Below are 134,964 nucleotides of genomic sequence, written 5' to 3' on the forward strand. Positions count from 1 at the left end.
GTCAATTTATTTTGTAAACACTGTTTCTAGTTTTCTAATTTAGTTATTGTTTTCATTGTTTACCACCAGTATTTTAAAGATAACAAATAAAATCCATCTTATCTTTAATGATTTATACATATTTAAATAATTATAAACATGCATAAATCAACAGAAATATTTTAGAAACACTCAAACTATTTCCTTATTTAAATATACTATAAATAATATGTAAAATCTTAATAAACATTTTGTTAAAAAATACAGTATAATGGTATATATAATAAATATGTAACATATCTACATATACAAATATATAAGTATACATGCATGTAAAATGAAAATAAAACTATAAATAAATATTACATATACAATTTATATATATATATATATATAATTATGTAATTATACAATGTACCGTATATATATATATATATATACATTATAATTTTAAAAATATATAGCATTCTCTTAAAAAGTTAAAGCATATTTTAAATTTATTATTCAATTACTATTATTAACAATAACAAAATATCATTTACAGATAAAATATTCTAAAAAATAAAAATTGTACTTTGGAAAGATTTATTTATTTTGATTCAGGAGGAGTTAGACCAGAAGTGATAAGATATTACCAAAAACAGTAATATATATATTAAGATTGTATTGTGTTTAAATTTTATATATTTTTAAACTCTATATGTGTGTATATATATATATGGAATATCCTTTAAATAACATAAAATATAATCTATCATTTTATATTAATATTTTTATACAAATATATTTAACATTTATTTTATTTTAACTAAAAGTAGAAATAATAATCATCATAGAGAGTTTAATAACATAAAAAATAATACAATACAAATTAGCAATACAAAAAGAGAACAATTTCTCTGTTATGGGGGGAATAATACAAGTGGTTCGAAGGATTACAAATTAGCAAGTCTAAAGTACAAAGATACAAAGATAAGTCATAAACACTGTAAACAACGATTTTATGATTGCATACATAATGTTTCATCTATAATTACAAAGACAATGAATACAATAACAATCATTAATTTTGATGTTTCAAATAGTACTTTTCGGAGATTTTAACAAAATAATTGTATATTTTGTAAAGATTCGTTTTACTGAGATTATTTAAATTAAGTTGGAAGTCGAGTAATGAATTATAATTGCATATTTGAGGTATTTTATAATAGTCACGCAAGCTATGAAGTTCTTGACAATTGTGAATTAGATGATATAATGAAAATTCTTCAGAATTACATAAAGGGCAATAAGATCTTGCTAAATCAATATAAATATTAATAAAAAAAGTATATTTATTTAAACGAAATTGAATTATTAATCGTTTTACATTTAAACTAACTAGTTGTGACATATAAGGTTGTGAAGACGGAATTTGTAATAAATCAATATACCATGGGTGATAAGTACTTTGGTATAGTGAATTTTGATCTTTGTTTATTGCCTGGGAAATTGCGGAGTTTATTAAAAGTGAATATCCAAATTTCCAATCATTAATGTTATCTTTAAATAATGACTCCGATACACCAAAACTATTTAGGATTTGGCTTAATTTGTAATGCCATAGATGCTTAAATTTCTGATTTTTACTTTGATTAATATTTTGTTGGTGTAAATATATTATAGTATTATCATTTTTAAATTTGATTCTGTAGTAAAATTTTATTAAACGTTTCAGTAAGAACGGGAAGAACCAAATTCGGTTTACTTCATGCCGCAAAGCATATCCTGGAATAGTTCTTTCCAGATGAAATAATCTGCGTAAATAATAGACGTGAAGATATTCCAATTTATAAATATAATCTAAACTCCATATTGGACTTGCATAATATATTATGGGTATGATAGTTGAGTTAAATAGTTTAATATGAATTTTCAAATTAGTAGTTTTCAACTTGGAACATACAAATAGTAGATTATCTATGGCTTGCTTTGCTTTGATTTTTATTTTATTAAAATGTGCTTTAAAGGATAGGTTCCAATCAAATTTGACTCCCAAATAGTCTATTTCATTTACAGTTTGTAAAAGAGTATTTTCATGATATATTTTAGTGTTATTTTCAGATATTTTGCAATTATTACGGAATATTATGACTTTCGTTTTGGTCGAATTTATTGTTAAATATAGTGATTGAAGAAATTTATTAAGTTGATTAATTTTCCTTTGTAATGAAATCTTTGTTGGAGCCAGAAGCACAAGATCATCCGCAAAAAGAATATAATGAAAGATTCTATTTCCTATTTCAATTCCATCAGTTGATTCAGTAAAAAGGCGATCAATACCTATGAGATAGAAGTTGAATAAATAAGGAGAGAGAGGATCACCTTGAAGAATTCCATGGGATAAAGTTAAAGTTTGAGAGATATTATTGCCTTGTTTTATCTTGATATTATAGTTTGAGTATAGTTTAAGAATTGCTGAAGTAAATCGGGAACTTGCACCACAGGATTTCAGATTATGCACCAACAGAGGAACGTATATTGAGTCAAATGCTTTTTGTATATCAATGAAGGAAGCATATATTTTCCTATGTTTTTTTAATAGATAAAGTTGAACTATCATTAATAAGGTAAAAATTGCAAATTCGGTTCCTTTATTTACAGTAAATGCATATTGAAATTCGGCTTCTAATTCCATAGTTTTAGTCCATAGCTTAAATTTGTTTGCAAGGAGTGAGGTAAAACATTTCCTTATAGTAGATAACAATGCTATCGGTCTGTAATTGCTAGGAGAGGAATGATCGCCCTTTTTATAGATCATCGTAAGAATGGCTGAGATCCAGAAATCGGGATAGGAAGCAGATTTGTACATACTATTAAATAAATTTAATATTTTTAGTCTAGAATTGTGTGATAATATTTTTAGGAAATCAGTTGGAATATTGTCATTTCCTGGAGTTATTTTACTTTTTGTTTTTTTAATGACATTATTCAATTCAGTAATAGTAAAGTCAGAATCTAAAATTTCGTTGTAAACTTCTAAACTTGTATTTAACGATAATTCCATGTGAATTTGTGGAAATCTTTGATAAAACTGCTTCCGGGTATTAAAGTCTATTGTGATAGAACTTCCGATTAACTTAGGCCGAAATCTTCGTATTGTATTCCAAAACAGTTTACCATCTTTATTATTTTTAATTAGGTTTAGTTCAATTTTGCGAAGATAGTTTGATTTTTTAGTTTTAAGTAGATTGTTATAGGATCGTTTAGCTTTTTTATAGTTTTCAAAATTATCATCATTAGGATTTTGCCTAAATTTATTTAATTCCTCTTGTTTTTTCGTTCTCATTCTGTAACAGTCAGAGTCAAACCACATTTCTTTAGCTTTATTTTGAAGGTTACTTCTATTTTTATTAAGGAATATGTAGTCGTTTAAAATTGTCATCATTAGCTTGTATATCTTTATATTATTAGTATCCGTTATTTCCGGGATGGTAAGCATATGATTATCAATCTCAGTTCGATAATTTGACATTTTGTAATTTATTTTTGGGCTATTTATATATTGATTACTACTCTTCTTTAATGAGGTTAATAAAAATTTTGCTATTGTAGGGAAGTGGTCAGATGTATCAAATGAAGTTATCATGAATTCCATACAGCGGTCCAGCAATAGATCAGAACATATTGTATAGTCAATAGTGGATTTACCAGTATTGGTTAAGCAGGTATATTCCGCAGGAAAATCTGATTTAATGCGTCCGTTCAGTATAAATAATTTGTATTCAGTTATAAATTCTATTAGTCTTTTCCCCATATTGTTGGTCTGTTTGTCCTTGGATTTTCGGTAATTATGAATTAAATGATTAGAACCCTTATATTTAGTATCCATCAATTCTCCAATTCTGGAGTTGAAGTCTCCTAGTACAATAATATAAGGAGTTATATGGTACCACGTATCAATCATTTTGAAAATTTCATTAATTGAAGTTAGATCACCAGGCGGCACATAAGTTAGCATTATCATCAATAAATTATTATTCTTATTTAATACTTTGATTTTGTTTATTGAAATGAGAAGTAAAATATAATTAATAGATTTTTTAACTTGAATTATTGTACCATAGTCTTTTTCTATCAACATGCAAAGACCTCCTTTTGGGCGACCTGAACCTGCTGATTTACTTGCTAAAGTGGTTACTACCGTAAAATTATTAAAATTAGATATATAGAAGTTGTCAGTCGTAATCCAAGTTTCTGTCATAGCAAAAATGAACGGTTTATATTTAGCCAGCATAAATTTAACAAATGAAGTTTTAAAGTAGAAATAATAATAATAATCAATGACTATTTGAAATTAAAATTAACAAGAAATAAATTATAAATTACATTTTAAATAAAATAATAATTTGATGGATAATTAGAAAACAACAAGTTAGAGCAATTGAAAGATTTTCATAACTTCATCTTGACTGTTCAAAACTTATTTTATCACATTTTGTGAATTTATAAATTGATTCTCAAATGAATATAACAGGAAAATTTGATTTCTAACTTATTAATAAAGTAATATTAATTAAAATTTTGAAAAGAAAATTATCAGAAAAAAAGAAATTTAAAATAAAAATCTGAACTCAAACACATTACAATCTCTGAATGATTTCAATACAATAAATAAATACATAATTAAATCCTCACCATTTCTTCAGGCATTTTCAGGGTAAAATTCAAATTTTCTTAAATCTCACCATAACAGTATAAAAATTAACTGAAATAAAATTTTCAACAAAAATATAATTCTAAGCTGAAAACATTTCTGACTTTTATATTAAATTAGTAAACTAATTGATTAAAAATTTAATGTTCTATATTTCTTTAAATGATAAGCAACTTATTCCTAAAGATAATGCTTCACCTCATTGCTTATCTGATATACAGAACAGCATCTCATCTAAATTATATCTAGTTAATTAAATTATAAACACTTTTTTCCAAACAACTCTGAAAAAGTACCAACCTTCTCATTAAGAGCTTGAATTGTACTGGAAATTTATATATATATAATTCTTTTTAATATATAATTATCATTTGAGAGGGCTTATTAATTTTAGTTAGGTAATGTATGTAACTTGACATTTATATATTTTCACATTATTACAATATATATCCAGTTAGGATAAGCAGGAAGAAAATAATAAACAACTGATTCTTAATGTCTGTTTCTTTAGTACTGTATATATATTTGTTTAATTTTACTTTTCTTTACAAAATATTCTAATTAAATGTTTAGGATGTAAAACAGAAACACTAATATTTTTCATATGTTCAGATCTAGAATTTTATCTTTACAACAGCTTTAATTAGAAAATATTAGACAATAAAATAATGTAATAGATAGAAGTACTGTATAATATTCTAAATGTAAAAAATAATCTCACCAACACATTCCACACATCTATTTCTGAATTAGAATAACTTTTTAATGTGAAAAAAAGTCTATCGCAGCATTATACATGTTCCTAAGAAAATTATATTCCTATTTCAATGTAATCCTCATTTAAAATGTATATAATATAAGAATATTATATAGACTCTACTTTTCTTTTTCCAATATTTTTTGAAAACTTATAAATCTATAGACTGAAAAAAATTCTAGATGTTTATCTGCTATAATTTTATATAAAAGAACAAATGAAGAGCATATGTAGGAGTGAAATTCTAAAATTTTAATATTGATTCAGCATTTATGTATTCTAAATATGTCTCATGTACTGGTATATTGTAGATATGTAACACGAGTTAACGGATATTTAAGTACGAATTTGTAAATATAATCGGGTAGAGTATAAATAATTCGAAGAATTAAAAAAATTACCATAATATTCCACGAAAATGCTCAAAAATAATTTTTTTAAATGAGCACGTTGACAAGGAAATTGACATTTTTCTTCTAAAACAAAAATAATATCGCCATCTATCGTTAATAGCAATTATTATTTTTTCTTGTTTCTTTAATTAACTTTCGTGTATTTTTTTGTTAACGTTATTATTATTCTAATTATCGATTACGAAATTAATATTTAAGAGACGTTTCTCATCGTTTTATTAAAAAAATGGTTACGTAAATAGACAGGGAAGACGACGGCACGCGCCTTTAGGGTAAATTCCGCAATCTTACGTAAGAAATGGTTAAAATTCTACCTTAATTAAAATGATTTTTTGATAATCTGTCAATAAAACGGCCATTTTTTTAATTTTTTCGCTCATAATTAGAGTTTAGTTAATAATAACAACACTTTAGTTACATTCTTTAAAATTTTATAGGCTAACAAATTTTTAAATGAATATTTTATGATCGTTTCTAATAAAGGATCGAGGCCACGTGACTAAGTGACCACGTGACGAAAACGAATGATTTTGTAGCACGTGTTGTCTTCAATAAAGGAAAAAAAAACGCAAAACCCTTGTGGTGACTTGCATGTATTTAGCCGCTGAACTAAAGATGTTTCCGTGGTAACAGGAACTAGTTTTGAAAGCGATAGGTAGGTGTATTGTGTTAGTTTATTATTGAATAGTTGCTTCTTTGGAGTTCGGTAAAACGGCTGAACATGACTGATATTAGTAACTACTTTTCTTCTCTATTAAACGAAGATATTAACGGCGAAGATGTAGAACATAATTGCTATCGACGTTTCGCAAAAAATACTGATCAAGGATTGAATTTAAAAGAATTCGAAGAGCTGACACGTCATTTGTTTTGTAATAAAAATGGTCAAAGTTATTCCGTTCTTCCCAGAATGCTGGCCGACATGTTTTACATTTTCGACGCGAATAAAGACGGAAGAATCGATAAAGAAGAGTTTAAATATGCGTGGAAGAATTGGATTAAAGTCATCTTGAAACCAGTAAGTGCTCTTATAGTTATAGACGTCCAAAACGATTTTATAAAGGGTAGCCTTTCCATCAAAAATTGCCCAGCAAACCATAACGGGGAGGATATCATCCCCGTCATCAACCATCTAATCGATAGTATCGATTTCAACGTGATCATTTATTCGTTGGATTGGCATCCCGATGATCACGTGTCTTTCATAGAAAACATAAGCAAGAGGAAAGTGGACTGTAGTAGTTTAGTTACAGGTGAGAAGGCCAAAACATTCGATACGGTTATCTTCGAAGGAACTCCAAAAATCGAGCAGAAACTATGGCCTAAACATTGCGTGCAGAATACATGGGGTGCCGAATTCCATCCGGATCTTAAAATCACCGAAAATGCGGTTATAGTACATAAAGGTACCAACTCCAATATCGATAGTTATTCGGCTTTCTGGGATAATCAAAAATTATCGTCGACTAATCTGGATACGGAATTGCGTGACAGAGGTGTTACCGACGTTTTTATTTGTGGTTTGGCCTACGATTATTGCGTTGGATCTACTACTTTGCATGCTTTGGAACTTGGTTACCGTACGTTCCTCGTCGACGATGCTAGCCGTGGTGTAGATAATAAAACCATTAAAATCATGAAAGACAAAATTATAGATATGAAAGGTATTATAATTAATTCCGATCAAATCAGAAATTTAATCGAAGGAAAAGATCGTAGACCAGAACTTGGATACAGAACGGCAATGTTATTAGCTAGAAAATAAACTTCCTTTTCACTAATTAATGATACACCGTATATAAATAGATTAGTTACAAAAATAGACAGGTTTAGTCTTGGATAAACACCCATCGAACAATTATTTTAAATATTAAAAAATTTACAACACAAAATATGGATTTCAACATGCATAAAAATCTAATAAATCAATATTTACAAAAAGTTCTAGATGTCCTGATTAAGGGATTTTATTTTGCCTGAATCATGTTTTGTGTTTATTGACTCTATATATTGGAATTCAGTTTTTTTGGAATCGTAAAACCATTGTATCCTTGAACTGTATCGATCCGACATTAACAGTTGTTTTATTAATGAATATATGTTGGCATTTGCAGAAAAAATATAGCCTTAATATAAATTTTAAACATTATGTAAGCAGAAGTATAGAATATAATTAAATAAAAGATAATTAATTTATAATTTTCTCGATTGTAGATAATTTTTTAATCAACAAATAAATATTTTTATTGATTATAACTGTGACTCGATTTATGACAAATTTATAATACAACAATGATTATTATTTTTCGTTGATAAATTGTGCGAAATTTTTAATCTCCACGAAATATAAATTTTGGTAAACCATTTAGGTTAATGTTACTTTAGGTGCCAAGATGGCGGCTCGTCTCTGATTCCAGCAAGGAAACAATGGGACGCACGTTCTAACCTAACCTATTCTAATAAATTACCATATTACCAACCAAATTATTAGAATAGGCTAGGCTAGGTTAGGTTAGAACGTGCGTCCCACCGTTTCCTTGCTGGAATCAGAGACGAGCCGCCATCTTGGCACCTAAGGTAACATTAACCAAAATGTATACACTAATATATTAAAAAGATTTTTTTTTAAAACAATATAATTTTTACCTATATCAAAATGCGGGAAAATTCTTTTTTGTCAATAAACTTAACTTTCTAATTGAAAATTTATGTATGAAGAGCGTGTTAAAAGCTTATTCTATATACTCGTGTGTAAGTACAACTCTTACAGCAAAAAAAAAGTTAAAATCTAGTCGTGACAACCCTCAAAAATCAGGTAAAAACAAATTTAAAACGCAGAGTATATTAGCTTTATCTTATCTAATCCATCGAAATTAATTTATCCTATCTTGAGTAAACTCATCCTATTAATTTAATCTCAACGGCGAAAGTCTTATCAAAGTTTTATCGCCCTACTTTCAAAATAAAAAATAAACAATTACTATAACACTAACATTTAAAAAGATTCGCTTGGTTTGAACGAAGTTAATAATTAAATTCATCTGACCTTTTAAACTAATCCTGTTATATAATTAAATTATAATTACATAACGATCGTGATTATAAAAATATTGCATTACAGATTTACACAAAGTTTAACTAAACTTTTGGCGTAATTACACTTCAGAAAATCTTTAATATCGAAATTTAATTTACGATTTCAACAGCTTTTCTTTTTTTAAACGCGATCTATATACTGGTCAATAATTCTACACCAATTCTTCCTAGCTAAATTTGCGTGTAATATATATTGATTGTACAGTACTTGTCATAAACTCGTAAAGCAGAAAAATGTCGGATCGCTGCCAAGTTTTGGCATTAAAAATTTCAGCTAGTATTGACGTCATATTGATGATCAAAAAAAAATTTTTTTTTTTCGGGTGACGACAAAGAATATAAATAAAGTTTAATCATTTCACATTTTATGCAGCATTTTTAAATAAAACAAATCCTTTATTTTGAACGTAGTTTTATTCTAGTTAATATAAATTTTTATAATGCATACAAAAATATTTTATTTAAATAAAGAAATTTTTAAAATATTGGAAACAAAGTTACACGTTGATTTAATACAATGTAGAAGAACATTTTATTACATAAAATTCTTTGGTTTTTTAATGTCTTTATAGACTAGTTTTAAACTACTATAATATTGTTTGACACAAAATTCTTACATTTTTGTTTTTATTTATTTATTTTTTACAAATTTTAAGGAAATCACAGAATAAAATTTCAGAGATTAACTTTGAGCTTGAAATGTGTACGATGATATTTTTTAAATACTGATGAAAATTCAGAAATTCCCGTGTAAAATATTTTAAGTATTATTTTCAATAGCTCCATTTTCTGGTGCTAATGAGAAATAATTTATATTTTCCTTATCCTGAGAATTAAATGATGTTACGGGGCAAACTTTTGAAGACCGATTCATTCTTTTGCGAGCTTCCTGAATGTGATTTTTTAGAGTGGAAGACTGAAGAGCTTTCCTTTTAATTTTATTTTCACAAACTGACTTCTTTTTATTCTGAAAAGACATTTAAATCAACGTTATTATAATATATATGATAAGCAATTTTAACACAAACAATATTACAACCTTATTTGCTTCTTCGGGTTCTAGATTTTTCCAATTGTTATTCTTCAAAACTTCCAATTTTTGAAATTTTTCATGAATGTCCATTACCTAAAGTATTTCATATTTTCAATATTTATAAAACTTTCATTAGATATAGACCTTCCAATAAATATTCTATAATTTAACTTAAACAACAGATTTCATATTTTAAAATTTAGAATAGTTTCCTACTTGATAATAAATCATATCCCAGAAACCTTGAAGATCATTACAAGTTGTTTCTTTATGACCTTTACGAAATTCACAATCGTCGATAAGACTAGAAAACTGCTTAAAACGTTGATTTATTAAAAGATGAGTCTGTCCTATAGAAGTTCTTATTTGTCCAGAAACTTGAAAATAAGATAAAATCAAAATTTTTAAACTAAATAATAATAAAAATGTACGTTGAAGACTAAACTCCACGGGATATTTAATAGCAAAAAAATGAAGTTTGTCAATTCTTTTTGCTGTTTTGTAAAAACTAATAATCAGAAGATAAATTTTATTAAGAGATATTAAAATTATTTATTAAAAAATTAACTGAATATTTGTTAACATTGTTCGTATATTAAACCGATACAAACTAATGAAAGATGTCTTAAAATATTACTTCAGTTTTGAACTTATTTTAAATTACATCTTTAATACAAAATGCTGATTTTAATATAATATGAAATAAGGAAATTAAAAACTTAATAAAAATTACAGGTCCGCGATTTTGTTTTAGATACAGTGGGATCAAAGTGACAATGCCCGAGGTCACTAGCATTGTTCTTTTATTTTTATTCTTTTTCATTCCAGCAATGACATCACCTAAAATTATTATGGACTTGCTAGTACTTCACTCAATTCTTAGTTTGTGTTTCATCACAAAATGAACTGTGCCTACAGAAAGCACTATAGTTTTGTCATCTTTAAATGGGTTTTGTTTATATTAAATATCATTTCATATCATACGAATAAGCCAAAGTAAGATTTCTACATGCACTAGAGAGATTCTTGGTTATATATTAGAACAGATTTCAGTGATAATTACTATGTATTTATTTCTGATGTAGAGTTACAGACAAAAACCAAATTTATAAATGTCACAAATCAAATGCTTTTCATGAAAAATCAGCGATTGATTAAAAACATTTATAACTTATCTATTCCAAAAATTAATAGACTAATTTGACACCATGTTAGTCATAATTGTAAATTTGCACTTTATATGCTAATATAGAATTTTTTTTAAGTGTTATTGAGAACAATTATGTTTTTGCTACATCTAATTCAAAATTAATTTTTTGGAGTTTGAAGTTTATTAAGCAATTTCGACATTTAAAATTTTTCAAAAAATGTCTTTAGCATATAAATTACGTAAAACTTCTCTAACTCAAATGTCTGTAACTTGAATATTTCTTTAACTCAAAGAAAACTAAGCACATGGTAGGTCTCAATGGAACAGCATATAGATTTAATGTCTCCAACTTGAATTTCCTTAACTCAAATTTTCTCCAAGTCAAAGTTTTTTGTGGTCCCCAAGACTGATTTATGTTACCTTCAACTTCTCTGACTTGAATTTTAATACTTATTCTATCTAAAGTGATCCTAATTACAGTATTGGATTTCCATGAAATGTTTAGTCCAAAGTGAGAGGTCCTCTCACTATCTCAACAAGATGTATAGTACCTGCAAAATCATCCATTAGTTACATTAAACATTTTGCTGAAAGACATTACATGGACTGTTTAAAAAAAAAAAAACTATTAAAAGATTCTTTACATAATGCAAGAGGTAAAAATACAAATCTATTTAGAATAGGCATTTTGTATTCTAGTGCTCTCTAACTTGAATTGCCTGTAACTCAGTTTTTTCCTGTCCCTTGGAGCTTCAAGTTAGGGAAGTTTTACTATATTATTATTATTATTGTTGTTGTGATGATTGAGTGTTTCCTATAAAGTTGATACTAGTGTACAAAAGATGGAGCTCAAAGCATAGCTATCAAAATAAAACAATCTTGGTGTGATGTTGTTACACTGTGCATTTCTTTATTCAGCAAGCACTGACTTCTCTCTAGAGGAAGTGACATCATTGCTTAGTGCTGCAAGTGGAAGAAAAAAAAAACACCATTGCTTGATTAGTTGCTTTGTTTACAAATGACAAATGGAGATTGTGAGCGATGCAGAGCAAATGCAAGCATAAAAATTGCAAGTGACAGCAACCCATTAGGTTTGTAAACATGAGTCAACTTAAGTCATGAGTCACAATCAGTTTCAAAAAACTCACTTTTTACAGCATTACAAGTTGAAATACATTGCAGATATTACAACTTAAGAAATACAGCACTGGTACCAATACATACAAATAAGACTTAAGGCAGTCAGATATTTTGATTGTCTCATGCCCAAAAATGTTTTTTTTTTTGTTCCATATCCATTTTTTACTAAATTTTTGGCTAAATTCTCATATTTATATGTTAATTCTTGCAATTTTAGCCTTTTTTTCCGGAAAAGTGAAAATTTGCCCACAATTGCTAGGGACATAAAAAAATTTGTGCACATCTAAGCTTGTCACACCTAGAATTTAGAAATATAAGCATCTATGTTCCCATATGGCAGCCTCATGTCCTTCAAGCTTGCCTACATGTCAATGTGATTATCATTTTGTAGAGCCAACCTGGTAAGCCTAAACTCGTTCAAGTCATGCATATCTAAACCTTAACCCAATGGAGGGCAGCCCAACTTTGATTAGATTGTTGGCCATGTCATAGAATATTTGCATTCGTGACCCTGTATCTCACAAATCAGACATGTTGCACTGTTAGTTGCAATGTCAAATTTCAGTCAGTCATTAATTGACCCACCAGTGAAAATGTTGAGAGTCAAAGCTTTGGAAATATTAAATTTGATTTGTTTACTGACATTTTTACACAAGCTCCTTGAAAAGTGACTGCACAATGCATTTCACTTTTCAAGGAAAGCAGAATTTATTTTTAATGGCAACAATAGTTGACACTTAAAAGATCAATATGAAAAAGATACCAAAATTGAAGGTTATATTTATGACAGTCCAAATTATTTGGATAAGGACTTTATAAGTCATTTCTGTATGACAACTAATGGTGAATGTATGCCTTTATTACCTTTAAAAAACAAAGTATTAATTAATACCAAAAATGCCCATTAATTATATCATTATAAAATCAGTTTAAATGTGGATTATTGCATATCTAACAGATTAATTAATACCAAAAAAAAAATTTGCTAATACTTTGCCTTTTAAAAAGGAGTATGTTCAACAAATGAAATAGCTCATCACCAACAGTTAATTAAAAATTACAACTGCTATCAACTTCCAAAAACAGTTTTTCATTTCAGAATTGATTTCACATATGTTACTCATGGACATTGCTTAGTAGCTGCTAGCTAAAATTGTAATCTAAAACCCTACTCAAATGAAGCTGTAACCTTGCTGCTAGCCAGAAGGAAGTGCATTTTCAGTAGGCTGAATAAAGAAAAGCACAGATATATATCAATATTTAAGAATTACTGCGTGACATGTATTCAATAAGTACTTTTCTGTAATGTGATGTTAAGACCTGATGTTTCCAGACAAACATCAGGTCATGCATATCTTATGGCATTGTGCAAGAGAGACTACAGTACTATACGATATTCTGTTTGCTTAAGCTTATGAAATAGTGATGACAAATATTTGTCATCACTGTTTATGCTTAACTTATGATTTTAGATTGTACCTCATCCAAACATTTAATGTCCTCTCTAATTCAAACTGCAAAGTGATCCTTCTTTAGAATTCCTCTTTTTATGTGAAATGTTTTACATTTGTCATGATCAAACTATGTGAATGTCAGTGGTGTATGTATAACAATAGATAAGTTAGTTATGCCCCTTTTGTGGATTATAGAATTGTGTTATCTTTATACATAAAATAGGAAAATACATAGTTTGTTGTTTTGATATACTTTATGTTGTTTAACCTATTAAGGCCAGACAATTATCATATACATATGAAAAAATTTGCATATATATGTTACTTTTCATTGTTTATGGTAGTAAAGTTTCTTTTCCCTAGCATAAAAAAAAATATGTTAGAAATGACAGTTTGATTATTATTTATAATTTACACAATTCGATCATAGATAAAATTTTTCAATTATATAGTTCAATTCCGTGAGTAACCCTGCATGAACAGCTATTTTGTTTTATACATTTTGATTAAAACAAACTCAAACAGTATTTTTACACAAAGAAATTTCTTGCTTCAAAAAATTATAAATACTTAAAATAAAATAAAAATGCCATTTGGTAGTAAATATGTAAAACACACTGTACAGAATAACCTTCAGTAGTGTAGTGCTATCTATGAATGGAATGTTTTATAAGAATAGTAAATTCTCAGATTGACGATAAATCAAGTGATTTGTGTCATTAATTAAACTACTTGACGACATCAACAAATAATTGCAAAAATGTTAAAAAAGCATAGACCATTGTTAGGAATAGCCCATACAGTTTTGGCCACCTATGTGACTGATTCGGGAGTAAAGGTTATGTTTGAAGAGGCTAGAATGATACAAGTTATAGATGATATAGCACAGTTAAGATGGTGTGAGCTATTAGAGATCTTTAAAACTACAAAAAAAGGGAGATGTATTAACTATAAGGAAGCAAACTTGATTTCTATTACCTGGGAAACCTTTTATAACTCCTATCATCATCTCCCCCCAAACATTTCCATCATCCTGGTTAGTGAGAAGAATAATAGTGTATTATTTGAGTTGTATTTTGTATTTGTGGTTTCTCTTAATATTCTATATTATAATATAATTGTTGTATTTACATTTATAACTACTGTTCTATTAGAATTATGGATAGTATTTCTAAATGTTGGAGAATTTAACTTACAATGATCTTTACTTGAACATGTTCCATTCAAACAATCTACTACCAAATATGAATTTTAAAGTATGATCTACAATCTTAAGAGATGGATATTGCCCCATTCTTTGTTACATTTGATATAAGTCATAAATAACCTCAAGTTGGCAATGCAAATTACATTGAATACACATTTTTAGATGCCTCTTTAAAGAGGAAAAGAATATTTAAGTAATATTGATTTTTTTTTACCTTTAAATTTCCATTTATTTTTGTGAATCAGCATTGAAGAAGTAGATAAATAAAAAAATAAAAAAAAAGGAAATTAAGAAGATAGTCTATAATTGGGGTTACTAATCTGGTTGCTAACAACTCCAAGTGATCAATTTATCTGGAGATCAATAAATAAATTATTAGAGGACATTTGTATTGGGGATAATATATATATACATACAGTGGGTGATCAGTTAACGATAAACACTTTTGACAATAAATCTGATAAACACTTTCGTGAAAGATTTTATGTTTGGACAACGAACACCTCACAGAACAAACACAAGAAAAAACGATGTAAAATAATGAATACCGATTGGTCTTCCCTTGTCTTCAGGCAACAATTCAAAACTTTTCGGAGCGTGAGAGATGTCGACATTGACGCTCAACCTGGTCAGATAGTATTCCTCCAAACTTTGAAACTCTTCCCTGTAATTCCGGCCTTTTATTTTTCTGATAAACAATTCTTTTATAGTATTTGCAAGACTGTCGAGCAAGCACTCATTAAGTTCTGCGTCAGTTTTTATTTTCGAAAGGTGAGAGTATAATAGCAAAGGCAGAGAGTGGGCAGATGTCTGATGTTGCTGGGCAGTATGGCTCGAATAGGTTTACAGTAGGCTGCAGTTCAATCTTATCTAAGATAACAGTATAATCAAGAAGACTCAAGCAGGTTAAGGAACAACAAAAATCACATCTGAGAAATAAAGAACATTGAAGAGCTCATAATGAAACCTGAAACTGATCTGACGACAGAAGAACACAAAGAAATCTTGAATGAAGATCATCAAGAAACTTGGCGATGTTTCTTCTGAAAAAGAGAATTAATGCCAATATCTACTATTAAGCATTTTTTTGAAGTTGGAGGATGTCAGAACAACTGTCTTAGAATGACATCCAAACCAGGTTGAGACTAATAGGCTTAGGGATCTCTACAATTATAATGCTATTAATTATTTCTGAAAAATCCTGAAGAGAGGAAAGCAATCGACACTGGACAGATTCTTTAACTCCACAAACGAAAGAAACATGACTAATAAAAATGCATTATAATATTTTTATTATTACATATAAATAAACGTAGTAAGAAAGTATATATTTTTTATTTTTTGGAGTCTCCAGAACAAATCAAATTCCCATAAAAACCTATGGTAAATTGATAATTGGTTAATGAACAATTCGGATAGGGAACAAAGTCTTGGAACAGATTATGTTCATTAACCGATCACCCACTGTATATAGAAATACATCAAATTATTATTATTATTATTATATTATTTTTAAAAAATTTTAACAAAAAAAAAAAATAGATAAATCAAAATCCAAAATTGTATAATAATAAAATTATTAATTTTTAAAATTGATTCTTTTATTTCATTCTATTTTTAATTTAGACTATTCTTATTTTGTATCAGTGCAGAAAGAGGTTGGTGAATTAAATCTAATTTTGGAAAGAGGTCAACAAGGTTGAAAACCCCTACAAACAACAGAATGGCAATCATTTCTAGTCTCACTATAATTTATTAACAATTTCTTAAAATTTATAGGCATAAACAAATTGATTTTAAATGGATACAATAGACCTATTATAAATCAAATTTAAATTCTTGATATTCAAGATAAAAATTAATCCTAATATATAACATATTTCATATTTGAGTTTATTGATAATTTATAATTTAAAATGATAATTTCAATGTTATATTTTTTTCCTTATACAGAAACATTATGTATACATGTGATGCAAGTGTATAGCACAAAGCAATATTATATGATGTGAATACATTATATATGTATATATCTCAAATTTAAAAGTTACCAGATGTTATTAGAAAATATTTAATCTTAAAAATTCATTGAATAAATTAACATAATAAAATTTTCCTAACAAAGATCATTAAATTCATCCAACTTCTGATCAATCTAATAATAGAATTAAAGAAAACTTTGTACAAACTAGATAATTTTCATTTTTGGACCCATTTAATTAATTGTTATTTATATTACTATTGAGAAGTTAATTAGGATACATTATAATTCACTGAATTTAAAACATTTAATCAAAATCACATTAAAATAATAATTGGAAGAAAATATTAAAGTGAGAAATCCAAAATTAAGCACTGACAAATACATGGTTCAAAACCTTTTAACTGAAGTTATCTTTAGTAATAATTTGGTAACTGAACAATTTATGGTTAAAGACAATACATTAGAAATTATTTTACATTAAAAAAGTTATTGTTGCAGAGTTTTTCTGCCTAATATGCGACTTTGTAACGTCTTTAAAATTGCCCGATAATAAATTACATCCAAACAAATCACTTATAAGTAGTAATTAAGCAGTATTTACTAAATTTCACAAAAATTATGTAAAAAATAATGTATATATAATATTATTTGGAAATTATATAACTTAAAATAATTACTTTCTTCGCTAATTTCTGTGTTGGAATCAAGAATATTCTGCCAATTTTGGCCTAACTGAAGTAGGAATTGCTTTTCATTCTGAAGAAGTTGGCGAAAATAGTTGACATCGCGGCCTTCCATCGCTCTATAACTCGAACGAACGGTAAGACGACTTTGTAATTAACTTAAAGGATTTTAAAAACAAATCTTTAAACTCGATACAAGACTTTAAATACTAAGTCGAAACACGTTACATAATCCCGCCCAAATCCTATTTTAAAATGTGACTTATATCCCCCTGGCGGCGTACGAGAAACTTAAACGATCGATTTATCAATACAGGCAAAAAAATGGCACCCGTATCGAGGTAGTCACGTCGGTTATTAAAGTTGCGGAACGTAAGCAGAGTCGAGAAGCTCAAATATGAGTAAAGGGACATGATAGACGTGTATTTAGAGCGATAACGGAGAGGTAGGAAGTAAGAACTGGATCGCATGCATGACTGACCAACTATCGGTTATCGTTGCCGGTTTATCGGTCATTGCATTGAAACGGCTCAAGAGATTGCTTCGTGTCTGGGGATTGGAAGAGAATGAAGATTACGGGGAAGAGAAGATGGACGTGATGATGGTGACTGCTAGAGCGCCGGTCAACATTGCTATTATCAAGTATTGTACGATATAACATTAACATTTTTTAAAATATCTTTGTTTTTGTCATGTCATAGATACGTTTTTCCGTATCCGGGTGGTGTCAACGTTGTTTAATTTAATGTTAAACGACTGGTTGTGTTTAGTGACGTGGGATCACTTGTAACGCGGATGTTTTAGATATTTCCTCGTCTATAAATAGTCGAAATCGATTTAAATTTTGCAATATCCACCTTCGGAAGATGTACTTTTTATTGTTGTTATTTAAAATTTCATTAAAACAATTATTTTTCAATGATTTCAAATTACATCTACTTGACAGGATCTGAAAATAAATTAAGCTTAAAGCTTAACAGTCATATTCACATATGAGAAAATGGTTGATGAAATAATTTAATCATAATAATAATTAATGTTATTCAGTTCATACATTGCTTTACTCTTTTGATCATTTGATTGATTATAATTCCAATTCTAATCTAAATTAAAAAATTGGTTAATACAGTATTTATAAACGAGTAGCATAATATTAATTAAATATAGCTTATCATTTTTAATAAACTGTATTTAATTAATTGATTTATAAATAATGATGCATTTTAAATTTAACATTAGCTATCTAAGTAAATAACATTTTAATATTACATTTTATGCTTAAAATGAAAAATAATTTTGAAATTTAATATAATACTATGAAATATATTACTTGAATAGCTCTATTTATATATATAAAACTTTTCAAAAGTATAAAAATATATATATTATTTATTTTAAAATACAATTCATTTAGTGAAAAGAAAATTAAATAACATTTTGTTAAAATAAATTATGATTTGGCAATAATTCAGACATCTGTCTAATTAAATTTTCTTCAGTAGAGATTCTTATTTGATTTAAAAATGCTGTTTTATAATGTTAAATTACAATGCTTTTTAGTATATTTTGTGTCCAAACTAAAACAACTGCTTTATATGGAGAATTTACACACACATATTCAGACCCTTTTTTTTTTCAGTTAGAAACAGAATGTCCCACAAATATTTAATTGGTGTTTCAATTTAAAAATTTGAAAGTTCCAAGAATATTCCATTTTGTTTTCATGATTTGATACTAGAATCAGTACTAATTGAACTTTTAAAAACTGTTTTTAGAGAGTAGTAAATTTCAAGAATGGAATATAGCTCCAAAAGCACTTGATTCTGAACATGTGTGTAAATTCTCCAAATAAAGCAGTTGTATTTCAGTTAGTATATTTTGTATATTGAAAGATATTACAATGTATTTTTTTTTAATAGATTTTTCTTACTTTTAATGCTTTATTATATTTTTAACAAATAATTCATATATATATATATTTTATTATAGTAAGACCATTTAATTTAATTCATGAATAGAGTCTATGTATGTTTATGTAAGATGAATTGAGTCTATATATATATAGAGTTAATCTGAATATAGTTTTTTAAGACTATTGATGAATTGAATGAAATAAAATTGTGAGAATCTGAGTTTGATATTCATTAGTTTTTAAATTATCAAAGGCGATGTAATATTTTATCACAAAAATTATACATTTTAAGAAATTTAACTCCTCATTGGAGATAAATTGAGTATAAAAGGGTTTTACATGTCAGATACCGGGCAGATTAACCATACAATTGTTGGAACTTATATTTTGTGCCTGGTCTCCTCTTGTTCCTTGACTTCTGCTTAACTTTTACTCAATGTATCATCCAAGAATGAGATATTTATAGAGGTATATTATATTTATAATTTTTGTAAACTCTATATATATATATAAAGGATTTGTGATATAATTAAGTTGATTATATTCGAGTCTTGTATTAATTTTCTGTTTCATTAAATTCTATTTTGTTTTATTATTTAAATTGGTCTTGTTTTGAATTGATTTATATGCCAAATGTTTTATCGTAAGAACCTGTCCCTCCGCCTTAGATTTATATTAATAAAATCTTTATATCACGAGGTAAGACAAATTACCTTTCTTACCTGGTGTCAGGAAAAAGACCTGAAAAGTTGTAAGATTTTCAGTTATTTTTAATTAATATCGTACCCATCCAATGACAAAGTAAGCAAGTCTTACCAACTTGTTGCCAATAACTGTTCGATAGATCATCAAACCCGGCTTCTTACAAAATATACAGATTACACAGAATTTCTTCAATAATATATTAATTTATAGAATGTATAAATTAATATATTTCAAATACAACATTATCACTAAATATTTTAAAACTAAAATAGAGGAATCAAAATAAATTTTAGTATAAAATCTTTTTTACTTAAGTAGCAAGGAAAATGAAGGCTAAGTATAATAATAATAAAAGAATAAAAAGATAAAACTCAATGATCAATAATTATTAAAGTGAAAATACTCAGAAGTTGTTTAATGCTTGTAAAAGATCTAAAACTTTTTATTGATCTTGAAAAAATAATAGGCTTGCAATACTTAAAGATAATAGTATTGTATCAGGAAATTTGATCAGTTCGATTGACCGCAATTTAAAAATAACTTTAAGCAAAATGACAGTTTAATGATGATTCGTCTATCACATTGAACTCTGCTACTAGAAAAGATAAAATTGAGTTTTATTAACAAAAGGGTAAATTTTTACAGTTTATAATATAAAATATTTCCTTTTTAATTCTTAGTTCATAAATAATTATATAAATAAATTATTTAATTAATTTATTTATTTAATTATATTATTATCAAAATGTAAAGTATCTAATTTAATAATTGTTAGTATATTTATTTTTAATTATTATGTAAAAATACTTTATGGATATATATCATAAAAGGTGTTTTTCTTCTTTATTAATAATAGCACATGATTGTGAATGAAGAAAAAACATTACATTTAAAATTACATAAAAATTAATGTAAAATAAGCAAAAAAAAACTTATATTATCACATCTTCATAATTATATAGAATTATCATTCTTACAGAAACAAAAAAATGCGCAACTTTTTACAAAATCAAAACATCAATATGATTTGTGCTGGTTATTTTTCCAGGTGACCTTGAATTAATGAAACAGCAAACAATATAAAATCCAATTATTAAAATATAGCATGTAATCAATAAACCGTGTAATTAACTTATTATACTCACAAGTCTTGTAATAATTTAGATTTTTATTAAAGTCTAGAGTTATTATTTATCATGTAACTTTTGTAATTGCATTTAAGATGAATTTTAAAGTATATTTTATAACAAAAAAAGGTCTTAAAATTTAATAGTATTGTGAAACATGTTAGCTGATCTAGTTAAATTATAAAAATGCATAGCATTATAACTAAAATGTGAAAGAAGATATACAATATGCATTGAAATTTAAAAAAGGGTTTCTAAAAAAGTAATAAGATTAAATAATTATACTACACAATAAAGATTAACAACAAATTCAAAATAATTAATACAAGCTGACATTTACTTTACACAAAATGCTTTTGAAAATTTATCGTCCTTATCTTCCACTCTTTAATCAACTAGTTTTCAAATGTTTACAGACTTTTCTATTAGTCTGTATATGCTAATTAGCTTAATTAGAAAACGGAATCAGATTTTGAAATCTTTATATAATGATAATTTAAATATGAGCATTATATTTTATTTAAAACTAATTGATATACTTAAAACTTTATTTTATGAACTTCTTACCGGAAACTAATGGTTTATTTTTTTACATTACATAGTAATATTCTTTAAAACATAATAAAGTAATCTAGTTTAAATTTTCATTAAATGATAACTTTTAAAATTATTATTTGAACTTTTTTGATACATTAATATTTTTTTTTAAGGGGGTAAGAGAAATGAAGATTTGGTATTGCCTCTTAATGATTCCTTAAGCGTTACTTTATCAAAAGAACAGGTTTGTACAGTTAAAGTATAATTTTAAATATTTGAATTGAAATATTATACCATAATAATTATAACATTTATGTAATAGTTTTTTAAAAATATTTTTTATAAAGATGTATGCAGAAACAACGGTTGCAGTCAGCGCTTCATTTTCAAGAGATAGAATGTGGTTAAATGGCAAGTATGTAGTTTTTGACATAATCTTATAAATCAAGTTTAAACAGACACTTTTAACAACTTATTTATAGTATTAATATTGTCAAAAAATGGGAATTTTACTTTGCAGATTATTCTTTTACTAAACATTGACAATTTTCAGTTTCACAATAGAAACAGTACTATAATTTTAGATTCAAAAAAATTTTTTTTTTAAATTTACAAAATATTTATTTATCATCATCAACTAATTTTTTTAATTCTTAAAATAAGTGAAATGAAAAAGAAAGAAAAAAAAAATTTTATTTTTTCATTGTTTTTTTTCTATAATAAATTTTATATTAGGGACAGGGATATCTTTATTTTTAATTATAATATTAAATGTTGATAAAATTGCTTTAAAAAATCAGTTTTGAAAAATATTAAAAATAATAAAAATAGACACAACTTTTAAATGCTAGAAAAGTTATTTATATAAATGTCGGTACGGCAATATTCACGCCAAACACCGTATAAATGTTGCGAAAAGTTCACTGAGTTCAGCATTATATTCACATTTGCTTGTCACAAGTACTTTTGACAAACCTTACCTTCAGGCAAATTTATGCACTCGCCTGAAGATGACGACAGTAAGGTTCGTTGAAAGTACTTGCGACAAGCAAATGTGGATATAACGCTGAACTCTGTGAACTTTTCGCAACGGTTATTTATATATTTTTTTTTATTACAAAATGATTTTGGTTAATTTTTAAAATTTAAATTATTCTCAAATTAACATTTTTATTTTATTTGTGAAAATTATTGTGGATTTTATTATAATTTCAGAGAACAAGATATGGAAAATCCAAGATTACAAAATTGCCTGAGAGAAAGTAAGAAATTATAAAATGAAATTGTTATCATTATCAACATCATTACTGAATTTTTATAAAATACAGTAGAGCATCGATTATTCGAAACAATCCAGGACTGGGGTTGTTCGGATGACCGATTATGTACGAAAAAAAATATTAACCTATCCCATGTTGAAATTCGTTCAAATCCTGGCGTGTCCTTAAGTACCCTCTCATGGTCACACCAGTGTTGCCAGCTAAAACACGCACACCAACAAAAATAATATTGGAATAGCCCAAGACAGCCAAATATTGCATTGCCACAATACTAGCAGAAATTCAAATTTGCCAACTGAAATGCTTTCGGTTAACCGATGTTTTGGTTGATCGATATTCGGACGATTGATGCTCTACTGTAATTCAACAAATTTAATTATTCATATTTGAATTAATAAATAATAATAATTTTATTAATTTATTTTAGTAAGAAGAAGAGCACGAAAAAGAAAAACTTATGATGATGATGATTCAAAAGATGACCATCATCTTAATTTTCACGTGCACATTTGTTCATGTAATAATTTCCCGACAGCTGCAGGTTTAGCTTCATCTGCAGCTGGTTATGCATGTTTAGGTATGGATTACTTACAAAATAATAGAAAAGTTTTAAAGAAAAATTTTAGAATGAAGACTAGATTTAACTTGTAATTAAGGTTATTCATTAGAAATTTCTATTAATCAAAGATATTTGAAAATTTCAAGCACAGCTTGGAGTTTATTGATGACTTTTATTTATCTATATGTGTACAATATTCAATAATAATAAATAAAAATCTAAAATGATATGTAAATGGATATAAAATTTAGACTATATATCTGTTTAAGAAATAAACAGACTGAACTAGAAAAAAGATACTACACTACAGAAGTCTCCTTTGAAGTAAACCAAATCTAAGCAACCAGAACACATGTCCTTTTTCAATAGGATTCTAGGAACAGTTAAAGTATTTCTATATTACAAAACATTTTTTACCTAGCCATGACTACTGAAATCAAGAAAGAATCAAAGTTGAGCAGAAAATTTTTATCACAGAAGAAAAGAGTTTAAAATTTTGGATAGGTTGAAATCTAGTGAAAAAAACTTCAACCTCCACTTCAATATGTAAAAACTTTTAAAAATCCTCTGGTGGTAGCACAATTTAAAATTATAATTGAGGAACTTATTTCCAAATGGATGTAAGTGCCAAATTTCTGATGATGGTCATACTTGAACTAATGCCTTAATATTACTCATTGCAAGCTCTATTGTTTATGTAATAAGTTTGTGTGTCAAATAGGCCCATATACAATAGGAAAAATAGCATCTAATTCACATTTGTCTACAAACAGATGTATATTCTTTCCACTGTAGTTTTTTATTTCCATATGCACTTGCATCCATGTGGATTATGCTTCTCAATTATTAAAAATAAATTGGACCTTCTAACACCACAGGAATGATAATGTTACATGGCAGAGAATGCCATGTAATGTTGTTCCTGTGATGTTAGAAAGACAATTTCAAGACTTGTATTTCTTCTGCATGTGAATTTTAAATGAATTTATTGTCCAGATATATTTTTAATACTTTTTATTTTTGTTTCCAAATGAAATAAAAGATATAAAATCATATTTAAACTTACAATATCTTTTAAAATAAACCTTTGTCTTTTATAAACAGTTTCACATAATCCACATATAAACCCATGGGACTCAGATTCACATAACATGAAACATATTCACTGCATTATATGAGGGTCTACTGTTACTTTTGAGTTATGTCGTACTAGGTTGACAGTGTCTAGTACTGTGCCAGATTGATATCAAGGCATAACTAGTAATAATTTGTTTATGTATCTGAATTTAAGTTGTTATTTTTTTATAAATTTGACCAAAATTACTAATTATAAATTAATATTTTTTACATAAAATTCCAACACACTATTAAATACTAAAATCATTGATACTTAATTTATTAGAAGTAATAGAAATTATCTCTTTTATGAGTGTAAACTAATTATATTACTAATCTTTCAATAAAAAAAATTAAACTCTAACAAATAAATTGTAGTTTACATAACTATTCTTTTGATCAATAATATAAAGTAAATTCTTTTAAAATTTATATATTCATGTTATTAATAGATGCTATTCATATCATGTAATATTGATAGACAGAAACATGTATTTAGAACAGTTATCACAGATTTTGATAAAATTATAAATTATAATATAGAATACATATACATAATGCATATATATTTATATGTATTATAGCATTATTAGCAACATGTGGAATTATATAATTATTTCTTATAATTGTCATTTTTTTTCTTTCTCTCTCAATAATAAATTGCTACTCAATAGTCATTAAAAATTCAAAAACAAAAAATTATTTAACGTTTGTAATTTTACTTTTAGACATTTTTAAAATGTGTAATATTTTCTTTTAGTTTATGCACTTGGAAAATTATTCAAAGTAGAAGCTGATTTGTCTGAAATTGCCAGGTATGCTTACATATATTTATACTAAAAAAATTTAATTTTATATATTATTACTGAATTTATTTCAAATATTAAAGACAGGGATCAGGAAGTGCCTGTCGAAGCATTTATGGTGGATTTGTTCAATGGATTAAAGGAACTGAGGAAGATGGATCTGATTCCATTGCAAGACAAATTGCTTCAAATGATCACTGGCCTGAATTAAGGATACTTGTTTTAGTAGTAAGTATCTATATCTAATTGTCAACACAGGTTTTCTTTATGAAAATCCATTGTTATTAGTAATATATTTTATATTTCATAGAATTATAAGTCCACTAATTCAATTTAAATGGTCTTAATATCCTAAAAATATAAATGTTTTTTTTAACAGATTCAAATGTTTTCAACATATAAAAAATGTCATTCTTGGGAACTGTTTTCAGTTCTGTCTCCAGGAGTTTGTATATGTCAAAAACGTTTGACAAGCCTATTAAAAAAATTTACATTTTTTTTTAACATTAACACCATTTAAATCAAATTTGAGGACCTATTAGAATATACTGGCTTTACATGCTGTCATAATTCTTTTAGATACTATTATTTCTCTTCATTAAAATGAATTAGCATTAACGATAAAGCTATTTATTGAAACAGTTTATAAATTTAATAATATTTTATGTATGTAGAAAGTATATAGAATTTAATTATGATTTTTTAAGAACTCAGAAATATTTTTATTGTAATATCAATAAACTGGACAAACATTGAAAATATTTCTGAATGAATATTAGTGTCTTAAAACAAACAAGGTATATAATTTTAAATTTGTTTTGTTTGTATAATTTCTGCTTGAACTATGATGAAAACATAAATTATTTAATTAAAATATTGTAGATCTGGAAATAAGATTTTATGTTATATTTTAGGATAATTAATACATATTAAACAATATATAAAGACTGTAAAATAGCACAACTAATGTTCAAACCTTAACACATTGAAAATCATTTCATATGAAATAGATGAAAATTCAATTCAGTTTTAATCACAGTTTATTCATAACATATTTGTCTTTTAAATTAATAATTACAGTAGAGCATCGATTATCCGACTTAATTGGGGACTGGGGTTGGTCGGATAACTGAAAAGTCGGATAACCGAAAAGTATGAAAAAATACATTATTAGTATAGTGTATTAGGCCTGGTTTAAATACTAGCCTCCCTTCATGGTCGAGCCAGTGCTGCCAGCTAAAACATGCAAAAATTTAACAAAAATAATATTACAGTAGGCAAGACATAACCAAATATTGTAGCACCACATCACTAGCGGATATTTGAATTTGCTGACTAGAACGCGGTCGGTTAACCGATAAGTTGGTTAATCGGGGGTCGAATAATCGATGCTCTACTGTATAAATAATTAATTAATGAATATTAATTTATTTATATATAAATTTTTTCTATATTAAGGTTAAATTTAAGACAGGCCATTTAAAGTAAGAACATATTTATTTTTTACAATTTATTGTTTTGTTTTAAATACAGTGTAATTTTATGATAAAATATTCATTTAGATTGTCTTCGAGCATTACATGTTGTATTATGAAATACAATAAAATAAAATTTTAGTTAAAGTGCTTTGTTTAATGTCTTTAGGATGTCTTTAGAATAAATAGGATGTTAAGTAATAATTTCATGATATAATTTATGGACAAATGTACTTTGAAGATTTTTCTGCTTCACCATACTTATTTTAAAAACATTTAAAAAAACAATAACTAAGAAATATTAAAATAAATGTAAAATTGAATCTTTTAATAATATTTATTTTATTTTATTTATTAAAGGTAAATGATCAGAAAAAACATACTAGTAGTACTCAAGGAATGGGCTCAAGTGTTATAACAAGTGATTTACTCAAATATAGAGCAGCTCATATTGTTCCTCATAGAATAAAAGAAATCACTAATGCAATCGTCGAAAAAAATTTTCAAAAGTTTGCAGAAATCACAATGAAAGTAAGTTTAAAAATTATCAATAAAATTATTAATTATCATCAAATCAAAAATTTAATAGTATAACATAATGAATTATAATCATGTTCAAAATAGTTATGCATTTAATTGCAGGATAGCAATCAGTTTCATGCTATCTGTATGGACACATATCCTCCATTACGTTATGTGAATGCTACATCATTGGCAATCATGGATCTGGTTCACAGTTACAATGCCTTTTACGGAGTTAATAAGGTTCAGCTTTAATTAATTATATTAATCATTTAAGAAGAAAAAATGTAATCATATTTTATAATAATTCTTAGATTGCCTATACTTTTGATGCTGGGCCAAATGCCTGTCTCTTCATGTTGGAACAGAATGTTTCTGATGTTGCAGCTCTCATCAAACATTTCTTTCCAACAAATGTTGGTAACTCAAAGTTTTTCATTGGTCTTCCAGTTACGCCTTTAGAACATTTATCAGAGGTATGTTTTCTGTTTTAATAACTTAAAATTAAAATATATTAATCATCAATATTTTTATGTAATACAAAAACTGTAATTGTATACTAATTTAGTCAGATCAGAATGGAAACACATTAAAATTTTTTATTTGGATATGATAGTTTATTTGTTTCTAATTTCTTGGATCTACATGATGGAATTAGGAATGATGGAGCAAGTTCTTGACATCTGCAGGGTTTTAATATTCTTGAAAGGAAATTAGTAAAGGAAAAAATTTATTACATCAAGTACACATAAATAAGTATTTGGCTTAATTTAATGTCTAAGCTGTATGATAAAATAATCTCATTCTCTGTATAATGGTAATAAAATAGACTCTCAATTTAAAGAAAAAAATATCTGTCCTACAGGAAAACTTTTTCCTTTTTTACTATATATAGATAAAGCACACTAAAGGATTCATTAGTTTGTACTTATTGAGTCACTGATCCAATGTACATTACAATGTACAAGATGTATTAAAATAATAGAAGTTTGATATAAATACATGCTTTTAAAACACATTCAATTTAATGGACTTTTGGCAATAGTAGACACTTCTTCCCCGATTAGTATTTTTATATGTCTGCAATAAGTCCTTGATTTAGTTTTAAAAATATTGTTTTTGATAATATAATCTGTATAATTATATTTCTAATCATAATTACTTGCATAATAAATAATCTTCAAATGTCAGCCTACCATTCTGGGAATCTGGGTCAAATCTTGGGAAGTTTTTAAGGATTGTCTGTCATAGATATGTTGAACTCATCCCTCACCATTTTGTCCATCTATTGTTGGCCAAGGCAATGATGATGAAAAAAAGGCATCTTAGTCCTCACAGGACTGAAAGAGTAAAATGAAAAAGTACTTACAGTACTGTAAGTTATCAAGCATAATATTCTTTATGGTTCAATGTACTAGACCCAGCTGAAAGGCACATCACATTGTGTCAAAATTACCTATAATCCTGGATCAGTTTATCGATTCTTGCAGCATCAACTTTCATTGTTGAGCGTGGGAACATGACATTGTCCACATACACCTTGACAAACTAATTGATGGTGGATTTTAGCAGGTAAAATTTTTTTGGCCCACAAATATCAAATAACTGCTTAGATTTCTTAACAAGACTACTTTACTTTTCTAATCTTAACATTTCCAAATAACATGTTACAACTGTCCCATACTGTCATTCTAATAATTTAAATTGTAACAATAAATAATTGCTCAGTATCATCATCAAAATGCCAGGCTGCAATAATATGTTTTTAATTTATTTAATTTAAAATATATGCTCTCCTCTAGTAGTGTCTTGCCTCTGTATACCATACTTTTCCTGTTAGATAGGTGACTAGCAAGACTCTTTGCTAACTCCTTTCAGGGGAAAATTTTTTAATTGAAATAGCATGACTTCCAATTTGCATTGGTAGTTTTTATATAATTAATTGAGGTCTCCAGCCCCTAAAGCTTTCCATATCTGGTCTTGGCTCTCATCTAACTCCGTTTGAAATTAAGGAAGGACAGACAGGCAGATGACAGTGGGAATTTATAGGTCTACAATTTTTTCAAATTGACTATATTATTTCCTTATGTATTTCAAGATCTCCCAAAATTTATTCCAAGACATTGATTATTTTTTGGGTCTTCTTCCACAGTTACTTGTGACCTAACAAAAGAAATGTTACACATTTTTTTAAAGAATTTTTAGATATAATACAACCAAATTTCTAATAATTCCAAAGTCAAAAGATATGAAACTGAGTTAGTAGCAGAAGTATTTGCAACAAAGTATTTTTGTCACACGATATTTGATAATTATTTCCACTTTCTAATTCTGTTATTCTCTTCTAAATCAGAAGATTTATCAAACTGGTTATTTATTATCATATTCAGTTTTCAATGCTTTTTCCAAACTTTTCTGAAATTTGATTTTAGTTTTTGATGAAGAACATACTTTAGAATTCCTTGAATTTTTCTCAAAATGTAGTATCTTTCAATCTTTTCAATATCAGAATTGTTTGTTTTTATTTTTATCTGTAAAAGAAACCAAATTTCAACCTTTCACTAAAATATTAGCAGCAGCCAATCAAAATTGATCAGTTTGGCAGTTTTAGCTATAATTTCATCCTCCATTTTACAATATCATCAACATAAAAAAAAAAAAAAATTGGAAAGAACATGTAATTTTAGTTTTAAAATAGATACATTATTCTATGAAAAGACAAAAACATTTGTAAAAATTGCAGCACAAAGAAATAATGGTCAAAATGATGGTTTAATGCCCATTTTCAAAAATTCTTCATTAATACGTGAACCATTATTTATTCAGTTACATGAAATTGGTAATTTTTATTTTAAACTTTAGATTATATGAACATTTACATTTCCTATGGTGTTCCTAAAAACAGTACTATTATGAGATCTCTTTCTGTCATGGAAAGACAACGCATTTAACACAAGCTAAATTACCACTTATTTGCCTTGTGTTATAAAGCTCAGATAATAAATTTAAAAAATGAAGTCTTATTAGAACAGACTCAATGTTATAATATTTGTCAATTTGTTAGCATTATCAATGTTTCATACTGGAATGGATTAGGTCTAACTTTCTTGCTTAGATATATTGAAGATACAAAATTTTTAGTGTTTAGCTAAAATTTAAAAAATACATTCATTTGTTGCCGACATTCTTTTAATTACATTATAAATTTTAAAATTAAATCTAAACTATCAAACATATGCTAGAGACTAAACAGATATTAAAGGATAAAAACTGTCCAGAATTTTATTGACTGTTTTGTTAATAAAATTCAATCTTTGCCTAGAAAAACTATTGAACTTCTCTTTGGGGAAACATAATATCAATGTGTTATATCCTCTATAAGCCAAATTCGACATGCTTGTGAGGTTGCTCTGGTTATTCAAAAAATCCAGTTATAACTGATCAAATTATTATTTTTCCTTTACAGAATTGGGAGTATGACATATGCATTTTGGATCAAAGTTTTAATTTACAATCCCTCTTCAGTGTTAAGTGTGCTCTTAGTCCCAAATCATACAAATGTAGGTAGTATTGGATGATAAAAATACGAGTATAAAATATGTTAATTTTTGCATAGCTCGGTTCTGACTCTTCTATAAATCACAAAACTATTAGTGGTTTTATACAGTTAACAACAATTAAAAACTGTATTACATCTCTATAGGTTAAAATGCAATTAAAACAAATATAAAAAATACAATGCTCAATAGACTGTTATAAAATCCATATTTATAATAGTCCATTGAGCATTGTATTGTTATATTTGTCTGTATTCTACAGACATAACAACAATTAAAACTGTATTTTTTAACTGTATAAAACCATTAATAGTTTTGTGATTTATAGAAGAGTCAGAACTGAACCCTGCAAAAATGTATTTTATATTTTTATCATCCAATACTACCTACATTTGTATGATTTGGGAGTAAGAGCACACTTAACACTGAAGAGGGATTGTAAATTAAAACTTTGATCCAAAATGCATATGTCATACTCCCATTCTGTAAAGGAAAAATAAAGATAATTTGATCAGTTATAAGTGGATATTTTGAATAACTGGAGAAACCTCACAAGCACATTGAATTTGGCATATAGTTTTTCTGTGTGTTATATTCTCTGTTATAGTGTATACCATTAAATAAAAGTGTGATGTTTTAAGCTTGAGTGAATTGTAAATTCTAATGCTGAAACTTGTTTGTTTAGTTAAGTTATGGCAACTTAACACTTGGGCGATCTGCCTAAGGAGAATGCCTTTCAGGAGGTCTTTTTAAGGGTAACTGGCCCCTATTTACGCATTAGACATGGAGAAAAACAGGAAAACTCCATGTGGCCAGCATGCCCTGGTGAGGCACAAACCCAAGACCAAACTCTGTGTTCTGGGAATGGTACCACTTGGCCACTGGTGGGCCCTAATGCTGAAACTATCAACACAATATTATTTTTCTGTGATTCCAATAAGCAGAAAAATAGAACCTTTTTTACATCAGTATTGGTAATTCTTCTTGTGCTGTTCAATTAGAATCACAGATTAACACATAGTAAATGTATTTTTTTGTTTCTTTACTGGATTTTTCAGTCACATCATTGAAATATTTTGCCATTAAAAAAAAATTAAAACTCTGTTGCACAATTTTTGAAATGTAGAATAATTGTAATACAAATGATTACAAAAAAGTAGTTTGTATGCAGATAATTGTATTTCAGTATGAAACAGTTTAATGATAATCTAATTTAATAATCAACATTACTTTCCATTAAAACTAATCCATATAGTAAAATTTTACAAAAAATAATCATCAGTTCATAATAAAATCTGGTGTTTTAGCAACTTTGATAGATTATGCATAGCATGGGATATTTCATGATTTGTTAAACTGTAGAAAAAATTGTAGTTAGACTAGATTTTCTATTCTCTAGTGAGACTAAAACTGTGTGTACATTATATCAATTTGCTCTTGCTAGAGTGATGCTAGAATAACTATAATGAGGCTTATCTATTGTTTGTATACAGTGAAATGTATTTTTGATGTAGAGAACTGTCTAAAGCAGTTTTGGAAAACCTTTTTCTAATGATATTTGGAGTTAATAAATTTTGATCTCGGGTCAAATTAAAAAAACTTCTTTCATATAGATTAAACTCTGCTAACAAATTTTATGTATTTATTGTTAAGATGAAATATTTGTTGATTTTAATCACATTAATCAAATGGAAAATCTTCTGTTGTTTATTCAATGATAAGTTTATCATCTGAGATTCCCAATTAGTAGTAGCCTTTAAGACTTTTCATGGCAGCTTTAGGATACTACTTTCACACTACACATATGATAGATTTAAAAACTTTACATGTTTTTATAACTTAATTTCTAAGCATTCAATGTAGTTGCCTTGAAATTGTCAGTTGGGTCACAGTTTGTCATCACTGGTCTAGAGCATTGTAGAGTTAACTTGAACATGTTGCAAACAAGACAACTGATTGCTGCAGCTACTATTGTATTAATGAATCAAAAGAAAAAAATTAAGAAATTTTCTATGAAACATCACCACTTCCTCCCTTTTAACATTCTTAACTCAACACCATAAGTTGGGTAATTTTTGTTTAAGCATTTTTTTCTCTCTCTCGTGGTACTCTTTTCAATGAAACATTCTACATTGTTGAAGCTAGAATATTAATGCGCTTTCTGTTCCACTTGGGATGTTTGCCTTCACTCAATATTTTAATACCTACACTCAATGAGTCTCATTATTTATTTGAAGAAATGGAGCTAGACAAGTCTAGATCAGTGTTCTACATGTCATTTACACTGTAACTCTTGCTAGAAAGTCTACAGTGTACACATTACAAAATTATATTTGAATCTCAATGTATTGTAATGTTTTTGATAAAACAAAATATTATACAAGGATTTTAGAAATAAGAAATATTATATATAAAATTTTATTTCTTTCCAGACTCTTATCAATTCTATGCAGATTTCTCCTATTCATAGAGGTTTGCAGTATGTGATTCACACTACAGTGTAGAAAATTTATTATATTGACTGATCCTTGATTTCTCCTATTCATAGAGGTTTGCAATATGTGATTCACACACAGGTTGGCACAGGACCAGAACTCATAGAGATATCATCTGCTCATCTTTTAGATGATGCAGGAATTCCTAAACAAAGTACTTCTTAGATGTATATGTTTATATACATTTACAAAACTTCACCAGAACAAACGGTTGTCCATATATTGGATGTTCTGTGTGGTGAAAATGTAAAACTAAACTAATCAAAAAGAAAATTAATTTATGTAGTTGGGAAAGGACCATTTTCATTTTTATAGAATTTGTAAAAGAACAAAAAAAAATAAATGTTTATATCTTTTACATTTTATATATCAAGTTTATTTTTCAGTTGACAATCATTTTGATAGATAAATAAAAGTTATTTTAAAAACCTTTCGTCCATGAATTTACAGGATGATTAAAATAAACTTTTGATATTGATCAGTATATCATGTACTTGTATAAAATAAAATACATCCAGTTTTTATGATTTAATATTTATAATCAAGAATAACCAATATCCCAAATTAGAAAATTCTATATAAAGAAAAACACTTTTATCCATCTCAGCATTACTTTGATCTGAACTAAATAAAATCAGAAACTTCATTTAGAAGCATAGGATATGACAGATGAATTTGCATATTTATAAATACATGATTATATACAATGAACATTCATGTTTAAGTTTAAACATACAATTGAGTATTTCTTCTTAACATAGTTTTTAAGAAAGAAAATGCATTTTCTTCCTTAAAATGATAGCTTGATGGTAATCAAGCCATTGTTATCCTTGAAAACATTTGGCAAAGTCAAATCTCACAATCTATTTGTGCACGGCATCAAAGCTAAATGACAGATGACCCACCGACGGATTAAAAACTATTGAATATTTCATGTGACGTTTTTGATCTCGCTGAACATGAATTGGTTTCTTAATTAAGGAAGTGGACACCTTGCCTGGTAGTCTTACTCCATTTTATTTCTTCACCCAATTTTACTTCTAATGGTCCATTAGAAATTGTGGAATCACTATCCATTTTATACTCCATCCACATAGCAATACCATTACATGTACCAGCACTAAAAATATATTAAACAAGATTATTATTTTATTGTCAATCATATTAAAAAAAAATCAAAATTTTTATAATTAGAAAAATTTTATGTACTAAGAGAAGACAAACTACAGTATAAATCTAAGTTTATAAGAATTCAAATCAACAAAATATCTCATCAGCTACTGATAAAAGTAGATTTCTGTTTTACAACTAAGATGACAAACTGGAGATTTGTTGTCCTAGTCTTATAACATTCTTCACCTACAGATTTGTCTGTTTTCCTATCATTGAAGGCTTAAAACTTAACAACAAATGTGGATATTATAAATCATATTTTCAAATAGTGATAATAACCCTGGATAAAACTTATTGAGCTTCATGAAGTATGTTTTGAATCTCTGCTGTCTAATAAATGATGGCCAACAATATATTTTCTGTGATCAATTGTTTGATAGATTTCACACAAATATAAAGAAACCAGAATGTATATCCATATCATATATGAATATGTGCATGACACTGAACATGAAATTTCTCTTGATGTTACTACTATTAATACAATTTAATTTTAAAATTAAACTTAAACGTGAAAAGATTTTTGTTTAAAACGAAAATATCTGTAATAACATATTTGGATTAGTTGCATGGGTTTTTGCAAGCATGAGTGACCTGTATATCTAAATTGGTGTGAAGTGAAGATTGAATGCAAGTCTGACAATGCATCCACATGGTAAGCAGGAGTTGCAGGTTTGAGTCCCACTGAAGGCTGATCTTTACTTCCAGAATGGAAAAAAATTTAATTTGGAATACATATAATGGAGACTTAACCACCCATTACTAGCCAAATTACTTAGCCTTGACAGATAAAAATATCAAACAGCTGGATCCTTTATAATCTGTGTTCAATTATATATATTTTGAAAATAACTCAGAGCAATTTAATTGATTTAAATTTTTTTCTCATAAAATAGAAATTTACATATTTAAATCAATGCGCCACAGTGCACCACAAATGTTTTAAATTATGAAGAAAAATATTTGAAAGTTTCTATTAAAATAATGACAACAGATAATCAATAAGATATTAATATCAAAAAGTTGTACACCAGCAGTTGCCAACTGGGTGGTCTGTGGAGAAATTTGGACAGTGATCAACTCAAGATCATGTGAAGTATTACAAAAGAAATACAAAATGCTTGGTTGTTTTTTCTTCACTCATTAGGGGTTTTTATTCTAATCACAAACACAAAATGACTTATCGATAAATAATGCCAATATATCAATAAATAATGTGAGTGTTATTGTTGTTCTTTGAGGAAAAGAGCCAAGAATCCATAAACCTATTTCAAACAAGCAGCAACAAACTTCACACTAATTTGTTATAATTAAACAAGTGAATTTCATAAAGTTCCATTTTACTTTATTAATATGATCATTATTTTATAGATGTTTGTATCATTTTTTTAAAAAATTCATGACAGTGGTTCACGGGATTCAAAATTGTGAGTTTAGTAATCCGTGAGGTCAGAAAGGTGGGCAACCACTGTTGTATACAACTCTCCTATGGAACTAATTCTGGGGAAAAAATATTTAATAATATATTAAAATTTGCTAGTAACCAAGTTATTGATGTTTGTAAACATTTTATTTCTAGATAAAAATGTTTTCTGATAAAATAACTTGAATTATTTCATTGATATACAATCATACAGAAGAACTTATATTGAACATTTATAAAATAAATAAATATTCAGAATTTTCAATTCAATTTCATTTAAATTTTTATTTTTTTAATAAATTTTATCTCAATTTGGAATATGTTATTTTGAATTTGCTTACCATAAACCACATTGTATCTACATTTAAAAGTTAATATATTTAAATGCAATATAACAAGTTATTCTTCATTATTTTCTTTGTATTCTCACCTCTGTAAATTAATACAACCAATGGATTCGCATATGGTATTTCCTATTGGTATTGTCAGGTCAAACATCATCATCTCGAAACTTTGCGACAGAGCCGTGCAGGGATATTCCCATAGCGGATGAGGTTCTACTGGATCGTCGGTAATATTTATTGCTTCCTACAAAAAAAGTTCTTGTTACTGAGTTTTATTTTTAAACTTCTTTTGATGGAATATTAAATTTTTTATGAAAATTAATTTTTAACAATTTTATAGCATTATTCCTTAATGTCAACTGAGAAAATATCATGTAATTGTAACATCTTTCAATAGACAGACAAATTATAATTGACGATACTATTACATATTTTATAGATTAACTAGAAAATAAAATGTTGATATTAAAATTAAAATAATAAATTTTTCATGCATTTGAATGTTAAGTACAGGGTTCCTATCAAATTTTTGTTTTAAATTCCATAACTTTCCCTGATCCTCATGTCCCTTACAGTACGGCACAGTAACAAAATAAAACATCACTTGACTTACTACGCACATAATAAGTTGGAAAAGCAATAGTGTAACTGGTTTTTTCTCTAATTAAGAGTTATATATTTTTTATAATGATGAATTAGTTAAATTAAAAATAAAAAGAAAGAATTATGGCAGGTCTTTTCTACTAAAATTAAAATGTTTTATTAAATAAAATAATTTATCCTGTTATTAACTTATAACTGTAAAACTTCATGGCTTTGAAAAAAAGAAAAAAGCCATTATTTATTATTAAAAAATTCTGTAAAATCCATGTACAAAAGTATAAATTTATTAAATTTGTCCCTTAATAAATTTTCCAAAGTTTATACTGGGAAAAACTAGGAAAAAGGTATCAGAAATTATTAAAATGATAAATAATACCATTTAAATTAATATTAAGTTGTTTTTATCATTTTTTTTATCAGTTCATTAACACCTGCCCTCAAATTGAAAGTGTAAATTGATAATTGATTTAAAATATTTTGAAACATTTTAACACACTAAGAGTTTTAGAGATTTTTCTTTCAAACTTATAATATTGTATTATTAATATAGCAGTTTTAAAATTTAAAAACAACAATTGATATTGTTGTATGCTTGTATATTTTGTGCATTATAATTTTGGGGAAATTTTGGATCCTGAAAATATTCTGTACCCCTTTTCCTAAGTTGCATTGTACCACAATACTTCTTGCTGTCTGCAGACAGCCACACTTGGTTAGCCATACTGTCAGTAAACAAAATCAACAAGGTAACCAACAAAACAAATTTCCTGACTTCCCATGCCTTTTTCCAAACACTAATGAAAATCCCTGACTTTCCAGGTACTTTTTAAAAGAATATAAATGAGCAATTATTTGTTTAAATGTCATGCAATGCATAAATTTAATTTGTAGTTGTTTAAATCAAAAAATATATTAGGTAAAACAAGTAAATATCTTAAAATACGATTAAAAGAGGATATAAATTCTATAATATATAAAAGTCAATATTCAGCAGTTTCAAAGCATTGTAATCATAATACATTGGAGTCCTATACAACATGGGATACATTCTGCATTATAAAAAACTGTATTATCAAGATATGCATCATCAGACAATTTTATGTAAATTTAAACGTAGGCCTAGAAAATGAAGAAGAAAACATACACCTCTGAACAACAAAATTAGAATTTTGTATGAATACTAGTCACAATTTTTTTGTTGTATTTATAATACAACAAAAAAATTGTGTGAACTTATGTAAAATTTGTGTTTTACATAAGTTCACTGTAATTGTGAAAAATATTCAGTAAAAACTGCTAAAAACAAATAAAAATTGCATGAACATATGGAAATAATAAAATTAAAAAATCAGAATAGAATAAACAACAATACAGGAATACAAATTGATAGTTCGGGTAATGATTATTTTTCAATGGGGAGCTTAATAAGAGAATGTACAATGAAGTGAATAGTGGTAATCAGTGATTGATAGTGGTTAAGAATAAAAAATAAAGAACTTAGAATTAAGATTTATCTCTCAACAATTGTAAGCAAATAACTTCAATTAAATTAGATTAAAATTTTAATCAACACTTGTATGTGTGTTAATGAACAAAATTTTATAATTTAATTTGAACTGAAGAGGGGCTTATGCCTGAAATGCATATTAGAGAAATGCAAGCTAATAATGTAAAAGAGTATTAAAAGAACCCTGTCTTTGGTGTAATAAGTCTGGAAATAAAATTACCATTGAATCAAGTGTTGTGAATTAATACATGAAAAACTTAACCAGATAAGAAGTGATATTAGGAAAATTAAAAATTGTTAATTATCCATTATATTAATCATTGCATTTTATATAATTAAATTTTAAAATATTATATTACATGTTATGTGAAATTGGCCATAAGTTCAAATAGTCATATTTCAATTAATACATTTAAACTGGAAAATATTTGTACTTATTATAAACTAAAAATATTAAGAAATTGGTGTCTTGAATTAAAATAAAGCATTTAAATAGAATATTTTAAATACAGTGCCCCACTCAGGATTGACCTTCAAGATTGCAAATAATCCTAAAACAAGTAATGGAATGTAAAGATAAGCTGTAAAAGCTGAACCCACCTTATTTAATATCAAACAAATCCACATTACAAAAGGTGAGGAAAGTTTCCACATACAATGCAAGTTACTCCGTATTTGTGATTGTTCTCTGCAGCATGTCATTGTTAATGGCAGCAATTTCACACTGGATGTTTTTCTTTCAGGTCCAATAGTTCTGGGTTTGTCTGCATAAACTTTGCTTTCAAATGTTTCGATAGAAAGAAATCAAGTAAGTGCAGTGGTCACAAACCAGTCAAGATGACCCTATTTCAAACAATGATTGGATTTCTTCCATACTGGTGCTAACCTTGCTCTTCTTTATGGCATGCAATCAATTCTGCATGAAATAGTGAACATTTTGAGCCCTATTTCATATTGTTACATGCACATGGTGCAAAGTTATTTGCAATTTTAAAGGGACAGCCCTGAGTAGGATAATCTGTATATCTACAATACTTCCTTATCATTATCTTTAAAATTATTAAAATAAAAATAAAGTAACCTGTACTATTTTTAAAATTTAATAGTAATGTGCAAGTTTAAATTAAACATTATAGAATATTATATTTGTAATTAAGTAGAGTACAAATTAGAATATACAGTAGATCATGCTGAAAGGTGATACAGCATGTATTTAAATTATTAGAAAAATAAATATATGTTGTGTCAATGAATTTTACATGAATTTTTTACAGCATGAGTTTTACATATACAATTTCGTTCCAAATTTTGTTTTTTGAAATAAAATTATACAGTGCATATAGTTTAAATTATACTCCTCAAATAATTTAAATTCTTGATATTTGTCATGTCAAATAAAGTACACAAAATCATTTTTTATTCAGTGTTTCCCTAACTTCTCAGTAAAGTAGGGGCCTTAAGTGAGGAAAATTTTTTGCAGAATCCTTAACTCATTAGCATCATCATTTGCTATAAATTTGTACAAGTGATAGAGAAAGAATGAGGCTCTAATGTTTTATTTTTTATCATTCATTGAAATGTCAGTTGTATGAATGATGCATGTAAGACCAAAGTGCAACTACCGTGTTCAGATGCACTGCCAAAACTCAAATAAATCATTGCTTGCTTAAAAATAGTTATAAAAAAACAAAATGTATTTGATTTATTAACTTTAAAAATGTTTTAAAAGATTTGTGAAGCCCTAGAACTTCAATTTCAGAGCCTTAGCACTCCACAAAGTCCATTTTAGGAAACACTATTTTTAATTGAATATGTGAGAATAAAAACAAAAACTTGATTAGTTGAAATTTTACCTGTATTAATTTATCAAATGATGATAAATTAAATCCCTCAACTGATTCAACCGGAGCACGAATTTTATGAAGATCTCGAAACTGAACAGCAACACCTTTAATCATTGCTTTGCCTGGAAGAACAATTGCAGAAGAAGACAACAGTGGTTCTAAACTTGAACGAACGTACCAGAAGTGTAAATTATCCCAAGGTAATATTGAAGAAATAAAATATGGTTCTCCCATCAGAATATCAATCTGTTGTATTAAAATAATCAATCAGATTTTTATATAATATTCAATTAGAACTGACAAAATATTTAATAAAGAAACAAATAAATAAAATTTGATAGAAAACTTACCTCATTTCCTTCAACATCGTCTCTTGTTAATTCTATTGCATTTTTCTTTATGACAACAACTTTATTATTAACCGAATTTACATCTACATAAGATCTGATTACTTTATCTATTAAGCCTTGGTTTTCTACAGTATAAACCTATATAAATCCAAAGGATACATAAAATACAATTACAATTAACAATATCATTAATTATATTCAATGTTTCATTTGAGTCAATTCTACTTCATTAAATTAATGAATATATTCTATTTCAATAAAATACTGCTTGAAAATTGATAGCATAACTATAAATAATTATTTTGTTATTTATATTTTAGCTTTTAAATAAATTACGGGCTATTCAAATAATTTTTAAAATGGACTTTCTTTTTTGAATGATTTTTAAACTTTGCAATAATAGAGACTGGCTGCATTAATTAAAATGTAAACTGAGTATTTATCTAGCAATTTTACAAGACTAATCAATTAAAAAACAGTTATTTTTTTCAAATCGTCTAAACAATGCAACAAAAATGCATTTTTATTTATAAATTTAAAAGGACAATAAATATACAAAAAATGTACAAATATTATATATAATATATTATATTATATTATATATAATGATATTAAAATTTTAATTATGTAAAAGTAATAAATTTGCTTATATGTTTTTCAATAAAGTATGAATGAAATTAAATTAAAGTGCTACATTTTTCTTATGTATAGGTTACACATTTCATACATGTATGACAATACATTATACATTTACTGTATTATTAATTTATAATTTAGAATATTAGATTAATATATATAAACATAATTTTTCTAATGATTCTAACATTAACAATTTTCTTGAGAAACTTTGTTTGCTAACATTATCATTAGAAAAATTACGTATATATATTTCAGTTTTGTATTACATCTATACTAATATTATAAAGTAAGTAAGTTTGGATGTAGCAGGTAATCTCCAAAACTACTCGTCCAATTTCAAAAATTCTTTCACCAATATTTAGAATGAATCTTCAGGGTGGACACAGGCTGTATATTATTCCGTTAAACATTTGTATAAATTAAAAGATATCATCTAGGATTAAGGCTTTCATGTCCAACAGATGACGCTAACTCCGCAGCAGTACAACAACCTAAGTTTGCTTTTCTGTGAGGCATTATGCTTTTCTGTGAGGATGAACTAAAGTAGATCATCTTCTATCTATCTATATAAATAAAAATGTAATGTTCGTTTGTTCCTACTGATTCCTTTGAAATTTTGACACAACATTGCATTCGAATACGCACGTGTTTTTATATAATATACATGTCAAAATTCCTTCCACTGGGGGGATATGGACAGGATTATGGCTTACCGTGAAGAACTTGGCTTCTATTTATACTATTTTAGATGTGGTTTCTTGTGTTTTTGATTGCGTTTTAATAGGGTACATCAACAGAATGTCCACTAAGAAGGGATTTTTTGAAATTCTCCCACGGGGGAAGTGTTATACATTTATAATAGATATATTTTGAACCACAACAATGCGTGGCCGGGTCTGCTAGTATTACATAAATGTAATATTTGAAAATTCACCTTCATTTCATATTGTTGAAAGAACTTGTATTAGAAAAATAATAATTTCATCTGTTATTTACCTTAAGTGTAACGTTAGTTATTTATATCAATTTTTCATTCTTAAAATTCCAGACAAAAACAAAATTGAAATAAAGCAAGTCAAACTATCAGAAACATTGAATATTCAATGTAATAACATAATTATAGACAGCTCTATTGTTTTTTGTACAAATTCTTGTACTTTTTATTTGTTTTATATATATATATATATATATATATAAATCAGTAAAAAATTTTCAGTGCATGTTTTAAACCAAAAATGGCATGATTTTCTTGATTTTTAATAAACTAGTATTGAGTTATCATTAAATCTCAACTCTATCAATTAATTTTTTAATTTTCTGGTTTAAATTTTACATTTTTAAGAAACTTTATTAAAAAAGATAAATTAAAAAAAAACTTCAAACTCCTGTTTTTATGCACCACCAACTTATTATTTTTCTCACTAATGTTTTTGGATGTCTTTAACATCCATCATCAGACAACCTTTACATGGAAACTCATAAATTAATTTGTTCTAAACTTTTGAATTTTTAGAATTTGTGGCTGTCAGTTTGGATTTTATATTAAAAAATTTTGGAATTTAACTTATGAATTTCCATGTAAAGGTTGTCTGATGGATGTTAAAGACATCCAAAAACATTAGTGAGAATATAATAAAAGATAATAAACTTCTGAAGTATAAAAAATGTTTCAAAGTGATTTTTTAAGAAAGTCCAGTTAGAATATATGACTAAATTCTTTTAAAACATATAAATAAATAAATAAATAGAATTTTGTTTTAACAAATGGAAATACTGCTTAACAAATGGATGCCACTATTGGCACAAATAAAATAGGAAGTATGTCTAATCAACTCAAAAATATTTACATATTAATAATATCATCATCCAAGATTACTGATTAACATGTATAAATACATACATTTCTAATTATAATATAAACAAAACATAAATCACTAAAACAAACATAACTTGGCACCACTATTAACTACAAGTACAGTCAAGATCATTTCAAAGTTGACATAGCCCGTTTTTTGAACTTTTGAGTTTATCATCATCTTATCAATATGTAAAAATTAAATTAACATTAATTTTACTTTTAAGACTTAATTTTTCATTAAATCCATCAAAAACTTTTGAAGAAAATATTATGTATGTTTTACAAATTGTAAATTTGTGTTGTATGGCAAAACCATTTCAAAGTTGACATGAAATAAAACATTCAGAAAGAGTCAAATCAGAACTTTGTTGGACCACCTTTGGCCTGAATTACATGAAGAAGTCAACTTTCCATATTGATAATTAATTTACAAATGATATCCTGTCTAATTTCTGACCAAACCTTAAATAATTCTGTACAATGATAAAGATTTTCTATGACTAAGAAGAATAATTTAAATAATTTAATTAAACTATAATTATTAAAATTTATCAAGAGATGGTGCCTAACGCTTAACTCTAGTGCCAAATTCTCTTATAAATTATTATTATTATAGCCATTTCTAGCCCGATAATATTCGGCATTAGTTGGATGATAGCTTTAAAATATATCAGGTTTGATGATGATGTTTATTTTAAAAAATAATCTCTGACTATAAAGAATAAACCGACATTGCAGATATTGATACAAAAAGTGACCCTTATTTTATTAGAGAGCATTTTTAAACAACTGCCTTTAGTGGCAATACAAAGTTGTAAATGGTCAAGCATTAAGACAAGCATAATCAGATCCATTACTCCTAACAAACTACTAGTCTGAATCAGCTGCAAATCATCATATGCATTGAATATATATTGGTGCAGTTTGAAACCACTCATGAAATTTACATGTTGCTTTCCTTGTTTCTCAGCATAAAATTATCATTTCACAGTATTGCTCATGAGTGTAAGATGTTGCCTTATTCTATAATCTAGCAGATTGTATCATGTTGAGACATTGGCATTGTATGTTGCAGTATAATTATTCAAGATTGCTTTTGATTTGCATCTTGGCGTAATGTTTGAAAAATTTATATATACAAGTATTGCTACTGATTTACCATGCAATTGTCACACATCAATTTTGCTGATTAATTAATTTTTAAAAATGCTATAATAATAATGAATTAATCTTTTGTCCTTTAAATAAATATTTAAGCATAAGTTACTTTAGTGCTGTAATAAGCATGCACCACATGCTTACACTTGTGCAATGCTAGAAAGATCTCCTTTGCCTCTAGAGACATGTTAAATGGATATCCTGTATTCATACAGGACTTGTTTATTAAAGAAATGTTCTAATGTTTTATTACATAAAAATTTAAGAATTAATTTTCTAGATAACTTTGTTCTTTGTATATTATTTAAAGCTGAAGATGGTTATAACAAAGTCGAAATGCTCCTTTAATAAATACTGAATCAGTTACTTTAATAGTATTGTATTGTATATATAAATATAAAATTTAAAAACAAAAACTTTCAAATAAAATTTAAATAACTGACTAAAAAGTTTTTGTAAAAGTTTTGACAAATAATTTTTGTATTTATATGTATATTAATATAATTAAAATTTTTAAAAATTATTTATAACTGCTGTGTATAATATAGGCATTATTAACAATAAGAAAAAAAAAACAAACCTTTTTTGCTCCTAATAAAGCTGTCATTAAAGGCAATAAACTGCCATCACCTACACAAAGACAATTTAAATCACTTTTCACCACCTAAAAATATATGGTGTTATAACAAAACATATATAACATTTATCATCTAAAGAATTATTACTTTACTTTTTTAATTGCTTTTGTATATAATTGATTTAAAGATGTGTCATTCAGCATAGCCAGTCTTGTTCGACTAAATGCAATATGAGCTCCACAAGTGCAAACAGGTCTTGAAATAAGTGTGTAGCTTTCACTCTTTTCTAATCTATAAAAACAAAATATTTTTTATTAAATTTTCATACATACAAAAATTATATCTTCATAAATTAGTTTTTGAATTTATATTTATAAAATACCTATAAGCATCAAACCATAAGCTGTATTCATCATGATACGAATGAAGAATGAATTTTTCATTTTTTCTTATATCCAGTATTGATGGTAAATAATAAACAGCTTGCATCCAATGATCTCTCCACTTTTAAAATAAATGAATTTATCATCAAAAATTATATTTTATCATTTTATTAAAATAAAATAAAAAGTATTAGCTTACAAAACTGCAAACCTGCATGTTTGATGGATTTGAATGAGCCCAATATGGAGCACAATTTAATACAATCTTTCCATTCATATCCATCTTCAACTCCCACCACATGAAAAGTGCTTGGCACTCAGCAGAATTTAGAGCTGTTGCAGTTACTTTATTTTCTTCATTTAATTTTAGGGGCGTTTTACCAGTAAAATCAAACCTGTTTAATTAATTAAATAATTTTAATTTTCTAATGATAATTTAAAATGTATTTGAAGACTTAATTTATCTGACAAAATATAGAGTAACTCTAAACTAATTCTTGAAATTTGACATACTTTTGACTTAACATAAACCTAGACAATTTGTACTATATGTTAAAATTATATAATTTCAAATAAAGAAATAAAGCAAACATAAATCAGAATAATACCAAATCATTGAGCACATAAGTAAACCAATGACAATCCATTTGAAATAAAACAGGCTGTGTCATTCATTTACTTATCCAGCTGAATTAAACTTGCTTTAAACAGGCAATGCACCCATTATGACGGAAATCTGTTTTATAATTTTGCTTAATAAATTATAAAAGAGCATCTTGTCTCAAAAATTGTTGAAGCTAATCTCTCAAATACTATAGAAGAGATAACAGACTTATCCTGCTGCTATAACTCAAAAAGTTTAAGACTCCATTACAAGAGTCGTAAACTTTTCGGGTTATTTCAATTGTATATAAACATATTTTTTGTTGCACATTTCTATATATTTTTATGTATGGCTGACGAGAGTCGTGTGTGCCGAAATGCATAGCAGTAATAAAGTTGCATTCTGATGATAGATGTGTCGTTTTGATGTTACCAGTAGCAGCATTATAAGTCTCTATTATCTCTACTATAGTATTTGAGATATTAAGTTCAACAATTGCTTAATAAATTTTGTAATGATTAATTCAAAATTAATAAAACAAAAAGAGAACTATTGCAGTATTATTGCCATATATAAACAGATTTAATAAAACAAAGTACTTTCAATTTCCTATACTTATATTTATCAATACTTTTCCAATATCCCATAAAGTAGAAAAACTGAATTGGCTCTAAATATAAATATGTAATGAAATTGTTAATTATTTCAAATTGTCAGTAAATATTTTTTAAATTAATGAAAAAGTCTACAAAATAAGCCTAGAAACAAGAAAATCAATTCAGATATTAAATGCTTATTTAATTGAAATAAATTAAGAAAATAAATTTAATTTTTTTATAAATTTTTATATGGCACGCATTCTCTCTCGAGAGATGGTGCCTTAACATGTCAAGAGTGTTTGTGTACGTCTGAGAAACTGAAAACTATGCTGTTGGGAGCTATACACTCCCAGAAGGGCCACGCATGGCAGAAAGATTTCAGTGGAGACGTCAGACAAAACCCAAAAGGTCCATACACAAGCGGAGAACACTCAAAAGCAACAACAAACGGGAAAAATACAAAGAAATACAACAAAAGATCAAACAAGAAATCTAAAAGGCAAAGGAAAAATGGATGGAAGAGCAGTGTGCAGAAATCGAAGACCTAATTGAGAAAAATGATAACTTTAACCTGCACAAGAAGCTCAAAAAAGCTGGAAGCATCTACAAACTGGCTCCTATCCCAAGCTTATATACAGACAACAATCAACTTATAATAAGCAAACGAGCCAAACTTGACATCTGGAAGAATTATATATACAATCTGTTTGACACCAACAGAAAACCAGCAGAAATGCAACAACAAGTGCAGAAAGACAATCTCCAGATACTAACATCTGAAGTGGAACATGCCATCTGAAGAGCAAAGCCAGGCAAGGCCTGTGGACCTGACCAGATTCGCGTGGAACTGCTGAAGCAACTAGACTACAACAACATCCCGCAACTAACGAAATGGTTCAATCAAATCTACAACAATGTTATTCCATCTGACTGGCTCCAATCAATCTTTGTGGCCCTACCAAAACGGGCTGCCAGCCAAAAATGCAAAGATTTGGGCTGATCGGCCTAATGAGCCAAGTGCTAAGTCTTTCTCAAGGTGATTCAGCAAAGAATATGATGCAAATGTGAAAATGTACTAGGAAACACACAGTTTGGCTTCTGCAGGGGATTAGGCACCAGAGAGGCAATTTTCTGCTTATAAACATTGCTACAGAGCTGCTATGAACATCAAAGAGAAGTGTACATATGTTTTATTGACTACAAGAAGGCCTTCGATTCAGTAGACCATGATCGCCTAATTGACCAACTGAGAAAACTTGGGCTTGAAAACAACGATATCAACTTCATTGTAACTCTTTACTGGAATCAAACAACCCGGCTCCGCTGTGACAGCGACCTGACAGACCCAATCCCAATACAAAAAGGTGTCTGGCAAGGCTGTCCATTATCTCCCATTCTTTTCAACATCTATTCAGAAATGATTTTCGACCAAACACAGGCCGACAAGAACATTGGCATAAAAGTTAACGGACAATACATCAATAACTTAAGATATGCCAATGACACAGCACTAATAGCGGATTCCGAACAAGATTTACAGATCATCCTGAACGAAGTGGACACAGAAAGCCAAGCATGAGGGCTACAAAATCAACAAAAAGAAAACAAAGGTGATGAAGGTCACAGAATTCCAAGCAAAATCACGATCAAATTAAAAAATGAAAAGTTGAAGCAAGTACACCGCTTCAAGTATCTCTGAGTACTCATTGATGACCAGCTGAACCACAAGGCCGAAATCAAGAGCAGAATCGAACAAGCCAGGCAGGCATTCACCAAATGGAAAACACTCCTTACCAACAGAAGCTTAAACAAACTTAAATTACACACATTGAAATGCTGCATCTGGCCAATCCTGCTATATGGTGTAGAAACCTGGACTCTAACATCAGCCACTACAAAAAAGCTCCAGGCCTTTGAAATGTGGCTCTACCGAAGAATGCTGAAAATCCCATGGACAGCCAAGATAACCAATGCACAGGTCCTGCAGGACATGCACATGGACCAGGACCTGAGGCAAAACTATCAGCAGCAGGAAATGCAAATACCTAGGCCACATCACTAGGAACCACCAAAATTATCATCTACTGCCACTCCTCCTGGAGGGCAGGATTGAAGGCAAGAAACACCAAGGAAGACCAAAAACGGCCTGGCTAAACAACATCAACATCTGGCTTCACACGACAACAGCAAAAATTCTACACACAGTGCTAGACAGAGAACAGTATCAATACGAAGTCGCAAATGCCATTCGGCAGCATTGAAGAAGAAGATGGCACTCATTAAAAATAATTTAATTAAATAAAATTAATAAAATTTTATTTAAATTTATCAATTTTATTAATAAAATTGATAAACATTCTTGTAAAGTTTACATCACTTCTGTATAAAAAGTCTTCAAAAAGTGTATGTAATATCTCAATGTAAACATCACTAGTTTCAGCTTTTGCAGTTAATAAATTAATAAAAATAAAATAAAATATAAAAATGAATTTGAAAAATTAAATTAAATTAATGCAATAAATATAAAATTTTAGAAAAATATATTTTACATTTGGAATGATGTACAGCAAGAATAACGATCTTGCTTATAAATATTAAGGTCTCCATTAAAATACTAAATGTGATATTTATAATATTTAGTATTAAAAGATTAATTAAATATAAGTTAATCCTGAAACAATAGGTTAATTGATTATAAATATATTATATTCATTATAAAATATAGTATATATTAGTAAATTGGCAAAAAACACTATTAAATAAATATCTATACAAATTAGAAAAACCTGAAAAGTTCCATTGGTTCAGTAATAGGAATAAAATCTTCAGTAGAAAGTTGATTGAGCTGTAGATCATGTACAGCAGCAGCACCTGTGCAGGATTTAATATGACATGGTGGTAATATTGTTGTCTGTTCATCCAAAACAATAGGAGATAACTGATTCCATTTTTGAACCATATCAGATTGTATAACTTGGCCATACACAACAGCTGATGAAGGCACAATAATTGCATCTTTCTGAATTAAAGATTGAAAATTTTTGTTAAAGTAGTATCCATTTTATTAAATGAGAGTTTTACTGTAATTAATGCTAATTTAAATCCACTAACCTCTAATAAATATTTCAAGGCATGACTAAATGTTTCTAAAGCACCTTCTCCAATTAATTCTGTGTCAAATACTTCAGCAACAAGTATATTAGCTTTTTCTGGTAAATCGTTATCTATAAAAATATATAAATTTCATTTCAATATATACAGTAGAAGCATGTATAAATAAAAAATGTTCAAACAGTATTTTAACATAATTTTCAGAGTTAAGTTTTACTTTATAAAATAACTTGTTACATTTTTATACTACATATAAAATATTTACACCAAGACATATAATTACCTAAATTTTACAGAATTAAAAAATTTAACATCTAATTTTAGTCAATAAAAAATTAATCATATATTAATTTTTTTTAAGTCTTCAATTGATTTACTTCTAAAACTTAGTTAATGAATCTGAAAAATAAGTTTCATAAAATAAAAAAACTCTTGCTAAACAAATACAAATATTGTAAATGAAACCTCTTTGGAATGTTCTAATTGTTTTCAACCATATACAGTCAAACCTGTTTTTATGCGCTCTTTTTATGTGCGATTTTTTTTGTGCGACTTGTTTTGTGCGACTTTGTTTTGTGCGATTTGTTTTGTGCGATTTTTTTTTGTGTGCAGTATATGAAAATTTCAATCAAATTGGAACATAATTGACTCCTGTAAAATTTTTTATAACTCTATTGGATGTTTTCTATGACATCAGCAGGTTTTTTCATTTTTTATTCAGTAAAATTTTTTTCTCATACGTTTTTTTCGGTCCCCTCTTATTTTAATAGCATAAAAACCATAAATATTATGTTATATTTGAACAGATGCGGTAAGTTAGCTCCCCTCCAGCTTTAGACTGCAGGTGTGAAATTTCACGCCTTGTTAAATGAAATAACACTTCCTGCAGCTATATTTTTCAAATAAAATCATTATTTAATGATTATTTTTAACTTTTTAATGTTAGATTCGTTTTAAGTGGAAATAATTAATTAATATAAAAATTAAAATTCTTAGAGGATTTTTTTCCCCATTAGGTGTTGCAGAAAAAGGTCCAAGGAGTTAAAAAAGCAATTCCTAGTTATTTCGTACGGTTTCGAGTTATTTTCTACGTGAGACTTTTTTTATGCGGTCCCTATTCACCGCATAAAAAAAAAAATATTTTTTTAATTGTGTTGCGAAAACTATTTTTTATAGCCACTCGTGAAGTTTCGCGCGATTTTTTTTATGCGTTTTCTTTTATGCGGTCCCTATCCCCCGCATAAAAACAGGTTTGACTGTAATATTTACTTTACAAGTAAAGCCTACTAGTAGGAACCTGTTGAAATTGGTGGTTTTATTCAATTACAATACAATCAAAGAACTCATTTAAAATTTGTCATTCAATGCAAAAATCATCAATACAGCAAGTGTTTTCTGGGTCCATCAATATATGATTTGGGTCTGCCTGTTCCTGGTGCCCTGAGGCTTCTTTTCAACTGGCAAGGATTTGGATTGATGGTGACAATAGTGGCAGCCCACTTCATGCCAATCACCTCACAAATAAAACTCTTAGACCTAACAATAGTCGAACATTCAAATTTATTTTGAAATTTAAAAAGTAAGAAGAAAAAGTCGTCTTCAATTCCATCATGTCCAATCATCAGGAACAAAACAGTCTTCCTTTGATGAGATGATCTTTTATTTAAGGTTATGCCTCTGCAAAATTATGTAAAACAGTTAAAATGTTTACTGATGATATTATCAGTTAATTGTTTTAAAAAATTATGCAGAGGCATCATCTTAAATAAAAGGTCATCTCATCAAAGGCAGATTGTTTTGTTCTCGATGATTGGACATGATGGAATTGAAGACGACTTTGTTTCTTCTTATTTTTTAAATTGTAAAAATACCATTTGCCATTTTAATTGAAATACAATGTTTTGAGTCCATCCTTCCAAGGCAAATACAATCATTGAGATTTGGATGTGAAATTTTTATTGCTACAGAATTTTTATAATCTGGATTGAGAAAGGGCTGCATAAAGCATACCATGACTGAAAATTGGTTCTAGTAAATAAATACCAACTTTACTGAGTCTGTCCTTGACTTCTGTATATTACCATCCTCCTGGCATTCACCATGACAAATTTTAAGTAATTTAATCATAAAAGAAGTGTCATCACTTGGAGTTAATGATATTCAAGGAAACTTGTGAATAGTTTCATGGTGTTCACTTGTAAGGATCAACATTGTGTTGTTAAACATACCAGGTATAACTAATCATCTTCCATTAACTAACCCTTTTTAGTGTCAAGGTTCCTGATGAGCATAACTTCAGCTCTGATCACCTCAGCAATCATGTCATGCAGCATCATCATTAGCTCTAGATTGCAAGTTACATTCTAGACATTCTGATGTCTGTTGCTTCTGCAGTGTCTATAATGCAAAGCTGAGCACAAGCTCATTATTCAGGTCTGTCAGAATAGAGGACCATATTTGTAATGAGCAATTATTTATTGTGATATTGTCACAATGCCAGGCTGCAATTTTTAATCATATTTTTAATTTATTTAATTTTCAAATATATGCTCTCCACCTGAAATTAGTACTATAGTGTCTTGCCCCTGTACATCATACTTTTCCGTTAACAATGGAGTCGTGCCTGTCATCTAACTAACTCCTTTCAGGGAAAAATTTTTTAATTAAAATAATGTGACTTCCTGTTTGCATCAGAAGTTCATGTAAAGTTAATCAGGGCCTCTGCCCCTAACTTTCTATATCTGGTCTTAAATTTCATTTATCTAACACCATTCTCAAGATTAAGGAAGGAAGGATGAACGACAATGGGAATTTATAGGTCTACAATTTTTTCAAATTGCAGCCCAATGAGGCTTCACCCATCAATCTTAAACATGTATGGTCTGCAGCCCTTATGAACTATGGCCTCATTGACAATGAAGAAAGCAAATGACAACAAACTATTGTACCTTCAGATGTTATTTAAGTATTCTTGAATAGTTGAGTTTTTTCATGCAGAATGTTCAAGAACCTCATGACAGCAGGTAGAATAAAACTTTATTTTTCCATTATGGCAATAGTCACTAAATTAAAATTTGTTTCTACTACCAACTTTTTCACATTCAAAGTGTAAAGCCAAACAACTTTGGTACATATGACAGCAATCCAAGATCAAAATAAGTTAGTTGAATGTTCAGGTCAAGTGCTATTTGAGAAGAGAATCTTGTATTTGTGACTAAAGGAATAACTAATGGCCCAATCTTGCCGCAAAATCTGATGCAAAGTCTAAATCAACAGCTTGCTATAATGTCTGATCAGTTCCAATTCCAACCTGTTCTAGAGCCTCTGCAATATCAAGAATTTGTGTTTCTTGAGAAGAATCAACAATGACTTCTTCAATCATTGTTTTCATATTGCCTGGTCTTTGCCCAACTTTGTACTTGCAATCTCAGTTACATTCTCTAACACTGCTAAAGATTTTTTTCTCTGCTTTCTTGGCTGTGCTGTTTCATTGCTTTCAGCTAGAATAAAATCCATTTCAGTTGACTGTCTAGATGTTGAGGGTAGCAGACCCTCAACATCTAGACTTTGATCATGTTCCTCAATGTTAAATAAGAAATGGTAAATTATAAATAGACTAATTGTAATGTAATTAGTATGATAATTAAGATAATTTCACTTAAAGTAACCTATTTATTGATTATATGAGGTGAATAATTAAAAAAAAAATAGGAAAAATAAAAACACATTTCAGTACAGCTAATCAAGAATGCAGAATATTTTTAGTCCTCAAAATTTCCCCCAAGCATACACACAATTTCCCTAAAAATTATTAGATCCAAATAATATAAATGATAATGCATTTCCAACTGATCTTCATTTCTAGACATATATAATATTAATTTAAACTATGTAATTTAAACTATCTATACAGAGTTATGACAAGAGATATCTATATCCAAGGCTCTTCAAGTTAATTATCCAATTAACACACAGTGGAACCTCGCTTAACGAGCATAATTCGTTCCAGAGTCTTACTTGTAATGTGAAACTCTCGTTAAGCAAAACAATTTTTCCCATATAAATTAATGTAAAATACAATAATGCATTCCATGCCAGAAAAAATACTCAAATATTTTATATATAATGTTTATTCAAAGAAAATTATACAATATACATTATTAAGGAGCATGAATCATCATCATCTTTTCTTCTAGCGCAGAATGAACCAACCTAAAATGAGAATACGATTTGCAGAAAACAAAAAACATCACAGATAATATGTCTGATAAACATGCCAAACAATATGCCAAATTCTTGGGCTATATAAAGGCTATAATTAAATATTAGAAATTAATTAATTTGCTAGAGGTAGGCAGTTATGCTGCTATCTCGTATTAAATTTAATTATTAATTCCAAATAAATTTTAAAAATGTCTAAATTAAAAATTATTTATTTATAATTATTAAATTTTAATACAAACTTGAAGCATAACTGCCTACCTCTAGTCAAATTAATTAATTTCTAATATTTAATTATAGCTTTTACATAGCCCAAGAATTTGGCATATTGTTTGGCGTGTTTATTATATAACGAGCTATGATTGTTAATGTTTATACATAATATGTGTGAACACAAGTTTGGAAAAATGTGTGATCACAAGTGACAATAAGATACTAGTGGAACGAGTGCTAAACACAGACTAATGGAGCATGTGCACAATTCAGGACTTTCCCTCTCCTGGTCCCTCATTATGTGAAATGTCGCTCGTTAAGAGAGTCATTTTTTTCATATTTGCTTTGCTCATTATACGAGGAGCTCATTAAGCAAGGTTCCACTGTATATGATTATATAATTTAAATTAACATGTTGGAAATGAAGATCAAATGGAAATCTGGGTAGTGTGTGTGTGTGTGTGTGTTATATATATATATAAACATCCCAAAGCCTGATGTATTGATACTAATCCAAATGCTCACCATAATTAATCAGACTATTATGCTACAATTAATAATTAAAATCTAAGTAATTTGATACTAGAGTTAGACATTAGGTGCCATCTCTTATCTAAATTAATAATTACAATAATTTAATAATTTATTAAATAATTTAGAACATTCTGGAAGAAAAGAACTACCCCAGAGCAAGACTTGAACCTGCAACTACTGCTACCATGCAGTGCCTTGCCAGTTATGCCATCTAGACTCCAAGCAAGTCTTCGCTTCCAGATGTATTTAAATTTAGATATAACTGGTTACTTATGGTGCCAGCTGGGGCCGACTCCTACGTCCATGGCCTATGTACTGTACTCCTTCATCAGAGGCAGAGCTACCGTGGAGCAGTTGGAGCAAACTGCTCCAAGGTAGCTCGGCCTCTGATCATGAGGGCACCAAGTTAGAAAGGGCAAAATAGAAACTTGTAAAATCATTAATTATTAAATCCAAAAATCTTTTACAAATCAATTAACTATTAGATTTAACTATTGAATCCGTTTGACAAGTCCCCTTTTAAGTGCTTAACACCTGCATATCTTATTACATCATATGATAAAAATATTCTGGAAGGATCAGAATTTTTACAATTGGCATATTCTTCTGACATTTCGTCTAGTTTTGGACCTCAACTGTTTTGATTTAAAATGTTTTTTATAGTCAGGTAAAAGAAATTACTTGTATAAGCCAAGTTTCCGAACTACTTTTAATTCACACTGCAGCCTCAAGTAGATTCTCCGACATTATTGCAGCATCCCTCATTTTTTAACTTTACAGGTGACGACAGCAACAGCAGAACAAAGTTTTCAAAACTAAAATTAACCAAAACATATTTAAGAAGCAGCATGTCACAACACCATCTCAGCTCTGGCTACTAACTATATCAATTGAAAAAAACAATAGCTTGTCGACTTGATCTAGAGAAAGTGATTAATCGATTTGCAAATAAAAAAGCCAGAAAACAACAATCTTGAAGTTTTTTATGTATTATTATGTATTTGTTATGAAACTAAACTTGCATACATTTTGTCAATACAGTTTATATAATATGTAGTAAATATTATTAGGTACTCTGTACTTAAAGAATTATATTTTGTTTTATTATTACATTTATATCAAACTGGATATCTTATTATTGAAATGCCTCGAATCTCAAATAAATTGTTATTAATTAAGTAAGGTTTTAAATCAAAATAATTAGATACATGTTTTTAAATTAAATGTTCAAAATAAATTTGCCAGACCTCTTCCGAGGAAGGGGTCACACCAATTCTACTTGCTCCAGGCTGTTACATATGTAGCTATGCCACTGTCCTTCATCATGGCACTCAGCCAGCTATTGCTTTATTCGGCATAGCATATATGTGTATATATATATATATATAAACATCCTAAAGCCCAATGTATTGATACTAATCCAAAATCTCCCGGCTTAATTAATAAGGCTATTATTACGCTATAATTAATGACTTGAAACTAAGTTATTTAGTACTAGTAATTATTTAATAAATTATTAAATTATTATAATTATTAATTTAGATAAGAACGCCTAACATCTAACTCTAGTACCAAATTACTTAGTTTCTAATTATTAATTATAGCATAATAGGCCAATTAATTAGGGCAAGTGTTTGGATTAGTACTGGGTAGTGTAACTGGTGCCCACCAGTGGCCGAGTGGTTTTGTCGCTAAACACTGGTAGTTCGGTCATGGGTCCAGCCACGCTTGGACAGGCTGGCCACGTGGAGTTTTCTGGGTTTTCTCCATGTTTGTAATGCCTGAATAGGAGCTCATTTCCCTTACAACACCTCCCGGAAAGCATTTCCCATTACATAACATCGCGCACCAAAGAAAGCAACAGGGAACCACTCTGGTTGTAACTTCCCCCAGGATACACCTTGGCACCTTAATAACCACTTATTAACCTGTGCCAAGTGCTCACTGACATCAGGATTTCTGATATGGCACACAGAGAGAGTGTAACTGGTAATATATATCTGCATGATTAGCAGAAATTATGGTTTTGATTGCTACTCTAGAACAATCTTTTCTTTAAAATTATCTAAATCATTAAATTAAATTCTAAAACTAATTCTAATTATTAATTTTTGCATAATATGGCATAATAATATATAATAATTTACCAATCTTTAGACTTAATTGTCTAAAGAGTAGGAAAATTACATTGTTTAATTAACTTAAAATATAGTCTAAAATCAATCAAAACTTAAATTCTATAGTCAATCAGAAATATAAAGTTTAAATTTTAATGTGTACTTAACAATTAATATACAATATAAAAACCAAAATCATCACATTTATGTGATGATAATAAATTTAAAATCACAAAGATATAAAAAATCTTCATTAAAACATCCATTTCACAAGATGGGAAACAGTGTTTAGCATATCAAAGCAGGGAAGAAGCCTAAAGTAAAAGATCAATTTTGCCAGTTAGAACTATTTTCTGTGGTGTGAAATAGATGTTTTAATGAGGACTTTTTTATCTTTGTAATTTTGATTAAAATTCATTATCCAGTTTTTAAATAATAAAATCTTATAAAAACAAACGTTTTGAACTTAAAATAATGTTTTGTATTTTTTAAAAATACACTACGGTTACCAAGATAGATAAAAGGAGGAGGACATTTTTTTTTACCATGATTATTTTCTAAATTAAGAAATATAACATTAATTCTAGCAAAAATCAAAATTTCAAACTAAAAAATTTTTACTAATTTATTATTATTTCTCAAAAAGTAAAAAAATATTTAATCCAACACCTAATAAATATACTTCCTATCTTATTTTCTGAGAATTGTATAATGAAACTTACTTGTATTAAATCTGAGAAAACATCTTTTAGCTCATTCTACGTAGTTAATTTCTATTAAATTATTAAAGAACTTACCTGGACCTACAGTTAATTCTGTAGATCTTTTTGGAATTATTTTTATTTTATTTTCTGCTTTATTATCTTTAATAACTTGTCTTGCACATTTTGCAACAGGATAAAATGCCTACAAAATGAAATCACAATTTAATTAAACATTTATGATTATAAAAAATTATACAATTTTCAAATAAATAATGTAACTATAATGTAAAAACTAAGTTAAGATAAACCACATCATCAGTACAATTACTTCTCAGAAAAGTATGCATTGAAATAATTCATTTATATCGAATATCAACAATTTTTCATAAGTATAACGTTGTAATGGTGTGTTCAAATAAAGATTTTTCTTAATCTTTATGATGATGAATAAATCTTATTTGTAAAATTATTGAAAAACTAATCTGTTAACAAACATTATCATAAAGATAAAATCCAACACACTAATTAAAATGTTTATAATAATGTATAATTTCAATTATGTCTCTCAGAAAAAAGTTCAGCTTTGAGTGAGAATCAAACATGTGTCCTTTGATGATAATAATGGGTTCTAATCAATTATTTGAGAGATACATTTATAAAACATGTATGTACTGTACAGTACATATATATATTATAAATTAAATGAATATAAACATGTCAGATTTAATTTTATTATGTTTTTATTGTATATTGATAATACTAAAACATTTGAATTCTAATCATATTAATGATTTTAAGTAAATTTATAATTAGAAAAAATTATAATCAAACAATTTTACCCTAATCATTATCACAGAAATTTATAATAATATATAATTTCAATCTTTATATCTAAGAAATTTTACTTAAGAACTTTATCAGAGAAGAAACTCAAAAAATTAAGTAAATGAATATTCATTCTATACAACAAATCTATTTTAAACATGATGTTAACAATATAAATATTGAGAGTTAATCAGTTGTGTTTACTTATTGAATAAAATAATAGATTACATATCACTGACTCAACACCAGATTGTACTAACTAAAATGTTCTACCTGTTACCGGCGTGCACTCTCTAGACGACCAAAAATGAAATCAACACAAATAGTTTGTTACTACGTTTACGAACCAAAATACTAGTTCTTCATCAGGTAGCTTTGAATTTCTGGACTGTCATTTGAAGAAAACCAAATTCAAAATTTGAACACACGTTTAACCGATTACGTCTTCTTAGGCATGCGCACTAAAGTGCAAGACGGAACTCATAGGTTATTGCTCATCAGCGCTTGCCACGCAGCTGATAGCGTTAACTCTTCTTTCTGATTTATGCAGTTACTACCGCTAAGGTTAGCCAAGTATATGTAGGCAGCTTCTAACCACCTGATGTGTTGCATGTGATGCGTGGTGCGTATAATTCTGGCTTGCTTGAAATCCGGCTCTATATCTGGATCGGATGAATAAATGGATAGAGCGGTGGTGCTCCTCTGCTTCCGTACATCAGCTGCGTGCTCCTTCAGTCTAACTCCTAATGATCTTTTTGTAGAGCCCAAATATACCAGGTTTCGATCGCATCTGCGATCTTTAATCGGGATGCTATATACCCCTGGGAGTCTTTCTCTGTCAGGCTGGTCTTTTCCATTACTTAGGATGGTGAATATAGATGCACATCTTCTGTAGGCTATGCGGCTGCACCTCTTTTTAGCTATCTCGATTCGATAAGGGTTATAAGTCACTGTAATGATTTTATCTCCCTCTTGCCGGTCTTTGCCTTGTGTATTAACTTGGTCAAGACTTTGGTTACTGCGGAATTTGTCTATCAATCTACATGTGAGCATGCGATATCCGTGCTCATAGGCTAAATGTTGTGCAAGCTTCAGCTCGGTCTGTAGGGCTGGTTGCGTAGAAGTGTTTTTGGTCATCTAGAGAGTGCACACTAGTAACAAGTAAAACATTTTAGTTAAAATAATAGATTAACAACACATAGAAGTAAATAAAACATTTTGTCAGTAAATTTCATATCTATATTTCCTATTAACACAAATTTATCTGTTAAGAATTCCAGATTTATTAATTAAATAAAATATAATCTATTACTAAGATGTATACTAAAATTAAAACAAAAAAATGTTTATACAGTAGACCCCCTATAACACGGGTTCATATAACATGGATTCATATAACATGGCAAAAAAATTGCGATCGTGTTCGTATAACACGCTAAAAGAGACTCGTATAACACAGTAAAATGTAATCGCCAACTCGTGTCACGACAGGATTGAGTTTAAACTAGCACTGGACCTACTAAAAAACAATTATTATTCAATGGCCATAAAAATTATATTTTTATTAATGATGTCTCCAAAGTTAAATTATTTTTCTGCAAAAAATTTGCTGATCACGAAACATGCATCCGCTGTTCAATGAGCTGCTCCGTGATGAAAACAAGCTTAAGCAATGGTGTCGTCGAACAGTGCGCACTCGGTAAGTAATCCTACAATTTTTTGTTTATAGCATAGTTTATATGGATTATTCTCCAAAAAATTACACGTGTTTTGGAAATGTTGAGTCAAATTAGTCTAGAATCGGTTAATTTTATGGAAGAAAACCTTCCAAACAGCCGTAACCCCTAAACTGCACAAGTGCCAGGCTGTGATTGGCTCATGTATTTAAGTGACTCGTACAACACGGAACGTATCTACCGTGTTATAAGGGAGTCTACTGTATTATTATCTTTTATTCATACATTAATGCTTTTTTCTAATTAAATGCAATAGAGCATTGATTATCTAAAATAATCAGGGTGGGATAATTTTGGATAACCAATTTTTTTCACACAACTGGTCACACTTGGTAAGGAAACAATAAGAAGATAAATACTTCAAAGTACAAATTTTAACTGTAATCTCAGTACATAGTAAAAAATTTAATACATATGAAGGCATAGAAAGTTAATACATATGAATAATAAGAAATAAAAAACACTGAAACAATGAAAAAAAATGACAAAAATTTATTTATAAAATGAGCACTAGTTTATCATTGCAATCTACAATGTACTGATGAAACTGAATTCAAAGTATTTTAAAAATTTAGTAAAACTTTAGTTTTTTTTTTTGTAAAAAAGTCACTTTACTTTTGTTTTATGTAGTTTCTCTTTACTCTCTGCTAAATCCATGGTTTGACTGATTACCATAACAGTTGAAATATTGCTTCAGATTGAATTTTTAACCATATCAATGCTGTTTCTAATATATCAAATGCTTCACTGTGCATAGGCACAGTGAAGCATTTGATATATTATAAAGTTGTAGTCTTGCTTTTCTATTTGTATTTCAACACAAAATCTAATACTAGTGTTGATAATAAAATATCTTAACAGTTGGCCTACAGAAGATCATCAACAATTGTTGTTATATAAAAAATTCATAATTTCTGGAATTAGTATACTGTGAATCAATTCATTTAATCAATTTTTCACATAATTTTTGGATAATCAAAACTCTACTGTAATACAAAATTAATCTAATGTTTGTTTATAAATATATGCCTAGATATGTTCATGTTACTAATTGTCAAAATCAATTTCATTTTATATTTCTGCTTTAATTATAAACTTTAAATTTGGCTAATTTTTGAAAAATTGATTCGAAATTACAAGATTTGTTAAAATTCAGTTAAAGTATTTATTAAATTTAATTGCTTAAAATGAAAATACAGTAGCTTGATGTTATAATACTCAAACAACAGTTTCATTTCTAAATACAGTAAATTGTAACTTATTAAAAGAACTGTGTAACAGGAATAAATTGAATAATTAAAAAACAATTTTTCATATTTTTTTTATTTTTTGAAAATTGCTTGATATATTATCTGATTTGTTAAACAATAACAAATTATTTTCTAATTTAAAAAATATTGTCTAATAACTTTTTACTCTTTCTATCCTGAGGGCACTAGAAAGGCTTCTTTAATCATACCCATTATGGTTTGGTCAAGCCCACAATGGGAACAACTAAGTAATGATCAATGGACTGACATATCTAGGATAAACCATTCATGAAAAATTTGAGGTTCCTGACCCAGACATGGGCTCTCCAGAATGATACCTTTGATGCCTCGGTCAGTTGACTATCTGATAACTAGCAACAATGTGAATTTAAAAAAGAATAAAACTGTATTTTAAAAATTTTTTATTGTTTTATTTTTGTCTCCTTGATTATGTATGTATGTATATATATATATATACACACATATATAAAAATTTGGAAAAACAACTAAAAAGGTATAAAATTTAAACAGCAATTGATTTAAAAACACAGTTATCTAATATACAATGGCTGCATAAATAAATAAGACATTTATTATTATGATTATTTGATAAACTTATAATTGTTCATTTTATTAAATCAGCAATATTGTTTGCTCTATTTAATTTTAAATTTTAAAAATGAAATTATTATTAGAAAAAAAAAATCAAGTAGATCAATATAACTATAAATTTATGTAGTATTTTATCTATGAAGGCTGATAAGGAAATTAAGTACTAATAGTCATTACAAAACTTTTCAATTTTAAAAACAATCCTCCTGACCTGATTTTTGAGAGAAATCTTATTTGATCTGAGAGCTACTGATTTGACAATGCTTTACTATTGTTGTAAAGAAAATAAAATACTAAAATTAAACATTTAAGTTGAAAATTAGATCAAGTAATTTAAAATATTTCAAATATATTTGTATATTTTTTAAAATAGTTGAAATAATTTTAATGTATATAAATGTACTTAAAATTTAAAACACGAATAATTTAAATTTTCAAACTGAAAAGATTGTGCTGAATTATATATAGTACATTAGGGGGGCGCTTCTAGCCATCATCAGTGTTGGCGACTTTTTCAGTGACCTGCTTCAGAAAACGTATTTTTGTGAAACGTTCATTATACAATAATTTTAAAGGTTTTTTAAGTTATAATATTAACTATGGTATCATTAAAACTAATATTATTGCTCTTAATAATGGCTGGAGTCGAAACTAATCCTGGCCCGATTCAGCACTCGCCAGTTCACACAAGTCAAACTGATATGCAAAAAAGGGGGCGTGGAAGACCGAGGAAGGAACACGCACAGAGTTCTGAAGAAACAAGCCAGCTAGTGGATCTTATTAGCGAAGAATATACTCCAGAGGAAGAAATTGGAAATAACAAAAACATTACGGGTAAATCTAGAATTGAGGATTATTTTACAACATCGGAGCACCTTGACCAGATAAGTGACAGTGATTCGAGATACTCGTTAAAATCCATCTATAATCTAATTCAGGAGAAGTTTGAATTGTTGAATCAAGAAATTCATTCAATTAGGCATGATATTAGCTGTATACAAAGAGATAATATGAAAATTAAAGAAGAAATGGATACGATTGTACAAAAAATCCAGCAATGTGAAGATAAAACAAAGTTTTGCGCAAACCTAAAAGGTATGTTTGAGTTTGAGTTGGATAAACTTAGCAATGAAAATACTAATAGAAATCTGGTTATTACTAATTTCCCATTTAATACTGATGATAAGCTGCGAGAAATTAAAAAATTTATTAAGGTAGATCTTGACCTAAAGGACATAGAAATAGAAGGCTTAATTCAATTAGGAAAGAGTGGTTCAGATTATCAAATGATAAAATTAATAACAGAATCGGTTAAAGATAGAAACTCAATACTTAAAAAGTTCTGGACTATGAGACCAAATATAAGACAAGAGATAAGAAAAACTATCTTTAGAACAGATCTATGTTATAGATCAAGAGCTAGGAAAAAACTATTACTTAATAAAATTAAATTAGAATTCTCAACTAATACCAAAGTGAGAATCAGGGATGACTATTTTATTAAAGATGATCTTGTATACACGTTGGATATGAACACGAATGAATTTATAGTTATTAATTCTTTTTTAGGTCAAGATACCAAAGATTCACAAAGAAAGTAGTAACAACAACAACAACTATGCAGCCTGATATTCAGGAAAACAATTTAATTAAGAATAAAAACTGTAAAAAATCGAGAATGAACGATCCTCGGATAAATATAATTATATTCAAAATAATAATATTGGGATTGATATGGTGACAAACTGTCTTCAGATTAGTTTTTGGAACTGTCAGGGCCTTAAAGGAAAAATTCATAAGCTATCAACAAAAAAACTAATAAATTCTAATACAGTAGAGCATCGATAAGTGGAACGTCGGTAAGTGGAATGGCCGGAAAGTGGAATGATTTTCAGTCGGACTGTGTCGTGCTGAATCGAATGTTTTTGATACTAAATTTACTTCTAAAGTATAATTTTCATGTTTTTTATATTCTTTAATATATTTATTTTGTTTGTACAAAATGCAGAAATAATTTTTAACGATATGATAGCCTCGATGATTATTATAAAAATTTTCGTTAGGCTTAAAATCGACGAAAATTCAACACGAAGCGACACGCAACGGAGAAAAATTCAACAGGAAGCGATACGCAACGGAGAAAAATTTGAACATCGGACAGGTTAATGTATTTTTTCGTACAAAGTCGGAAACTGGAACAAATCATTAACTGGAAGGACCCCAGTCCCCAATTGGTTCCACTTTTCGACGCTCTACTGTACAATTATTGGTTTGATGGAAACGTGGATAGAAAATTTAAATTTAATTGATAAAAACCATGTAGAACAAGAGAATATCTTGATTTCCAGTGACGCTCATCGATTAAGTAAATTTGGTCGACCTTCGGGAGGCATACTTCTCATTATGAAGAGAAACGTTGAAATCATATATCAAAATATAACATTGTACTATATAATAGCTATAATTAGATTAAATAATCAACTCAAATCCGTGTGGAACGAATCTTACTTAGGAGTTATTGTGATATATCTCCCTCCATCGGTTAATAAGAAATCGATATGAAAATACAACACTGTATTGATAGATGGGCCTTTTTGATACAAGTCTGGTTGCTCGGAGAAGACTTCAATTCTCGAATTGGAGAGATGATGGATACAAAACTATATATGTTATGAAAATATATACAACAGCAGACAGTCTAAAGATAAAATCTTAAATAGTGAAGGTAAAGCTCTAGTAGAATTTGTTTACGAAAACCAGCTTATTATACTTAATGGCAGAATGAGAGGTGATGTTCCAGCAGAATACACATACACTCAAACCTGTTTTTGTGCGGTCTATTTTTGTGCGAATTTTTATTTGTGCGATTTGTTTTGTGTGATTTTTTGTGTGCGGTATATGAATTTCAATCAAATTGGTATACTGCACAAAAATAATTGCACAAAACACATTGCACATATAAAAAATCGCAGAAAAAAGACCGCATAAAAACAGGTGATGTTGAGTGACATACATATCACAAAATAGGAAGTCAATCGTAGATTTCATGATATGTTCCGAGAAGTTAATCGAACATTGTCAGACCTTAACAGTTCTTGTTGAAGACACATCGGATCATTTTCCAGTAAAACTCACATTATTAACTAAAAAGGATATAAGAAGCAACATTATTAAAAAAGGTTATATATCAGAATTCAGCAAAAAATGTGAATCCAGAATTGATAAGCAAAAATGGTTAAAGAGAGCTGATTTTATAACAGCTGAAGTACTTAGGCTGGAGGAAAAAAATAAACCGATTGTCAATTACCAAAGACTAGTTTCTAAAATGGTAGAATGTTGTGTCATGCGACGTAATCACGCGTTCAAATTGAAAACTAAAAATCAATGGTTTGACAACTCTTGTTATCACCACAAACTTAAAAAGCAAAAAGATCTTAAAATTTTTAGGAAATATAATATTCCTGAAGCATTATCAAACTATGTGAAAAGCAAAAAAATATACACAAACTTAATTAAGGCAAAAAAGAAACTTTACTTGATCAATATTAACAAAAAATTAATAGAATCAAGAGCCACGAGAACTTTTTGGAAACAATAGTAATGACATTTATGGGCTATACAATATTGTCAATAGGTTATTGAGACAATATATTGATTGTTAATTAAGCATTAAGGCTAACTAATAAATTGAAAAAGGCATATAATGTTAAAGAAGAACTATAATTGTAGATTATTATATCCTAAAAAATGTATAATTAACCCCCTTGTAACAGGCTAATGCCTACTACGTTAATAAACTTAATTCAATTCAATATATAGTACATTATAAAATATTGATTAAATGATCTAAAATGAATTTATATCTAGAATTTTTATATATATAAAATTAATAATATTTAAAAAATATTTTAACACAATGAAATGTCTTATAATCAATAAAAAATTTTACTTTTTAAATCAAAACCTCAAACTAATTTAACTGTAAATGCTAAGTTGAATGCATATGGTCAAATTCAAAAAATTTTACATCCTAAAATACTTTTAAATTTATTTAAAATCATTTCATATTTTGAATCTCAACCAAAATGAATAGAATATCATTGTAAGAATAAAATATCACTTGAACTAATAATAGTAAGAGAGAGTGAAACAATCTATAAAAAATAATAGTTAGCAATCACCAAATAACAGTTCACAAGAATACTTTAAGTAATTGAGTAAAGATTCAAATCAATAACATAAAATTGCTGTTATTTCATTTAAATGACATAATAATGTCAATGGTTCTGTAGGTAGGCATAGTTTTTTTATAGATTATATAATAAAATAAATGCAAGCTAAAAATTTATAGATTCTGAATATTTGATAAATATATTTTATTATAGGTAAAGATAAAACATTGTGTTATCATGTTTAATAAATAAAGCAAAATTTATGAGTATAACAAACATTGTGAATCCTGATATGTATACAGAAACATCACCAAACAATTGCCTAAATAATTGAGCTAAAACTCCACTATTTTATTAATATTAAGTAATTTGCTACTAGAGGTAGATGCCATCTCTAAATTAATAATTAAAATTTTTAAATAATTTATTAAATAATTTACTTCTATAAATGTCTACCTCTAGTAGCAAATTACTTAATATTAATTATTAAATTAGTGCAGTTATAGCCTGATTATTTAGGCAATTGTTTGGTGATGTTTCTAAAGCAAATTTAATTTATATACTTGTACATATATAAAAATATTAAGCAGCATTGTTTTTCCACATTATGAAGATAATTGTTAAAAAAAATAGTTAATATATCTACTTAATTAAATTTTATTTTATACCTCACAAGCAATTACAGAATCAGCTCCACAATGAACAGCCATTAAAGATAGTAAACCAGTTCCAGTTCCAATATCTAAAACTTTAGCAGACTTTCCTTGTTTCTTCATTGTTTCAATAGCAATTCTTATAGCAGAGTAGTATTTTTGATTCTGTGACAAGAGCAAAGATAGTTTATTTTTATAATTAATATGACACTTCAAAATAATTGAGATAATTTTTTTATACATACCCTTTCTTTATCATGTAACATATCTGCATAAGATGATCTGAAATTATAAAATTCAATATAATTTTTAAAAATTTATAAATTATTTCATATAGAATTAAATAATTTTAATTAAAATTATTTAAGTTATGAAATATCAAAATACACACATAACTGAAGCTTTGATTTAGTACATGAAGAATACTGTATAACAATTCAAAGAATTTGGTAAAAGCTATACAATACTTAATTTATATAATACAAAGAAATTTAGATTATAAAATTTATCAAAAAGTTATCTACAATGTTTTTACATTTGATATTTTAAATTTAAAAAATACCGTAACATCTACACTGTGTTTGTTTCATATAGAAAGTATACACTTTAGTGCCAATTTGCAGTAATCGTTTCAGTTTTACAATGAAATTTAATGTCAATTTAATATAATTTTTAAAGTGTGCACTATCTCAACCACAGAAACATGTCTCTAATTTTATTTTATCCTGTGTATAGTTCTAAAATTCAAGTTTGATATGATAATTTTTACATTTAAATCTTTTGTTATTAGACTTGCATAATTAAATATAAAATTAAATTTTAAATCAATATTTTCTATCACTAATGATAATTTTATTCAAGTCTTTTAATTAATCAATTATCTTAATAATTCAATATTTAATTAAATCAATATTTCATTTTGTATTATTTAAAACATTCACAAAAGCTAAACCCGATGCAACTTTTTTGCATTCTTGGCTACTATGCATCTAAAATATATTTATATTTTAAAGCATATAGTCACTATAAAAAAATTATGTTTAAACTATTCTATTTCAATATAGTGTTTAATTGAAATGAATATATTTTAATTAGAGTATTATAATAGTAAATTATTATTAATCAAATCAATCATACATTTAAAGAGTTTTTCATAATCATATTTCACATTAATTTATCAAAGTACCTATGCTCTTTATTTCAAATACAAAATGAAAAATAAGTAATCAGGAAGACAATCAGGAAACAATCAGAAAGACTAAGTTATTTAAATTAAATTTAAATTAAAAGAAAATTATAATAATCAAAAATTACTTTTATATTCTAAAGCAATGGTTCTCAAACTGTGGTCCTGAAACAAAGTGGTTTCAGGGACAATGCAAAGGGGTCACTTCAGGCAAAGCAGATGCACCCATACCATTGAATGTGCATTTGATGACTAAGATTTTCTGAATAAATAATTGTCAAAAAATGTTTTGATAAAAGTAGTCTATATGTTAACTGTAGTTCATTTTAAGAGGTTTGCAAATAATTTAAAAATTGTAAAGAGACCATCACGCAAGAAATCCTAAAAAAAGTGTATTCATATTGGAAAATTTCAAAATAATTTTATTTTTAGTTCAATGATTTTTGTAAATCATATTTGAAATCATATATGGTATCATAATACATTTGGTTTATTTTCTAAAATTTAAATAATTTCCAAAAAAATGATAGTCATACGACACAATATTGTCAAACATATTTCCGAGAATATATTTAAACCGGTATCAAATTGTTTGTATAACTAAATATACAGAAATAAACCTTCTGAATATAATTCAATTGGAAAAAGATTATTTTCTTTAACAGAAATTCTGCTTTTTCATCTCTCAATCTTCATATCATGTCAAATCTTTATGAAGGATGAATCATCTCAATATTTTTTAATTTAAAATTTAATTCATCATATACAAATGTTACAACTTTTTTGAACTGTTTTGGAGCTATGATTTACAACTTATGAAATCAAAATCCGAAAAAAAAGAATCAAATAATACTCCAAGATGATTAATTCAGCTAATGTAGAAAAAGCAATCATAAAATTTTATTAACAAAATATAACATTTGAAAATAAATAAAATATTCTACATATTAAAGTAGAATATGCAAGTAAATTCTCTTGTAAACTAGAAAATATAAATTATTTTTTGCATTGTTGGTTATTTAAATTTACTTCAAGCAAATTGAGAACCACATGACTTTTGAAGCTGTATGATAACAAGATACATAAAGTTAATAAATTACAGAAAAAGATTTATATCTGTAAAATCTCCAAGAATAATCAGAGAACATAGACAAAAGTAAACCTTGCAATTTCTTGAATATAATCATAGTTTTCCTCCTGCATCAACCACTCGTTACTTCCTGTCATTGGATTAAATTTTGAAGAAAATACGCTCATTCTTGTCATAGTCGTCCAACCGACCACGTTTGATAATTCAGACAATTTCTTTTGCAATAATTTCGTTCTCAGTAATTTTTTACTAGCTGCAACGAGTACCATGTGTAGACACAAGTTAAAGCGCCCACTGGTGGTTCAAAAGATATAATATATTACGTAATTTAAATTTTTATTAAATTTTTTTATCGATATCAATAATAATATAACTTTTGAGTATAAAATAAAATCTTTTAAATATTTTACTTTAATAATAAATTATATAAATGATGTAATTTTGAAGTTGTTGAAATTCGATTATCTTTAGTGTTTTCTTCCAAACCTGCTTTGTAAGTTTTTTCTTTAAATTATAGGCTTATTGTCATTATAACCTTTCTATATCTCTATAAATAATGTTAAGAATATAAAAAAATCTAGAATAATAATGATACCGAAAGGAAAGTTTAAAGAAATCAAGCCTAATTTTATTCATATTCTATATTTTATAGTAACATTTTTGTCAATATACAGAAAATAAAAACACAAATAAAATATTATAAATTAGAAAAATGAATAAAAATGAAAGTAAATTAATTTCCATACAAAAATCTTCAGATGAATTTTTATATTAATGATCGAAAAGTTTCGATAACATTTTAGCGCTCTTCAACTGGTAATTCACAATTAAAATTCAATCGAAAAAAAAAGGTTTTATGCTTTAAACATGATTTTAAATGTTTACAGATTTATATTTTAACATTTTCTAATGTAATATGTCTATTCTCAATGAAATGTTATTAATAAAACAATAAATTTTTATAGAAACATTGCTGTAAATATAACATGTTATTTAAGTTTTACTTTTGAAAATTTAAATAGAACGCATTATATAATTCAGTAATTTTTTAAAAATAATTCTCAAATTTACTCAAAGGTTTAATAGCGAGGTTGAAGCCGAAGTTTTAAACGAGAAAACGTGTACGTCGGACGTTCAGCGCCGCTAGCCGTTCAGCGTTTCTTGTAAGCCTAGGCGTTTGGAACTTCGAGCATGATTCCACTGACTTTCCAAACTCCATTGTCAATCTTCTAATCTTTCAAGAAAGCGGCACTGAACGTCCGACGTACACGTTTTCACGTTTAAAACTTCGGTCTCAACCTCGCTAATGATTCTCAATCAAGACATTAAGGATTATTAAATCTTTCGACATAAAGCATGCAAACTAAATCGAAAAAAAAAATCCACAGCTCTGCATTGAGTAACTTTAAATCAGCTTGCAAATAAACTCTCTCAAATAAGGAAAAACTACTTTTTTATTTTGCATTTTAAAGTTAAAAGGATAAAAAATTATCTAGGAAATAAACATCAACAAAAAATATTTGATTTTATTTAAATTAAAATCTATAAAATATTCGTTAATCCTATTAAATGTAGAATGTTCATAGTATCCAAAGCGTTAAATCATGTAGAATATTTTAGGGATATAAAGAGTTTTCGTTTTAAACAGTTAAAAATCAAAGCTAATAAAAAGGAATAATTTTGAAAATAATAATTATTAACTAAAAATATTTGCACCAAACTTTTAATCTTTAGTTATTTGTATATTGTAGTAGCGTAACTAGAACTGATAATGGGGAGAAACGTGCAAATCTACATTCGTGCAACCACTAGAGCTGTACAGGAAAGTAAACAAAATTTTAATATTGTATATACTCGTACACGTGTATAAGTGCGTTTGTCATATTCAAATCTTTTCCCTGTACTTATTTGAGTTTTTCTTCATTTATTTATTTATTTACAAAGATAAGGGGGACCAGAGAACCCGGGTCCCTCCCTGGTCTACTGATACATTGATCCCTTATCATAATAACAACATACTATTGTTATATTCTTGGCTCGTAACTATATTCTTATAACTAAATTTTTCCTTTTTCTTTACAGTCAATTCTTTTCCTAATATTAATATTGAAAAGGAAAGGAAATAATTATTTTTAAAAAACCAAACTCATTTTAATGATAAAAAAAATTTATATTCTTAAAGCACCTAATGTATAGTAATAATTTATTTTATATAATCAAAGTGTGTAATTTACAATGTTTAATTTATTGTTTTTTCCGGGTTATGAATGAGAATTAGTTATTACTCATTTATTTTTATAGTCTAATTTTAGTTCAGAACGATAAAAATCTTATTTATTTTAAGAAATTAAATGGTTAAATCAGGTATTACAATGATAAACAATATTTATTCTCACGATTATTTTCGCAGGATGGATGCACTTGACTGATTATATAATGACGAATTAGTAATAACATAACTGAATGTATCATGCATTGCCTATATATATATATATATCATTTGAAATTACAATATATTCTACTGTACTGTTTAAATTATGTTAATTATTCACTTTTCATTTTTTTCGTAATTTTTTATTTGAAAATCAAAGTACCTATTGTTTACCTAATTATAATCAGAGTGATGGCCAACCTTTTGTCCAAGGTGGTCAAAATTCAATTCGAAACTTAGTAATTCTAAACAGAAAAATAAAAATAATGTAAAATAATTTGATGACAATGGAAAGAAATATTTCATTTAATAGATAATCTGTTATTGTTTATGATAATTTTTCCAGGGTAGGCCTAGGAGAATTGTCGTAAACATTAGGATCTTACTTACACACTACATATGCAAAGTTATGAAATATCTCAAATAACTCTTTTTTTTATAATATATAAACTAATATTTTCTAATCATTCTAAGCGTGTACTTTGAAATCGTCGCGCGGGTCACTGATTCGCCATCTCAGATAGTGACTTGATCTAATTTTTTTCGTAATTTTAAAGTAAAACATATTAAGGTTTTATTTGATGAGGTTTTATAATATCAAATTAAATTTTTAATGTTATGGAAGTATATTTCTAGAGTACTAAACATCCTTTTAAATTAAGACAATTGCTCTTATTATCTATTTAGCCTAAAAAGTCAAGTAATTTCGTTGATTTTACATATCCTTCTGTTCAGATTTTATCTGGATTGTGACACCATTGGCTTTTCACAGAAACAATCAACTTTTATATATTTTTATTCATGTAATTTCAATGGGGGAAAACTTAAAAAACCAATAGTATCAATTCTTTTTTAATATCTCATTATTTTTTTAGACGAAAAGTCTAAGAGAAAATTTTCCTTATTGAAAGATAGATAAAAGAGAATAGTTGACATGTTAATTTGTTTTTTAAACTTTAAGAAAATATTCGTAAATTATGAATGTTAATAAGTACTTTTTTTTTAATATTTTGAAATTTCAATTAGGTTCAAATGCCTTCATTCATAAATTATATCAAGAATAAGTATTATCAGATTGATTTTAATGCAAATATTAAAGTGATGAAAATTGAATGAAAATTGGATGAAAATATTTTTATAATTTTTTCATACCAGTTTAAATTCTTTTAAAAGTCATTTATAATTTTTTTTTTAAAGCATCGCTTTTACACATGACTAGCCAACAACGACGATTAATAATTGGTTTAGACTCTAGACTATAAGTAGTAGACTATTGTTTAAGTCTAGAAAACTCATTAATTAAACCCTTTGACAAGTGCTGTCTTCTAAATTCATCGTCAAATTATTTTAAATTTCATAAATAGGTTCATTCTATAAATTTGCTTCGGTTATTACTTTTAAGTTTGTTCGAGTCGATGTTTTACTGCGGACTTTGATCTTTTTAACTAACTTTTTCTCATCTAAACGTGATTATACTTGGTATCAAAATAGAGCAATCTATGTCCGATTCTGGAAAAGGTCATTAAGGAAGAGTTAAATTTATTTCTTGGTCGTGATAAAACTCACGTTATAAAATATATTTAAAAATTATTAAAAATAAAAATAAAAACAATTTGATAATATAAGGAATGAACTAAATTATAAAAATATATAGAATTTTAATGAATAAATTTCCTAATTTTAACATAAAATTATTATTTATTTATTACTTGAATGATTACATTTTTGATTCAGAAATGTGTCAAATGAAAAAAAAAAAAATTGAGGAAAATCTTAATATATAAATTAAGAATCGAAAGATTAAGCGATTTAAAATTTGATAAATTTTTATTATTTTTTTAATTACTTTTGACAAATTTGATAGAAATCTTAAAATATGTTTCATATTGACATGGAAATAGTCCAAAATAATTACACATCATTTAGCCCCTATATAATTTCAAATATTCATTTATTTTCATAAATTTGTTGTTGTGTTTTTGTTTGACATTAAAGATTCGCATTTATTACATAAAAATATACAAATAACATTATAAAATTAACATTTTTAAGTTTTTTTTTTAAACTTTTGTGGTATATCTATGAGAATTTCACGTCGTATCGGTTGAGAAGCAGTTTTAGAGTAAAACACGGCATATTGAAATGCTATAAAGTTTTATTTACATACTCGCTTCGTTAAGATACGTATTGTAGGTTTGTATTAAATTTTTATATAAACATAAATTCAAGAAATTTAATAACAACTTATTTTATCGAATTGTGAATAAAACTATTATAAATTACAGTAGAGCGTCGATAAGTGGAACGTCGGTAAGTGGAATGGCCGGAAAGTGGAACGATTTTCAGTCGGACTGTGTCGTGCTGAATCGAATGTTTTTGATACTAAATTTACTTCTAAAGTATAATTTTCATGTTTTTTATATTCTTTAATATATTTATTTTGTTTGTACAAAATGCAGAAATAATTTTTAACGATACGATAGCCTCGATGATTATTATAAAAATTTTCGTTAGGCTTAAAATCGACGAAAATTCAACACGAAGCGACACGCAACGGAGAAAAATTCAACAGGAAGCGATACGCAACGGAGAAAAATTTGAACATCGGACAGGTTAATGTGTTTTTTCGTACAAAGTCGGAAACTGGAACAAATCATTAACTGGAAGGACCCCAGTCTCCAATTGGTTCCACTTTTCGACGCTCTACTGTATTTCGTTTCAACGTATAAAAAAGTAAATTGCTTAACTTCTGCATATTTTTTCTATAAATTACTTCCATAAAATTGCCTCTTTGCTTCTATAAATTTGAGTAGATTTGCTCTGTTTGATTAATCTCATCTCATTATGGATGAATAATAGAAGTGCATACAAATATTACGTTTTTTTGAAAATTTATCTTATTTCTTCATTCATTTAAAATAAACTTAATTTCCTCTACTTTTTAGGGTTTTTGAACTTATAAAAAGTTTCGAGTTATTATCATAAATTTTCCTTAATTTTTTTATTCATTTGTAATTACAATAATTTTCCGAAATTGCGATAAACTTTTTCTTTCAAAAAAAAAATTCAATAAAAGTTAAATAAATAAACGTTAATAAACTTGATTTATTTTTAGATAATTAAAATAATTGAAAAATTTCACGCTTTTAATAAATATTTATAAAAGTAAAATATTATTTACTGTAAATCAGTCGTATAAATTTTTCTTTAATTAAAAAAATAATAAAAGTAAAAAATAAGGTTAAATAATTATTAGGGAAAACTTAAATTTATAATATTTTGATTTGAATAATTAACTGAGATAATTGGTTCAAAGGCTGAGGAAAATGATAATTGTTCAATAAGCCGTTTGATTAATTCAGGAGATAACATAAAATTTTTAATGCTTATCAAATTTGTTACTGAACCATTTAACGAGCAATAAATACAAATTTTTAATTTATACATTTTTTTTTTTTTTTTTTTTTTTAATAATATAGAATTTTCACTTCATCTCATTTAAACGTCATAGTGGTATCTTAAGATACAGCTAAAAAACTTTATATACTGTATGTATATACAGTATATAAATTATAAAGTTTACAGCTGAAAACATTCTATATATATATATAAAGTTTTCAGTTGTACCTTGTGTATTAAATGCGCTATATATATATATATAGCGCATTTAATACACAAGAGTAACTTTTACTATTAATGGCATCCATACTACTACAATAGGCGAAAACAATAATTTTTATCTGCAATGTATGACTGATTCTTATACAAAATTTCCTTAAAACTTTCTCTTCAAATTTGATTTCCTATAAGATAATCATTACAAATTCGATAAGAATGAAAAAAATAATGATAGCATTTTAAGATTAATTTTTTTAAATGTACTATTTTCTTTTATTTATAATATTTATTATCACATTATTTAATCTTTAAATTTAAATTCGATTTATATATTTTTTTAAAAATAATTTATGTTACATAAAAATGATTAAACGAAAAACGAACTGCAAATGACCTAGTTTAGTGTAAAACTTGTTTCCATTTTAGTAACGATCTAAAAATGGTCATGGTCAACGGTCAATAAGAGTAAAAAAGATGAAAAAAATAAAGAACTTTGCTAAAAGTTGTTTTCAGAACTTGATCTTGAAACAAAGATACATTTAATTTAAATAAAGACTGGTAACATTACTTTTTAGTATCAAATTACAACAAAATCAATTTATAAGATTTAATTCTGCAATATCTTTCTGAATGTAGCTTTATTTGATCTTAATTTAAAACGATGAACGAGCTAAATTATTGGGATGCTCTCGACTGACTCAATACATTGATATGAACTAATTTTAATATTCTACTTTTAAAATAAGAAAGTGATCGGTTTGCATGTCTTGTAGAGAAAGTCTCATTAACTTTTCCACGACTTTTAATCCAAACAAGCGCCTCATGTCCCATTTCCTAAAGCATTGTAGGGTGTTGTGCTTTGGCTTTTGTATTCATACAAATTGAAGGCCAATGACACTGCACAGAAAGGAAAATATAAATTTCGTTGTTCGTTAACACCTAATTTTTAAAAAATTAAATATTATAAATAAAAACAAAAGTTATTTATATATTTAATTATTAAAAATAAAATTAAAAAATAAAGAAACATTTTCAATGTATAAAATTGAAGAAAATACTAAAGAAAATTCATACTTTTATAAATTTAATTTATTCAGTAATGTAATAATTCGCATATATATTATTATTTTCGAATTAATATTCTTTACATCTTCTCTGATCAAAATAACATAATAAAATGCATCAGCGATTTAACTATAATATGTCAGACTAATTCTGAATATCATTAAAGTTTCCCTTTTTAGATATCAATAAAGTCGTATTTTTACTTATTAACCTATTACAGGATGAAGAAAATTTCTGAAATGAGGATATATATATATGGGGCTAAAGAACTCTAATTCAAAATATATTGTCAATGAAGAAGAGCAATCCTTCCGATATCACGGAATACTTCTTAAGCAATTAAGAGCGAAATGAATGTCCATCCAAATTCTAAAAATGGCATCTTTGAGATGAAGTTGATTGCCCTCCTCCACCAACCTACATTCGTAGACTGAGTGGATTGCTTCCGTTATTCAGACAGACGGAAAGGTAAACGACATGTCACTAGGCCTGGGTCACTTAATATCCTAACAGGAGGCAATGAAAGATCTAGAACGTTAAAAATCGCTGCATTACTTTCCCATCGAGAGGGAAATAATCGACTTTCTTATCTCTGATTGGTTATTCGAATTTCCAAGGATATTTTCTTCTTTTATGTCAGGAAGATTGTGGAGATATAAACATGTATATAAAGGGCTGCATCCATTCTGAGATAAAACTTAAAGCTAATTCCAAATTCAACTTGCATAAACATCTTTCAATATGAAGTACTTGGTAAGTATCAGTCTCATATTATTAAATACCGTATAGTTTCATTGTTTAAAAAGTATAGCTCGAAATATATTATTTTTCAGATTGTTTTATTCAGTTTGGCAGTTGCCGTATTGGCACAGAAACAATCCGATTTTTACGACAACGTATTTGCTTCTGCATTTAATCAGGATAATAACAATTTTCAAGATAATCAAAATGCGAATGCACATTTGGGACGTTTTAACTTTGAAGCCGATGAAAGTTCTAATGCTCAGAGTAATTATCCTAGCACACATGAAGGTTTTGCCAGTCCTCAAGAAAGCTTTGGTGGTTCTCAAGGTGGTTACGCTGGTTCCCAAAGTGGCTTCGCTAATTATCCTCAAGAAGCTCATGAAGCTGGTCTCGAAGGTAGATACGATGGCCAAACTCAGTATGCTGCTGACGAAGATAATAGCAATAACAGATATGTTCAACAATCACAAGATAATTATCAACAACCACAGTATGATCAGCTCCAAAATCGTTTCAGAGGACTCAGATTCATCAATTTGTAATGTAAAACTTTCAGTGGTCTGAAGTACGGGTACTCAAAGGCCGAGCAATAGGTAATGTATAATATACATGCATCTATTTAACACTAGACATATTTCATAAATTCTAGATATCAAATATAACTTGTTTTTTTTTCTTATTTTTCCATTATTTTAGTGAAGATCTCAGTTCCGAAAGAGTGGTGCATAATGTCTGCTTACACAGTATTCATTCATCATGAAATTTTTCCTTTTTTGTAAATATTTGTAGACAATATATATCGATTTAATTTAGAAAATAAATCGTATAAATCAAATTAAATATTTGCGTTTCACTTACATTTGTTATCATCTAAAATAAATTATCCTTATATCGTTTAAATAGAGAAAAATTAAAAATTTTATTATTATTATTTTTTTTAAATCTTTGAAACATTTAATTTGCTTGATTTAAAAGTTTAAAATCAAAGTTTTAAGTTGTTGAAATATAAATATGCTCCACACATACTATTAATGTCGATATTTACGAGATTTAAAGTTACAACGAGCCTGAAATTAGTTTCATTAAATAACAAGTAATTTATGTCTATAAATTTTTAATTTTATAGAAAATTATCTAAATTTAGTTTGTTAAACAAAGTTAATTATGATTTTGAAATATGAAATATTTATATTTATATATTTTTATTTAATTTCGAAAATTAATATAGATAAATTATTATGTAAAACAAAAATATCTGATTGATAGCGATGGTAACAACAATAGATAATAACAAAATAAACTTTATAAACCATCATCCTTTCGAATGATATTCACAATAGTATTAACGTTTAAGTGTTTTATTTAATAGTGCAGGAAAAGGAAATACAGTCAAATCTCTGCATAGAGCTCACCTAAAGAAGCCATTCTCGTAAAGTGCAAACGAATTGCGTACGATCCTCCTCGTGAATACGAAATTTACAAAATATTCGCTCTTTGTGAGTTATTAAATGTACAATTTTGCATTTAAAATAACATTATCGTATCACGCGACTTTCATACACTCAATCTGAACGTGTGTGTTGATAGTTGTTGGATCCAGAAACAAATTATCGAGACCGGATTTTAATTCTTATAATATAATAAACAATATAGATACATAGATTTTAATTTTTACTAATTATTTAAAATAAACTAAACTATGTAACCTATCAATATAAAAATAAAACCCGATTGAAAAGTAATGAAAAAATATTAAAATACATATCGAGTGTTATAATATTCTGAAGAAATATTAGCTTGTGTTAGAATGAAAAAATTTCATTCGGGGACTAGCATCCATTGCAACATCCTGAATCTGCCTTTTTCATTAGTACATATAATTGTTATTTTTTGAAACTCTACAGTTTAGTGCCACCCTCGATTTAGTGTCAGTTTCAGAGGTAAACAAATACGGCTCTAAATTGAAGTTTGACTGTAATTATAGAAACTTCTAGCAAGTTATTCTAAAATACCCATAATTCATAACTTCTACAATAACCAAATTCAAATTCGAACAAAAAATCTCATTCAAATATACATTATAAACACACACACAGCACATATAAATTGATATCTACATTAAACAATCTCAGAAAGATTCCTTGATATTTTTCTGTTATCTAAAACTCATTTAAATAATTAAATAGATAAATAATGTACAAATACAGAGTGGCACACATAAAACCGGCTCCAACTGTAAAATACAGTTTTATTTAGTAATAACGAACTGTACATTTGAGTTACATTTGGTGTGGTAAATAGGCGGTATTTTTAACCTAAAAAAACTTTAATTTTAACAATTTACGCGTTTATCAGTATATTTATCTTTTCAAAATTCGTGTTGAAGTGGTCGCCACCTGACTCTATGCATTTTTCCGCTCGCCGAAGCACGTTCTAGAAAACGCCCTTCATTTCGGTAACTGCAATGCGGGCGATCTCTTGTCATATGCTGATTTTCAATTCTTCCAACGTTCGAGGATTGTTGTGGTAGACTTCCTTTCATTGAGCCTCAGAGACGAAAGTCTTGTGGTCTTTTCCTGAGTAAAATCACTATGATGAGAAATGTGGAAAGTCGCTCCATCATGTTAAAAAAAGATAAGACTGAGTTCTTGTGGAGTCTACCGCTTTGAAGATCTGTAGATAAGCTTATTTTGCGTTTGGCGGACGGTTTGTACATGCGCTACCCTGTAGCATTTTAGTATTTAACATATTGTCTTGGCAACGTGCACGCTGAGATTTTGGAGGTTTAATTTCTCCCATTTGGCAATTCAACAAAAAAATCTTAATATGTTAATAAAATGGTATATGGTATACAGTTTAATAGTAAAAGGTAACAGAAACAAATTGTTTTGTAATAAATGTTACTGTTTAAACTTTCTTTTATGAATTTACAGTATTTACAGTATAAGAAAAGTAGAGTATTCACTTATAAGTTCAGTTCGTATAAAGCGGAATCTCGAATAATCAGGGTTCTATTGTAATATATTATATTTAAAAAACAATTAATACAAAAGCAAGATCATTATCAACTTTCCATTTTTAGGCTTTTTTAGAAACGAAAAAAAAATTGAAAAATAAATAATATAGTATTTCAATTTATATCGATTCCGTACAAAGTTACTAAATACTGAATGATCATAATTTAAACTATCCTATTCAATGCTGTCTAGTGAAATATTTAGCAGTCCAAATTTGGTATGGTGACATTTTAGAACATGGGGAAGACCTTTCCGTTAAAAAAAAAGTAATTAGTATTAAAACTCATCACTATGGCACTTTTGGCCCTGCAAGCAACGAAAAACACTTTTCATAAGTATTGCATATGTGTTTCAGCCAAGTTTTGGATATAATAATGGCCACAAGTGTTGAATGTCATTTTTATCAAGTATGATGGGATCGTCAGAGCAATGTGTGTTTTTCTGAAGCTGTTTTATGGAAACCGCGGCAATGCTAAGGCTGCGCATCTGGAATTTCACTGTCGTAACAATTTACAAGAACCATTGACTCTACGTGATCTCAGGAAAATGATCACTCGATTCGAAAAAACTGAACATCGCAGAGTTCAACTCGGTCGAGCGAAGAAGAAAGCCTGTCACTTCGCAAGTCGCATGTAACCACAACTGTTATTTAACAGTCAATCAATAACGTTGCACAATCCAGTATGGCACGACTCATGACAATTTGATGTATCCTATACACAACGTGAAAATACTGAAAAAATTGGTGAAAAAGACAGTGGCGCAGCGAACATAACTGGCGCCCGGGGCACGACACTTTATTGGCGCCTCCTCCCCTCCAGAAACACATATAGTTTGTCTTGGAGACCATTTGGGCGCCCCTCTGCGAGTGGCTCCTGGGGCATGATACACCCCTTTGCTCCCCTCGCTACGCCACTGGAAAAAGATACAAAGAATATTGCTTGTAGAAGCTCATTTGGAAAGTTTCGTACATTTTTACTTCAGTGGAACACCCATAATTGTCATATTTGTGCCTTTATGTTTTCTAACAGATTTTACTGCACTGGCCTAAAGTTACAGTCTGATGTGAATTCACAGCCATATTTGTTTTTGGACGGTCCTGACTCCTGGTACAGATAATGACTTGATCTGTAACTACCTACAGTTTTAGTGACAAGGAAATAAAAAGTATTGGAGAGAATTTTTTTAACGAGCGCCGCATCCAAAGCTGAAAGATCTACAGTTGACTGTTTCTCGTGCAACTTACGAATTTTTAGCTTTTAGGTAAAATCCGAGAGTTCATAAGTTGAACGATTATAATTAAAATTTCCTCATTTAATCTAAAAGTGAACCGACGGTACATTTTACCTAACTTCTTTGGAGAAAAGCAAAATCACAAAATCAAAACTCACACGGAAATCCAAGTGAACATCTAATAAATGATGCGACTTCCAAATTAATCTAATAATATTAAATAAGGAATGTGTTTCCATTAATCACCAGGACCATCTAATTGGTACATTTATAGTGGCAAGAAAGTAATAGTTAAATACTATATTACATTAAAGATATATTAATATTGTAACTATCATAATATTATAATAAAATTATTGTTAAAGAATATTGGACATTTAAAATTGCCAAAGTTGCCAAAACAGTTTGTAATTCAGCATACAATATTTAATTATATTTTAGCAATGCTTTTATTTCTTTAAATAAAACGATTTTCGAAATTAAATTCATCTTATATTTATGTCATCAGATGGCGCTAATTGCTTACATTTAGAATAATGATAGCATGGTTCCCAAATTACGCATTTCTCAACCTGGAGTCTGCGATGATTGATCAAGGCAGACTTAAATTAATAAAGATTAAAACTTTGAATTCAATGGTGATTCACTTTTAATAGTTTACTTTCAATTTAATTGATTATGTTTCCGTATGTATTCAAAGTATGCTTATAACTTATTATAATTGCCTTACAGTCCTTATTTCTAAAGTTATTTTTAATTGTCTATATGGACATTACTCATTAATAGGATTTTACCACTGGTGTTTACATTTGACACAAGAATGAGAATTAGTTCAGAAAAAACAAATTTTCTTTTATTATATCACCTGTAGTAATTTCCCTGTCTATAGTTTTCTTTGTTAATTTCTGATTTTGTAAAATGGTTTGCATACCTTCTCTTGTTGTCTCTCTTGCCTCTTCTGAGATTCTCCATACGTTCAGTAAATACCGCAAAATCTTCTTTCTTCATTATAGATGGTCCGTTAAAATTGATTCCTAATTCGATTGTTCTTCTTATTGAACTTGGTATTTCAATATCCGTTGTATCCGGTGTTGCAATATCCGTAGAATTTTTTCAGACATTTTACTGGTCATTGGGCTTAAAAAGAATGAGAAACGCTGCTTTACTGGTAGAAACTATAACGAAAACTTCATTTTCTTCATTAAAAAAAAGGAAACAAAAGCGAGGTTGAGGAAGGAAGATTTAAACGCGAAAACGTGTATGTCGGACGTTCAGCGCCGCTTCCCTGCAAGTCTAGAAGTTTGACGATGGCATTTAGAATGTCGAGCATGATTCCACTGACTTTCCAAACACCATTGTCAAACTTCTAGGCTTACAGGAAAGCGGCGCTGAACGTCCGACGTACACGTTTTCGCGTTTAAAACTTCGCCCTCAACCTCGCTAAAATTTTCTGTTTCCGACTTCAGAGTCCCAACGCATCAGCGACAAATTTACACAAAGGTGAGACAGCGTCGAATTCTTCTGACTCAGGTTGCGAAGACCATCGAGTCTCACTAGAGGATCTAGTATTAACTACTTTCGATAATAACAAAGTTTCGGTATCAAAGGATAACGGGTAGCTAACGTGGCATATTCAATGTCATATCACGCATGAAAATATAGATGTTAGTCTCTTCGGGCACTTACATGCGTTTTGATGTTCGAATATGCAGCAAAAGTCTGTTGCAATTGGATAGCGAAACTTCAGTATTATCGAAAAAATGGTTAATTAGGCATCCAGGTTTCGCACGACTCAAGTTATTGGTATATCCGGTAACTTCAAATGATATGCCAATAACATTCAGTCTCCGAATCCAACACTTCAGCACTTTTTATTTGCTATTAGTAGTCTATATGTTTCATTATTACCTGATGTAATTAATGTCATTCTAATGCCATTCTCTATAATTATTAATATTACGCAATAGTATATTGTCTAGGGAAATCTGGAAAACATTTAAAATTCTGCCTGGCAGCATGCAATTACCGGCTGTATGGTCGAGAGGCGGATAAGGAATCAGCTAACGACATCTCTGGAGACACAGGATCGAATCCAGAATAGAAAAACTAATATAGAAAATATTCTACCTACAAGTTTTTGTTCTTAATGCAGCTGAAAATTAAACATGCATCTTTTAAATCTTCGTGTCCTGTACACTGTAATAGTGAAACACAATTGTTTGCTAGTTGGCTAATGGCCGCGTAATAAAATGTAATTTGCTCAGCCTACAGTCATGAGAGATCTTGACTCGAATATAGTTAAACACTTCCCGTAATTACGAGAGAACTATCCTGCAGCTTCTATTATAATGAGCATTTCGCTCATTATAATGTTGGAAGCTATACAGTTTTATTGTGTTGTCTGCATATGCGATTGATTAATGAATCAATTAATTTTTCAGTATATTCTACTACAGTGGGTGATCGGTTAACGAACAAATCGGATAACGAACGCTTTCGCGAAAGATTTTTATGTTCGCACGACGAACACATGATCAGATAACGAACACCTCACAGAACAAACACAAGAAGAAGCAACGTAAAATAATGAATACCGATTGGTCTTCCTTCGCCTTCAGGCAACAATTCGAAACTTTTCGGAGCGCGGGAGACGTCGACATCGACGCTCAACCCGGTATATACCGATCGGATAGTATTCCTCCGAACTTTGAAACTTCCCTTGTAATTCCTGCCTTTTATTTTTCTGGCAGAAATAATTCTTTTATAGTATTCGCGAGACTGTCGGGCAGGCACTCGTTAAGTATTGCGTGGGTTTTTATTGTCGAAAGATGAGAATATAATAGCAAAAGTATAGAGTGGGCAAAAGATGTTTGATGTTGCTGGGCAGTATGGCTCGAATAGGTTTACAGTAGGCCGCAGTTCAATCTTATCTAGGAAAAATACTGTATAATCAAGAAGACTCAAGCAGCTAAGGAGTAACAAACATCACATCTGAGAAATAAAAAACATTGAAGAGCTCATAATGAAACATGCAACTGATCTGACGACAGAAGAACGCCAAGAACTCTTGAATTCTTGAATGAAGAACATCAAGAAACTCGGCGAGATATGTTTTCTTCTGAAAAAGAGAATTAATGCCGATATCTGCTATTAAAGATCTTTTGAAGAAGTGGGAGGATATCAGAACAACGGTCTTAGAATGGCATCCAAATCAGGTTGAGGTTAACAGGCTTGGGGATCTCTACAATTATAATACTATTAATTACTTCTGAAAACTCCTGAAGAAGAGAAAAAAGCAATCGACCCTGGACAGATTCTTTAACCTCCACAAACAGAAAAACATGACTAATAAAAATACAAGACTGTGTATATATGTATTTTTACTGTTACATATAAATAAACGTAGTAAGAAAGTATATATATTTTTTTATTTTTTGGGGTCTCCAGAACGAATTAATCAAATTCCAATTTTTATGGGAATTTGATTAACTCGTTAATCTATGGTAAATCGATAATCGGTTAACGAACAATTCGGATAACGAACAAAGTCTTGGAACAGATTATGTTCGTTAACCGACCAGCCACCATATTGCTTTTGCAAAGTCACCAAAGAAAATAGCAAAATTTTGTTTACGTAACTTTTTCGAAACATTTGAAATCATTGTTTTGATATGCATTCTGTGTGTATAAAAGACAGTTTAAAATCGTCACAAACATTTATCCGTCACGAGAAAACTAAAAATAAAAAGGCGCCATCGGGAATGAATGCATCATCATGAAACCTTTTTTTGATGATTAGTTTATATTCGGAACAAATGGGCAAAGCCCCGTAGTACATATAACGTAGGCCTAATATCTATTTTTTGCTTCGTTGGCACTAAGACGGCCTTTTTAATTAATTATACCAACCGTGGGTTTTGTCAGGCCGTAATGGGGGCAGCACGGTGAAAAGGACGACGCCTGACATATCCGAGACAAACTAACCGCTGAAAAATTCTCGAAATTTTTCGATCATTGGATTCGATTCCAGATTCTTCAGAGAAGTAGACTGACTGACGTCTTAACCTTTTTGACGATTTGGCCATCTCTCTTATTGTGATTCTGCAATTTTTTATTGACATTTTCCAAAATTTATAAGTACACAGTGAAATTTGCTTCAGTTTTTTCCAATATCCAATATTATTTAAAGAATAAAAATCAGATGACTAATATTAGCTTATATTCATGTCCAATGTCGAATAAGATAAGGATCTTATAATTTTTGGCACAGACGTCTTTCTCATCATGATTAATTAAACGGTAGACAAAACAGAAATATCTACTTCAACTTTATTTATTCTGTTATTTTATTACAAAATGATTATTAAGCAACAATTATTCATTAGAACATGTAATTTGACTGTTACATTACTCTCGATTATTATGAAATATTAATTTAAATGACTGAAAGTTTAAATTTCAATTACTACATTTTAAATTTTAAAGTGTGTTTCAGTCCACAAACAACATATTATAACATTTATTCTGTTTAATAAATCTGTTATTCTCTTTAATAAGTTAAATAATGTTGTTATACAACCCGTCAGAAAACTAAAACTTTACCATAGTCATAGTACTATAGATTGATACTGATCTGAGGACCACGTTTTAATTAATGTAATCTAAACAGGGTTAATTAAAACCACTTTAATGATGCATACTTAAACATTTTATAATAAGTGTTAAATATTAAAGCAGTTTATATACTGTGGTTTTGATTTCATCTAACATTAAAATATGTAAATCTCTATTGGTAACCTGATACTGTATTTTCCAATTTCATTAAAACTATTACTTCTAAAAATGCAGAAATTGAATGACAGTACATGCAGCAAATAGCATTATTTGTATCAAAATATGAATTTGTAAAAGCAATAATAATTATAAAATATGCACTAAATTTCAGTTGAATTTTTCTTATCGAATATATTCAAATAATATTGAAGCCAAATCTGGATTTGTATAACAAGAAATCCAACTAATTGAGATCGAAAGAAACAAACAATCAGCTTCGTTCTACAAACACCGTACACAACAAAAGAACCCCAACATGGCGACTGCCACGATGCATCACGGTATCGTGTCTTGATATTATGTTTATAGACCTTGATTTGGTTGAGTTGTGGTAGCGACCTCTAGAAATTGTAGACTTTTTTATATTCTGTAAAGTATGAAATAAGGGCTTTTTGGCAGATATCCATTCGAGAAATTTGTTCGAAGCATTAAAATATAAACATTTATATACTTTGTGGATTCACTTTTCATTCTTAATATATTTAATAACGATAAAAATTTATAAATTTCCGCTAGAGAGCGTTAATTAAATGTTTTGAAACGATGGAACGGCCGGTAAGAAAACGTAGTTTACAGTAGTACAGTTCGTAGTTATTTGAATGGAAATTTATAAGCTAAATGTATGTTTTATTTAGAAAATGGATATGTGTAATTCTTCATTTTTGGAAAGTTCAGAAGCTGGCTCGATTGGTTCCTCTTCCACTTTTAATCATCGATATCAACAAAACGCATCTTCAGAAGAAGGTCGTGATCGGCAACATCTGAATAATTCAGCAAAGAAATTGAATTTACCATCTTTTAATCACTCTGAATGTACTCCTCAATGTTTAACTCAATTACCAGCACCTCAGTGTGTTAGAACGCCTACTACGACTTCGACTTCTACTTCGAATGTATTGGATTCACCTGTATCAGAATCAATTAATTCTTTATCTCCATTAATGATTCCAATTCCTGAAATTGTAAATATTGTATCCTCTGTAACTCTCGGTTGTTGGCTCGACTTGAAGAGTATCGCTCGTCGTTCAGAAAATGCAACATATAATCCACGACGAAATGGATCCGTTATCATGAAAATAAAAGAACCTTACAGTACAGCCATCATCTTTAGAACGGGAAAAATTATATGTACAGGAGCAAAAAATGAAATAGAATCTAGCATCGCTGTCAGGAAGTTTGTAAAAATCATTCAAAAATTAGGTTTTCGTATTCGATATTTTGAATTTAAAATTCAAAATATAGTTGGAAGCTGTGAGGTCAGATTCCAAATTAATCTGGAATTGTTGGCCATAGCTTATGCTAAATTTAGTAAATATGAACCTGAACTTTTTCCAGGACTTTTATATAATATGGAAAATCCAAATGTTTTACTTTTAATTTTTCAATCTGGTAAAATAGTTATTACAAGTACGAAAGAGCGCATTGATATCTACTGTGCTTTTAGTAAAATTTATCCAATTCTCAAAGATTTCAAAAAATAATATATTTAATGTTCGTAATTTCAATAATTTATAAATCTTTATGGCTAAAATTTAAACATATTGATATTTATAATAAATTTTTAAATTAAATTTCAAAAATTACACTATCTTTTTCATCAATTACAAATTAAAAATACGGTTAACCGAAAATTACCGGTATTTATTTTTAAATTGTCCGACGCAAGTAACGAAAAAATTTTGTAAATTGTTTTTTTTTCTGGAAAATTCATATTAATGCAATATGTAACTTTATTTTTTAAAAGATAAAAATCTTCAGAAAAATTCGTCTGATAAATATTTTCACCTATCTAATAAATCTTTAACATTGAACTTTATGTTGTTATATTTAAACTTGCATAAATTAATCCTTCAAAAAGTGTATTTTAGTTTATAAAAGATTAAATAAAAACCTTCGTTATTACTAATATTAATTGCTTTGATATTTTTATATAAAAAATATTTTTTAATAAGATTTCTGATACACAAATATTTGTTTTAAATGAATCATACGAATGCTACGTAAAAATAAACTTTAAATTTTGAAGGGATTATTTTTATCTTTGTTTTTCCTAAAATCCTTGAGAATTTTTGCTAAATGCTAAAATTTTCAAGCATTTTTTTAAAAGTTTAGCAGAATATGTAAGTAACCATTGCTGTTCGTTAAAAAAGTAAGGCTATAATTTCGAAATGATTCTCGAGAATTCCGTAAACCTTCAAAATTAAAAATCTTACTCTTCATCAATTCTAAATTTACATTGAAACCACCTTTATTTTTAAGAATATCTAATTTTTTAACTTTAAAAATTATTATTTCATTAAAACCGACGCAAGTGACAATTGGATTTCGATAGAAAAAAATTCGTGGCTGCATTTCGAGATTCGGATTAACGGAAGTGTCGTATTAAATTAGATCGTAACATATAATGCAAATCCGTAGCTAAGCCCTCTCAGCTTGGATAATAGTATGTTATGAAATACATATAATAAACTTTTATGCTTTCGCTTTCACCACGCAAACTTACACTTTTATTACTTGTTTTTAGACTTAAACTGTAGCTAATAAGTCCAGGGCTGACTGAAAAAAGAAAAACAACAGTCGCATTTTTTCAGTTTTCTTCTCTAGCCCCCACTGATTTATTCCTGGCTACGGGATTGATACGATGAATATTGATCATAAGCTACGATAGTGACGATGTTTTCGTATTCACGAAATATGTAATTGAAAACGCCATAAATACGTATCATTAGGTTAAGACATACAGTCAAACCTCGGGTTTCGAACTTAATTCGTTCTTAAAAGTTGTTCGAAAACCGATTTGTTCTAAAATCGAAACAACTTTTCCCATAAGAAACAATATAAAATGGATTAATCCGTTTCTGGACCCAAAACAAAACTATTTTTTAATTTTTGTAGCTGTATTTCATGCATCAAAATGCATATAAAGGCAATATAATATTAGTATTATTAATGTAAATATATATATATATATTAAAAGCAAAATGTTCCATCATTGCCAACCGAAACCGAAACCAACACTTCGAGTCATCAACTTTCTTTTAACGTAGGAAGTACAGGAAGTTGACCAACGGTGGCAGGCTCTGTCGAGTAGCTTGTTCGACAACCGAGTTATCGTACGGAAACCGGGGTTACAAGAGTTCAAAATTTTGTTCGTAAATCAAATTGTTCGAAAAGCGAGGTGTTCGAAACCCGAGGTTTTATTGCTTTAAATCTCTTTTAGAGGGGTGACTCAGTCAAGCCATTGAGTGGTACAACTCAGTCACGTGTAACAGTAACTTTGATGTGCCACTAAATGGTACTCAGTAGTTTGTGGATAAGCTTCACCCAACATAGTGACGGAAAATCTTGATCCCTGTCAACTAACGCCTATGTGAATGCATACCTTCGAAATGAAAGAATTTCAATAAACCAATGAACACGATATTGTGACTATACCAGCGACTCAGATGCTTCACTCCTTACTAAAATGCTATAACTTTGTATTTAATGTATTTATATAATTTTACTTAATAAAAGCATTATTTCAATTAAAAAATAGTTTTAGATAAAAATTTTTATCAACTAAATAGTATTTAAATTTTATAGTCCATTTCTTTATAATATAGACTATATGAGGATTTTTAAAATAATCATTTTAGCTATCTTGGTGTGATTTTAATAAATAATCTATACATTTTGTTAATATAGATTAGTTTTTTTAAATGTCGGGAATTAAAAACATAAAAAATAAATAAAAAATAAATGAGATCATAGTTTAGTTCGATCAAGTTTTAACAATATTGGAAAGTAGCGCGGATAAAATATCCAATCGAGAGAAAATACCAACCGACCAGTGATAAAACATGTAAACCTTTCTCATAGCCAACTTGAAGATTTGTTAAGGTGACCTAGTGGCCTTTGATGCAGCCTCTTAAAACTGTTTATGTGAAATACTCCATGCCACAACTGGCGATCACTTGTGGAATGATCCACGAATTCCTGCCACAGATGCGCGCCACTAAAATCCGTATGAAATTCTAAATACAACGCAATGGAAATTTGAATGGATGGACTGAATCTTACCACTTTGTGGTTCGTCTGAAAGCAAATTAATTAATAATTGTCATAAGTCAGTGATTTTCAACTGGGTGCTGTGTCACGCTAGGGTGCTGAAATGATATTTCAACAGTGCCACGAAATAGTGCTGAGTAGTGCCTTAACACTTCTTACGTATTGCTAAAAGTACGATAAGCTCAATAACAGTTCAATTATTTGCAAACATTTTAAATAATGACAAATCAATTAAATTTTGACAACAAGCGATTTTCAAAGAAGTTTAAATAACAACTATATAATTTATTCATCTCTGCTTTTCAGTGGCATTAAAATATCTCTTTCTACACGAATAGAATTCTGAAATTTTACCAATTGTAAAAAGTGCCCATCGTTTCAAAGAAAAACTTTTAAAGTAGTTGCTATATTTTGAATACCATGAACATGCAAAAGAGTATCTGTTCTAATAACAAATATTGAAAGGAGAAACGAACAAAATTGCTATTGTCAAAGTTAAAAGTATGCATGTGAATACTTAGCGTTTTCTCTTAGTCAAGAATCTTTCTGACAAGATAATTACACTAAATATTTTTAGATAAAACTTAATTTTAATTGAAAAAAAAATAAAAATTTGTGTGTAAGACTAACGATAGAAAAGTGCAAATAATTAAAAATATAAACTTTCAATTTTACTTTATTTTGTTTTACTTACAAAGATCCTGTTGCACCAACGTGTTGATCTCAGATCAAATATAGTTGATCGGAAAAGAAGGAAAAAACCGTCACACCAACATGGTTTAGGTTCTGATCAGCGTTCAAATCTCGAATCAAGTTAATCTCGGATTTTGACAGATCAAACGTGGCAATCAGCGACTCAGTGCTAAGATTGCTGATTACCCTCCAATCAGAACGGAAAATGGCAGAGTTGGAGTGTAATGATACACTGTTCTTGAAGTTTTCAGAAATTGTACATAGAATTCTTTTTACGACAATAGCTTAAAATGTGGCTTTCTAGCCAACCAATAAATCCAAAAATAGGTCGACTGTGTATCGAGGATATATTGTAAATTCCTATAAAAGTAAAGGGATTACAAAACTCAATCAGTGGAATTAAAAGATAAAATAAGTACAATTTTAACAATGTTTTAAATTACTGCACCGATAAATGCAAAAATACATTTTCAGTTAATAACATAATTTCTATAGCAGAAAAAAAATTTCAGCAATGAGTTGCTTAACTTTCCCGGCAACATTTAAAACTGCGTATGTGGCGTCATCTGTTATGATATTTTATTATTAAATACTTTTTATATTTTTAATTATTATAAAATGTCAAAAAGTTTAATTTTGAGTGTAGAGACGAATTTTATAAAAATTGTACATGTTATAACGAGTAAAATCGTCATTAAGTCCTATCCGACTAGAGATACCCAGGACTCCCATTATCTTCTCACCCCCTTGACTTTTAGCTACCCAAATTTAATAGCATCAATCCCCTAATAAACAAACTTCTCTGCAAAATTTCAGGTATTTAAGAACAGGAGTTATTAAACTTCAAACAGGGTGAACAAAATCGTGTCCCTCACACACTAACATCCATACATACAGAAGTTACCCCCCCCCGAATTTTTTGCATTTTTGGATGTTTCAAGGTGTCCTAAGTCCAAAAATGTAAAAATCTTGGGGGGGGGTCATATTTCACCGATCGCCATACTTTTCCTCTGTTATATATAACAGAGCCGGGAAGATAATAAATGGGATAATGCATTTAAATGACATTTTATCGATAGTTTTAAGAGAGACATACAAAATAACCTTTATTTCAGCGTTATATTAATAAATAACTTATAGGAATGATTCTTTAACATTCATTTATACATAAACTTTATAGAATTTTCAATTAAAAATCAATAATTTCATTATACGCCCGCGTTTTCCATTTGTTGTCGCCATTTTCACTTTAACGTTATCTTCACGTGGAACCATGGAAAAGCCAGCACCAACCACGATATCGATACATCTTTTATACTGGTAGAATTTTTAATCTACGATCATTTGAACGTGATTCCACAAACCTTGAATCAATTGCAATTTGTAACGCTTTCTTTCGATCGTAATTTACTGACTGATCTGTTTTCCCGAACTGAGATTAAGAGTGAAATTGTCACAACCCACCCTTATTTATTTATTTTGGTGTTCACTTAGAATATGTCATAAAACTGCTCGCTTAGGAAAAAAGGCATTTTATAAGAACGACTGCCTTATCCCTCCGATAAGCTAACGTTTTATTGCTTTGTCTTCTGATTAGCTAACAGAAAATCTTATGAACCAATGTGAAAATGGTAAAATAGTAATCTCGAAGAAACATATTGAGTAATTCTAACAGGATGAGCCTTGGAAAATCATATATGAAAACAATATCAATAGTACACGTTAATAAGAGCTCGGGAAGCCGCAGTATAACGACAAAGTTATTGCAATGAACGAAATAGACCAGATGGCTAACTCAACAAACAATCTTTGTCTGTCGCTCTGTATTCGAATCTGGATCGGGCCTTATGAATTTGTTACAGAAACATTGTCTATGCCAGAGAAAGGCTGGCATAGCCACGATATCCATAAATATGACAAGTCTCTTTGTTATTCTTTTTTTCCTTCCCATTCAAAATATGTAATTGGTATGTTAAAAGGATCTCTTAATGTCCCCTTGGCTGTAAAAATCAACGATAGGGCATTCACTAACTCGTTCGGATAAATGCCAAGATGAGAATGAACTCAGATCACTGATCGACCAAAACGACACAAAGAGTAGCATTCATAATAAATTAGGTCGCGGGTTCGCGCCTCACTAACAAGCTGGCCACGTGGAGTTTTCTAGATTTTCTTCACGTCTAATAACTAGAGGCCAGTTCCCCAAAGAAAGTCCCCCCCCGGAAAGCATTCCCCGTTTCCTTGACAGATCGCCCGTTTTGCGTTGCCGTATCCCATCAAACGAAATCTAACCGTAATAAATTATTAAGGAGATGAAGAAAGAAATACGTTTAACGCTATTGCAATATTAATATCTTAATACTTCAAGAGCTCCAATGATTAGAACTCGATCAGATTTAGTTGTATAAAACGCTTGTAGTTGTTACAATCTTTACAAATTACAAGAAAAATTGTTGAATAAACAGTTTTGAACGAATTACAAGTTATAAGTTTTTTACAAGCTGCTAATCGTAAGCAATTTCGCATAAAGTTACTTATAATCAGTAACAAGTTACACGTATTATAAATCTTATAGCATGTAAATTGTAATTTTTATGCTGGAGATATCTGCACTTAATTATTTAATTTAATCGAATTTTAAACTAAATTACTTTAATAATCTTAGCAATTTTAAATAACTTCGTGTTCTTATACATTAATATATAATTATATAAAAAGTATTAAATTAATAATATATATAAAACAAGCAATTGTTGTGACATCGTCACAATGCCGGGCTGCAATTTTTAATTTATTTAATTTAAAATATATGCTCTCCACCTCAAATTAGTAGTGTCTTGTCCATGTACTGTACTGTACAGTACATAATACTTTTCCTGTTAATTTTTGAATTAAAATAACGTGACTTCAGGTTTGTCTCAGAAGTTTGTATACAGTTAATCGGGACCTCCAGCCTCTACAATTTCCATATCTGGTCTTGATCTAGCACCGTTCAGACATTGGAAATTTATAGGTCTACAATTTCAAAATGCAGCCCAACAAAATGCTTGTATTCGTTTATCTCTGATTCAGATAAATAAAAAGTCGATCTTTTAGCATAACTAAATATAATTACGTTTCTACAAGTCATATAACTTAATTAATTCATAAGAATCTCGTAAATATTGTTTAGAAGATGTAATTATATTTTCTCATTATGATATTTATGAACTCATTGACCTAGTTAAATTATAATTCTTGAACTAATAATAGGGCCTATTATTAATTAAACAGATGTCACTTACTTAACAAGATATTTTAAGTAGATTTAAGGGCGTATTTTATATTAAAACTATTTTGTTTGCATAATTAATATAAAAAAATTCAAAATAAAGTTTACATTTACTGAATTCTAGATTTTAGAACAAAATTATAAGATCAGATGTTTAAAATTATATTGATATAATCAATTAATGTAATAAACGTATGATTTTCTTTCCATTTTTTACTTACATTCGCATTATCATCATTTTTCGTAAAAATATTTCTTTCTTTCGATATTTCGCCTAAATCTCTTTAAAATTATAGTTAAAATATCGAAATATTAAAATAAATTAGACATATCTTTGCTTGTTATTTATTTTCTTAATACCGTTATATCATTAATGATGCTTTACAGTTTGACTTTCTTATTTTATTATTACTATCCCGGTTGTTATATTAATATATAACAGAGCAATCGCATATATGGCAATCGGTCAAAAATGAACCCCCCCCCAAGATTTTTACATTTTTGGCTTTAGGACACTTTGAAACGTCCAGAAATGCAAAAAATTCGGGAGTAATTTCTGTATGTTTGGATGTTACTTTGTGTGTGTGGGGCACGATTTTGTTCACCCTGTTTGAAGCTTAATAACTCCTGTGCATTTTGTCGAAAATTTCTGAAATTTTGCAGGGTGGTTTGTTTAATAGGGAAATTGATGCTGTTAAATTTGGGTGGTTAAAGGTCTACGTGGAGAGGAGATAAAGGGAGTCGTGTATCGTATCTCGAGTAGGGTTAGACTTAATGACGATTTTACTCATTATTAGCATTTAGAGCTTTTTATAAAACTCATGCCATTTTATACAGTTAAGCTCAACAATTAAGCTTTCTGCCATTTTATAATAATCAAAAATATAAAATTTAAATAAAATACAATAATAGATGACGCCACACGCGCAGTTTTAAATGTTGCCGGGAAAGTTAAGTAGCTCGTTGCTGGATTTTTTCTATTCTTACAATTTACTATATTTATGAAATATTTTTATTCATTTTAATTTTTGTAATTAACATTCTATATAATTACATTATTTTATCTAATCATTTTGTACTGTACATTTCCATAGAGAAATTTTCTTTATTTCAAATTAGAATAAAGTTATACATACTTCGCGAGTATAATATAAATTCTTTAATGTTATACTACATATCAGAGTAGTGCGACGTGTGGACTTTTGGAAAAATATTTTCATTATTTCGATTTAAATCTATATAGTGTACGAGTTTAATAAGATTTTGCATTGTTAGATTTGCATACAAATATTAGTTTAATACCCATATGTCTACGTTTTAGCTTTAATACTTGCAGCTCGTTTAAAAGCAATTTAATCTAATACCGCCTGAAGCAACACTTAAGTTGTCCACCTCTGCTATATATAATTCTTATACTTTTATCGCGTGCCGTAGATAATAAGTAATCACGCAGTTTTCTCAGATTACGGATAAGAAAAAATGATTATGTATTTTAATCTGAAAATACTTCATATTTATTCATCTAAAGTTTTAAATCGATTGCAAATGATAGTATTTTTGAATAGATAAATATATGCATAGTTTTAATACGTGTTGCTAAATTAAAATACCTTTTATATTATAAATAATTCTAATTTTTCTATTAAAATTATATACGACATATTTTATTTTCCATAAAAATTATCCGATTCTTGATTCCTCTCATAAAAAAAAAATAAACTGTAAACGTTCAAACCGTAAAATTATCTTAATTTTTTAAATGATGAGTTTAATAACTAAATAATTGTTTTTTAATTATCATTATCAGCCAAAAAATCATCTTATGAAATAAGTTTAATAATCTGTTTTGAAGACTTATGGAGAACGAACCTGTCGGGTAATTGCCCTTAGACATGCATTTATCGATATTTATAAAATTTCCAATACTAAAAATAAACTTCTGAAGACATATTTTAGAATATTATCTAATAAAAATGTATAAATATTTTACTGCATTATTAATTTTAAATGTTTCAGATGAATTTAGTGTAGTTACACTCGTCTTGTAAAATAAATTTTGCCGCATGCTATATTAGAATACGCTGTAACCTGACAGCTTTAATATTTTCATCTAAAATTAGGTTACTGATACTAAAGAATAGAATTTATTGTTGTGTAAGCGTGTAACTTTTTATATCGTGTCTATAGGAAAGTAAATGAATAAATATACAATATGTTTAATGATATCTACATTAAAACATAACACGTCCCCTTCGTATAAATCTTCAAAAAGGATCAAATTTTTCCTGAAGTTTTTTTTTTAAATATTTTATTTATAAGGTTATTTAAGGATATTAAAGGTAAAGATTTGGTTATTTAACTTTAAGATCATTAAAAGCTTTTGTATTTAATAAAGCATTCGTTTCACTAGTATCCTATTTTACTAAAAGTTTGCATTCTTTTATATAAGTATTTTGCTCATTTTCATAAAAAAGTATACTTATAAAAATAATAAAATTATTTTCAGTTCGTGAGTATAATACAATGTGAGACATATGTATGTTCTGTCGGAAAATACTGCCAATTTCTAACAGCTTGTTAGAAACAAGTTCTCTTAGAGGGTTTGAAAGAAGGGTAATTGACGTACTCTGTACCACGTATGCGAAGCGTTTGACGACTTCAAACGGTATTTTGTCCAGAGTGATAGCACAGGGAGAGGCTGGAAGCGGTATCGAATGGTCTTCATATAGCTTCGACTTATACCCCTCACTAGTCTTTGTAATATGAAGAAGACTAAAGATAAAGTTTGAGTCTTCAATGGAAAACTTGCAAATTCTTCAGATATAGAATGAAAGGAATTTCAGCAATAGTCAGACACCGTATTATTGACCAGTTTTATGAACGCCTGCAGAATTTGATTGTATCTGTAGACAAACATTTTGAAAATTGTATTTCGCAGTTCATTCACTGCTTGATTAAATCGCATTTGTACTTTTTGAATAATTTAAGTTTTTCTTCCGGACACATATGCAACATAACGCTGCATAGGCCTATGTACAGCATAAAGCTACAAATTCTATAACGTTATGTTGCATGTATGCAGCGTAACGTTAATAGAAATTATAAAATTGTTTATATGCGGCATTTAACGGGCCATATATATATATATACATATCTTAAATATCGATTATAGCCTTTATATAAGTTTTTATGTTTATATAATATTTTTTTCGGTAAACATTATCAAGATGATTTATTCGTTTGAGTTCATTAATCGTGGCATTTTCTCTATTCATTCGGGTCATTGTAATAATAAATATCTATAGATTCTTATATAAATTAATTTTATTAATTTTAGTATTATTCTTTTAGATTATTACAATAAGTAGTATTAATCGATAGATAGAACACTTTAGTATTAATAAACTAAAAGCGAGGAAAAGATTATTAATTTCAAAGCGATTATGTTTATCTTAATTATTTCTTGTAGTCACTTTTAGTCTTAGACCCAGCTTTATAATAAGTGCATAGATCGACAATCAATATCTTTTATATTTTATTATTTTAGTCAATACTAATCTAACTAATTACAAGTTTATCGAATTTCATATGCAAAATACATGTCATAATGTGCATTTTGCATGTTAGATCGAAATAACTTACATAAAAATCATTGATAGAATATTTAAATTTGAAAAACAAGCAATAAAATAAGCAATAAAACAAACATAAATGAATTTAATGTTTTTTTTTATAATGCTTCATTCAAAAATGTTATATATGTCACAGTGTTTTCATGTTTAATTAGGTCTCGTAAAAACTATTAAAAAAAAATTCAAGGAAGATGGATAATAGTTTTTCTCGTATAAATTCAGGAATAAAAAGTTAAAATTCTTCTATGTCAAGGTACAATAAAATTTTCACTTGAATAATATTTCTAGAAATTTTAATTCTACTGCAGACAAAATTAGATAAGGAACCAAAAAATAATAATAAGAGATTGAATGGAGATTAAAAATAAAAAGACAAAAAATTAATCGAGTTTATTTGAAACACGCATATAATGTATTTCAGATTGGATCGAAAATGATTTTATCCTTGGGTGATACGTGTGATATTTGAAAAATATTTGTATTCATTTCATATTAGCCAATTTATTTTGTATGAAAAAAATAGAATTTTTATACCAAAAGGTTGCTTTTCTTCAAACAGTTCATTTATTCACTCTCAAAAATTCAATACTAAAAACGGATATTTTTAGTGTATTTTTGTTTTTAATTAATCGAGAATTCTGATATATTATCAGGGAAGTCGTATGACAGATTTACAGGCATCGTTTTCACTTATTTATTTATATATTAAAATTTTTCTTAAAACAAGTCCGCATATTTCAAATTTCAAGTAAAAATGTTAAAATGGTCGTAAATTTTTACACAGATTACTTGTAAGATTGATATAAACTTTATAACAATTAGACTGATATTTTATCAAAATGTACATATAAATAAATTAAACAGTACATGTGTCTAGATATTGAAAATATTCTATGCACAAAATCCGGAAACATTTATTATTATTATTATTATTATTATTTTATTTTTAGACATTTCATGAATTTTCCGTTATCATCCGTTTTCTTATGACATTTTAGCATAGCATTATCTCGATCCTTCTTTGAAGGAAAACGAATGAAGCTATGTTAATCACATACGAATAATTTTGTTAAAAGTTATATTTTTTAAGTAGTTGAATTTCAAATATTCATTTATAAATGTAATATTAATAATATTTATATACATCAATAAGAAACTGATGTCAATTCGATAATACAGTATATTGATAGAATCTATTTGACAGTAAAGTATTTGTAAGCAAATTTTGATAGAAATGATCGTGGAAAACTTTTCATTTTAAAGCATAAATTTCAAATTTTAAAGTTAAACTTAAAGAAATTTTATTTTAAAATAAGATCTATTGATCAAAAGAACGATGACATAATGTTATATAAATATATCACTTAATGTATTAGTTACTTATAGATTCAATCACTGTCAAAATAAGTTTAGACTTTTTAAAATGTGTCAAAACTCTGCAATTGGCGAAGTGCTATAAAGATTTTTAAAAAAACCTATCACCATAACTGCAAATGCAGTGGAAAAGATAAGAATTTATTGTCCAAATTGCGCATAAGTATTGTAGTTAGGCAGGTGTCAAATATTTTGTGTATTCCATACTTTTTATACTAAAAGTATTTATAACATTTTTAAGTGAGGTGTCAAAGAGCGAGCCAAATTTGGTCATGAGTTTGTAAACCACTGATCTAAGCCATTGCCAAATTTAAAACTGTCATTTTATTTAAAAATGGTAGATAAAATAGTAAATATTGCTTGAAATGTCTGTCAAATTTCAAAATAGTTAATAATTTCTCATTTCTTTTACTGGAAAAATAATCTATCTTTAGCTAAATCCTTTTTACTATGAAATCTTTTTGTTTACTGAAATAATAAGTTTTTCTGGTTGTTATCATCTTGTTTCAGTGTCATCTGAATCATTAAATTTGCAGGAATTATTTTATAACTCACAAACAATTTCATAAATATAAATTTCTATGTCAATATATGTGTTTAAGCATAACGAAAATAAATAGAAATATTTTTAGTTTGTGTTTTTAATGGAATTACTTTATAATTTAAAGTTAATAAATAGCCTATTTATAAATTCAAAATATGTTAACAATTTATTTTCCGTAAGTAAACAATTTTACAGTTAAGATATACAAATATTAAAGTTATATACACATAATTAATGTACAAATATTAAAATTATATTCACATAATTAATGTTGAAATATAAAATTGATAAAGCGCAAAAATATCCCTGTAAAAAGAAAATTATTTCTTTCGTTATAATAATGAAATATTTATGTTTAATAAAAATCTAATTTTAGAACTTACATCAGAATATAAGTCACCACCATCCGTGTCCATGTCCAAAACCGAATCCGTGCAATGAAAATAATGGATTATAACCGTAATGGGCAACTGGTTTCACAAATTTTATTATTTTAACCGCCGGATAATGGCCGTGTCCAAAACCGTATCCATGTCCATGCCCATGACCATAGCCGAAGTGATGAAAAATGTCGTGATGCCCGTGATCATAGTGGCCATGATCATGACTCAATAATATAATTTTCTTATCTCCTGCACTTGCAAAAGTTACCAATAATCCAATAATAATTAAACTCAACTGTAAAAAGTAAATAATTTCTTATTAATGATAAAGCAATTATAAACATTAAGCAGAAAAACTTACCATTATTTTCATATAAACGATGTTATTTTTTTTTCTTAAATTAAGTTTGTTGAAGAGTGTACTGCCGTTCTGTAATGTGAAGAACAAAACAAATCGGCGTGTTTTTATACTCGAGGATGATCTCAAAAGTCGGCCAAATATAAAACAATTACTAAATTTATCACAAAAAATATATTAGTAGTTATAAATAACGTGTTATACATTATTTTTTCCCAAAGAAGGGTACGTTTTAAGGAAACGAACACCATGCACTATCTCGATGTTGCTTTTATTATTTGCCTTCATAACTAAGAATAGTTTTGTCGCTTCTAGCATCACCTTTTAGGTCATACAAGGGATGAGTTAAGGAGTTGTATTCTTAATTTGATATGTTGTAAAACTTTATAATAAGTCGTCTAATAATAACTTTAAACACTTGTTAACTCGTAAATCATGTAAAACAGTTGAAACTTGATTACATTTTTTTTAAAAAAAATTGTATTTTAACTATCAATATATTACAAATGTACATGTACTGATATATTTTAAGCTTAGTTACTCTATTAAAAACAAGAAACATTAAAGCAGTAAATGTATATTTATTATTTTTTTAATGATAATTTTTTATGTAGGTAGATACAATTTTTTAAATTATTATATTTATTTATATATACAGTATTATTGATTAATTTTAAACTATTTATATATAACAAAATAATGTTTTTAAAAACCGAATAAAGAAAAATGAAAAATCTCTATTTAGTTTCTACTAAAATAAAACTTGATATAATGAGGTGAAAAATATCATTTTTCAAATCTAATTTTATTTGAATGTCATTTATAATTTTTACAAATACATTTATATTATATTATTCACAGGCAATAAATTTTCGATGGCCTAATTTTTACCTAGGAATTAAATCATTTCTTACCAAGATATATTAAAAAATAAATAAAACTTACATTTTTAATTTTTCTCTTCTTTATTAGATTCGTGTTTCTTACAATTAACAAAACATGCAGTCTATACAGGCTATATTATTACATAAGACATATTACTTTTATATATTTTAATTAGTTTAGAATTGAACTATTTTCGTAAGCTCATTTTCTTTTTATTATAAAAGTATAAAGCATTTATTAATCGCAGGAGACTCCCCAAAAAGATAACGTTCAATTAATTCAAAATATTAATAGGCCTATAGACGTATGAAAATTATGCGAAGGCGACATACGATTCTACACGTTTGGTGTTCGTTTAAACGAAGAACGATTCGATACTTAATAACCAAGTTAGTGAAAAAACTTGTATGGAGCTTTGGAGTGATACTTTTATATATTGATTTATTATAGTTTATTAACGATGTATAATTTATTTCCACTATAATACCTGTTCTCGTAGGTAATAAATAATGTGTAACGTAATGTAATGTGTAAATAATATGGCATTGTATAACAGTGTATTTTGGCTTTGATTTCAAACAAAAATTAACCTGGTGTAATTTGTCAGATTTGCAAAGTTTGTGAAATGTTTTCATTAAATTTTGAAAAAGTGACTCCTAATCTCGAAACAAGTAGCTGCATTAATGCTTTTTTTCTTCTTTTTTACAAAGTAGGTATTGGTTTTTGTAATGCTTAATAGCTTCACGCTGTCTCTTAGTTTTGAAATTTTTGTCTCATTTTACTAAACTTGTTCTCTGAATTTAAAAAAATTTACACTATTTCTTGATAAATTGTTCTTATTTTCTGCAATCCTTTGCTTGAGTAGAAATAAAGAGTGTAAAATAAGCTGTGGTGTTAAGCGTGACAAAAATTATTTAAATATTAAATAATTAGTTAATAAATATCAAAAAATTAATTCTTGATTTTTAATAAATACTTTCAATCTACAATTACTTTTATTTAAATAGGAAAAAGTTACATAATTAGTTAACTTTCAAAAGATTATAATTTTTCAATATTTTAATTGTTTTTCCTGGTGTAAATTCCATACAATTATTTGTTTTATAATAAGTTTTGTCACTTAATTTATATTTTATCGTGCTAGTTATTCACAGATGAAATATCTCTGTTGTCAGGCATTTAAAATAATGAGTAAAGTTTTTATTGTGACAATAAAAGTAAAGTTTCGTAGTGTAAATTAAATTTAAATAAAATATTCATAAATATAAAGCATAAAAATTTATTTCTTTTTAAAATCATTATTACAACAATGAGTATTCTCATTTGTAAATTTATATTACAATATATTTTATAAAATAATTTGAAGTGTTAACATCATACATATTCAAAATTTGGCCTTCATCCTACAAAATAAAATGCACGTAATTAATGTCTTAATAAAGTATAATTTTTGTGATTTTCTATTCATTCTTTGTTCAAGTATTACAATATTTCAGTAAAATTACTTACTCGGATTAAAATCGTGATTTTATAAATGACCAAAACCGTCCTTGTTAAGGTCAATGTCCAAATCCGTGTCCTCCTAATCCGTGTCCTCCTAATCCGTGTCCACCAAGTAATCCTTCTAATCCGTGTCCTCCTGATCCTCCTAATCCGTGTCCACCGAGTCCTCCTAATCCGTGTCCACCGAGTCCTCCTAATCCGTGTCCACCGAGTCTCCTAATCCGTGTCCACCGAATCCTCCTAATCCGTGTCCACCGAATCCTCCTAATCCGTGTCCACCGAATCCTCCTAATCCGTGTCCACTATCGTGAGAAATAACTGGTACCTTTTCTACTGAAACTTGTTTTACTGGTATATGCTTAAATGATACTTTTTTTATTGGCACGTGCTCAACGGACACTTTCTTTACTGGAATTTGATGGATTGATACCTTTTTCACCGGTACATGATCGAATGATACTTGCTTTACAGGAATATGACTAACTGATACTTTCTTAACTGGAACATGTTCAACTTTTATAGATCCACCATGTCCATGACCAATTCCATGTCCTAAATCGAATCCATGGCCGAGACCACCGTGACCAAAATCATGTCCTCCACCAAAATCATGTCCGTAACTGCCATGTCCTAAACTAAGAATTCCAGCAGAGGAAAGAGCAACTAATACTTTCAAAACACAGAGGACAAACTAAAGAGAAAATATGAATACATACATGTAAGCCTACATATTATATTTTATAAAACTCATAGCTTAAATGAAGTAATACTTTTTAACTCACCAAAGCCTTCATTTTCAATAAGAATCTTCGTCTACTCCAATTGAAGCTTCTGTGCAATGTATGAAACTGATTTGTGGTCTACTGTGAGACCAAACTGTTTATATATCTGAAACCGATGCTAAAATTAGGCCAGATATCTCCCTCTAGCTAAATATTCTTAAATCAATAGTTACTATCGACCAAACTGATGATTGGATGACTATTAATATCTTAAATCTTTTAACTATTTGTGGAAAGTCGATAAAAATACGACAATTGCGACACAACAGGAATTTTTTCCGCGAAATATCGAACGTCTGAAAGATCTTTATGTGAAAATTCATATTTTTAGCAAGGTTATAAAACATTATATTCATTCTTTAATATATTATTTTACTTACTATTCATCTCCTCAAACAAAACATTATGAAACATTCGATACATAAAAACTATATCTGATCGCACATATATTTTCTATTTATTTATATCTAAATTAAAGTTATAGATAAAGTGAGATTTACTTAGTTTTGAACGTATAGTAAGTCATTGAACGTAGACCGGTTTATAATGACATTAAAAAATTATTAGATGATTTGCATGCGAGATGGAATTATAGATATGCTATAAACGAAGCATTTCTGTGAACACTTTTCTACGTCAAGCAAAAGAAAAAATCTCCTCGATCTATATTCTGCCAATATTTAAACACAATGTACAATTCCTTAATGAAAAAGTTTCGTTATACATTTACAACTATTTATAGTCTTTGTATACAGGTAATATTAGAAAATAAAACAATAACTATTAAATCCGGAAGCGAATCATCGAAAAAAATGATGCAATTACATAAAATATAATTAATACCCTTTCTCGTCTTTTTTAGCAATTGATAATGATCTGTAGATTAAAACTGGTAAATCTATTTATATGAAAAAATTCTCGTTTCTGATAATTATTAATAGACCGTATTGAATCAATGTAAGATAATATTTGAGTATAAATACTCCGCGTGTAGATCTAGAGCTTTATTTTAAAAAATGACGAAGACAAGATTGTTTGCAGCCTTTTATTGCCTTATTTTTTGACTAATTTAAAATATATATTAGAGTTTTGTGTCATTTCTATATTAAAATGAGAAACTTTAATATTTGAAATTTATCTCAGTTTAAGTGAAGAATATCTCAAAGATTTTCCGCGCTTAAACCAAATATTTTGTTTCTTTTGACAAATTGTTGTTTTGAATCGAAATGATAAATCAACAACTCGTATCTACATCAATATATATTTGACGAAATTATAAAATACACTTGTTCCTCCCTTTTTGTCACTTTCAAAGTATCACACCTGTTTTGTCACTAGCATTTGCAGATTCGGTGTTTTTCATTTTGTTTACTTTCCTCTATTTTGTCCAAGGTTTTTGAAAATGGTCTATTCCTTTCTTGTTTTTAATATGTAGCCATTAAAAATAAGAAATTATCTGATTATAGTTGTTGTTATCATACTCGATAACAGTATATTAAGTTATAGACAAAACCTCATCTTTCTGCAACAACTCATAAAAATGTATCTGGTTTTCTATACTCCTAACTATGCCTAATTATATTTTCTGTCTTTTATGTATAAATATGTAAAAATGTGTAATAATTTTTCAATTTTATTATCCATTCTTTGCAAATACAAAATGGTTGATACTAGTAAAAATGAGGGAAGGGTGTATGTATATATTTTGTGTTTAGTTTTTTTAGAATTCCGAGAGAATAAAAAAATGTATTAAATGTTTAGTGTTTTACAAATATTCGTAATATATCTACAATATAAAAAAATAAAAATTATATGATTTCATAATCAAGTTCGTTGGTAAACATTATAATGTTATTGAACCAACAGTAACTACAGTATAACGGTTATAATAAATCTAAGATATAAATATCACAAATTTTTATATAAAAAATAAACTACAGTATGTATCGTTATTATCATTTCATCTATTGAATTAAAATTTTAAAATGTTTTCTTTTTAAAAAGAATTATCAAAGTCACAAATATGTCGACAGTTTTTGTAAGATTCGGTGAATTTAGCATATCAAAAACGGCTTGTCGATTAACATTCACTTTAAAATAAGAATTTTTTTAAATGCTATCACCTCCTACACTATATTTTTGAATAAAATTTGCACGTGAATTGAATTGAATTTCATTTGTTCAGTGATGCATGTAAAGATGGAATGAATAGATTTTCAGTGAAATATGGGAGATATTTTCCTGGTAATGTTGAGGTCAATGTCTAGGAAAACGTTACAATTTTTTTTTTAAATCTAAAACTGACCATTAAAGTCAATGTTGTATGTAAAATATGCCTCCGGTTTGCTTAAATAATACTTATTGGAAAGCATGCTTATGACTAGCAGACTGTTTTTTTTACGTTATATTGTTTTAATAAGTAAAGTAGTATCGGCTGAATGGCTGAGCGATTCAAAATTTTCATATTTTAGAGAGGAATTTGGGTTTGAACAGACTTCTACGTGAATTCATTTAATTTATTCTTCATTAAAACTAAAGAAAGCAGAACAGATCAGTGTTTTCATCTGACTAAAATCCATTTACATTTGCTTAAAACTAACGATCTGTGATATTGTTGTTTTATACATGCTAAAAAGTGTATGCTATATTTATGTTTTCTACAAAGTTGTTTATTAAAGTTAAAAAATAAAAGACAAAACTTGTGTAATTTCATGTTGATTGATTAAATTACATTTTTACTTTTTTCATTTCTATAAATACTAAAAAAAGAACTTTAACAAAATCATTTAGCCAGATCCTTAATGGAATGGCCGATATAAACATAAAAATCTTCAAGTGCTACATGATGTTTAAAACAAAAATGATATTCTTACTATTTCATAATAGAATGCTTTTATTTGTTTCTTGCTCTATTCTATTTATTATTTATTTAAAGAAAATCAAAGAAATAATAATTAAAAATAGTTTATAAATTTATACAGTACAATCACGAGTCAAGAATAATGTAATAATAAATAATGTAATTTACTTTGTAATGTAAAATTCTAGATACTGTATTTTCTTCATTTTCATTTAAAAACATCTCCATTTTAAATATTCTACTTGTAAAATTATTTAAAAAATTATTTTTATAATAGTTTTAAAATGGTAGATAGATACGAAGACATAAAACAATGCCAACTACCTTAATTTCTTCAGGTTTATCGTGTGTAATTTAAATTATTATCCACCAGATATCAAAAGAAAAATGTCTTAGTCTCTTTTATAATACAAAGCAATTAAAAATTATTTTATTCCAAGTATAGACGAACGTCAATACAGCCAGCATTTGACGTTCGTCTATGCTTGAAATAAAAAATGCACAATTCCTTTCTGCAGAAAAAATAATAATAACAATAAATAATCATTGACATTTCTATCAATCAAATTAAAGTAGGAATTGTTTTTCATTTTTTGTGGAGATATAATGTTAACTTGTAAGTGAATCGCTGTAATATATAATTTTGTCTCTTTTTTCAACTACAGCAAGAGCTGTTTATTGTAATCGCGAATATTGCGACCTTCTAAGTGACAAAGCATCAAACTAAGTAAATAAATGATGAAGTTTGTTTCATATGAAACGAATTATTGATATATTATCGGTTTTCTTACTTATCTGCTTGTCACTTAGAATCATCTATTGTTATCAGTCGTTTAATATTATCAGAATTAATACACTCCAAAACAAATAAATTCGATGTCTGGATGACCGAGGCAATTGCCTCGGTCATCCAGACATCGAATTTATTTGTTTTGTTATCCAGACATCGAAGACAGTAGGCTGGTATGACCGAGACAACTGTCTTCGGTCATCCCGGCATTGAATTTTTGAAACATGGTTCGATCTCCCAAATTTGACCCCGCTGTACCTTGGATTGAACCTAGGAGGTATAAAACTTCAGCATATATATTTAGTCTATAAATTAAAGAACATTACAAAACTTTTGTTTATTGTATTTATAAATTTAATTTATTAATTAATTATAATTGTTGCGCTTGTAATTTTATTATCATTAATGATAAGTTTGAATTAACTTAGTTAATAACAGTCAACTGACGAAACAGATAGTAATAGCTATAACTTATAAGCTATGTGGTTTCAATAAAACTTTAGTATAATCAATTTAAATCAAATCATCCAATCATATAAGATGTTTACCATTAACGACAAAGCCTGCAGTTCTTTGTTGTTATAATATACAAAGCCAAAAACAAAGACTTAAAAATCTGATTAAAAATCTTAACACTAAAAGTTATTAAAAATCTTAACTTTTCAAGGATATGAAACATTTACCGTAGATTGCTATTTGAATACAAACGCCTGGATGACAATTGGCATTTTTAACAATTCTTTAGTTAAATGGGATACAAACTTGAAAGATTGCTTTATTGCTAGATGATTGTACAGCACATTAATGGCATACAACATTACTAATTCAGCCACGAGATCAAAGAATGATATGTAAGAAGAAGTGAACTTACAGGAGTGAAATGCATGAAAGAACTAGATGTCAAAACAAACTGTAAACAGGTATGATTTCTATTGCTACAAGAATTTCTTACGTGATACAATACGTATTTTAAATTAACGATATTTTAGTGACTTAGTGATATTTAGGATCGAGTGTCTAATATGACTATTGAGAATTGTTTTATAAATGGCAACTTTTTAGAAATAGACACAGAGACATCTGAAAACGAAGTTGCGCTTGTTGGACCTGAAATCATAAATAACAAACACCCCAGAAGAAAAATCAAAAATTTAAAAACTGGTTGTCAATTGACAACAAAACTCCATTGTCGGCTATGATAACATCACAAATATGCCAAATCGTTACTGAAGAACGGTCTGGATAATTATCTAATGAAATTAAAGACAATCAAAAAGTATAGATCCTCCAACAAATGTTCAGATTCGAGTAATTCTCCGAGCACTCATCTTGGAGCAGATTTATTGAGCTACGAAATCATTGGATGCATTGTCCGGTAAAGCGGCTTTAATTAATACGAATATGAGCATTTTATTAATAAAATATTACTAAAAGATAGCCGACAAGTAACGCTGGATAATTCACGTGATATACTGAATAAGAAGTAAATAACTCAAGTAATTATTTTTATTAATAAAGTTTTAAGCTAATTATTAAATTTATTTTTATACAGTTTTAAATCTTTAAAAATATCTGATTTAATAAAACTAGAATTTGAACTAACATGGTAAAATTACTTTGTATTTATGTTACCATTCGGTTATTGTTATCAATATTGGTAGTCTCGAAGTGATTACAATAAACGCCACCTATTGTATCTTGAATGTTTAGCTATTGTCTTGATTCAGTTTACTTGTTGATTCATTGCTTTGATGTGAATAATAAATAATATAATAATTTATTCGTTTAACATGGATAGTTTTGCAAGTAGATATTCTTGAAAATAGAATAATCAACAGTACCCACTATTACTCTTAATTTTTCCAACAATATTAAAGTTTGGAAAATGCTCATCAAGTTCCTCGCCAGCTTGTAATAAACACTATTGAGATCGGTAGCACATAATGTGTTAATAACTTACAAAAATGAATTCAAATGCTACAAATGAAATAATAACGAGATAAGTCTAAGAAGTTTTTCAGAAATATGGATATATTCAGAAAAATAATTATTATTTTCTTATTCTTTATCTTATCCTATTATTCTATGTACCCTTTCTTGTTTCAATTAACTTTTCTAACTTGTGTAAAGAACACACAAGAGCACCTTCTTACGTTGCACAATGCCATTTTTTAGTTAATTAGAAGCAATAAATAAAATGAATTTAATTATATATTGTATACATTTTTAATTCAGTTTTGTCTATGTAATAAATTTAAAATTTTATTAGATTAAAATTAGGCTACGAAATCGACTTATTAAAATCAGTCTTAACCAACATAATAATAAAAGTTAATTATCATAAAATATATAATTTTATTTAATTTTATAAACAATTTTCGGTCTATTACGTTAAAATAAACAATATATTTTGTCAAATATTTAAAAATTAAATGATTTAACTGAATAGGCGTAAACACTACAATTTTAAAAATCTTATTAGGTATTTATGCGTTACTCGAATTGAGAAGAAAAACCAAGAATTTTTCGCATAAGTTAAGCATTGAGAAATTTCATGATAGTCAATTTGTTTAATAAATCACTTTAAAAAGCCTAACTGTTAGAGCTAAAACTGTTAGAGCCTAGATTAAATTTTATAAATTTACTTGAAATTCCAGTTGTATTTAAATTTCAAACAGGAAACATTGGCTAATTACAGGCTAACAATTACAAGAAAAATGCGAAACATTCCTGTTCTTAACGTAAAACGGATATATGTAATATAATATTTTCGAAAGTATAACATGGTATTTGCTTTCAAATTTTCTTCTCTCTTGGAGTATATTTACGTTAGAATATTTAGAAAAAATTAATTTTAAAACTTTTTTATCTGATGTTAACATACTGTAGATATCTTTTAAGTGAATGTCTTTGTTAAAACTCGTGTTCGCCTTTTTTATTTTTAAATTTTGTTTTTTATTGTAAACATGTTATATTAAATTTAACCTGTTTTATTTAGTAACATCATAATGATCTATTAGCTGCAAACGGCTTTTTTTTTTTACAATCAAAGTTTTTCTTAGAAATTACTTTTGTTTTTATAACAAGATTATATATTCATGATTGCACTGTTTTTATATGGGATATAAATTTAACTAGGTATTTTATAACATAACGTTTTATTTGGGGAATTTTTAACAGCATTAAAACATTATTTATGGCTTGAAAAATAATTTGTTAATAAAAATAAGCTAACAGTTAAGATATTGCAATTTTAAACTTTTAAATTTCTGTAAAATTGAATTATTTTTTAATTAAAAAATTAATTCTATTTATCTGTTTAACACAGAAGCAGGAATGATTCCATTAAACATCGTGATAACAGCAGAAACAAATTCATTATCAGTTACATATTCAAAAGCTTTGCTTTCGTTTGTTACTTAAACGCAAATCATTTCGTTAGAGTTCATTTACAGAATATTAAGTATATTCGTTATGCAGTTTGGTATTTACTTCCATAGCATTCTCAAGAAGTTTGTCAGAGTTATAATAATGTATCAATATCTTCACGCATATTTTGTTTGTAGATGATATTATCTAATAATAGTATGTTGTTACGTCTAATGTTAATATCTATATTTTCATTTAATAGTATGTTAAGTTGCAGTAACGTAACCAGAGAGGAGACAAGAGTCCCGGGCCGTACTTACCTTTGTAAATAAATAAATTAATTAAAAAATCAAATAAGTAGACCTGTGTGAATAACATTTAAATGTGACAAATGCAGTTATACACATGTACAGTACGGCACAGTGTACATGTTAGGTCAATGATGGGAGTATACCAAACCCGTGATTAGTCAGTCGTTTACGACATTTACACATTGTGTTGGGCAATGACGTCATTAGACAGGGACGTCATGCCCAACACGATGACACAAGGCAATATTACGTCATTGCCGTTATTTCCCAAATAAGATATTATAATGTGTTAAAACAACAATGTTCAATGCTGCTTGGTTAATGATAGGAACTGTCATGGCCAACCATTGCACTTAATGTAATGTTTAGTTCTTTCAACCTGTTAATTATTTTCAGCTGTTTAGTGAAGTAGTTATACAATATATAAAAATCTTTTTTGACCCTTCATCCACAGCTAGTTAGTATGTACAGTACGTACAGTACATACTAACTAGCATTACACCTGGTAAATTCTAAAGCATTAATAAATAAAATATAATATATAATTAATATAAATTCAAAGATCCCAGATCCATTCTATTACTAGGAGAAATGCTTTAGAATTTTGGGTCTTATAACTCCGTCAGGGCCGGATTTTAGGCGATTGGAGCGATTGGTGCCAATCGGGCCCCGCGCTTGAAGGGGCCCCGCATCACGTCAAAATTTATATATTTAAGAATAGTACATGTTACAAAAATAAATATCTAGGTATATTATTATTAAAAATAAAACAACATATTTCAATATGTAAATTAACAGTTAATTAATTTTGTTATTTAAAGTTTGAGGGGCCCCGCAAAAAAAAAAAAAATTCAATCGGGCCTCGCACCTATTGGATCCGGCGCTGAACTCCGTTATAATGCACGTTTTAATACAACTATTAACCAAAGAATGAAGAATGGCTGTTATTCATAGAAAGTAATTCAATTAAGCAAACTTAAAAGTTTGAAAATAACATTCTAATCCTATAATACTCTTCTTGTCTAGCTTGGTATATAGCTTGGTATATAGCCTACTTGTGAGCGCTATGTTGGCCTCTTTATTCCTAGACTTTTTACACCGTCTTGACGGTGTAATAAGTCTAGGAATAAAGAGGCCAACATAATGTTTACAAGTATAAATATCCTAATCATTACATGTCGGATTAAATCATCTTGTAACACGTTTGTATACTTGTGTGTTAAGTAAGATTCAGACCCGAATTTATTAATTAAAAAATTAGATATAATTTCGTTTATCACAAATTTATAGATAATAAATTATAATTCACAATTAAATTAATTAGTAATAATATATTAAAATAAATAAAATAAAATTCTTTAATTTCTGAATAGTTAATTTATTATTATTCTTGTGACATCCTCTTCTTAGAAGATTAAGTTGATGAACTATTTCTCTCCGTCTATCCCTGTCATGAGCATTTCTCAGATCAGTTTCCATCCAGTCTTTGATGTTATCCCTCCATCTCTTCCTGAGTCTTCCTCTTGACTCTTTTCCCTCTAGCATTTATCACCCTCTACTATTTTTCCCTTTACCTTTTATCACTGTCTTCATCAATTGGCCTGAGGGTCATCTGGACATATGTAAATTTTCTCTGCTTAATGCTGCTCATTGTTTTTTAACATTAAATCTCTTAAGTATTTCTACGTTTATGGTCTTCTCTGCCCTGTCTATTTTTCTTAGGCATCACATTTTTACTAACTCGTAAGTATAGCCATAAGTTAGATTTTTAATTGTTATTTTGAAAAAAATAAATTTGGGATTAAAATTATGAAGTAATTGGGATTAATTATAATATAGAAAAAATATGGTACCACACGATCTATAAATCATATTTTTAGTGACTGATTTCAAACAGTGTAGGGCCAGTTTCTGGATTTGGATGCTTCACCGAAATAAGATTATTGACTATGATTTCGCTTAAAATAACGAAAGTTTTAATATTGTTTTAATTTTTAATACGTGTACTTATTAGCATTCGTTCGAGCAACACGTCGGGCATATCTGCTAGTATTTAATATTTTAAAAAAATTATTCCCTAATTTTGCATCACTAATTTTGTTGTGCTCGAAGCTAATGCCCTTGTTACTCCACTGGGTTGATGCTATATATACATATGTAAAGTATAAATTTTTATTCAACTTCCTTTTTAAATAACATCTATATATATAAACTCAAATCTATTGCTTAATACGAAAGATATTAAACCTTTGTAAGTTTTTAATAATAAGCCTTTTGATATTCTGTTCATTTAAACAAGCCTACATTAAGGTGTCTTAATTTTAGGATTGCTTGCCAAAATACACACATCTAGACTTTTGAAATCCAAAATTCTGTTTAAAAATTTAAATAAATTTATATGTTAATTAAAACAAATTTTTAAAAAAATATAATAAAAAATGAAAATTTTAACTGTATTTACATTATAAGGTTCTAACTGAATATAAAATAAAAAGTCAAATTTGAGTTAGATAACTTTTATATATCATAGCTGTTCAGACTATTTTATATATAATTTTTGGAGTTTCTCATTATTGAAATATTAATACTATAATTTTTAATTAGTATTGCAAATATTTACAATAAATATAACTACAGAATTTATCATATTGCGTGCCACCAAAATTCTTGTGTGCTACTTCTGGCACGCGCGACACAGGTCCACTGCCCCAGCAATAGATTATATTAACAAGTTTAAAATTTTTTCTATGCAATTTTTTGCTCGCAGTTTTATAAGTAACGGAAACTAGATTTCCATTTAATGTATATGAACAGGACTGGCTCGTCTATTAAACACTTTAAGCACATGTCCCATGGCAGCTAAATTTTCGGGCGCGACAAAAACTTGAAACTACAAACAATATGTTTTACAATAATTCTTTTTTAAAATAAAATTAATAATAATATCGTAGCGACGAGAGCTGAGGATGTTCTGTTCTTCTTAGTAAAATATGAAATGGACATTACCTATATGAACCGTATAACGTCATTGCCACATATTAGTGGGTAAATACAACCAACAAAATAGTTGCATCGCTATTCGAGTCTCTGTTAGCGTTAATAGACTTTACTCAAATAGTAAAAAATACATAGAAGAAACTAAAGTATCTTCACTTTTCGTCATGTCCAATCATCAGGAACAATGGTCTTCCATTGTAGAGATGGCCTTTTATTAAAGGCTACGCCTCTGCAAAATTATGCAAAACAGCTTAAAAAGTTCACCAAGGAGAAACATTTACTCAAGTATATTAAAGTATATTTGCAGCCTGGTGAAAATAATTTAAAAAAAAGGACAAATCTGTAATTCTAATTAAAAGAAGCAACATTGTATAAAGAACAGTTTGTTAATGATGTTACGCTTGATGAATAGCGCAAAGAAAAATGTCTTCAGAATATAAAGTAAGAGCAGAGTTGAACCTGTCTATCTCAAACATATTTATCTCGAAATGTATTTTTTCCTCTGCATTTTTAGCCTAAATTCAATATTTTTTTCATGTTTATCTCAAATAATTTTCTCCCAAAACCTCTATCTAAATCACATATTACGGACTGAAGTGTCAGTTACAAATTTAACGTTCGGCGACTACATTTTGATAGCATAAACTATTCTGAGAAACACCTTTTGTAATACAGTACATACTGTAATTGCAAATAACGATGCTTTTCTCTTATTGGTTACGAGTTTGACTTGTGTCTTATTGGTTGAAGAGAGTCAGGCGTTAGAAACGATTGACAAACTATTTCTGTTAAGGTATGTCAAAAATGTTTTATTTATACCTAATACAGGTAGGCTATGTATTGTACTTGCTATTGTATTAATAAAATATCGTACTTCCAATCAAACGTACTACTGTTTACTGTATAGGAACCACTATATCTCGAAACCTGTCTATCTCCAATTTTTTCTCTTTCTTATGAGATTAGACATAGACAGGTTCAAGTGTATATAATGTAATACTTATAAATTATATGGAAGATAAAGTAATATTGAAATTTATACTTATATATCCTACGCTACTATTAATTTACAATTTTAAAACAGCATTATTATTTTAACTTCAAAAGTATAATTTGAAGTTAAAATAATAGAAATTGAAGAAAATTTATAGGGAAAATTTTTGAAGAAAAAGTTATATGAATTTTATTTTAAGACATGCTTAAGCAATTTGGTTAATAATTTGGTTGCTAATAATTATGGTAATTTATTAGAATAGAATAGGTTAGGTTAGGTTAGAACGTGCGTCCCACTGTTTCCTTGCTGGAATCAGAGACAAGCCGCCATCTTGGCACCAAGGGTTACATTAACCAAAAATTTTATAATGTAAATATTGTATATTTTAAAATTTTTGCCTATTCGTACCATCTTCCACTTCAAAATAGGTCTGCAAAATGCAAGGTACAGATTCTATAATGTATAGTAAGACAGAAATTTTCTCTTCCCATTTTGATAAGCTATTCTTTAAGGATACGCTTCCTATTAAACAAAACTCGAAGAAATGAAATATGTTTGCATTCTGGCTTATTTGAATGGTTATAACAACCATACGCACTGCTAAAATTTGGCAATTTCAACGTTGCGAGATCTCTTTCTCGACACAACGAACAAGCTTACTCGTTAGACAAATAATGCAGATTGCATAACGATGTTTACCCGCCAAGCATGTAGTTTTTACCTAGCAAGTTGAAGATAGCTGATTTATATAGTGCCTAAGGCAGCAAACGAGCTAGGACTCATCCTCTATTGCGGTGAACATATCGAAGAATGTCGGGTCTCGTCCCTCACCTTGTTGTAGGCCTGGCCGAACCCATAATGGTGTTGCTAGAAAAAAGCCTTTTTAGTGACCACAGAGCGAAAAGCTTAAAAAAAGAGCGTATCGAGGATAAAGCTTGAATGTTTTAAGCATTAATTCTGTAAAGTCTAAAAATTATTAAACTATAATTATTGCTACGTAACATGATATTTACTTATACGAATAATTTATAATAGAGTGCAGAACTTTTCGTGTAAACGTCAAATCTTAACATCAAAATATAAATATCAATATCATAATAAACATAACTGAAAAAATTTCGCAAAATAGTTATTTTATTTATAAAACATAATTATAAATAGCTATAATTACTTAAATTTAATTTAAATTAGTTAAATTTTTAAATAGTCTGAAAAAAGTAAGAGGTTATATTAAAACTGTAAAAAAAAAAATTAAGCAAATATATTAGTAGCAAAAAGTAGTTTAGACTTATAAGGAAAATTCCTCTACAGCAAAAAAACATGTATTTATCGGTTTCTCGTTGCGAAATAGTGAGATGTATTTTTTCTTTTAAATTCCCAAGTGACAGCTAGTAATATATTTATTTGATTTCCATAATTTATTGGATAAAATTCAAAATAACTAGGAGAAAATATAATATTAAATAAAGTATTTTAAAAATCATTTCTGTGCTATATTCACTTGTTCTATTATAAAACGAATTATTTTCCTCATTCATTTATATTCATCTCGGCTATAACGTTTTAAATGTTTCCATTTATCGTCGATTTAAACGTAACTAGCGATGAATAACTCGGTGCTTGATAACGGTCGCAAATTTAGATTTAAAATTGTGTCTCAAAAGAATATAAAACAGAAGGAAAAGTTGGATTGCATTCTTCAGTATTTCTAAATCTGAAATTTATGATTCATCGTTATTTTAGGTTACAGTTACTTTATTTTAATTAATAATATATTTATTATTTTCCGGCTTTGTTATATATAACAGAGGGAAAGTATGGCGATCGGTCAAAAATAACCTTCCAAATTTTTATGTTTTTGCACTCGGAGGACCTTGAAACGTCCAGAAATGCAAAAAATTCGGGTTTTCTTTTGTATATATGAATATTAGTGTACAGTACGTGTGGGAAGATACGATTTTGTTCATGGTCTTTGAAACTTAACTCCCATGCTTTTTGTCGAAAATTTCTGACATTTTGCAGGGAGGTACGTGTATTAGGGGGATTGATACTGTTAAATTTTGGTGGATAAAGGTCGAAGTGGAGGGGAGATAAAGGGAGTCGTTCTTATCTTTAAACCCTTTGCCATTTTATAATAATCGAAAGAAAATATAAAATTTAAATAAAATATTGTTATAGATGGTCCTACACACGCAGTTTTAAATTTTGCTAGAAAAGTTAAGCAACTCTTTGTGAGATTTTTTAAGTAAAGATCGCACAGCATTTTATGTTGTTCTAAATATTTATTATTTACTTTATTAAAATAATTACCGTTTTTTCGCGGAATGACCGGTATGGTAAAAGGCGGCATGTCGGTTTATCCCGGGAGGGGGAATGCCGGCATGCCTATTTAAGTGAGGTTATACATCCATTTCTAGAAGGAACATTAAAAAAACGAACGCGTTTTTATTCTAAAACTGTGAAATTGTCAGCATTACATCAAAAACTACGATAATACGTTTAATTTCTTTATTTCGTCTTCTTTCTAACGACGTAAAACGCTCTTGAAATTCCGAAAGTGTTTTTTTTTTCAATGTGTATTTTATTGTTATTCGATTCAAAAACGCAAAAATAAACATATTAAATTTAAGAAACTCGCCGTAAATTATCTCGGCTTACACAGATTAGCATCGGCATTCTGTGAAATTTGAGAGGAAGGTGTTATTTTTAAGGTCAGGATAGATGGTCAGTGCAGTGTAGCCCACAATGACTAACTACAGATATAAACGTTTTTATTAAAACACTATGGATAACTATAGGGATATAAAGTTAATAAAGTAAAAATAAATGCAAAAGACTCGCGACATGGGCGCTATATACAACCTAAGGCAAAGTGGATGGAACACATGTATACATAGTACCAGTATCGAGTCTCGCGACTTGAACACAGTTTGTCAACCAGAACAGAGATGTAAAGAGGATCGCGAGACGGGGGTACATAGCATGCCCAAGGATACATGAGATTGTTGTACCGTGAGTAGATGGTCTGTCGGGTAGACGTTGGCGTCTAGTTGATTGATGATGTGCTGGATGTTGATGATGGTAATAAAATACTACTGCTATATTTTTTCTGACATACCAAAATCACAAAAATCTAAACTTATAATGAAAAAATAGTTAGTCTATAGCTACAGTGGTTCTCGAGCCTCATAAGGCTCTTCTAGACCCTTATTGCAGCTCCCAGACACTTATAGTAAGTTGAAGCGAAATGGATCAGATTCAGCAAAATCGTTTAGAAAGTATAACAGAGAAAATTAAATTAACTTCACTTGAAAAGGTATCACAACTAATAGCTGAAAGACCATAACTTCAAACGCGTAAGTTTATTGACAATGATGATTTTGACATTTCAAAACATTGGCAAACTATCTGCTTCAACCCTGTGAATTATACTCAATTTTCATGTGGAATGAAATGCTTTTCAATTATGATAAGCGAACTAATTAAACACAAACACATCTAAACAAACTCACTACATTAAAATAGTTTAAAATAGAAAAATTCAAGAACATTTTTTACACAATGGGTATGGAAAAGGTCATATTATTGATCGCAAAGCAGAGATAAGCAAAGCAAAAATGAAAATAAGAACCCTGTTTCTTATCATCATTGCGCAACTAAGTGATTCTAGGATTCTGGTTCCTTGGACTGGTTTCAAAGAAGTTCACTTTGGTTTTATTATTTCGGAAATTTCTTGGCATTCTGGGGAGCCGAGACGTTGACGTCTCGGCTCCCCAGAAGTAACCCTACTGACTACCTGGCCGGATTCATTGTGGATTAAGCCTTGTCCATATGAACATAATTTGAGATCAGCCATATAATCTAGTTGTACTAAAGCCATATTAGACTAAATCTATTCTTAAATTTTGAAAAATTAAAATTTACAGTGTAAAAGTGACGAGTTAAAATGAAAAGAACATAACAGATGAAAAAGGGACAAATGAAGACATCGTTTTGGATAGTCTACGTTCGTCATTTTAATAATGCAAACAGATGGTTATTATCGTTTTCATACAGCTCCTGTGGATAAATTTTTATAAATTCTAATGGTTCATTTCATCTCATATGCATTGCATTTTACTTGTTACCTATTGCCATATTAGACTTATCACAGCATAACATCGTCGAAAATCCCTCTACTTTTGCTTAATAAATGATGTGTATATGTAATCATAAACCTAATAATTCATTATTGCTAGTGCTGATGAGACGAAGTGTACTTATATTGTCGTCGCTCATGTACAGACTGTCCCCCCCCGACGAAACCAAAGCGAGTTACGCCGAGTACTTTTTTACTAACTTCTAGAAACTTTAACGGAGCAAGTAGGGACAAGACACAAAATAAAAAGTCTTAAAAATATGATTGTACAAGCTTAGCTTGATTCATTTCACACCAACTTACCCTATGCAATTTATTTTTATAAACTTGAGACATGCAAAAATATTACATATCTGTAAGCAGTAACTTTACTACAGTATTACACAATGTGATAGATTCAATTGTAAGCGTAACTCACAACTTAACCTTGAGCAGGTAAAGGAATGCTAAGTGTATGTTTATATGAACTGAATTTCAAACTATTAGTGTCTCAACTACAAACTTACAAACCTTAAACCATTATTTAAGTGATGGAAAAAGCATTAATATGTATTTAAATAAAATGCAAATAAATTAATTTATAATAAACCTTTTTTTCTCAAAATTTTTTAGACGGCTTTTTTTATACGAACTTCCTCAAACGAACACATTTCTAGTCTAACATAAATGATATTTGCCATAATATTCACATTACCGGTACTATAGTTTTATATTAATTTTTAGAGTAGAGAATGCATTTTCGTAAATATATCTGCTGTAGAATAAATGCATGATTTGAAGAATATCTTCAAAGAGAAATTTTGAGGGTCAAGACTTTTTTCTTTGACTTAGAGCAATGGTTCTTAACAGGGGAGCCGCGGCCCCCTGGGGGTCCGTAAGAAGCTTGCCGGGGGGCCGCCAAATTATGCAAAATTTCCTTCATAATATAATAAAAAGAAAATTGATGTATAACCGAATATCGTATTGAAAAGTGAAATAAGAAAGATAAAGTTTTCCTATTTAGTTTTTTTATTTATTTCTTATTTCGGTTAATGTTACCTTAGGTAGCCAAGATGGCGGCTCGTCTCTAATTCCAGCAAGGAAACAGTTGGACACACGTTCTAACCTAACCTAACCTATTCTAATAAATTACCATAATTATTAGCAACCAAATCATTAGAATAGGTTAGGTTAGAGCGTGCGTCCCACTGTTTCCGTGCTGGAATTAGAGACGAGCCGCCATCTTGGCTACCTAAGGTAACATTAACCCTTATTTCTTTCTACATACAACTTCGTTAATACAGAAGAAATAAATGCAAATATGTTACTTACACCCTAGTATTTACTTCTTTTATTCCAAAGTAATTCTAAGAAACTATTAATGCTTGAAATTTTAAAAATAATTAGGAAAAATAGTAGGCTTTGAAAATTTAAATATTTTTGCAAAAGATATGCAAAATCTTTACAAGTTTAGTTTTAGCATCGACTTTGGATCGATTTATCGACATGTTTCTTATTTTATTTTCTGTTAAAAATTAATGAGTTTTTATGCTTAATTGTGAAGTTTGAATGTTATTTAAATAGATAATTAAATAATAAAGTTATGATTTACATTTATTATATAAAAAATAAAGCAATAATAAAAAAATCAATGTATTATAGATAATTTAACAAATATAAATTATTATTTAAAAAATGGGGGTCACAAAAAATTGTGAAATATTTGGTGGGCCGCGAGTTTAAAAAGGTTAAGAACCACTGATTTAGAGCTTCTGAAAATATTCTCAGATTCGTTTCGTACGTTAAAAAAATCTGTCTGAAAGCCATACAATTATATCTAACGATCTGAGAATTGTCGTATAGTTTCAAATCATTATATTACAGTATTAAATATAATAAGCTTTAGTTTTAAATGAATTGAAATTATAAAATTTCCTTTAGAATCCTTCACAGTTTTTAAAAATTTTTGAAACACATCAACCATTATTGAGTCCATGGAATATAAAGAAAGATGTTTTATTATTTTCTACTATTATTATTAAATAATTTTAATTTCTTTTGAAATTTTCTTTAAAATGGCAATTACAATAGAAATCTTATAACTTCTTTCGTAAGAAGAATTAAGGTTTTCGCGCAAGAACTACAATTTCATTTGGGAGTAGTTGAAATCTCCGTTTTTATATAAGCCTATTAGGCCTATTAAATTTAATACGTCTTTCATGTTTATATAAAATTCGTTTATAAAAGTTTGCTTTATAATTACAAATATTCATTTTGAAGGAAATTTATAAAATTCAAGAATTTTTCATACGTGATCTGACTATGTCCAGTCTTGTGCCTCATAGTCCGGCGGTCTCGTTGCGTGATGACCATGAATAAAAATGATCTCTTACTGTCCACAGATTATGAAAAGTAGAGTTAGATGATAGAAAAAGAAAAAACAAAATACTATATTTAAAATCATTTATTAAACATTAAAATTACACAAATTTTAAAAACTTTTGCAAATACTTTACAAAAGGTAAAGTATTTAAAGCAATCCACATGATAAACTTGAGATTTCATTTCTAGATTTAAAAAAAAAAAAAAAAGTATATTCAATATTTTCTACGTAAAATTTTATATAAACTCATTGTAATGAAAACTCACACTTACGATTCGAAACAATTACCATCCGCCATAAAGTCCATGCCCACCATAAAATCCCCCTTGATATCCGTAGCCTCCTAAACCTCCATGGCCTAATCCAAGCAGCGGTTTAGAATAGACAGAATATGATACCACAGGTTTATATGCATAACCGTATCCAAGACCGTGACCACCATAGCCTAATCCATAACCTAATCCTAATCCATGGCCACCTAATCCGTAACCTAATCCATCGCCTAATCCAAGATATCCAGCAGAAACCGAAGCAATTACAGCCACCAAGAGCAAAACCTATGGAAAGAACAACGAGTATTACATTTTTAATTAATGAAAATATAATTTTCTCCGATCACTTACCACGGCTCTCATAGTTGATGTTGAGTTAGAATGTGAGCTTGTGAAGAACTTCGAAAATTTTGTGTTATGATTTCTAATGGAGTTCTTTCGATTTATATAGTAAAGAAGAACCTTGAAAATAGGGCAGCATTTAGCCTCTGGGGAATGTCGGCTACACCCTTTTTGCTTGTTACTATTGTCAATATTGGTGATAGGGTTAAAGTATATTGGAAGTGAAAGTTTCCTTCGTCCTCAATTTTCGCTCGAGTTATTTTTCACGTTTTACTTTCTTATTGTTGCTATAAATAACTTTAGTCACTTTCTATAGTAATTTTACTATAAATAAACGATTAGCATAATAATTTAATTAATTTCTTGTTTCACAGATCAACTTTTTAAACTTATATCTATCAGATCTATTTCAATATTAAAATAAATCAATCATATCTTGAAAAAACCCCGCTTGATTTATAAAAAATATAAAGAACTCTAAAGCCTTTTTAATTAAAATTTTATTAAGGCTGCGTTAGTAATAATTATTTGTTCTCGATCTCTACTAATTTCTATACAATAGGACATAAATGATAGAAAATTTGAAAATTCTCTGCCAGTTGCAATTAACTGTTCATTTTTTCCGGATAATTTCCGGGAATCCACGTTGAAAAAGAAGAGGCAAAAGTAGGGAAAAGATTTGTAAGTTCACACAATTAAAAACTTGCCTTAAGGAAGGGCGAAACAAAGAACATCAAAATTAAAGAGTAGGAAAAGTTGAAAAAATCAAATTTTAAAATATAATTACATGTTTTTCTTCATAATTTTAATACAAAATATATTACTCTTTTCATTCTATATATTTATTATACAAATTAAAATATCCTAAAGCTCTTTCGTAACTTGTTACCATATTTTATTCTCTTACGATATTCTTCATATTTTTCTGCATTATTCATGCATTTTCTTTCACTACATTTATAAAATTAATATAAGCTTCCTTAAACTGCAACTATTTTTGTCATAATTATATTAAAGGCCTAATTTTTAGGATGTCAGTTAGTTTTATATGAATTACCATAATTAGACTTATTTCGAATATTTTTAAGTAAATAAAATATGTATAATAAAAGTAATCATTTTATTTTATCCCATTGATATTCGCATTATCACCTTATCTTAATTGAAAAGGGTATGATCATACGTGTATAAAAGTCGTAATTAGCACCTACAGCTGCTCTAATTGATTATTATACCATATTTTAATTCATTTTGCATCCTACCTCGAGGAAAATTTGTCACAAACACTTGTTAATACAACAAATGCAAATAGGTTCTACGTGACATTGTTATACAAAGAGGTTCTCTGAGTTAATTCATTTTTGATTTATAAAAATAGTAGTTAAATTTCTTTGCATTTGCTTAAATTATAAATAGATTTTAAATCCTTGTAAATCTTTTGTAAGGTAATTTATTTTTAAAATAAAAAAGAAAGGTAATTTGAATAGTCTCCACAACTGAATATAAATTATAAAATTATTTATCGTCGGCTCTTTAACTTTTAAATTTATGTAGTTAAATTTACTTTGTAAAAGATTTAAAGAATTATAAGTAAACTCTGACTTTTTTCCGTCTAAATAACGTTAAACTGTTAACATGAAAGATATTAATAATAGTTCTTATTTTTGATTATGTTGCATGGAGTAGTTCCATTCATAATCTTTTTTAATAAGGTCAAGTGACCATGTATAAGAAAATAGGTCAAGTTATCCTGTTTTGAGCCTCTCTCTTTTAATGTTTACTCCGATCACTTAACAATTTAACCAGTTAAACTGATCCTTGCAACAGATATTTTTAATCTTTATCATGAGAATACGTTTAAAGTGACTAGAAATTTAATTACATATTAACATATAAAAGAATATAGTTTTATGTATAACTTGCAATGTAATTTTAAAGCGTAAGTTTTAATAAATAAAAAAACTGTATTTATAAATATGAATTTATTAAAAATATTATGTGACGATTGTGCTTATAAAAGAATATTAGATAAATAATATGTCTATGAATATTAAAAAAAAAAAGATTGTAAGAAATACAGAATATTATATTAATTTTCTATATTTTCTCTTATTTTTTATCGTATAAGAATAAAATTTTTGTTAGAAAAACTTTTTTGATTACCTAAAACATATTGAAAATAAACAAAAGGTAAAAATTCAATTAACAAATCCAGTTAATTTACTTTAATTAAATTTAAGGATTAAATTGTAGAGTTAAAATGCCATAAAGAGGAACAAAAAAGGGGGGAATAATAATAGTGAAAAGAAAAAGGTTTTATTATGTCTGAGAATGCTCTATTCAATAGAGAGAATGTTTTTTTTTCTAATTTAAAGAATGACATTTTTTAAACATGACTTAAGATGTAAGGAGTCATTTCGCAACAGCATTTTGTACAAGTTAATAGTTATTTTTACGGTACGAACAGGAAGAAAAAACACAGAACTTGGTCGACAATTAAATAATTAAGTCATTTTAAAATAATTTTTATATTATAATTTTTATGTATCTAGCATGACAATAGGTATTAATAGATATTAGTAATTATAAAGTGTTATCTTTTTCTTTACAGCAAAAATTTCTGGGTATTATTTTACATACAATTTCACTGGAATTTTCTATTTTTGTTAATTTCTTATATTAAATAACTTAAATAATCTAAAATAAATTATATTTACAAAAAATTCACTGTAACGTAATATGAATACGTATTTTTCTGTTTGAGTTATTTTTCTGTTCAGATGAAACTCAATAACAGTATTATTTTTAAATAATAATTAATAAAATAAAAAGTATATTCATAAATTTTGAAAAAGCGCCTGAAAAATCATATTTAATTAGTAATAGTATCTAAAAATAACATTCAATCTTTCTTTTATTCCTAAATAGAACATGGCTCATAAGCATTTTTGATATACGTTCTTATAAAATGTTATAAAATGAATTTTACAGCATCTCAAAAAGATATTTTAAATTAGCCTATACATAAATTTTTTATTGATAATAAATATAACTACTTTAAAAACGTGTTACCATTTCCATCTCATATAAGTAGTAATATACAGCATGGCCGAGCAGTTAATATGGCAGCTTACCACTCTGGGGATCCGGAGTTGAATCCGAACGTTAAAATGCCCCGAAATTTTTCGGGGAGTGGACCGTCTGGATATATCTGGCTCCGTCCCTCACCATCCGGTAGCCCCATTGTGAGCCTGGCTGAATCCATACGCCTCTTAATGCCCATGCTTGATTCTTAAGAAAGACTAAAAAGAGGCCCTCTTAGTGCTCAAAGAGCGGAGTTTTAAAAAATTAGTGATATAGTAAATAAATTTCTTGTATTTTTTAATGTAGGAGTTTTTAAAGGTTAACGTTAATTAACTACTAAATGATATTTGATTAAGTTGCATTAAACAAAGGAATCGTTTTACCTTTGTTTTTTAGTTAGAATCAGGGTCAAATTCAAATCTATTCTTACTTAAATAAAATTAAAATATAATTCACGATTAACCCAAAAAGCTAGAAATTTTAATCATTGATTGTGCCAAGGACTGTGATGTTTATCTTTATTCAGTCAAGATTAATGAGGCAAAAGTTTATGAAAAGAGAGACGAATAATAGAATAAATATTAAATGAAAATTACTTCATCATTTTCGAATTCCATTGTAATCATTTTCCCAAAGGCTATAAACACATTTAAATGTAAAATTTGAAAATAACATGGCATTGTTTATAAGAAAAAAAATAACTTTATGAATATATTAACAAATATTTTATCAAAATAATAGTATCTGTAAAGAAAATAGTTTAAAATGCATATATTATAATACAGATTTACTAAACACTAAGATAACTCGAATTTTCAATACAGAGTTTACTTTTTTTTTTTTTTTTGTATAAATATATTGATGATCTGACCGAAAAATTTTAATTTATTTTATTTTTTTTATTAAAATGTACATTATGAAGCAATTCTAGTTTTCATCCGAATGCGAAATATTAAATAAAAATTTTTACATAATCTTGATTTGATTTTTCATTCTAAATTCAAGATTTGGTAGATTAATTTTATGCAATTATAAAAGTGTATTTTTCGATTAGTAAGACTTCAAAAAGAAAAACTTTCATTGGTGATGTAGCAACAAAATTTGGCGCCTACAACCAAAAGGATAGGATCGATGGAATAAAATAATGCCACACTTGAATGATGTTCTAAGGGAGTTTCTGTGAGGATCTAGAGCAGTGTTTCCCAACCTTTTGTATGCTATGTCCCATCTAAGCCTTTCTAAAATTCTTATGGCCCCTACATATACACTTAATTACCACACTGTTTTGTCGTAACCGTGATAAAACCCAATCCTTCCATCAAAGTCTCTTGCACTTTCCAGTCGTTGCCAAATACGACTTGGAACACCACAACTCACGTCTGTCCACCTGTCACGTCTGTCTGGGTAAAAAATGCCCTTTCTCCTCTTTCACTGGCTTCGATCATCTCTTTGTTCTCAGTGGTTCCCAGAATTGTTAATCCCACTCCAAGAGAAAAGGGTTATAAAGGAAAGTTCTAAAAGGAAAGGGAAACAAAGGACAAAGAAAACTAAAACTAACTTAAATCAATATAGCGTACAGCAGCTATATGGTTAACTTAAACTCTGGATGAGTCCATTTTCAAATTGCCCCCCTTAAAAATCAAATTGCCCACCTGTGGGGCGTGGGCCCCACGTTGGGAAACACTGATCTAGAGTCTATTTCGGTGTTAGACACGTGGAGAAAGCACGAACATATTTACATAGCCTAGCCAGCTCTTTGTGGTGAGGGACGAACCCACTACTAACCGCTAGTATTCGGTAGTTTTATCCACTCGGCCACTAATGGGTTCTATAATCAGCACCGAATTAACCAATAGATAAAAAAGACAAATGTCTAGGGCCAGTAACTCAGAGGGGCTCGACTTCAGTGTAGAAAATAATAAAAATGTACAAACAAAAAATAAATAATAATAAATTTTTAAAAAATAAAAAAATATTTTAAAATAATAATGCAAATAAATGTCATCATAATAATTGATAAAGTAATAAAATCTGATTCGATGCTACATACTGTACAAGTGTATATTGTGCTTGACCTATGTATACGTGATAACTCCAAATATGCACGGAACATCTAGGTTCACAACATATATAATAATTAGAGTAAAATAATTACGTAAGTGGACATTTTGGTGGATCCAGTTGTGATTTTTCGAGAAATAAAAAAATAAAAGGCTGATTAATGAGTATACTTATATATCTTTTTAGTTATTGATATACCAGAAACTCTTATTATACAATTATTATTGTATTAATGTTTGTATTCTGTATTATTAATAAAAGTTTTAAGTGACATTATTTAAGATTTCTTTAGAAACAACTTATTTAAATTGAGGCCCCAATTTAAATTTTGTGTAGGGCCCGCTATAGGCTTAATCCGGCACTGCCTATAGCCAAAATAAAAAAGCTTCAAGTAAATTTAATGATTTTGCTGTTTTTACGAGTTATTTGAACGTTTATAGCGACACAGTCTTTCCTTCCGACTTTATCCCGCGATTGAAGAAGTCAGAATAAATTTAATTCGAAGTTTGACGATTAATTTGTATGATTGTGTTTCTTTCAATACGAATTTATCAATATGGATGTCCAGGAGAACAAAACGAGTAAATTGTCCCGGTTCCCAGAGAAATAGGGATCTCTATATAATGTCGATAAATAAAAAAACGAAGTCGAAAAATAGTTATGAACTAAATTTTAAATTTCATAAAAATTTTAACTAAAGAGGTATTAAATATTTTGTATTGGGGCACGTGTATTGATTTATTATTTTTAAAAAATCTTTTTTCGTTTACTTGCTTTACTTTAATATAAAAATTTAATTTGCTATAGTGTCTTTAATATATGTTTTTCTCCAGGCTTCCTCTATACTCTGGGCGGTCCTGATCACCTGTCGATAAAACCACTGAACACTGATAATTGGTCCCGATTAGCGCTTCACCACGGGAGTTTTCTGAGCTTTTTACACAAGTGTAACGCAGATTTTCCATGTTTTGCGTTGACATACCATCAATGCCATTCAATTAATCCTTTCAATACGAAGTGGTTTTTGTATGCCATTTAGTGTTAAAAACTAGAGTATTTTAGTTTTTGGTTGAAAGAATAAAACAAAATAAAACTAAAATTTATTCATATAAATCTATTAAATTTTGCTGAGAAGTAAATTACATTTGCTTTTCTTCTAATTTATTAACTAAAATTGAAATATACTGTTTAAACACATTTCATTATATTAATTAGCTTATTGTGTTATTTTTAAGGTCTGGAACCAATCTTCCAGTGTTCTTACACGAATTTTTCAGAAAGATATCTGTCGTGTAAAAACAGAACTGGGATATATATTAAATCTCAACTTATTTTTTTCTAACTATACATAATTATTATCAATTCAATAAATATAATAAAAAGTATTGGTATCTTCGATCAATTAGTGCTTTATGGCTGGGTCCAAATTGTCCATACTTTCTCCACCCTACTGACTTTAATGAATGATTTCTGTATATTATTTTCTGTATAAATCTTTATTCAAAAATTATTATTATTTTTTAAATAATTTTAAATATTTAAATAGCCTACGTCATGAATTTTTAAACTTACGAGAAATAATGTTGGGATAAATGTATTTTAAGATTATCAGAAGGATTCCATAGAAATAAAAATTTAAATATTTTGTTATATAGAGTATTTTATTAATATACAAAACGAATACTGATAATATATACAGATAAAACGTTTATTCTTGTTCAATAATGTATAACTATAGAATTTATTACAAAATAATTATAGTGTTTTAAAAATGGCCCACACTAATTAAAATTTTTTCATTAAATTTGCGTTTAGATATAAGACAAAATAATTTAATGGTAACGTATCTTAATATAATTCAATTTTAAAGTCATATAAAGCGTTATCATCATTAAAGGAACTAATTAATGAAGTGTTTCTTCAATTAAACAATTGTATATTTACATATATGTAATGCATATGGGTCAATATCTCCCTAAAGGAAGGGTGGAGGTTAACTTCAGTCAAATTAGAACGAAGAAAAAATAGAAAATAATCTCTCATTCTAGTCATGTTTAATAAAGTGACATTAAAAAAATATGATATTAAGAATCTAAAATAAAAAAATAATGACGTTAACTTTCAAATATTAGTAACAGGTAATTCTAGTAGGCAATTACATATCTGTTTGCTTATCGTAATTTTTATAACAATTTCCTTATATATATATCCATCGCATTAAAAAAATTCTAATTTATATATATATATATATATTATTAAAAATGTATTTTATAAATAATAAAAAATAACTAAAATTGGTAAAAGGATTTAAAATAATTACAAAAAATGAAATAATCTTTAAAAAGTAAACGAATAACTTGATTTTATTTACTTTTATTTAAAAAAATTCTTTTTAAAAACTTAAATACGTATTTTTTATAATTATCTAACAATTATATGCATTCCATCCATAAGGTACTTTTTTCTTTCCAAATAAACTGAAGCTTCCCAGAAGACTTCCCAAGGTATTTCCAAATCCGAGCCATTTATTTTTAAGTCCATTTCCAAATCCACCGTTATTATAACTATTCCATCCTTTCCCAAATCCAGGATTGTTATAAGCATTTCCATAACCCAATCCATTCCAGCTTTGCTGTCCCATATTCCATCCGTTTCCTAAACTACTGCTACTAAAAATACAACATGCGTTTGGTGGTATAAATCCAATTCTTCCATTCACCGGTACGTTCCAATCCTTATTGTATCCTTCTCCTCCGCTTCCACTATTGCCACCATTTCCACCTATTCCATTCCAATTGCCCATGTTAACGGGTAAAATCCATCCTTTTCCTATATTTCCACTATTTATTCCGTTCCACGAAGTTTTATAATTGGGTTCTTCCAGCTTATTATTCCAGCTATTTGTGTAACTTCTCCCACCGTCACTGCTTTCGAATCCATTGAAACCTTTCCAATCTGTCTCTCCTCCATTAATAAACTCTTTTCTAACATCCTCCCAGTTACTTCTAAATTTCTGATTCCTTCCTTCTGAATCTTCCACTTGTTTTTGCTTATTATAAAATCCATTTTCCATGTTAACGTATTGCATTTCGTTGTTTAACGCGTTTCCGTTTCTCGTATTCATTTCATCACTTTGAGAAAAATTAGTTTGATCGTTATCGGCTTTTCGATTTCCATTTTTTCTTCCCGGGTCGCCATAACTCTTTAACAATTGAGCAAATTCTCCACCATTAGATGTTAAACGATGATTTCTTAATATCAGTTCTAAAGTATTGTTCTTGTTAATTGGTTGAGATAACGTTCTTGATAGAAACAAAATTAACAAAAGTGGCTATAAGGAATAAAACAGAAATAAACATCGATTCTAAACTCGTCTATGAATATTTTATTACTATAAACTCACCTTATACATGATTCGAATGGTAACAGCAATATAGAGGATGTCCTCTAGTATTTATACATATTTTGCAACATCGCTCATCTGTTAAGTTGGTCAGATATTGTATTTCTATCAATATATAACCAATCAATACTCTCTTTGACCTGTTTTAGAGATGTCACCCCAAAAAACTGTACTACATTTAAAATTGTATGCAAAGGTGTAAATTATAATAAACTTTTAATAAATATTACATGAAATATGAAATTTTTTAACCATTAAAATTGTCGCGAAAATATTACGAGAGTTATATTAAATTAATTACATAAAATAAATAAGTATATTTTGATATATTTAAACGTTTCTCCAGTTTCTAAATAAAGTAAATTAAAATAGAACACTATTAATTAGGTGATAAATGAAAAAAAGCTTCGTAAAATTACGTAGCATCACAATTGAGATTCCATTATCTGATAGTCATAATTTTAACGATTAAAATTAACAATATCCACTTAAAAATGTATAAAACTTGTTTATGGATTAGAAATATTGATATTCATTGTTTTTGTACATTTTAAAAGTGGGTCATATATTCATTGTCATGTTTTGTAATGATTCATTCTTTTAATGGTCCGCTAGAAACACTTCCTTGTTACTCATTAACAATCATTTTCTTTCATTTTACGACCATTTGTTAGTATTATAATTAAATCTAATGTTTCGTCAAAATTGTTTAGATATTTAAAAACTGTAACATAAACTATATAAAAAAAGTTGTTATAAAAATCTAAAATCTCGTAAAAAATTCCTTTTTTTAATATATATAAACCGTGGAATTTTCTTTCACTTTCTAAATACGTATATCCCTTTTTTATATTAAAATTCTCTTAAATATTCGAGTAACGTCGACGTTACTTATAGAAATTTCCTTCTATAATAAATTAGTGTCAACTTCATGCAAATGAGTTCATGTTGTTTAGGGGGGGAAAGGAAACGTAAAACACGAATACAAAATTAATGATTAATTAATTGTTATTTCTGTATCTATTTTATTTATTATAAACTTTAAAAAATAGAAAAGTCAAGTTTAATTATTTATTAATTTATTTTTATAGACATAATAACAAACTTGATTCTATAAATATCACAGAATTCTGTACATATATTTGCAAACCTTTCGCCTTTCAAATATCTGAAAAAATAACAGAAAATATTAATCGCTGAGTAATTATTTGTTTGTAATTTAATTAAATAATAGTTTTATTACAAAAGCAAATTACCTCACTTTAATAAAACCCTCCGAAAAACGGTTTGAAACCGAATCCACCACCATAGCCTCCGAGAAAAGGTTTAAATCCTCCAAAACCGCCTCCGAATCCACCGTAAAATGGTTTAAAGCCTCCAAATCCCCCGAACCCGCTTCCAAATCCTCCGAAAGGTTTAAATCCTCCAAATCCTCCAAAATACGGTTTAAATCCTCCGTATGAAGCAAAAGTTGGTTTAATTCCATAACCATATTGACCAAAACTTCCATAACCACCGAAAGTTCCAAGACCTCCTCCAACCGTTCCGTGCGTAAATTTCATAAACACCATAATAATAATAAAAGTAAATATGCCTAACTAAATTACAAAAAATATTGTTTTTGTAAAAGTAAATTTATAAATGTAAATAATAATAATAAAAGTCAAAGCTCTACCTGAATCCTCATCTTTCTTACGAGACTTGGAATTAATGAAATCATATAAAATACTTTCATCACTATTTATATAGCCTAGATAGATCCGAGATCAATTATTTGAATCCCTCCTGTGTTTATATTTTTATATAATTTTTTAAACAAAGAATGTTCCGACACAATTAATTCTAAGATGATATCGTAAATATGTTTTGGATAATACATTCATTCTTCTGTTTCCTACAGATGTATATCAACGTGGAAACAAACCTTATAACTACAGTTTTTGTCGTTAAGTCTCGATATAATGAAAAAACGACCTTGATCTAACGTCCACTTTCATTCTTAATTAGAAAATTAGGCATCCGTTTAGTAAAAATATGTCAAGCAGAACATTCTTTTTTGAAGATCCATAACATAATGCAAGTAAAAATCTAGTAAAATAGGAACAAAACGGATTTCTCTGTATCCGTTTTGCTCTACTACTCATGCTTTAAACGATCCATTTTTCGTATCTTATCAGAATTTTACTATTATCACCCCATTTTATCCCCTATTCGATTTTCTATTTTCGACATTACCAGGTCCAGTTAAAGGTTTCTCTTTCTTATATTACTCTGGCTTTATTATTAAGAAAAAGTTCAAAATGAGACAGATATTTAAATTTTTCAAGATTTTTCGAAATTAAAATAAATAGTTTCAATAACCCGGAAATTTAATGTAAAAACTGGGTCGATGACTGAAAAAGTTATAAGCTTATTTATATACATTCAAAAGGAAAACTTAAAAGAGGAAAATATAAAATCCAGGAGTTTTTTTTATGATGAAAGTGAATTGATAAGAGAAAAAGTAACTTTTATTTTTATTTTTTTTTTGAATATTTTATTATTTTATTGCTGGAATATCTTAATATTTTATAAATGCTACCTTCATTCTGCATCTATTTTACATAATAAAATTGTTTTTTTTTTAATTATAAATCTTACAAATTGCACGTCAATTTATGAATTATAATAATAATTTTTGCAAAAAAAACTAAATTTAATATTTTCATACAATTTTGCTAACATTTAAATATAATAATTGAAAGTGAAGAATATAGAGCAGGTTAGGAATAAAATGTAAAAGTTTATATTTTCCGGAACAATCAAAACCTTTTTCAATTAATATTCGTGTCTCATTTAATACAAGTCTTATTTTAATTTTAATCCTTTAATTATTTAAATAAATAAAATGTAAAACTCGTATCATTTTAACTATAACGCTAATAGAAACAGTTTTGTTGCTATATAACCATGTACATTTTGGTTTGAGTAGGGGGAAACATCTCGATTCTGAAACCATCCTATTACTTTAAGCAGAGATAACACAATTCAGAAGTTTTATTTTTTTTTAGTATTTTGTCCATTCAAATACAACTTTCTTAGATTCATAAATGTTAATTCAAACAAATATCATTGTAAGATGAAGTACGAGTGATTGCCATAAGTTCAAAATCAGAAATTGTGACATTGTGAGGTAGCATTGTAATGAAAATTGATGGTTATCCAACATTAGTTAGATAATACCTATTCTGAAAAATAAGTGAATAATTTTAATTTAATTAATTTTATTGAATTATCAATTATTGAACATTCTTTATTATTCGTTATTATATTAAATATTTCAACTAAGTTTCGTTAGAAAACCCGCTGCCCCATTGTAGAACTGGCCGAATGCATGATGCATGATGCATGATGAAGGATTAAATATAAAGATCCTCTTGGTATCCGTAAAGCAAAAATACGCTGGATAGTCTTAACAATTGATTGAGCTATCGTTAATGATTGCACGAAACCATTGATGGTTTGGAAGTCATTGCACAACACTACACGGAACACAACGCATAACATGTGAGGAAAGTTGGCACATACATGCAAGATACCTTCTACAGTTGTTATTTGGCATTTTTCAAATACAAACCAAAACTTTTTTTTTTTTTTTTTTTTTTTGTAGAAATGAACAATTCGGGAAAATTTTTCTAATCGGATGAAGTGTTTCAAATCGGAAAATCCCCGAAAAGTCGGAGCATATGGCATAAGTACGTGGTAGCAATTTTACAAATACGTGGTAATACGAGGTTACAAATAGCAAAATACCGATAAAGTTATTATTTCTTTTAATTCAAAAATTTTGGATAATAAATTAGCATTTATTGTAAATATAAAGTTATTTTTTAGTTAAACTTAATTATAAAATTGTATTAAAATATGTTGTGTATAAATATCACAACATTTTATATCACAAAATAAATAACTTATAAAAATTACACTTAGTAATTTATGTGGATAAATCCCAGTTAATTCATTTCGATTCAAATAATATACCTGAAGGATTGTCATTTGAATAGAACAGTTTATTATAAATCGGTGACGTATCCAGAATTTTTGAGAATAGGGATGCTGCTTAAGACAGATTCTAGAGGATAAAAGCACGTGCCCTCTGTCGTTTTTTGGAGAATGTTACTCAATTATACTTATTTCAATTACTTAATCTTACTTATTGAAATATACGATACGTGTTATTATGATTTTATTTTTATTTTAAAAGAACAAAACTGATTGCTTTGGTATCGACTAAGCACCATAAAGCACCTGAATAACCCTGATATAAACTTCTATTGATTCTCTATATTAAATCAAGATATTTAGTGTTGTTACTATTACTACCTTATTTCTGTCATAAAAAGTAGTGTCGTATTT

The 134,964-nt window shown here is 28.0% G+C and overlaps 9 protein-coding genes across 12 annotated transcripts in view; 4 read left to right on the top strand and 5 right to left on the bottom strand.

Annotated features, from left to right (window-relative positions):
• Nucleotides 1-5,931, bottom strand: part of LOC136973562 (putative ankyrin repeat protein RF_0381) — a 17,863-nt gene extending 11,932 nt beyond the window's left edge. The window contains exons 1-2 of the mRNA XM_067268293.1: nucleotides 5,834-5,931; nucleotides 4,657-4,726 (exon numbers count right to left, since the gene is read on the bottom strand). Of these exons, the coding sequence (XP_067124394.1) occupies nucleotides 4,657-4,671 (15 nt within the window). The 5' untranslated portion in view covers nucleotides 4,672-4,726; nucleotides 5,834-5,931. The remainder of the gene's footprint in view (nucleotides 1-4,656; nucleotides 4,727-5,833) is intronic.
• Nucleotides 5,932-6,211: 280 nt separating this feature from the next.
• Nucleotides 6,212-8,044, top strand: Naam (Nicotinamide amidase). 2 transcript variants are annotated; one of them, XM_067268285.1, is made up of 2 exons: nucleotides 6,213-6,500; nucleotides 6,610-8,044. In XM_067268285.1, the coding sequence occupies exon 2, from the start codon at nucleotides 6,756-6,758 to the stop codon at nucleotides 7,608-7,610; it is 855 nt and encodes a 284-aa protein (XP_067124386.1). In that variant the 5' UTR covers nucleotides 6,213-6,500; nucleotides 6,610-6,755; the 3' UTR covers nucleotides 7,611-8,044. The 2 variants fall into 2 exon arrangements, with proteins under 2 accessions (XP_067124385.1, XP_067124386.1); XM_067268284.1 differs by having other exon boundaries at nucleotides 6,212-8,044.
• A 1,272-nt stretch (nucleotides 8,045-9,316) lies between these two features.
• LOC136973559 (disks large-associated protein 5-like) lies at nucleotides 9,317-17,848 on the bottom strand. Its single transcript, XM_067268290.1, has 4 exons — nucleotides 17,587-17,848; nucleotides 10,191-10,351; nucleotides 9,981-10,067; nucleotides 9,317-9,908 (listed from the first exon to the last, which is right to left on the bottom strand). Exons 1-4 carry the CDS (start codon nucleotides 17,705-17,707, stop codon nucleotides 9,702-9,704), a joined length of 576 nt encoding a protein of 191 aa, XP_067124391.1. The 5' UTR covers nucleotides 17,708-17,848; the 3' UTR covers nucleotides 9,317-9,701.
• Nucleotides 17,849-17,871: 23 nt separating this feature from the next.
• On the top strand, nucleotides 17,872-34,041 carry Mvd (mevalonate diphosphate decarboxylase). 2 transcript variants are annotated; one of them, XM_067268288.1, is made up of 12 exons: nucleotides 17,872-18,239; nucleotides 22,047-22,117; nucleotides 22,221-22,288; nucleotides 23,089-23,135; nucleotides 23,581-23,730; nucleotides 25,589-25,643; nucleotides 25,718-25,862; nucleotides 27,470-27,640; nucleotides 27,752-27,874; nucleotides 27,946-28,107; nucleotides 33,621-33,660; nucleotides 33,739-34,041. In XM_067268288.1, the coding sequence occupies exons 1-12, from the start codon at nucleotides 18,065-18,067 to the stop codon at nucleotides 33,846-33,848; spliced, it is 1,317 nt and encodes a 438-aa protein (XP_067124389.1). In that variant the 5' UTR covers nucleotides 17,872-18,064; the 3' UTR covers nucleotides 33,849-34,041. The 2 variants fall into 2 exon arrangements, with proteins under 2 accessions (XP_067124389.1, XP_067124390.1); XM_067268289.1 differs by having other exon boundaries at nucleotides 18,124-18,234.
• A 303-nt stretch (nucleotides 34,042-34,344) lies between these two features.
• Art7 (arginine methyltransferase 7) lies at nucleotides 34,345-69,453 on the bottom strand. Of its 2 annotated transcripts, none has more exons than XM_067268287.1 (14): nucleotides 69,243-69,453; nucleotides 67,140-67,176; nucleotides 66,910-67,059; nucleotides 57,740-57,848; nucleotides 49,858-49,970; nucleotides 49,533-49,765; nucleotides 45,755-45,938; nucleotides 45,543-45,664; nucleotides 45,313-45,451; nucleotides 45,163-45,246; nucleotides 40,928-41,065; nucleotides 40,587-40,823; nucleotides 36,710-36,867; nucleotides 34,345-34,803 (listed from the first exon to the last, which is right to left on the bottom strand). In XM_067268287.1, exons 1-14 carry the CDS (start codon nucleotides 69,437-69,439, stop codon nucleotides 34,656-34,658), a joined length of 2,049 nt encoding a protein of 682 aa, XP_067124388.1. In that variant the 5' UTR covers nucleotides 69,440-69,453; the 3' UTR covers nucleotides 34,345-34,655. The 2 variants fall into 2 exon arrangements, with proteins under 2 accessions (XP_067124388.1, XP_067124387.1); XM_067268286.1 differs by having other exon boundaries at nucleotides 45,743-45,938.
• Nucleotides 69,454-77,015: 7,562 nt separating this feature from the next.
• On the top strand, nucleotides 77,016-77,615 carry LOC136973563 (uncharacterized). Its single transcript, XM_067268294.1, has 2 exons — nucleotides 77,016-77,037; nucleotides 77,118-77,615. The coding sequence occupies exons 1-2, from the start codon at nucleotides 77,026-77,028 to the stop codon at nucleotides 77,568-77,570; spliced, it is 465 nt and encodes a 154-aa protein (XP_067124395.1). The 5' UTR covers nucleotides 77,016-77,025; the 3' UTR covers nucleotides 77,571-77,615.
• Nucleotides 77,616-86,703: 9,088 nt separating this feature from the next.
• On the top strand, nucleotides 86,704-87,634 carry LOC136973564 (uncharacterized). The gene has a single exon (XM_067268295.1). It carries the CDS (start codon nucleotides 86,750-86,752, stop codon nucleotides 87,590-87,592), a length of 843 nt encoding a protein of 280 aa, XP_067124396.1. The 5' UTR covers nucleotides 86,704-86,749; the 3' UTR covers nucleotides 87,593-87,634.
• Nucleotides 87,635-102,997: 15,363 nt separating this feature from the next.
• Nucleotides 102,998-103,710, bottom strand: LOC136973560 (chorion class B protein L12-like). The gene is made up of 2 exons (XM_067268292.1): nucleotides 103,587-103,710; nucleotides 102,998-103,495 (listed from the first exon to the last, which is right to left on the bottom strand). The coding sequence occupies exons 1-2, from the start codon at nucleotides 103,596-103,598 to the stop codon at nucleotides 102,998-103,000; spliced, it is 510 nt and encodes a 169-aa protein (XP_067124393.1). The 5' UTR covers nucleotides 103,599-103,710.
• Nucleotides 103,711-121,473: 17,763 nt separating this feature from the next.
• On the bottom strand, nucleotides 121,474-122,137 carry LOC136973565 (glycine-rich protein-like). The gene is made up of 3 exons (XM_067268296.1): nucleotides 122,031-122,137; nucleotides 121,680-121,964; nucleotides 121,474-121,591 (listed from the first exon to the last, which is right to left on the bottom strand). The coding sequence occupies exons 1-2, from the start codon at nucleotides 122,040-122,042 to the stop codon at nucleotides 121,692-121,694; spliced, it is 285 nt and encodes a 94-aa protein (XP_067124397.1). The 5' UTR covers nucleotides 122,043-122,137; the 3' UTR covers nucleotides 121,474-121,591; nucleotides 121,680-121,691.
• Nucleotides 122,138-134,964: the final 12,827 nt, after the last annotated feature.

The sequence above is a fragment of the Centruroides vittatus genome, unplaced genomic scaffold (assembly GCF_030686945.1).
Source record: "Centruroides vittatus isolate TY-2023 unplaced genomic scaffold, ASM3068694v2 contig_3210, whole genome shotgun sequence".
Lineage (NCBI taxonomy): Eukaryota > Metazoa > Arthropoda > Arachnida > Scorpiones > Buthidae > Centruroides > Centruroides vittatus.

Coding starts and splice junctions, on each gene's coding strand:
- Naam (XM_067268284.1), top strand. CDS start 6,567: ATGACTGATATTAGTAACTACTTTTCTTCTCTATTAAACGAAGATATT.
- LOC136973559 (XM_067268290.1), bottom strand. CDS start 17,707: ATGGAAGGCCGCGATGTCAACTATTTTCGCCAACTTCTTCAGAATGAA. Junction 10,068..10,190: donor GGGATATGATTTATTATCAA/GTAGGAAACTAT, acceptor GAAATACTTTAG/GTAATGGACATTCATGAAAA. Junction 9,909..9,980: donor AACCCGAAGAAGCAAATAAG/GTTGTAATATTG, acceptor ATGTCTTTTCAG/AATAAAAAGAAGTCAGTTTG.
- Mvd (XM_067268288.1), top strand. CDS start 18,065: ATGACTGACCAACTATCGGTTATCGTTGCCGGTTTATCGGTCATTGCA. Junction 22,118..22,220: donor TTACTTTATCAAAAGAACAG/GTTTGTACAGTT, acceptor TTTTTTATAAAG/ATGTATGCAGAAACAACGGT. Junction 27,641..27,751: donor TTGCAGAAATCACAATGAAA/GTAAGTTTAAAA, acceptor ATTTAATTGCAG/GATAGCAATCAGTTTCATGC.
- Art7 (XM_067268286.1), bottom strand. CDS start 69,439: ATGGTACTCGTTGCAGCTAGTAAAAAATTACTGAGAACGAAATTATTG. Junction 67,060..67,139: donor TGTTACATGATAAAGAAAGG/GTATGTATAAAA, acceptor CTCTTGTCACAG/AATCAAAAATACTACTCTGC. Junction 41,066..45,162: donor CTTTATTAGGAGCAAAAAAG/GTTTGTTTTTTT, acceptor GGATTTATATAG/GTTTATACTGTAGAAAACCA.
- LOC136973564 (XM_067268295.1), top strand. CDS start 86,750: ATGGATATGTGTAATTCTTCATTTTTGGAAAGTTCAGAAGCTGGCTCG.